This window comes from Narcine bancroftii, chromosome 9, assembly GCF_036971445.1.
Source record: "Narcine bancroftii isolate sNarBan1 chromosome 9, sNarBan1.hap1, whole genome shotgun sequence".
Taxonomy (NCBI): Eukaryota; Metazoa; Chordata; class Chondrichthyes; order Torpediniformes; family Narcinidae; genus Narcine; species Narcine bancroftii.
This window is the reverse complement of record NC_091477.1, coordinates 12,736,696-12,880,874: the sequence shown is the minus strand read 5'-3', so window position 1 is coordinate 12,880,874 and position 144,179 is coordinate 12,736,696.

Sequence of the window (144,179 nt, the reverse complement as noted above, 5' to 3'; positions counted from 1 at the left end):
CAAGGTAGACATGTGATTGAACACACTTCAAGAAAGCATCTTTTTAATATAATGAACCAGTTTCATCTGAAGTTAGAAATGCAGTAACATTCTCTGAGAAAAGACTGCTATTGTGTTCTTCTTGTCAAGGGAGGAACACAGGTTCAAAGTGACTATGGAAAAAAGATGACCACTTTGACTGTCTTTTTTTGTTAAGAGAGAGCAGTGCTACTGTGGCCATTGTAATGGTCATTTTGTCCAAAACCTCCATGTGAAAGAGGAGAATTATGGAAAAATCCATATGAATAAGCATTTCTCTGAAAGAAACTCTACAAGAATGTGTATGTTTTGAGAAGTCTGATAACTTGGCACCTCACCTGCTGCTGGTCTAGGTCGTAACACAAGCAAAATTCAAATTCCCTTTGAATAAAAAAAAGGAAGCACATGAAAATATAAAAAGGCAACTGTTACCACCTGCATCTTTAGCCCAGCAGTTTCCTTAAACTCCTAAATATTTTCTCATCCTGGCTGAAGATTATGGCAGAAACCAAAGGACAAGGACATTAAGGTTTGACCTCCCTCCACAATTCATTGATATCATGGGAGGTGTAGCACAGTAAAGCACAATGATGTTACTGTGCCAGTAACAGGGGTTCGAATCTGGCACTTTCTGTAAGGACTCTACATGGGTTTGAAAGGTAGTTTCCTCCCACCTTTCAAAATGTATGGGGGTTGCAAGTTAATTGGGTGGCAGTGGTTCATGGTCTGGAAGGTCTTGTTACTGTAGTCTGTTGTGTCTAAATAAAATTTATTCATGCTTGCATGGTTGGAATAGAGGTAGTACGGTTGGCGTAGTAGTTTGCATGACGTCTATACACCACCAGCATTCGGAACCGGGGTTTGAATCCTACACTGTATGTAAGGAGTTTATGCGATCTCCCCATGTCTGCATGGGTTTTCCTTGGAGCTCCAATTTCCTCCCACCATTCAAAACATACCGGGGGATGAAGGTTAATTTGGGGCGGCAACGATCCATGGACCAAAAGGACCTGTTACCGGGCTGAATGTCTACATTTTTTTTTTAAACCTTCTCCCTCAGTACCATTTTTACACTATTTCCACATTCCTTGATTCCCTTAATATCTAGAAATCTATGAATCACCTTTTAGAATGACATCTAACAGTAGTTCTGGAGTAGAGAATTCTTTGTGGTTATTCACTCAAATGTTAAGCTAAGGTGTGGAAAGTCAATGAGATCAGTTCTTCTTTGTTTTGTGATGTGCTCTCACTTCCACAAAGAAATGTTTGAGGGGACATGGAGAAATTTGTTGCATATCATGTGGAGTGGTATAAAAAGATCGGAGCAGAAATCAATCTGATGGAGGAACTCAGCGTCAGTGGCAGAAAAAAGAGTGATTAGTTTTTGGTTGGAACCCTTGATTAGAGCCCCTTTATTCCAGATTACAGCATCTCCAGTCTCTTGCGTTTCCAGTAATATGTCAGGAGGTGTGTATTGCGAGAAAAGGAATGAGGATTTATCTTCTTCTTCTTTGGCTTGGCTTCGCGGACGAAGATTTATAGAGGGGGTAAATGTCCACGTCAGCTGCAGGCTCGTTTGTGGCTGACAAGTCCGATGCGGGACAGGCAGACACGGTTGCAGCGGTTGCAGGGGAAAATTGGTTGGTTGGGGTTGGGTGTTGGGTTTTTCTTCTTTTGTCTTTATAGGGTTTCATGAAATGTTGTTCAAATGACCTGCCTTGTAGGCAGAACATTGTATTGATATACTGGTATCCCTGCTGGTTCTTCAGAGCAGTCATTCTCAATGGGAACCTGACAGCTCCCCTTGGGAACCACAGCACATTTAAATAAAGACCTTGTTTTCTTTTCACCACACGTAACATAATTTTTTTTAATGTTTTATATGTTGTTGGTAGAAGTACAGACGAAACCAAAACTTGACTGCTTCACAGGGAAGGGGGCCCATAAAGTTTAAGAGTTCTAAGGGGGCTATAGCCAATAAAAGGTTGAGAATGGTTGATCTAAATGCTTCTGAAATATAATCGGACTCCACTATCTCTTCCAGCAGCACATGACAAATCTCACCACTCTGTGTTGGGCAGAGTAAAGGAGCTCAACGAATCAATCTCCCAGTCTGCATGCAGTCCCTTCAATACAGAGGAAACCACAATGGGAACACCAAATGCAGTGTATGACCCTTGCAGATTCACATGTGAAGTCTTGCTTCCCTTGGAAGGACTGTTTTAGGTCCCCAATGGTGGTGAGTGAAGAGGTGTGGCCACAAATGGAGGATTTCTTGCAGTCACAGGGACAGGTAAAAAGGAGGCAATTGAATGTGGGAGAATCATAAAGGGAGCTGATGTAATCATGGGGATCCTGGCACTTGGTAAATATAGACATTCTCCTTGCTGAGAAAACAAATAAAAAAGCCTGCATTTGAATGACATGTGTCCTTTATGTAAGTGGATGGGATGCAGCTAATTGGCCATTCTAATTCAAGTGAACACCAAAGAATGAAAAGTGAAAACTGCCCTGGTTTTCCAGGTGGGTCAGGATGGAGTAAAGGACGCATCTATCATCTCTGTTTTCTTATTCCATAATCCAGAGGAAGATGTTTATCCTTTTCATTAGGAAGTATATAGCACTGTATTCCTATCTCTATCAGTTGCGGAGACCAGACTAGAGATAGGAGGGAAGTGACAGTGATCTCCTGCTTTGGATTGTTTCAGGTTTTGCAGAGGCAAACTTAAGAGGTTTATTTTTGATCTTCCTCTTAAGCAGAAGCTTCTGGGGACTAATATCTTCATAATTGGCAGGATTAATCAGATTGCAGAACATTCTTAATTGCTAACCAGGAGAATAATGATTCCTTGGCAGCGAGGAAACAGTAGCATCAGTCCCGCTTTTGCTATTGTCTTGATGTTTTCACACATGTCAAGCAGAGAGCGTGTCACATGATACTCCAGAAAGTACTCCCGAGGTCGAACCTGCAGAGCATACACTTCCAGTCAGAGATTTGCGGGACCCCAAAGCCATTTTTAGAAAGGAGTGTCACTGCAAGTTCTAATGAACGCAGATATGGGCAGAAGAAGCATAGTTTTGAGAAAGAAGGTGGAGGAGGAGGTGCCTGTGGTTTATTAATGTCCGAGATATCTGCATTTTGGCAGAAGGCCCAGAAGAAGGTGCACAGTTTAAAGGAAAGCAACAGTTAAATTATGAAGATTACCGTAGAGAAGGAGCAAAGTATGCTGAAATGATTCCTGACATCAAATAAAGGTAAAGGAGACAATCAGCTACTTCGTACAAATTTCCGAATTGCAGTGCAATTTGGTGGTAAATCAATCACTTAAAAATGGCACTAATCCCGTTTTAATTAACAGCTGTCGTAAAGGATTAATTTGCTATGGAACACCAATTGTTTTGGTTTGAGATCTTCAATTTAATTTTAAACTCAATTTGTGTTCCAGGATCAACTGTACTGTGAGCTGGAGCAGAACATGAAGATATTGAAAAGGTACACCTGCCACTGATGTTCCTGTTAGATAGATTTCTTTCAGAAAATGACTCTGGGTTCTAGTATAAAGCAATTTGAAACCTGACATGAGGCCAATGCAGCATATCTGAAAGCAGAAACTTGTCCTGAGATCTGTATCCTAAAAATTAGATTTCACTACTTTTGAGTTTGCTAAACCTGGACTAACACTCATCCACCAACACCCCATTGGATTTCCCACAATCCCACAAAGGTCCAAAAATGGTGTGTGGAGTGACGTTGGTGACATACAACTAGAATTGTGCTAAGGTGAGATCTGTCCAATGCCCTTCAGAATGCAGTTGCAGATATTTTGGAGTTTCCCAATCACAGAAGGGCACCGGCCATTAAGGGCACACTTCCTCTCCACCTCCCACCACCCCCCCCCCCCAACCATGCTCAATGTCAGCATCAATATGTCTGTGAGGAAGAGAAAGATAGAGAGAGAGAAAGAAAGAGAGAGGGTAAAGGGATGGAGAGAGGAGAGAGATAGAGGGCGAGGAAGGAGGGTGAGAGGGAGGAAGGAAGAGAGAGGAGAGGATAGAGAGTGAGGGTGAGGGATAGAGAGTGAAGGGAGAGAAAGAGCAAAGGGGAGAGAGCACACAGGGAAAAAAGTGAAGGCCTGAGTGAAAGAGACAATAGAGGTGTAGAGTTCGTCGAAAGAACCAAAGACTTGTTGATCCAAACCAAGGCTTTTATTAGCAAAAGACAGGAGCTCTTCACAGATGGGCGACCAGTCCGGAATGATCTGACCTGGCTAGGCACACAACCCTTTAAGGCCCAGACAATAGGCGTGGCTTAGCTCTCAGCCAATCGCTGTAAGCACAGTCTAGATACAGTAACTATATACACTAAGTACATTGGTGATAGATCTGTACTATCACAAGAGGTTATTGTAATGAAGATACATGCCCAAAGAAGAGCTTTTGTTTTCAGGTGTTAACAGATATGTCAGTAAAACCAGGTAGAAAAAGGCTTGTTACTCCTCAAAGAACAAGAATCTAACACATCACTACCAAAGGAAATTTAGGATGTGATAAGTTGTATCAAAGTGAACTCCTACTATGCAGTGGTCACTTCATGCTGACAATCAAATACATGCAGACAGGCATGAACAACCACATCAACTCTAAAATCACCCCCATCACCTCTCCCCATTCACACCCGACCATGCACATTCTCACCCTTACTCCACACGTACAGACCTCGGTTCTTAAAAATGAAATCATGTTATTGAAATTACAAACAAATGTAGATGAAGCACAGAGAATATTTTGTCCACTCAGTCCATTTTCTCAAGATGTTTTATTTTTACATCTGGCAAAGGGCTGCTTAACTGTTTAAGGTGGTATTTAAAATACTACAATTATTCTGTAAAAATCATTGATTTTTGATGAGGTGGGTACTTTAATTTTCAGGAAAAAAAGCCTGTAACCCCAGATGTTCCCTTCAAAGGAAGTTAATATTGAACCACTTACTCCAGCAAAATTCACTTTCACTGCGTACAGTCAAAGACGAGCTGCTCCATCATCAAATTAACTTGAGCACACTGAGTAGACTAATTCCTGCTTGTTCATTTAATTCCCTCTTGCAGAACACTGCCAAGTATTTCTATGAAACCTCATTAACAAACCTTTATCAAGCAATGGAATATTTCTCAAAGAAATACTGGCACAAAATTGTTCTTAACTTGCAGATGAATTCAACTTATCTTTTCTGTCAATTTTAATGAACTCTTTCATTGTTGTTTTCCTTTTAAAAGAAACACTGTATTTGCTTTAAATGCAAAGTAAAAATAAATTAATGCTGGATAGATTGCCAGCCATTTCTCTTTCAATAATCCTTTCTTTTTCAATATTTTTATGAAATTCCAAATTGAAAAATACAGAGTACATAATAAAAGTCAAAAAATTAGTACATTACAGTTAGATCATATTAGTTAATCCTAGGTACCCCACATTCTCAATTAAACAAATTATGTTACAGTAATCGTTTATTATTTTATTATAAAAGGAAGATCTAAACCCACTACCAAAAATGAAATTGTTTAGCAAGGAGAGGAAAAAGAATTCCTTATCAAAGTAACAAATTACCTTATTAGTCAACATTTCTGTATTTATATCAAATCAGAGATTCTGAAAATGATTCATAAAATGTCCCCAGTGTTTGAACATTTAAATTCAAATTGGAAATTGACCATCTAATCTTCTCTAAATTTAAACATGATGACAACACGTAGCCATTCAGCAGGAATAGGCGGAGCAATGACCTTCCACTTTCAATAAACCAATCATATTTTTTAACCCCTATGTAAGCACTCAACATTTTTTTTCTCATCCTTTGCAGCTTGCACTTCACAAAGAGCAAAGAGCAGTGGAAGAGAGGGAGGCTGGGACGGTGAAGAATGAGTCTGTGAAATGAAACATCAGTTTGCATCTAAGTTGATGAGTCTAAAAATGGTTTGCTGTTTGGAGACAACAGGATAACACAAAACCAAACAGCAAAGAACAAGAAGGTCACTTCAAGGTGAAAACACAATAAATTGCATTTTATCTACTGTGTTATGTTCATATTAAAGTTCAATTTCAACCAATAATTTCTTCAACAGGTAATCATGCATTGAGGGACGGCGGACATTTTAGCCACAGCCATTCCAACGTATACATATTCATTGGTTATCTGATAGATTACGGTTTCCTAACATAAATCCAATGTTTTATTTAATTTTAATCAAATGGAGAAAACAGCAATAGATTTTATGTAATGTGTAACAGGAATATTGCACAATATCTTTCTTGCATGGTTGGTTAAGTCAACCAAATGACACACACTGGAATGCCTCATCTGCTACATAATACAACGAGGGCTTAAGTTCCTGAAACGCTATCTTATTCTTTACTTCAATCAATAGTATATGAAGGAGATATATAGTTTGCGATAACAATTCTAAAATAACCAACTGAAATAATGGGAAAGTGGCTGATTTACTAAATCACTGTACTATCTGGAGAATTTTACTGCACATTCTAATATTTCAGTGCAGCCATACCACTAAAATAAATACAAATTCTTTCGATTAATTCTTAAAAATTCCCAGTGTGCTTTTTAAGTCATGGCATTGCCTTTCTACAGGGAGTTATCTTGCATTACACAGCTTTATTCTTGTTTTATTGCAGAAAAAGAAATAGGTCAATTTAATTTATATTAGAGTAACATGGGATCTTGGCAGTTAATATTGAAAGAGGGTGGGGGGATCCCCCCACATCTCTATCGGGCACACAAAACTCAAAACGGTCAACCAGTTTACCTATCTCGGCTGCACCATTTCATCAGATGCAAGGATCGACAATGAGATAGACAACAGACTCGCCAAGGCAAATAGCGCCTTTGGAAGACTACACAAAAGAGTCTGGAAAAACAACCAACTGAAAAACCTCACAAAGATAAGCGTATACAGAGCCGTTGTCATACCCACACTCCTGTTCGGCTCCGAATCATGGGTCCTCTACCGGCACCACCTACGGCTCCTAGAACGCTTCCACCAGCGTTGTCTCCGCTCCATCCTCAACATCCATTGGAGCGCTCACACCCCTAACGTCGAGGTACTCAAGATGGCAGAGGTCGACAGCATCGAGTCCACGCTGCTGAAGATCCAGCTGCGCTGGATGGGTCACGTCTCCAGAATGGAGGACCATCGCCTTCCCAAGATCGTATTATATGGCGAGCTCTCCACTGGCCACCGTGACAGAGGTGCACCAAAGAAAAGGTACAAGGACTGCCTAAAGAAATCTCTTAGTGCCTGCCACATTGACCACCGCCAGTGGGCTGATAACGCCTCAAACCGTGCATCTTGGCGCCTCACAGTTTGGCGGGCAGCAGCCTCCTTTGAAGAAGACCGCAGAGCCCACCTCACTGACAAAAGGCAAAGGAGGAAAAACCCAACACCCAACCCCAACCAACCAATTTTCCCTTGCAACCGCTGCAATCGTGTCTGCCTGTCCCGCATCGGACTGGTCAGCCACAAACGAGCCTGCAGCTGACGTGGACTTTTTACCCCCTCCATAAATCTTCGTCCGCGAAGCCAAGCCAAAAGAAAAGAAAAAAAAAGGGGGGAAACTAATGGATTAATAATACAAGATGGATTAATAACAAGATTGTTTCATATCTAAAGTATACAATGGTTACTTCCAATGAAATATGTGATTAGGTTGTCAGAAGTACAAGGTTTAATAGGAAGTTTGAGAAGACCAGTCCAATCGAGATCTCTCCTCACTTTTTCAATCTGGAATCAACTTCAGCAATAATAATTTGCATTACATTTTCTTGGCAGAAAGAGAATTTTCACCAGGAAAGAAGGAGTGATTCAGAAATAGGCCACAAAAGGAAATGCAGATATAAGCAGGGGAAAGGGCTGGTGCACTTAAACAATTGGGGCAGCATGGTTAGAGTAGCAGTTCGAGTAATGGTGCTCCGGTTTCCTTCTGCCATTCAAAAATGTACCAGGGACTGTAGGTCTATTGGGTGTAATCGGGCACCATATGGGCCCGTGAGTCAAAAGAGCCTGTTATAATGCTGTATGTCTAATTTAATGATATGAACTTTAAATTTTAAGTCAGAGAAAACAGGACTGATGTGTGTTAGTATGGCATATGTACCACAGAAAATTAAATGAAGTTTATTGAGTATAAGGGTTGGCGTGGGTGCAGATTGATGACGAAGACTTAAGTGAGGATTTTCCACAAGATGCACTGAAGAGGAGTGGAGATGTTCACTGCTCTGGAACTGGAAATAAAGTCTTTATGATGAAGAGCAAAGCTTGCTTGGGATCTAGACAAGAAGTAAAAACCCAATAACAGGGTTAGAATGCTTCATCGACAAAGTTATATGGTGAAGGCTGACATTACTGAAACACCACTTTATTCCTTTACTTCCAATCAGGGCTGTGCAAAGATATAACAAATGTAGCAAAACTAATTAAACTAATGTCTGGTTCTATCTGAAGCAGTCACCCGGGATACAGGTGAACTCTGTGCTGGGGGAATGAGTTTGTTATAGAAAATATAATGGGTGGCTCTGGCAATTCCTAAAGTTCATTCAGAGAAATAACTGGGAAGAGGCTGAATTACTCATTCCAAATATGTCCTCCAATCCTAAACCACTAATCCTTTGGATTACAGCTAATTATCCTAAATCCATTTACCCTCCTTGGATCCATAGCCCATAACTCTTCTACTTCTGGTTTCCACGCAACCCCCCCCCCCCCCCACTTATTTGTAAAATGGCTCCTTCTGGCATCAGTTCTCAATGACCCTGCTCCTGATTATTGGAATGATGCCTATTCCCGCTCCCAAATCCCAGACACGTCCAGCAGAAGACTATTTCCTTCCATCTAGCCTATCAATGGCCTTTATCAACCTGATTTTTTTTTTTACTACATTACTTTTTCCCTACAAGGAAATATAAACTTAGTTATTTCAATTTGTCTTCACATTAACTCCTTCTCTCAGTATCCAAGCCAAATAGCAACATCCAGAACAAAATGCAAAATTTAAAATGGGGTTTAATCACTGCTCTGTGTTGCTGTAAATAGAACATACAGGACCCTTGGGCCATGATGTTATGCCAACATATACATATATAAATATATAAATATATATATATATATATATATATATATATATTAGATGAGTATATGTGTAAAACTCTAACACTAACCTTTATATATATATATATATATATATATATACACACAGTCTATAAAACTAAACCAGCCCTACCTTACAACCCTTTATTTTTCTTCCATCCATGTGCCTGTCTGTCTCTTAAATGACCCTATTGTTCCAGCCTCCACCACCTCCCTGCCAATGCATTCCAGGCACTACAACCCTCCATGTAATAAACTTTCTACCCTAAACTTTCCTCCCTTCATTTTTTATGGATGTGCTCTGGTGTTTACTACTCATGCCCTGGGGAAAAGACTTGGTTGCCCACCTTATCTATGCCTCACAGAATTTTGTAAACCTCTAGAAAATCACCTCTCATCCTTCTTCACTCCAAAGAAAAAAGCCCAGGCTCTGCTAACGTTACCTCATAAGGACTTAGTTTCCAATCCAGGCAACAGTTGTTCAATCTCCTCTGCACCCTCTCCAGAGCTTCCATGTCCTTCCTGTAATGAGGTGAACTGAACACAATATTCTAAGTGTGATCTCACCAGAATTTATAGAGCTGCAACATCATCTCATGACTCCAAAACTCAAACCCCCAATGAAGGAAACTCAGCCTACTATATGCCTTCTCAACTACCCTCTCAACCTGCACAGCAACCTTGAGAGATCTATGGATTGGGATCCCAAGATCCCTCTGTTCTTCCACACTATTAAGTATCCTACCATTAACCATGTACTCCGTCTTCAGATTTGACCTTCCAAATCGCATCACCTCATATTTAACAAATTAAACACTATCTGCCACAATTCTACCCAACTCTGCATCCAGTTGTAACCTATGACAATATCTACTACTCCTCCAACATACATATCATCCGCAAACTTACTGACCCATGCTCTACATTTTTGTCCAGGTTATTTATAAAAATCACAAAGAGCACAGGTCCCCGAACAGATCCCTGTGGAACTCCACTAGGCCAAATACTTCCTGTCCACTACTACTCTCTGCTTTCTGCAGCCAAGCCAATTCTGAATTCACACAACCAAGGTTCCATCAATCCCATGTCTCATGACTTTCTGAATGAGTCAAACTAAAATCCATGCACACCCACCTCAACCTGCGTACCATCATCAATTTCTTTTGTTACCTCCTCAAAAAACTCAGTTAGGGTTATGTGGCGCAACATTACCCTCACAAAGCCATGCTGACTGTTCCTGGGAAGACTGTGCATCTCTAAATGCTCATAAATCCTATCCTTAAGAATCATCTCCAATAGTTTTCCCACCACTGATGTCAGACTCACTGGTCTATAATTCCCAGGATTCTCCCTATTACCATATTTAAATAAGGGGACTACGTTTGCCATTCTCCAATCCTCTGGCAACTCCCCTGTGACCAAGGAGAATGCAAAGGTCATTGTCAAAGTCCTAGAAATCTACACCCTCCCTTCCCAAAGCAGCTTGGAGTATATCTCATCTGTTTCATTATTTGATTTTTAGTTGGAACTGACTATAATACCTAAATCTGAGGCTGATATTAACATTCATCACCAACACCATTAGCAAATCATTTCCATTTGTATGAAGCAAGAATGAAATCTTGCATGGAAATCTCAGTGAAAACCTCCTATGGACGCTATAAGACTGCCAGAGTTCCTCCAGTATTTCTGTGTTTGACCTCAATCCCAGTGTCTGCAGACTTTTGTCTTTCACAGAAATCCAAACTATTTGAGATTTGCGGATCCCTGCAGTGTGGACTCCAGCGATGTGCCATTATTTCAACCTCTGTGGAATGTCCCAACTGCACTGATATGACATTTCATTTTCTGTCAGACCTGCTCGTGGAGCATCTAACTATGCTTGTTGATTAATTCCATTTTCGTGGGAAGAATTCAGTGATGTCACCTGAGACCTCCAAACCGAGAAGAAAGATCAGCATATATTCTGGCTCAAATGACAGACATAAAAAGAAAATGTTTCATCATGTAATTCCTTAAAGAAGTGTTTTATTTTTTTTTTTAAAAACCTTGTGTAAGTCACAGGACTTCATTTTTACCTATAAAATCTTCAAATTATAGAATAAAGTGAACACTTCATGCATTTCAAAGTAACGTGTAAATGTCCTTTTCGGCTTTCTTATTGCATTAACCTACAGTTAATGAAGCTGATATTTTTAAGCAAAGATTGACAGTGTGTCAGATAAGTACAGAGGAAGGAGATTAGTCAGCATTGGTATAAAAATTATTGAACTCAGATTAGATCACTCTACTGAACATTTAATAAGATGGAGCGTAACAACAGTTATATCAGCAGTTGATGCACGTCGATACAAATTCTCAAAATACAAATGGAAGAGGGTTGTGTTTTCTTTAGGCTGGAGGAAGATGAGCATTGGGGCTGTTGTTTATTCTTTTCACCAATACTAATTATCTCAGGAAGTGCATTATTCCCTGACAAACCAATTTCCAAATACTTTCCACACCTGCCATAGCTTTGGCTCCCTTCACCAACCCTCTACAGAAGCATAAGTATCATGCCTTTGTTTAACTTATTTACAACATGGTAGAAGCCGATTCCAGCCATTGAAACCCATGTTGTGCGATTGCACACAATAAATCAACCAAACCTCTACATTTTTGGAGGGTGGGAGGGAAACCAGAGCACCAGGGTTAAACTCACGCAGACACAGGTAGAATGTACAAACTCCTTACAGACAGCGCTGGATTCGAACTAGGGTCACTGGCACTGTAACAGCATTGCCTTAACATGTTGTGGAAAGTGGCATGTGTCCTCTAAATATGGAATTCCAGTGCCTTCTGCAGGTAACCTGTGGTGTATACTCAAGGGTAAAACTCCAAAGTCTGCAGATGCCGTGAGGGAAAGGAAAAAACAATGCTGGAGAAGTTCAGCAGTCAAACAGTGTCCTTTATATTAACAAAAAAGATAAAAATACATATCCAAAGTTTCAGGCCTGAGGCCTTCATCAAGGTATGAGCAACATGTAGACAGTCAACCAAAGATCAGCAATTGCCTACATGTTGCTCATACCTTGATGAAGGCCTCAGGCCTGAAACTTTGGATATGTATTTTTATCTTTGCAATGTAAAGTACACTGTTTGGCCTATTGGGTTTCTCCAGCAGTGAGTGGAAATTCAATGAAGTAAGGAGAAGACATCATAGTGCAATGCATAATCCAGTAATCCAAAGGCTGGAAGAAGAGTAACAGGAAAACTGTCACCTGAAGAAAATGCTGCTAAGGAGTGGCAGGGATAAAAGAAATGGAAAAACAAGGATGACCAATGAGGTAAGCCCCATCTCCATTTCTTAGCACCAACATTGTTCCACCAATAGTCGCCCAATAAACTCAGATGTTATTATAATCCCTCGCATTCTCCTACATTATTCAGAGCACGACAATGACAGGCAAGGACTGATTAAGGGTAATTGGTATGGATTTGTGCATGGTAGGTCATGTTTAATGAAGCTTAAAAAGTTTTTGGAGGAGGTTACCAAGAAAATAGATGAAGGAAAGGATGTTATCTACATGGACTTTTGTAAAGTCTTTGACAAGGTCCCTCAAGGGAGGCTGGTTTCAAAGGTTCAGAAACTAGGTATCCATGGAGAGGTTGTAAACTGCATTCAAAATTGGCTGAATGGGAGAAGATAATTGATGATTGCTTCTCAGACTGGAGGTCTTTGAGGAATTTGGATACATAATTCCATGAAAGTGGTGTCACAGGGTTGTGAAGAAAGCTTTTGGCATTTTGGCCTTCATATTCAAAGTATTGAGTACAGGAGTTGGAATGCTATGGTGAGGTTATGAGGCCAAATATGGAGCATTGTGTGCAGTTCTGGTCGCCAAACTGCAGGCAGGATATCAGTAAGATTGAAAGAGTGCAGAGAAGATTTACTAGGATGTTGACCTGTTTTCATGAGTTGAGTTATAGGAAAAGATTAGACAGGTTAGGTCTTTATTCCTTGGAGCATAGAAGAATGAGGGGTAATTTGATAGTGGTTTATAAAATTATGAGAGGTATATACAGAGTAATTGCAATTAGGTTCTTTCCACTTAGATGAAGAGAGATAAATATAAAAGGCCATGGCTTTAGGGTGAAGGGGAAAGGTTTAAGGGGAACATTAGGGAGAACTCTTTCACTCAGAGAGTGATGGGAGTGTGGAACGAGCTGCCTTCTGATGTGGTAAATATGGGATCATTCTTAAATTTTAAAAATAAATTGGATAGATACATGGTTGGGAGAAGTCTGGAGAGTTATGGAATGGGTGCAGGTCAGTGGGACTAGCAGTATGATGTTTTCAACACAGACTAGAAGGGCCAAATGGCCTGTTTTCTATGGTTCTATGGTTCTAATGAATTAATTACAAATGCATGTTCATTGATGTCCTCACTATAATTATTTTCAGTGGCTTGTAGCTCAACCTGACATATCATGTGAGAACTTAGAGGAAAGAATTAGAGTGCGCTTATGCCCAGATGGTGGCCCTAAAAGTTTCCTCACCTCTTGACAAACATGACCTCCTGACTTTCATATCACTGATTAAGACTCTTTCTCAAAATCAGGCATCTTTTGCTCTGTTTGGAAACTTTGGTCTCACCCACGTCAGCCATGAGCTGTGTTACTGATGTCTGTCCATCATGGAGAATGTGCTTTTAAATCTGTGTGCAGCAAATTATTGGAAGCTGCATTCAATTGAGTGTCCATTGATGTCCAATTTTAACTCACGGTTCCAAAGCTATTCCCAATTCTACTTGCACAATTATTTGGAGTGAACCTGAATATTTGTTAATGCTATTGATAAGTGCAGGTTCATCACACCAAAAAAAAAAGATGAAATCCAATTTCTAGGCAAAAGTATCCAAAAAAGAATTGAGGCTGATAACTTGATGGATGTGCTTGTGTGTTCACTGAGAGTGTTTAAATATAGGGTCATTTTTCATTCAATGCAATTTGTCTGTGTGATGCAATATTTCCATCTTTGCCTATTCTTTGTATATCTTCATTATAGGTCACCTTCAGCAAAGTAACCTTTAAGATCATATGAAGCATTTTGTATTTCTTAACTTCCCTCTTATGTGAATGGTTTAATTCTTGGTGGCTGTTTTTTTTTAAATTATTGTGGTGACTGGAAATGCTAATTCGTTTCTAATAGTCCTCTTGTTGCTTCACTCCAATCTAAGTTTCATGTTAAAAATAAGTATTTTTTTCCTAACACTCCATGTATATGACTTTGCTTTCCATATGTATTTTGCATATACAGTGTATTTTGCTAATTTCTATCCTAAATACATTAGCGGTCAAAGATTTATTTCTAGTGATTAATATGATCAATTTATATTGACAGCATGTCATCCAATTCCATTTGTTCATTTCTGAGTTTAATTGCCACAGTATTGGCAGCCTTGCAATCAGATATAGAGAAGAAAACAACCTCTGGCCTTTGCTTAATTTTGTCTTTCCAACTCTTTTAAGATGTTCCTTTCCTTGGTCCATCCCTTAAGCCTAATGTTCGGTCTAATTTTTCCTTAAGCAGTTTGTGCAAAATATTGCTTGGTTGATAACTCTCCTTTCTTTCTTTTTGAAATAATTTTATTGAGTTTAATAAAAAATACACACATACATGGGCTGAAATATAAGAAAGGACAGATAATTTGTACTTCTCAAATAATACCTTAAACCAGTGATTCTAAACCTTTTTTCTTTCCACTTACATATCACTTTAAATAATCCCTATGCCATAGGTGCTCTGTGATTCATCAGGGATTACTTAAGGTGGTATGTGAGTGGAAAGAAAAAGTTTGAAAACAACAGTTTTAATCATACCTAAATGACTCGCTATATGCATGGTTTCATAACTCCAAAGGAAATGAGCCAATGAGAATTTTTCTCAAGCAAAATATTTCAGTAACAATTGGGTCTAGAGCAGTGATTCTCAACCTTCCCTTCCCACTCACATACCACCTTAAGCAATCCCTTTCAGAGCACCGATGGCATAGGGATTACTTAAAGTGGTATGTCTCTTCTCTTTGTCTTGGCTTTGTGGACGAAGATTTATGGAGGGGTAATGTCCACATCAGCTGCAGGCTCATTTGTGGCTGACAAGTCCGATGCGGGATAGGCAGACATGGTTGCAGCGGTTGCAAGGGAAAATTGGTGGGTTGGAGTTGGGTGTTGGGTTTTTCCTCCTTTGTCTTTTATCAGTGAGGTGGGCTCTGCAGTCTTCTTCAAAGGAGGTTGCTGCCCGCCGAACTGTGAGGCTCCAAGATGCACGGTTTGAGGCGATATCAGCCCACTGGCGGTGGTCAATGTGGCAGGCACCAAGAGATTTCTTTAGGCAGACCTTGTACCTCTTCTTTGGTGCACCTCTGTCTCGGTGGCCAGTGGAGAACTCACCATATAACACGATCTTGGGAAGGCGATGGTCCTCCATTCTGGAGATGTGACCTACCCAGCGCAGTTGGATCTTCAGCAGCGTGGATTCGATGCTGAAGTGGTATGTAAGCAGAAAGAAAAAGGTTGAGAACCCCTGCCTTAAATATACATGGTATAAATTGTGTGTACCCTTCTTGATCAAACCCATTTTATCAAAATATCTCAAAAGAAAATAAAGAAGAAAATAAAGAACTCCCCCTCCCCCCTCCCCTCCATTAATCAAACCCTTCCCAATAAAAAAGGTTAACTTGCACATCTATTATACAAAGAAAACGAAAGACAACTTTCGGAATCCAGACAATGCTGCTCTAGGTATCTCTCCTGAGAGTTTTCTTTTTTACACGACTTGTTTAAGAAAAAGGAATGACCCTTCATTCCACTATGTTGATGCCAACTGCTTTGTCAACACCAGGTCTATTTACCTCTGTGCCTTGCCTACTCAAGTTCTTGTCAAAATCACTAATTCTCAAATGAGGCTACCGGGTGCCCACAGTGCATTCAAAGCTCATCCATCTCAACACCCTCTTGTGTTTGACATCCTTCCCATGAGAAAGTGATTTGGGATTCTATGGAATACTGATTACAATACCAGGATATAATGTTTAGATTCGGGCCTATCAATCTCACATGATCACATAAAGAGACAGAATGTTTAGTAGGAAAAATTTAAAAAAAGAAAAAAGAAATACAAAAAGTAGTGAAGAGAAAGAATTCATCATTTATCCTGCTTACCTGTCTGATCTATTTTGAAATTAACTGTGAATATTATAGGATATGACTCACATCATCATTCTGTCTTTCTTTCAGTTGAAGATCATGTCCTACCTTGACATGTCCTGACATCATATAAAGAATGGGAAGACTAAATAGGCTGGGGATTTTTTTAAATTTACATTCAAATTTTTAAAATGGAGGCGTTCAGCATGGTAACAGGCCCAATTATACCCAATGGTCCTACAAACTGATATGTTTTTTTAAGGGTTGGAGGAAACCAGAGCACCTGGAGGAAATCCACTCTGACACGGGGAGAATGCACTAACACCTTATAGACAGTGCCGGATTTGAACCCAGTTCACTGCCACTGTAAGAGCATTGCTACATTAACTGTGCCGCTCATTTCCACAGAGTATAGAAGACCGAAGCATGGTGTTTTGGTGAAATATGAAATTGTGAGAGGCATAGATAAGATAAATAATCATAACCTTTACCCCCAGATGAGAGGGGAAAGATTCAAAGGCAACATGAGGGACAACTTTTTCACCCAGAAGGTAGTGGGTATATGCAAATGAGTTGCTTGAGGAAGTGATAGAGGCAGGTACAATTACGCACATTTATCAGCCATTTACAGGTACATGAATAGGAAAGATTCAGGAAGAAAGGGAGAAAATGCAGGCAAATAGGATTAGTTCAGATGGGCAACCTGGATGCCATGGACGAGTTGGGATGAAGGGTCTTTTTCCATGCTGTATAACTCCAGGATTCTATGACCCTGTTTATAGCCATTGATGCTCTTGGTCAGATGGAAGAACAGAACAGTTACTACCTCAAGCCTTTATTTGCCATCTTCTCTGTTTTGGATGACAAAACTTTTTTTTAGGCCTCTCCTCAGCAGAGAACTTCCATTTGCAGTGCAGAGAGATTTGACTTTACTGCCACATTATGTTTGAGCAGCTTACTTCTGTTTGAAATGTCATTTTGACAATGAAAGATTTGTGCTATTTGACAGCTTTTGTGTATTCCAATAAACATTCCATACACACAACAGTGGAAAATTAATTAAAATCTTAATTTTCTTTGAAAGATTTTCATTCTTGGCATTTGAGTTTTGAATAGATTCTTTTGTGATGCCACATGGTGTGAAAAATTGTTCTAAATCCATAGTATTTGTAATATTTCTAAAATCTTATGAACAGATGCCAAAAAATGCTTTACATTTTGTTAAGATCCACATTTATTTCTCCAATTAGACAACTACAAGAAAAATCTCCTGCAGAGATTGAACAAAATATTTGCATTATGATGAACTGCTTCAAAGGTTGGAGCATTTTAATTGGATTTGCCAGAGCACATTTTTGACAATCACACTGGGGCAAAGTGGTTATGGACTCCATGTCTCATTCAAAGCTCTTCTCAAATGGATTAGGATCTCCTGCCAGCCCATACAACCTTTATCAACAAAAAACATTTTACAGAGTCACGTTGATATGTAAGCTTAAATCTGGTGGTACTAATGTTGAGTTGTGTACACAATGTAAATGTGATTCTTTGGGCAATCACAATGGCTTCAAGCCAGTCTGCAGAGCATCCCATAGAATATATGACAGAAGGAGCATATTAAGCCTCATAAGCCCCAATTCAGGTGGTTTACATTTAGTTTCATCCCACTTTGGTTTGTTATATCCGAATAACATCACTCACAAAATATTATCACTCTCAATATTAATATTTATGCTTGTCCAACCTCAGCCACATTTAGGGGAGAGAATTCTGGATTTCATTATCCATTGTGTAACACAAAGCTTCCTGTTATTTTGTCCTTTAAATAAGATAACATGCTGATGCTGGGTTTGAATCCAGTATATAAACATGCTGGAGAAACTCAGCAGGTCATACAGCTTTACCGTCGCTTTCTCACCCTGAACTCAAGCCCGAAACATTCTTTCATACCTTGGTATTAAAGAAAAATAGAAGTTTATGAGGAAGGGAGGGTTTTGTTTTTTTTTAACTAGGTACAGTACAACCCTGATTAACCCTCTCCTCTCTCTTTCCATTTTTTTCTTTACCTTCCCTTATTGACTTTTGTCTCCAACTCTCCCTCTCAAACTGTGTGCCACTGTCTTACTGCAGCAAGCGGTCGGAAGAATCACTTGTCCCGGCATCATCAAGGAGAGCGATCTCCCAGGCAGGACCAGGACCTTGGAGGCTCAGTGACTTTCCCTCCCCTCCCATTCCTCCCTCCTCAGCACACTGGAGTTCCAAATGCCAACTCCAAACCCTACACTCAGCCTACTACTGCACACGCACACCGACTCCCCGGTGTGCATGTGCAGTAGGCCTAGGAGATGTTTCAGAGTCCGGACTCGGGCATCAGGAGCTCCAGTGACCGGGGAGGCAGGAGCCTGCCAGCTCGCCATTGAGTATTCCACCAGGCTAGGAAGCCTCCCTGGGGATCAGCAGTACTCGTGGTGTTGTGTCAGGGATCAGCGGCGGCGGTTAGGAGATCTTGGTGATTGGCAGAAGTGTTGTGGACTGTGCATTTTTGGTGAGAATTAAACATTATTTTAATGATTCAAAAGCTTTCCCTTGTTGTTTGACATTGTTTAAACATTGATAGAAGTGATTTTCCGTTGCTACTGGGCTGCTTTTATCCGAAAAAAAAAAACATTTATCCAACATAGGCCCGGTCTCGACTATTTTGGATAATCGAAGTTGTATATGTAAGTTGTCACAACATCATGGGCTGAAGGGCCTGTATTGTGCTGCAATGTTCTATGCATCTTTTACTTCTCTTGAATGCAGCATGACCTGCAGAATTTCTCAGGCACACTTGTGTCTTGCTGCTATTTTGTCCATGTTTACAGAAAATAAGTTATTCAAGTTTGATCGCAATACGCAAATCTGTATTCAGCTGATTCAAGTTTTAGTCCTAGATCCCAGCATCTGCACTTGTGTTTCTCTGACACAACGCCTTTACAGTACCAACAATCAGGACTGGGGTATAAATCCCACACCATCTGTAAGGAGGTCGTAGGTTCTCCCCGTGTCTACGTGGGTTTTTCCCATGGGTTTCCTCCCACTGTTTGAAACATACCGGGTTTGTAGGTTATTGGGTGTAAATTGGGCGGCGCGTGTTGTACGTCTAATTTTTTTTTAAATTAAAACCAACATACAATTCAACATCAACTTCTCATTACCAGCACTGACTACTTGCTTTAACTACTTGTTAAGCATTTCCAAGGGCTTAATAAAGTTTGAGTAGAAATCCACCAAGATCACAGCTTAGATCAATATGGTCCCAAATGTTCGAGAAAGCTGCATCAGAGAGGAAACATCTGAATTAACAAGAGAGAACTGATCAATTAAAAACAAGTCGGAACTTACTTTTTCATGAGCATCAAAGAGTCAAAATAATACATAATATCTGATTCCTTCTGTTCACAGTGGTTTTAAAACATTGAGTTCAAACAAGGTTCCATACATTCATTGTAAATGAAAATGGATCCATCTGTGCATTCCTTTGTGCCACGTGTTACATGTGGCAATTCCTTCTTGTGATATTACACAGTCATAAGCACTGATCATTTGTCCTGCTGTTCATTGACTTCAGCTTTAATACCTTCATACCCCAGAGGCTGGAGGAAAAGCTGCCTTGCTGGGACTCAACACCTCTCTCTTTAACTGAATTCTGGGCTTCCTAACGGAAAGGCAGCAGCAGAATGTCAAGCACCATCTTGCTGAGCACTGGCGCGCCTGAGGGTGGTGTGCTCAGTCCGTGCCTTTCATGCTTCTGAGCCACGACTGCCGAGCCAGGTCAAGCTCTAACAGAGATATCATTTGCCAATGACATGACAATAGTTGACCTCATCGGCAATACAGAGAAGAGGTGGGAAATCTCATGAAATGGTGCAAGAATAGCAACTTGAGTCTCAACGTGGTTAAGATAAAGGAGATGATTATGGACTTAAGGTGATCTAGGGCCAACCACTCTCCCATATACATTAATAGCTAGGTAGTGGAGACAGTAGAAAACACCAAATTCCTCAGAGTCCATGTAAGAAGTGTCCTATCCTGGACTCACAACATCTCCTCACTTGTCCGGAAGATGCAACTGCAACTGCACTTCATGAGAAGACTGAAGTTGGCATCTTTCAGCCACCATTCCGTCAACTTTCTACAGGAGCTCTATCAAGTACATCCTGGCCGGCTGCATCACAGTTGCATCAGATCAGAGATCAATCCAAAGATCCAATAAAGCACCAGGGAGGATCGCTGAGGTCTCCCTCCCCACCCCTCAAACCTCCCCCCAGCACCATCTTCTAGCTACTCCTGTAAGCAAAAAGGCACAGAAATATTAGAGCCAGAACCATCAGGCTGAGGAACAGTTTCTTCCTATGGACAGTGAGAATGCTAAATGAATGCTAAAACAACTCATTGTGTGACTCTACTCCTTATTAATAATATTTATTTTCTGTTTCGTCAGGTTGCACTGGTACAATTGAATGACAAATAAACTTGAACTTGAATATATTTCATAATCTGACACAACCTGCTTCTTTCTTATGCCTTAAACCCATTGGTAACCTCTTCCACTGTTCTTTCAAACATACCAGAATTACCAGCCGATTAATGCAAAAAATGTAAAAATAATTTTAAAAGAAGGAAAGAGATTGTGATTAAATATGATGGGATAGATGTACTACAACTGCTTACATAGGTGTAATATAACTCCAAAACTGATCTCCAGTGTGGTTCCATAATCACTGATAAACTGACAGACAGGGACTTATCAGCAGTAATCTCCTCCAAAAAGACCTATCCAGTCTCATACAATTATCGGGAATAATTTTATCCCGAGCTATCCATCCCAAAGGAAGCACCTGGCAAAAATGGAAAAATCTTGATATTTCCTCCTTTGTTCCATCACCATTGTTCATCATTTTTAATAATGGAAGGCATTTTAAGATGTCCCTGGTAAGCCCAATATTTATTGCCCATAATTAACTGTCCTTGGCACTGTTCCTTCTAAGCTGTGAAATAAATTTTAAGATTGCTATCTCTCCTTTTTATTCAATTATGTGCGCGGGAAGTCCTGGAGTAAAATACTCTGGAAACTGGCCGAACATCAAACACCCCCTTATACTGATGTGCACAAATCCCATTTTATTCTTTTCATACTCTCCACAGATCCAGTCAGATTCTCTCACTCACCTCGGGTTAATTTATGATGGCTAATTAATCTGCATATCTTGGAAACATTGGAAGAAACCGGAATACCCAAAGGAAACTTGTGGAATTGCAAGAGGAATATACAAACTACAAATGGTGGACAGTATCCAAAGTCAATCGAGGTCACCAGAAATGTGTGGCAATAACTTTACCAATTACACCACAGTTTTTTTGCCCAGCTTGGGAAAACTGTATGAATGAGCCATCCATATTTTCAAGGTTCCAGCATCACTCCCATTAGAACAATTTTTAAGCTTAGATTTTATTTTCTAGAATATTGTGAACAAGGGCAGCATGGTTAATGTAGCAGTTAGCGCAATGCTGTTACAGTGTCAGCGACCCGGGATCAAATTCCGTGCTGTCTGTTAGGAGCTTATGCATTCTTCCCATGTCTGCAAGGGTTTCCTCTGGGCACTCCAGTTTCCACCCACCCTTCAAAACATGTAGGGTTGTCGGTCAATTGGGTGTAATTGGGCGGCACGGGCTCATGGGCCCAAAGGGCCAGTTACTGTGCTGAATGTCAACATTTAAATTTTTTAACTAAATATAAAATGTAAAAGCTTAGCCTCATGTAAAAGCTCCTCCTCATGTGAAAAAGTTATGAGGCTCTTGTCAGTCATTCAGACATACACTGGCATGGATTACACAGGTTCTCCTCCTCATGTGAAAAAGTTATGAGGCTCATGTCAGTCATTCAGACATACACTGGCATGGATTACATAGCCAAGCATTTTTTACACTTTCATTGTCATTTACTGCTACTTACACATCAGAATTTATTAACCTTGAAGATTGATGAAGCTCTCAGCTGCACACAATTAAGACCAGGATTTTTATAGTACTTACCTAACATGTGGTTAAAGATTATAACTATAGGCAACAAAGTACGTGAGAATTCCCAGTTTTGACCTGTTGCTAGTCAATTTTTTCCCCCTGACTTATTGACTAACCTGACATATCCTCTATTTGCAGCAAAGAAATCAGATATCTGCTTTAAAGCTAGCAAGCAGATAGTTTTCAAATCTGAATGCAGTATATTACATGCAAAACAGTAAACTGAATGGTCAAAATGCTACATGATTGGATTTAATGATGGGTTACAAATAAGCTAATGCATCCAATCACATCCTCTGCACGTGGACATTTTAGCACACCAATCAACAATTCTGCTTCCTATTCCAGGCCTTGTTCTAGCTTCATTTAATTGATGCTGCCATTTTTAATGTTAATTCCACTATTAGCAGGTTTGCAGTGGAATAGTGAAGGGCTTCCACATCACATTCCAAAGTTCCACATTTGATTGTGGAATCTGGTCCTACCCAAATGGAGTTTAACTGATGCAATGTTCCTTGGTTTTCTTTGTTTCCAAAGTTGGAATGTTAATTGGCAACTGAAAATTGCCCCTGGTGTTGTGGATGGTGGGAAAATTCGGGGAGGTGGGGTTTTTTTTCAACTACAGTAAAAACCCCTGGTATCTGGCACCAACGGAGATTGGTAGATGCTAGATAAGCAAGATTTCTGTTTGCTTGAGAGTCACTCTTACAATGAGGAACTAATACACCTGTATTAAGAATAAACAGTTTAAAAGACAAAAATATTATACTGTAATTACACTGAACAATCTTCAGTTGATGGAAGGACCCACGACCCAGCTTTTCTTCTGTTTTGTGTGAACGAACAAACCAGCTTCCAGAGAGGGGTCGTGTATTCGGCAATAGCGCTGCTTTTCAGTGCAAAAAAGGGTGTAAGACTAAGCAGGCAGCCAGCAGCAAGCAGCATCACCCAGCTCTTCATCTTAACGGCACCATGTTATTCAAACACAGCTTTATTCAAAAAGCTGCTACGTCCAAAGTACAGCCAAGGCACTCTGCTGCCTGAATATTTTGCTCCTATCTTCACCAAAGGTTTGTGTTACTTGAGAACATTTAATTTTACAATGTTAAACTTTTATTTACACTTTTATTAATCTAATTTATTTATTTTCCTTGATATTTTTCCGGTTGCTTGAGGTTGCTGTCTGCTTAAATTCCAGATATCAGGGAGTTTAATGTATTTTGACATGGCACCTTTGAGTGGTGAAGATGCACAATTAACAAAAAACAAAACAGGCCTTTCACCCACCAAATCTATGCTAACCACCAAGCACCCATTTTGTACACTAATCCTAACCGAACCCACTTTATTTTAATTAAATTCCCACCAGCTCTTCCCATTTGTATTATTCACCTACCAAGGCAATTTACAGTGGCTAATTGAACCAAGCAATCCACACATTTTTGGGATTTGGAAGAAAACCAGAACACCCAGAGGAAGGGAGAAGGTGAAAGCTCCATGCAGGCCACACCTGAGCTCAGGTTTGAACCCTGATCACCAGAGCTGAGAACTTCTTAAATCCCAGTCCACCCTGAATGAAGTTGTGAAGAAAGGAGAGATTCTATCCTTATTCATTTGAGAGTTATGCTAATGAATGGGTACAACAGTTGGACACAGAATCTACCATAGAACAGGCAGTATTCAAAGTAATATCTACTTGTGAGCCCAGGAACGCAAAAGCCTGCAGAGGGTAGCAAAAATAGCCAGGTCCATCACATACTCTAACCTATCATCCATTGAAAGCAGCCAACATTTTAGAAGACCCCAATCCACCTGGCCACAACCACTTCTCACTGCTACCTTAAGGCAGAAGGCCTGAAGTCCAGCACCTCCAGGTTCAAGAACAAAATTATGAGAGCCATCGATAGGATGGATAGCCAGCACCTTTCTTCTAAGGTGACGGTAGAAAATACCAGACGTCATCTGGAAAGAAGGAGGTAGGAAAGTTTTAGGGGAGGCATCAGGGGTGTTTTTTTTCATACACACAGAGAGTACTAGGTGCCTGGAATGCATTGACAACATTGGTCATGGAGGCTGGTACAAAAGGAGCATTTAAAAGACTCAGAGAGGCACATGGATGAAAGAAAAATAGAGGGTATAGGTGTAAGGTAGGGAAGGTTTAGATTGTTGAACAGGTTGGTACAACATTGTGGGACGAGTGGCTGTATTGTGCTGTTTGAACAGTTTCTTTCCAATGGCTAGCAGGCTCTCCTTGTTATATTAATCATGGACAGCTTCACCACCACAAGTGGGCTGCCTGTACTTTTGTAAGCCACTTTTTTCTTGCACTATGGTAACCATGGATATTTATTATCTATCTTTTGCTGAATACTATTATAGTATTTTTTTGTGATGTCCCTGCTCGGATTCAGCATGTAAGAATTACAGTGCATTTGTACATTGTACAATGTGCATGACAATAAACTCGTCATCGTTACAATTATCTAGTGTTGGTTATGGAGATAGCTAATTGGAGGTAGGAGACAAAGCACTCACATTTACTCTGAACTGACGAGTTAAATCTCTCTGCAGATAGTATCTGACTTCTGAATATTTCAAGCATTAACAATTGTTTTTTGCTCTTTACTTTTGCAATAAGCCACACAGACAGTTTAAATACAGTAGTAAGAGGTAAACCACTCTAATCACAAGGATTATCCAAATTAATGATGGGGAGAAGTGGAACATGAAAATGCTTCTTGTCATTTGATGAATCTGTCGAAATCAACGTCTCAAGGGGCTTCGTTGTAGATCGAGTTGGCATTTCATTCAACTATATCAGGCTTCACCCTGTTTTTAATTCTTTTAGAACCAGTGTGAGCTTCTGCATATAAAACATGGCACGTTCTTTTGTTTCCCTTGGGTAAAAAGAAAGAAATGAAAAAAAAAATTAATTCTCTCTTTCTCCCTGACGGTTATCAAAAAAAAATAATGAATCCAAGTGAAACTGATTTGGTACAAAAAAAATGAAAAGAAAATGAAGTTAAAAAAAAACTGATTAATTTAGGTCGAAACCAATTTCATTCAGTCAGTAGAAGTGGAAACGGACAGTAGATGCCAGAGCTCTCAGAATGAATGCTGCAACAAGATTAAGCAGGCTGTCTTTCAATAAGAAAGTGCCTGCCTCTAACTAATGCTTTGAAGATGATGAATGATGAAAAAGCTGAGGGATTACTTACCAAATCTATCTGGCTTAAAATGGCATCTGAAATGAATGTAAATAAAGTTAGATTCCGTTTCTTTCCCCCCTTCCACGCAAGTCCTAAGGTCAATCGTATTCGCAGATGAACATGTTCCTCGATATCTTTTATAAAACTAACTTCCCAACGGGGGGTGGGGGGGGTAAAATTTCTTCTTGCACGGTTCAGATGATTTCATCATATTGTGCAGGAAGGTGATAAGTTGTCACATGCTTGACAGATGATGATTTCTGGGAACTTGTCCTACATGGGTCACATTTCAAACAATATCACTGAGCCCATTGCAATACCAAAGATCATCTTGGATATCCTTAAAGGCAAGTAAAAGATGACTCATTGCTCTCAGAGTTGCAGGGCAACTCTGCATCACACATAATATGTATAGATATATATTATTGTCCTGCATGAATATTATTATTCGATTAGGTTCCACACAAAATGCTATGCCAAACTTAATATAGAATCACAAGAGTCTCAGAAACATACAGCAGAGAGATGGGCCCTTTTGACACACCTCATCATTGCCAATCTACATTAATCCTATTTGCCCACATGGGGCCTATAATATTCATCTACAAGACTGTAGACCATAAGACATTGGAGTGGAATTAGGCTATCCAGCCTATCAGGTTCTCCTCACCATTCCATCATGACTGATTTACTATACTTTTCAACCTTATTCTCCTGAGTTCTCCCTGCTTGATTCCCTTCCTGATCAAGAATCTATCTACCTCTATCTTAAATATATCCAATGACCTAGCCTCCACAGTCATCCATGGCAATGAATTCCATTCTAAAGGGATTTTTTTTGTATTCCGAGGCTGTGTCTTTTTGCCTCAGAGTCCCCCACCATAGGAAACCTCCTCACCACATCTACTCTATTCAGTCTTTCAGTGTTTGATAGATTCAATGAGATTTACCAGCCACCCCACCCACCCCACCCCCCCACCCCCCGCCCGGCCACATTCTTCTAACCTCCTGGGAGTACAGTTTTAGTTTGATTCAGACATCATGTCCAGCACAGACTTATGGGCCAAAGGGTTGGTTCTAGTGATGTACTATCTACATTCTATGTTATATCTTATTTTAACTGTTCTCTTTGTCTCTGAATAAAGTAGAACATATATGGCAGAATGTAAAATAAGACACATATTAAATTATCATCTTTTTTAATTCTTCTCAAATTTATTCTTAGGTGTTCTAGGAGATAGAATATAGCAAGTATTTAGATTGATGGGTACTGATTAGAATTAGTCAAGTTGCCTTTGTGAGTGGTAGGTCATGTTTACTCAACCTTATAGAGTTTTCTGAGGAGGTTACCAAGAAAGGTGAATGTACATGGACTTCAGTAAGGACTTTGACAAAGTTCCGTATGGAAGGTTAGTCAAAAAGGTTCAGCTTTTCGATATTCATTGTGAGGTAGCAAATTTGATAAGACGTTGGCTTTACAGGAGAAGTCAGAGTGTGGTAGTAGATGATTGCCTCTCTAACTGGAAGTCTATGACTAGTGGTGTGCCTCAAGGATCAGTGCTGGGTTCATTGTTGTTTGTTATCTATATCAACGATTTAGATGATAAAGGAGTAAATTAGAAGAGCAAATTTGCAGAGAGCACAAAGATTGGAGATGTACTGGATAGTAAGGAAAGATTTCAGAGATTGCAGAAGGATCTGGACCAGCTGGAAAATGGGCTGCAAAATGGCAGATGGAATTTAATGAAGACAAATATGAAGTGTTGCACTTTGGAAGGATAAACCAAGGTCAGAAAAAACATGGTAAATGGTAGGGCACTAAGGAGGGTGGAAGAACAGAGGGATCTGGGAATGCAGATACATAGTTCCCTGATAGTGGCATCATAGGTAGATAGAGTCGAAAAGAGAGATTTTGGCACATTGGCCTTCATAAATCATAGTATTGAGTATAGTAGTTTGGATGTTATGGTGAAGTTGTGATGCTGGTGAAGCCAAATCTGGCATATTGTCTGGAGTTTTTGTCACATAACAACAGGAAGGGCATCAATATGATTAATAGAGTGCAGAGGAGAGTTAAAAGGATGTTGCCAGGATTTGAAAAACTGAGTTACAAGTTAAGGTTGGAACACATAAGTCTGCAGGCGCTATGATTGCATTAAGACTTAAAAATGCTGGAGGAAATCAGAAGCTATGAGAACCTTGAAGAAAGGCTCAGGCCTAAACTGTTGATTACATATCTTTACCTCCTATGAACACTACGAGACTTGCTGAGTTCCTCTAACATTTTTGCATTTTCACTAAAGGGAAAGGTTGGATAGCTTTGGACTTTATTCCCTGGAGTGGATGAGAATGAAGGGAAATTTGATAGAGGTATGATGAAAAGATAGAATAAATGCAAGTAGGCTTTTTCAATTGAGATTATGTGAGATAAAAACTAAAGGACATGGGTGAAGGGTGAAAGGGGAAATATTTAGTGGGGGGGGGCCTTCTTCACACAGAGAGAGGTGGGACTGTGGAACGAGCTGCCAATTGAATTGGTGAATGCAGACTCTATTTTGACATCTAAGAAAATTTGGACAGGTACGGTGCATTGGTGGGAGGGGTATGGAGGGATCTCGTCCAGGTGCAGGTCAGTGGAACAAGGGAGAATAATATTTCAGGGCACGCTAAAAGGGCCTAAGAACATTTTGTTTTTGTATTGTTGTGTTCTATAGTTCTAATTAAAATTGCTAAATGTTACATTGAAATGAAATATGAAGTAGAGTTTTTGTAATGGATGCAAGACTTCTCGACGTGAAAAGAAAAAAAAAGTCCAAGAGAAAAAGCATTGCTGTTTACATTAAAATAAGATAGTGAATGAAGAGTGCCATCTGCGCAATAGTAACCACAACTTAGTAAACGTTAAGATAAATGTTACGAAGTATGTAAATAAGCAAACTAATAAAGAAATGCTCATTTTGATGAAAAACAAATATCAAAATAATGACAAGGGAAACAATGAAATAGAAGAAGCAGGGAAATATTTGAGATCAACATCAATGTGGTTCAGAAAAAATACATTCAACTAATGGGCAAGAACAAACTAACCTGTAATGATGATGGATGAATAAAAAGAGCAAAACTGAAACTAAATAAATGTATATAAATACTGTATATAGTGCCAACAAGATGACACAAAAATAGAGAATACATTAGAAGAGATTTCAGAAAGCAGTTTTGAAGACAAAACAAAAGCAGAAATTAATTATCAAGCAAAATAAAAACAAAACATGTACTCTACCATTTTAGGATGGTACAGCACAGAAAACAGGCTATTCAGTTCTTCTAGTCTGTGCTGACCACCACTCCACTACCCCCACTGACCTTCTCCCATTCCATAACCCTCCAGACCTCTCCCGTCCAATCTATTCTTAAAACTCAAGCTAGAGCTGCCATTCACCACATCAGATAGCAGCTCACTCCACACTCCCACCCATTCTCTAAGTGAGGACCTTTCCCATAATGTTCCCCCTAAAACTTTTCCCTTTCATCTTAAGACTGTGACCTCTCTTATTTATCCTCCCCCTCCCCACAATCTAAGTGAAAATGTCTACTCACATCCACTCTGTCTATACCTCTATAAAATCTTCCCTCTTTCTTCTTTGCTCCAAGGAATAAAGTCCTAACCTGTTTAATCTTTCCCTGTAACTCAATTCCTGAAGACCCAGATGGATAAATAACAAAAGAAATTCTGATAGGAATACAGCCTAAAAGGCATAAAACCAGTAAACTCACAGAAAATGCCAGCAAAATCACAAAAAAATATTAATAATGAACAATTATTACACTTTAGTATTTATCATTGAATGTATAGCACAGGAAGAAGTAAAGTAAGATATAAAAATGTTTTATAGTGAAAAAGAAATTATAGATAAATCAATCAATTTCAGAAAAGATAAAAGGAAGGCTCTGGTCAAGATGGATTACATCATGCATATTAGAAATTAGGGATGAGACACAAGAGACATCAATATTAGATGTCGACCAATCTTTTGGCATGACTCCCTTTTCTAATATTAGGAAATGCAATAGTGTCAGAGGAATTGTTGACAGCTAATATGATTTATAATTCTCTAAACTATTCCAGCTCCATTCTCATCAAATTACCTTAGATGGTAGAAAAAAATAGTAGAATGAACACTCAAGATAAACATGTGGAGGTTGAAAATATAGCGTAGATAAACCACCGTGGATTCCAAAAGGGAAGAACATTTGAGATGTTTGTTTAAATGAAATTACAGACATAAAAGTGGGGACTGGTGAGTGGCAAGGGTTTTCCAGGAACCAGGATACTTGATGAATCAGAAAAAACATGTCAAATTTGGCCCCTGCTGAGTCGGAAGGCAGCACTGCAAATATCACCTGGTCTGCCGAATGCTGAACTGCTGGGATTTCCAAATTCCCAAATGGTTCATAATCAAAGTTTTACTGCACTGCGTACTTTTGTTATCCAAAGGTACATTGACCTTTCTCTTACACTCAGGATTGAAGATTCAAGATTCCTTCACTGTCATATAATAGTACAGAACATGTAATACGACTCAAAATTGCCTTCTGCTTGCTGTAAGTCAGATGAAGGGTCACCATTAGTGTTGTCTGGCACCCCCTACAGTAAGAGAGAAAGAGAAACAAAAGAGACTCCCTTCAGAGTCATTGTATGGCAAAGAGTTCACTTCCAGTGTCCCTGCAGCCTCTGCAGTCACACAGATCCCTGTTTGATTCCCAACCAATCCAGATCCAAAGCTCCAGCCCAATCAGGAATCCTTCAGCACCCAAAGTCCTTCAGCAGCCCCTCTTGCCCTCAACACCCGGCTCTGATACCTATTTCCCATGAGATATTCTCTAGGAGCCCACAGTCATTGTGGATCTCCTGACCACGTCTCCAGCAGCCTGTGTGAGGGTCCTCTGCCACTGAGCCCCTCGCTGATCAGCTGTGGTGGTCACCATCCTGTGGGATTGTTTCCTCTGCTTCTCTTTCTCAAACAGGGTGTTCTCCACATTTCTGGTGCCTTGCCCCTATCCACTGCAACCCCTCCTGGTCTCAGCAGAGGTGCTGCCATCTTGGGCACCCACTGCTTTATGACTACACTATGGAGAGGCACTTTAACCCACTGAAATCCCATTTATTGAGATGCCACCTTCATTCTAATTCCTTTCCTTGAAAGTTACGCTTTTCTTTTCCAAAGTCATGCTAATGCCATTGACCTCTGCCACCATCACCAACCTTTCACACTCTCATCTCCAATCCAGATTGACCGGGTATTCGCTGCTCTCTTGATTCAGGCCCAATTGGTTCTTGCAACCTCTCTCCCCTCCCACCACAGTCAACTCTGTCAAGGGTTTGCACTGGTACTTTTCCTGCTCATTCTACTCTTGGTTTATTTATTTTGTGCTTCTGACTGAGCAGGCAGTGCATTTATAAAACTATACAGACTCTGACATTTCACACACCACTATTAATCAAGGCCTTTCATCCAGCATATAATCGTGACATATATTACTTCACCAGAACTCAGGAGTTTCGGGTGAATAACAAATTATATATTTTTTCCCCTACAATGAAGGATTAATTGCCAAAATAAACCCACTCAATACAATTAATTAGTGTGCATCTTCCAAAGGGCATTTTGCTTCTATTTAGCAGGCATGATTTCCTATCTTGTATCATAACCTTGACTGGGTTAACACTTAATTTGGCTTGTACATGGTGTGCTCCAAGCATGTTCTTCTGCACTGCTCATTCAACAAGGTTCTGGTCTTTTGGTTGGATATTAAAGGTGGAGAGACAAGCTAAGGGCGGCATGTTTAGGGTAGAGGGCAGCGTGGTTAGTGTTGAGGGCAGCGTGGTCAGGATAGAGGGCAGATGGTTTCCATAGCGGTTAGTGCAACACTGTAACAGCACCAGCGATTGGAACCGGGGTTCAAATCCCATGCTGTTGGTAAGGATTTTGTATTTTTTCACTGTGAGTTTTCCTCGCTGTCTCCAGTTTCCTTGTAGATCTTTTTGGAGTAATTGGGTGGCACAGGCCCATGGCCCAAAAGGGCATATTTACCATGCTGTGTGTCGAAAATAATTCATTTTGAAGCGGCAGAATGAGATGGAGAGTTTAACCCTGTTGCTGCTAAAACAAAATCAGTGCTGAGATGTCCAGTTTTCATCTGCCAGATCTTTAAGCTGCCTTATAGAACATAACTGTGGTGCTCAATAACACACAGAGGGCAGTCTTGATTTGAAAACAATGTTTTATCTCCATGACAATGGTGCATATGCCAATCCTCCCTTATCATCACATACAGATGTATCTGCAACAGCTAAATTGTTGGGGACAAGGACAAGTACAGTGTTGTAATGAGGGTGGGGGAAAATCATTGTTATAGATGGCACCTTTATGCAGCCTAACTGCATTATAATGTCTGGATTCATGCCAAGAGCAGAGTGCGAACAATATGCTGTGCACTATCAGAAAAAATGCCCCATTTGAGATTAGCTGAACCACACACACTCCTTTCAGCGGACACACATCGCCCTAATGAAATGGCTGATGTGAGAGTCATAGAATTGTTCAACTTGTCGATGCCGACAGTTTTGACTACTGAAGTTAATCCCATTTGCCTGCATTTGGCTTATATCCCTCCAACCCATTCCTCCCCATGTATCTGTCTAAATGTCTTTTAAACATTGCAACCGTACCTACCTCTGCCACCCTTTCCATCTTAATGGCATCCTTCCTATAGGTGAGTGCCCAGAACTGCACACAGTACTCCACTGGAGACTCACTAATGTCTTGTACAATTGTAGCATGATGTCCCAATTCTGACCGATGAAGGTAAGGGTGTCAAACAACCTCTATTTTAGGTAAGTGTGCTGACCATCCTCTGCATACTGTTTTAGTCCTCCCTGGTTTAACTGACCAAAATGTAATGTGGCTCACTGCCCAAGTTAAATTCCATCTGCCTTTCCTTCCCCCACTTCCTTATGATTATTTTTTTATGTTCTCCCCATGGCTGCGGGGGGTTTCCTTTGGTTGCTATGATTTCCCCCCCCCCCCGCCCCGCCCCCACCCTCCAAATATGTACACTGTTTGTGTTCATTGGTGTATTTGGGTGGCATGGGCTCATGGGCTGGAAGGAACTGTTCCTGTGCTGTCTTTCTTTCAATTTGCCTTATGGCAGTCAGATATGGAATAAGATAAGAGATGGATGTAGATTGTTGCTGGACCATTACTTCAGCAGGTTAGTTGAACTCAGTGATAAGTCCATGGGGCAGACAATTAGGTCCACGAGCTCTTAAACTCCAGCCCCTAGGCATTCTGGGGCCAATAAGCAAGTGGTTCCCTTCAGAATTCTTTGCCATCAGTCTTCAATCAATAAAAATATTGCCTCTATTTCTGCCAAAAAAGTAATTTAGTTAATCTACTTCATCAATTTACAGTATATTCTTCAAATATTTTTAACAATAAAGAATCCCAAATGCTGAAAAGAATCCTCCTGTTTCTTTACTGAAAGCCATTCCAGTTGTATTACTCATGTTGGTAATATCTCTGGGGCAATTACTACACTTAAAAAGATCATCCTGGATTTCCGTTTCTCTTGATTTGTTCATTTGTAAATTGGACTCAGTGTACAGGAGCAAAAAAGCTTCCTTTGACCAAGTCATTGTCTGAACAAGTCCTTTCTGAGAGGGAAGACCATGGAATAATCAATCATAGATCTTAAAGCTAGTGTCCTCTTTTCACTAGCTTCTCCTCCACATTTTCCCAGTCTCGATAAATAAGTTCCGGCTCAACACATTGACCATTCCTTTTCTCCCACTGATGCTGCTTGACCTGCTGAGTTCTTCCAGCAGATTGTGTTTAGCTTGAAGATGAGAAGATTTATTTTCATGAAGAAGGTGGTGGAACTTTGAAAGTTACTATACACGAGGTTTTAGACCTTCAGATGTTCAGGGGAGCAGCTTTAATCTAAGAAAGTGATGTTTAAACAAAGAAAATTGGATTTATTTTCTCTAAAACACCAAGAATGGCCAATTACACCTTCTATTTCTTCTGTTCTTACTTTATAATTTCCTTAAATTTTGGTATTAACAAGAGCATAAGCTCTGTAGCACTTCAAATATAAATGAATGCATTGAAGGAATAAAGAGATTCACATTGTGTGTTAATGATAATATTAACGTTTATTGTAAAAATATGCATACCCACCTACAATAAAAATACCCAACCACAATAGTACATCTTAAATTAAAAAGACATGAGAAAAACAAAAGATAGATACTTAATAAGTATTCACAGTTGCATAGTACAGGGGAAAAGTGGCAATGCATTTGAGCAAACAGTTGTCGAGGTGTTGGAGCAGTCCATGATTAGATCGTACATGTAATCTCACTAAAGCCAAATACAGCTTTAAACTGACTATCTGCTTTTGCATATTATACCCCTTATTATGTGTCACAATGCTCTGTTTGTGTTTCTTTCTTTTTCAATCTTTTTTTATTAATCATATTATAGGTAAACAATACATGAGGAGAATAGGAGTACAGAATCAAAAAGGGGAAAAAAAACAATCACTATATAACATATTGCATTACACCACAATTAATGAATATCCTCTCACTTTCTCAAACTGAAATCTTCCAAAAAAAAAAATTTTTTATTATATAAAACCCCACCTAATCTAAAATAAAACAGATAAAAAACTGGGAAGCATATCCTTAGAATCTATTAATAAAAATTAATCGTCTGCTCTTCACCAACAAAGGGAAAAAAATAAATAAAATTAAATATAGTGCAGAAGGGGAAATAATTTTATTAACTAAGTCATGAGGAAATAATTTATTAAAGGTCACCAAGTCTCTTCAAATTTAACAGAAGTACGACTCCTAATTTTCCATAAACTTAAATATGACCTCATTTGAGAGAGCCAATGAGTTAAGGTAGGTGGATTAGAATCTTTCCATTTGTATAAAATAGCTCTTCCAGCCAACAATGTAGAAAAGGCTATAACCCGATGGGTGGAATTTGTCCCACTTTTAAAACTATAATTCCAAAAATTGCAGTTAAAATGGGTTAGTTTGCAAACTGATAGCCAGTATAGCTGACAAAGTCTTAAAAATATCTATCCATACCTCTCCAATATGGGGCATGACCAAAACATATGAGTTAGAAAAGCCACTTCTAATTTACATCTATCACAAATAGGACTAAAGTTAGAAAAAATATGGGTCAGTTTGTTTTTCGACATATGAGCCCGATGCACCACTTTTAACTGAATCAAAGAATTATGAACACATATTGAAGAGGTATTAACCAATCCAAAAACTTCTCCCATGATTCCTCTGGAAGGTGTAACTGAAGTTACTCTTCCTAAGCCCTACTAATTTTATCATTAGAATTTGATTGCAATCTTAATAACTTATTATAAATGTGGCCTCTTGAACCCTTATGAGAAGGATTCAAATGAAAAAAAATATGTATCAATCAAATCCAATTGGTACAATGTTGGAAAGTTAAGCAGTAAAATATTCAGAAAATTTATAATTTGGATGTTTCTAAAAAAATGCCCCATGTTGGAGAGGTATATGCTATTTATTGGATAATTGTTCAAAAGACATTAAGCTACCATCTATAAACAAAACTAAAAAAAACTATTCCTTTAATCTAAAAAGAGAAGGCTTGATCAATTATAGATGGCTGAAAAAATTAAGAGAAATTATACAAGATAAAATCAAAATTTTCATTTCAAAGAACTTCCGAAATTGAAACCAAATCCACAATGTATGTTTACGTATTGGGTTGAAGGTAGGTCAACTAATCTTAGAAAGTGTAAAAGGAAGAGCTGCTCCCCAGTAAAAAGGCTACTGATATCTCTGCACAGAATTCAATTCCAAATCTACCCAATAAGGATGTTCAAATTTATCAGAATAGTAGATCCAGAAAATAATATAGTGGATGTTAGCTGCCCAGCAATAGAGTCCACGATTAGGTAAAGCCACACCATCATCTTTCTTTAATTTCTGCAGATGGAATTTAGTCAATCTGGTGTTCTTTTTATTCCCAATTTAAGAAGATATTTTAGAGTAAATATTATCAAAAAATGATTTTGGAATAAAAACTGGGACTACATGAAATAAATACAAAAATTTAGGTAAAATTATCATTTTAGTAGCATTAATACGACCTATTAAAGATAAAACCAATGGAGACCATTTAAAAAGAAATTGTTGCACATAATCCATCAAAGGTAGAAAGTTAAATTTATATAGTCCTTTAAATGTTTTGGTAACCTTAACCCCAAGATAGGTAAAAATGATCTTTAACCACTCTAAAAGGTGTGTAATTATAAACATGTACTTGCATGCTTATTGAGAATAATTTGCTCTTATAAAGATTTGGTTTATATCCAGAGAAACTAGCAAATTGGGAAAGCAAAGACAACATTGGAGGAATAGATTTCTCAGGATCTGAAATATCTCCTAAAAGATCATCTGCATGTCAAGATACTTTGTAAATTCTATCTCATCTATTAATTCCTCAGATGTCACGGAAATCCCAAAATGCTATTCCCAGGGATTCCAAAGCTAAATTAAATAATAAAGGGCTAAGAGGAAAACCCTGTCCAAAATAACCTAAAAAGTGAAGATTTTTGATTATTCATAATTACAGCACCAGCTGGAACTTGATAAATCAAGTTAATCCACGAGATAAAACCAGGGCCAAAATTATTTTTTTCAAAACTTCAAACAGGTATTTCCATTCCACTTTATCCAAAGCCTTTTCTACATCTAACAACACTACACATTCTGGAGTTTTATGCAATGGGGAATAAATTATATTCATTATTGTGTTTCTAATAACATAGAACAATGATGGTTTTGCTTGCTGAATGCTTTTGTAGCTATTTTATGGATTTTGGGCAGCTGATCACAAAAATAACCTTAAAATTTCCTATCACATACTGTTTTTTAGATATAACCTATTTTTGTGATTTCCTGCCATATTTTACGTGTACTTCAAGCATAACGTAACGTGGTGCAAGATGTCATTGAAAATTCATTTTCTGCATTTGCACTTAGATTCTTCCCTGCTAATCTTGGTGCAGTCAGTGACGAATGTGGTGTAAGGTTTCACCTGGACATTGCGACCGTGGAAAAACGGTATCAGGGCAATTGGAATCCATCAATGCCTGTCGACTATTGTTGGATATGAGAGGCATCAGATATGGAGTATAAACAAAAATCAATGGCAAATCATTTTTAGGTCAGTTGAACTAATACAATGTGTCAGTATTGTCATGTGATTAAACATGCTAAATTCAATAAAAGTCAATTTAATGTTTCTCCAAATCCTAATCCAGACAAGATTTGGGTTAATCTTGTCTATCATAATCGCCAAAATTTTTGTCCAAGAAAACCTTTTGGAAAAAAAATGTTGTCCAATGTAATCTGGGAATTAAGTGTTGAAACTTTTTGTGGCTGGTCTATTTCATACACTGATATCACAATAATCCACATCGACTTCCCCTCTGCCAAATCTTATAAAACTTACTATTTTCAATGTTAAACCACATCTGACCTTTTGGATCCATTTATTGATAGTATCAAGAGCACTGCAATTGTGCACATTAATGTATATCTTTAGCCCCTGCTGCCCATTTGATATCACCTATAGGTTTATGGATCTTAAGAACAACAGGCCCATATTTTGAACTATGTGACACTGAGCTCGCTGCTAATGGATGGTTAAGCAGCTGTCTAGCCAAAAGTTTATTAATTGCGTCTGTGGTTCCCAGAGTCACCTCATGAGAAGCCACGAATTTGGAATGAATGCGTCATTTTCAATCCCAAGATTCAGCCTAAGAATACTTAATATTTTCCAAACAATCATCTGTCAATCTCTTGAAACAAATTGTTGTGTATTAATTGGATTTGAATCTGATCTCATAGCCATTTTAATGCCTGTATATGGAAAAGGCGGGAAAGACACTTTAACATCTCAATTTCCTTCATTTAATTTCAGAAAGTTATTAAATTCTTCATTTAATTTTTATTTCATTTCTTTTACCCAGGTGATGCTGTTTTCCCAGAGGAAGGGCAAATGTCCAGAGTATGGATGCAGCATATGATTTAACACACAGACAAAAGGACAATACACACAGGAGCTTCCAGCTGCATTTGGGTGGTTGCAGGAGCTAATGAAAGGGGCAGGATTGGAGAATAGAAAGGATCCGCTGGAGGTGTGTCACTAACAGACCAAATTACTTCAGACAACAGCCCTTCCAGCTGTTGGGACTGGAGGGAAGATAATTCTCCAATGAGGATCTGCTTTAGCAGAAAGTCTGTGATGGTCTCCCACAGGAGCTGCAGTCTGCAGGAACACACTAAACCATCTGTCCGATAATGTCTCTGGCAATGATGGTCAATGATGCTCATTAAGTGTTTGGTCAACTGGAACTTCTATGAACCGACAGGGAGCATGTTTGCAAGAGGCTTAAGGCCATTCAAAGGAAATTGAGGCAGAGAGACTGAACAGACAAAGATTAGGCAGGAATTTCAACCTTCTGATCCTTGAGAATGAGATGAAGAAACAATGTTAATATTAGTAGGTCAGAATAATGCTCTGTTAAAACTTACGGATGTAATATGTGGCACATAAACCTAGAAATTCCATAATCTTGCACCATTTTCTGAACTGCTGAGTAATTGAGCTTCCAAGAAAATAAAGCGTCCTTAACTCGGATAAAAGGCTCACCATGTGGATCACCAATTCTGTGATTCGCCTATCAGGTACTCAGTAATGCACAAAGAAACCAGGAGTGGTATCCAATTTGGCACAGTTGAAGAAGGGTTCGGGACCAAAACGTCGACTGCTTTCTACTTTGCACAGATGCTGCATGACCTGCTGAGTTTCTCCATCCAGCAGCTTTTTGTTTACCCAGATGCTGTCTGGATTAGAGGATATGAGAATATGCCACGGTTGGCATAGCGGTTAGCGCAATGCCTTTTCAGCGCCAGCAATTGAGACCGGGGTACGAATTCCATACTGTTATTGTACATTCTCCCCATTTCTGTGTAGGTTTTCCCCAGGAGCTTCAATTTCCTCTCACCATTTGAAACCTACTCAGGGTGTAGGTTCTTTGGGTGTAAATTGGCCAGCACAGACTTCTGAGCCAAAATGGCCTGTAACTACACTGTATGTCTAAATCTAAAATTTAAATTTTAAGAAGATCAGGAGAGGTTAGACAAATTTGGGTTGTTTTCTCTGGCATGTTTGGATGGTGAAGGGAGACCTGATAGAACATTAAAATTATGAGAGGCATGGATAGGGTAGACAGAATCTTTCTTGCCCCAAGTTCAAAAGATCCATGTCATATTTGCCACCATCAGGAGATAGCCCTTATCACCAGCTAAATAAGAATCAATTAAAGACCAGGAACATAAGGAGGAAGAACAAGGAGAGGAGCATGTTGAAGGGAGGAAAGGCCCTTCCAATTAGATTTGTTAACATCCATAAATGATACCTAAATCTATACCCAATACTCTCATCGGTAGTCTCAATTCAGTTGGCCAAAAATAAATCACCAAGTAAATAATACATCAAATTTAAAATCACACAAACATTACCCAGTCACCCTTTTGCATACCTTAGACCCTATATTTAATGTGCCTTTGGATCCTTGTACGACCTTCACGGCGACACCCAATCACAGGATTCATGAACTTAGCCAATTTAATGGAGATTTTAGGTCACAAGAAAGAAACATAAAATAAGGCATATTTTTTTAATTATATGTGTCTGGTTTAATCCCTTTTAATAATTTAAACATGTTCATATATGATTTATTTTCACTTTGAAAAAGATGATCTTTTCATGTTTTAATGTTTTGTTTTTAATTTTCTTGATGTTTGAGTGCTTCTGATTGTCAAGGACATTCTTGAGAATCTTGATAGTCTGGACAGATGAAAAAGGTCAGGGTGAACCTTAACTACCTGTCAAAGGCATCCTCAACCATATTGTGGCTGGTCCTGAGATTTACCTGCCCACAGGGCTTGATTACATTGCATATAGCTGTAGAGCTATTTAAGGCCATGTTCGGTCCAGGGGATTCACAGCCAGCAAGACTTTCTTTCCAGATACATCTAAATATGTGCCAGTTGGATATCTGAGTGCTGGGTGTGGGCAGCAGATCACTTCGAAGAAAATCCAACTACAGTAAAACCCCTGGCATCAAGCACCCATGAAGATTGGTAGATGTCCAAGAAGTGAATTTTCCAGTTGCTTGAAACTGCATGATGCATGATTGGTGAACTAACGGTGAGGCATGCCAATCTTAAACCTGTATTTTTACCTATTTATCGGGGTGCCACCATTAGCACAGCCATCCAAAACATATACAGGGAATTGTTGGTCAATTGGGTGTTATTGAGCAGCCTGGGCTCATGGCCCAAAAGATCCTGTTACCATGCTGTATATCTATTTTTTTTAATTACATATTACTTTCTGCAATTTTTGGCTGGTTGCTTAAATACTAGATAATAGGGGTTTTACTGTATCTACTATATCCAATTGAACTATTTTCATTGGAGATTGCTGTTCATGTCACAGAGAAAGATCTTTGGGTCAAATATTCTTTGGGACAAAGCAATATTCCAACCTTAGATGAGTCAAAATTATACATGTATATTTTCTGTGTACATCTGATGCAATGTTGTCAATGTCATGTTTGATGAATTAATACTTTCATTCTATTTATTAGATTTGTTAACACCCATAAATGATCCTTGAAGTGTACCTTGCTTCATGAGGTATGAATTCTGAAAGTTTTTGAACTAAACAAGACCACCTGCTGTACTTTTTTCACCAATCTTTACTTGTTTCCATTTACTACCTTTATTACTTCGATATAAATATTAACATGTTTACGCTAAATTGTCAAGATCATTTTTTTTAAAAGGCAGAGAGGAACTTGGTGCAAGCATTTTAAATATTCATACGATAACATCACTAGCAGTAAATTCTGTCCTGCAGTCTGTGACTTCCTTGGTACACTGCATTGATAATAAAATTCTTATTGATGGTCGGCACCACTCTTTGACATGCAGAGAAGATACATTTATCCCGTTGGAACAATTTAAAGCTCAATCCAAAGCAAACAAACATGAAAAGCTAAAATCATCCTAATCCCTTAACAATAGGTAATCCAGGTTAAATGTTGCTTTCTGTGTTTGTCCAACATTTAGTTGTTAATTATTGCTTTTCTCCTCTCTGGCTAAAATTAAATATTCAACAATCAAGTTTACATGGTTATCCCTTGTTAAAAAAATAAAACCCCAGCACTTAAATCTATTCCATTTACCTGTCTAGGAGCAACACTAGTTTAATGAGAAAAGTGATGATCCCAATTTGGAGATTTCTTTCAATGCTTTGCATTGCAAACAAAATGAGGCACCTTCCAACTTTTGCCCAAAAGGATCAAGTTAATTACATTGTAATTGATCCTTTTGGCTGACTAAGGCCCAAATAAAAGACTCCATACCCTGAGGGTGTCCTTGGAGTGAATGAACACGTGAAGCAGCAGTGCCATCGAGTGGAATTTTTGAAAGCCAGCCAGCTGGGAATGTGAGCTCTTTCACATTCCACAAAAGCCAAACTATCTGCATTAAATCTGCAGACTTTGCCCAAGGCAAATGCAAGTCTGTTTAGTTTGTCAGGTGTCTGGGACTGCTTGGAATAAATAATTATGAAGAAAGAGGGAAAATTGTAATAAAAGCAAGAAACAAAGACAAAAAACAACATTAGTGACTTGTATTTACACAATGGCTTTAACATAGCAAGACGTGTGAGATAGGAACAGGAGTTGACAATGCAGTCCCTGCCATTCAATAAATTCACAATCTCGATTCTATATCTCCTTCCAATCCTCATAATACTAGTAACACTGACCAATGACAATTTTGCTTCCTGAACACTTTTGGGTGCAGTTTGTGGATTTTGGGCTGATGATCATGAAAATCACCTTAATTTTTTCCTAAAATATCCTGTATTCTTTTAGATATAACCTATTTTTTGTGATTTTTAAATATATTAGCATATTGCCCACAAAGCAAGCTGTTTTGGTCAGTCCAAGCATGCCTGGGCATGCACTCAGTGCAGGTGCTAGACAAAGGTGGTCTCAGGCCTGGGTGTGCATAGTCAGGTTAGTTGCAGGCAGGCTATAAAAGTAGCACCAAGGCAAATAGCACCTTTGGAAGACTACACAAAAGAGTCTGGAAAAACAACCAACTGAAAAACCTCACAAAGATAAGCGTATACAGAGCCGTTGTCATACCCACACTCCTGTTCGGCTCCGAATCATGGGTCCTCTACCGGCACCACCTACGGCTCCTAGAACGCTTCCACCAGCGTTGTCTCCGCTCCATCCTCAACATCCATTGGAGCGCTTACATCCCTAACGTCGAAGTACTCGAGATGGCAGAGGTCGACAGCATCGAGTCCACGCTGCTGAAGATCCAGCTGCGCTGGATGGGTCACGTCTCCAGAATGGAGGACCATCGCCTTCCCAAGATCGTGTTATATGGCGAGCTCTCCACTGGCCACCGTGACAGAGGTGCACCAAAGAAAAGGAACAAGGACTGCCTAAAGAAATCTCTTGGTGCCTGCCACATTGACCACCGCCAGTGGGCTGATATCGCCTCAAACCGTGCATCTTGGCGCCTCACAGTTTGGCGGGCAGCAACCTCCTTTGAAGAAGACCGCAGAGCCTACCTCACTGACAAAAGGCAAAGGAGGAAAAACCCAACACCCAACCCCAACCCACCAATTTTCCCCTGCAACCGCTGCAATCGTGTCTGCCTGTCCCGCATCGGACTTTTCAGCCACAAACGAACCTGCAGCTGACGTGGACTTTTTACCCCCTCCATAAATCTTCGTCCGCGAAGCCAAGCCAAAGATAAAAGTAGCTTATTATATATAGACTGTGTATTACATTGATGTCGATTGAATACCTGTTGATACACATGTTCTTCAGGCAATAACATAATAAGAGTACTTAACAATAGCATTTATTGTCTTCAGGAAGATTCAATACAGCAGAAATGTCTCATCAATGATGCAACAGCTGTGATATGTCCTGTTACGTTTGTGCTGAGTGTAAGCTTAAGGCTCAAAGACGCAGAATGACTGCCCTTATTAAGAAAGCCTATAAGTACCACTTTGGTGTAAAATTGGTAGCCAAGATAAATTCTGGGCTCCTCATATTTGTTGTGTAACATGTGTAATCAACCTGGAAGCAAAATGTCAGGATCGTTACATGATTAAATATGCTAAATTCAATAAAAGTTAATTTAATGTTTCCCCAACTTCAGATGTGATACAGCAAATATGAAATTATCTTTGCGTTGAGCATAAATTTGTCTGTCATATTCCCTCATTTTTTTTGCCAGAAGCAGACCTTTTGAAAAAATTATTGTCTAGTATAATCCTACCTATCACGGCATCAATGACTGTAATTCCTCAATTTTCATCATTTGTGACCTTCAGAGTAGAAACGATCCCCCTTGCATTCCTTCATCTGAATGAATACCAATCACTGCCGCTGACACCCACCATCATGAAGGGGTTTAAGAGGCCAGTCGCGGTTCACATCAGCTCTACCCTCCTAGCTTGATTCAACCCACTTCAATTTGCCTACCAGCCAAGCAGATATTAGGCAAGTACCATCTCCCTCAATCTCCTCTCAGGAGAGTGTCCACTGAGGATATGTCAGACTACTGTTCATAGGATTCAGTTCCACCTTCAAATCCATATTCTCGCAATTGCACTGTACCCTTGGAAAAATATTTCTACTCATTCTGCTTACAATAAAGGCCAACATAACATTCAAGATTCAAGATTCAATTTATTGTCATTGTAATAAAACAGTGTCATATTACATGAAATTGCACTTGTCTTCTGTAAGGCAGACAGATTCGCCATCAACAGAAATTGCCTGAAGTGTCTCATAGTCAGAGAGAGAGAAGCAAAAGAGAGTCCCCCCAGAATCACCAAGTGTCCGTAGATTCACCTCCAGTGCTTCCACAGCCTCCGCAGCCACACAGAGTCCAGTCCAAAACATATGCAACCCGAGCTCCAGATCCGAACCTCAGGCACGGTCAGGAACCCTTCAGCACCTTTTGCACCCCTTCACAACATGGTTCTGATACCTGTTACTCCTTCAGCCAGTTTTGAGCCAGTCTCCTGCAGTCCGCAGCCCGGCGTGAATCTCCCGACTGCAGACTCCAGCTGCTCTCAGCCTCCATGGGTTCCTTGCCTTGAGTTGCCGCAGAACCCCTCACTGGTTCCCCGTCGTGGTCGCCGTCCCGAGGGTCACTTCCTCTGCTTCTCCTTCTCAGATGGGGGACTGTCTCCCCGTTTTCTGGTGCCCTGCACCAGTCCTCTGCTCCCCTGGAGCCTGCAACCCCTCATGGCTGCTGCTGGTTGTAGGCACCGCCATCTTGGGCGCCGACCCCACGGTCTCAGGATTTTAAATGAAACTACTATCGGCTCCTTTAACCAGCCGTACAAACCCTGCGCAGAGCTGATGGCAATTGACTGGGCAGTTGTCCCCCATGAGAGCACACTATCTCCACTCCTTGCTCCCCGCAGATCCACACCAGTTGCAGCCCTGCCATTACAGCGGCACCAGTAGGACCGCCATTTTTATTTGGTGCCTGCTTGAGCCTGCAATACACAAGCATAGTAGAGAAATAGCACATCACGCAACATCCATAGGAAGTAAATGGTAACCAACGTTTTGGGCCTGGGCCTTTTGTCAGGTTTCACAAATCCAATTTTCCTTGTTAATTATTTGCTGTCTGAGCTTTTTAGCTTTCTGTTGTTCAGGTATGAAGATATCCAGAAGCTCATTGCATTGAATAATCTGCTTTTATATTCTTCCAATCAGCGTGGTAAACTTCTAAACCATGCCGATAATACAAAAATTGTGAAAAGGAAAGTGGGGATGAGAATTTTTTTGATTTAGCAGCAGACAAGAAACTGAGAAGGTACCCAGCATTTTGCCCTTTATTGAAAAGGCATTTGAGTTTAAGAATAAGGACATTTTGTCAGGGTAGTGGATTTGTGTGGAATTTTTTGCCACATGCAGCTGTGGAGGTAGGTTCATTGGGGGATTTAAAAGGGAAATTGATAGGTATCTAATTAGTTAGGGTATTATGGGATATGAGGACAAGGCCGGAACTTGGAACTAGATGTGAGAATAGTTTAGCTCAGGGAGGTTTCATGGAGTAGACTCGATCGGCCAAATGGCCTGCTTCTGTTCCCTTTTCTTGTGATCTTGAGGTGTTGGTGAGGCCATTCCCAGAAATCTCTGCACAGTTTTGGTCGCCTTCCCTTAAAAAAGATGTAGCAACATTGGAAGCAGTCGGGAGGAGATTCATGTGGATAATTCCTGGGAATGAGACGATTGACCTTTCAAGAGATGGTAGACAGTTTGGATCTGTATTCCCTGCAGTTTAGAAGAATGATGAATGCTCTTGATCAAACATGTAAGGTTATAAGTTGACAAGGCAAATTAGATGGTGAGATGTCCGCAACAATAGGAGAGGCCAGTCATTTAAAACTGAAGTCTAAAATTTCTCTCTGGAGCTCTTTGCCCCAAATGGCAGTAGAAACCAGATCATGAGATATATTTTAGGTTAAATCGGATAAATATTTGAAAGATCGAGGGATTGAGGTGAAGGAGACCTGGCACAGATGCCAGCATAGGTCAGTAATCATTATATTGAATCTTGGTCTATACTTGCTCTGACTTTGTTGGGTTTTCTTATGTTCTTGTGTTCTCATTCCTGACTTGTGCCTTGAAGATGGGGATGGGGATGAAATTTGAATGTCACAAGTTATTTGCTGGAGGACTCTTGGCCACTGACCTTCTCTTGTAGCAGGTGTTACTTGCCACTTACCAGCTGCGTGTGGTGGAGAACTGATGGAGCACTCCTGAGTCGAAGAGATGCAAGTGGAATTGAATGAGCAGCAAACAATCGTACTCTGGCCTTTCGATGCCAGCAAGGTCATTAATGAAGCGGTTGAAGATGGGTGGTCCAATGTCACTGATCCAGAACTTGATGAGGGTTTATTGTCGAGCTCTCCACTGGCCACCGTGACAGAGGTGCACCAAAGAAAAGGTACAAGGACTGCCTAAAGAAATCTCTTGGTGCCTGCCACATTGACCACCGCCAGTGGGCTGATATCGCCTCAAACCGTGCATCTTGGCGCCTCACAGTTTGGCGGGCAGCAACCTCCTTTGAAGAAGACCGCAGAGCCCACCTCACTGACAAAAGGCAAAGGAGGAAAAACCCAACACCCAACCCCAACCAACCAATTTTCCCCTGCAGCCGCTGCAACCGTGTCTGTCTGTCCCGCATCGGACTTGTCAGCCACAAACAAGCCTGCAGCTGACGTGGACTTTTACCCCCTCCATAAATCTTCGTCCGCGAAGCCAAGCCAAAGAAAGAAGAAGAAACAACTCGTATTCAACATTTTGGTCTGTATCCACCCCTTTGACTACGCACGTGATCTGATAAGAAATTGAGGCACCACAGATGGACTGTTTAGTCCTACGAAGGCTGCATATTTGTCTGTACTTATAAAATTGAAAGTTATGAGAATTTATTTTAGCCTAGTGCAAAAGGAAAATCCAACAGGGGTATTCAAAAATTATATTGCTTAAATGTTGTAAGATGACCCACTAATGTGGTGAATCACAGTGAGCTCATTAATTTATATTAAAGGAAGACAAAGTACTGATTGAATGAGTTGAATCTGATCAGAACTGTAACTCTGCAAGCCTGCTTACTGTGAAATACTCTAGCTTAATGACTCATATCTGACACAGAATTAACAAGTGCTTCATAATAATAAATTAGCATCATTAATTCATCAGGCTTCCCAAACTGATACATTACCAATTGGTCTTCAAATATATCAGTCTGTTTTTGTCAATTTTGCTTTGAACGACAAGGGAACTGGGGAGTGCAGGGAGAGAGCAGGGATGCAGTATTAAGTTTAAGATCTGATTGACTGGTGGAATGAACATGAGAGGCTGATTGATTTATTCCTGCTCCTGTTTTCAATATTTGTATACTTTAAAGTTTATCCTAACCATAAACTTCTCCAGGATCACGAAACAGCTGTCTACATTACATTAAAAGCAACTGTTAATATTTATTTATCAGTTCTTTCATATATGTTATTGTTTTTTCTGTCTTGGCACGGAACAGTAAGTTAGTGTATATTATATACCCGTTTGGCTGCAGCAAGTGAAAATTTTCAGAATCAGGATCAGAATTTATTATAATGAACATGTCGCAAAATTTGTTGTTTTCTGGCAGCATCACAGTGCAAACATTGCTATAAATTACATTTCAAAATAAATAACGTGCAAGAAAATAGGAGAAAAGTGAGGTCATGTCTACACTTCATTGTCCATTCAGGAATCTGATGGTAGAGGGGAAGAAGCTGTCCGTGCGCCGCTGAGTGCGTGCCTTGAGGCTCCTGTACCTCTTCCCTGATTGCAGCAATGTGAAGAGGGTATGGCCTGGATGGTGGGGGGTCTTGAGGATAGAGGCTGCTGAGACACCAGTCCTGTAGACTGCAGTGTAGACTGATGCCCGTGATGTCGCTGGCCAAGTTAACAACTCTCTGTAGTGTTTTTGCTGTCCTGTGCATTGACATCTCCACACCAGACAATAATGCAGCCAGACAGAATGTTCTCCACCTGTAGATATATTCGAGAGCCTTTGCTGACACACCAACTTTCCTCAAACTCCTCACGGGATATAGCTGTTGATGAACCTTCTTGGGGAAAGCATCGACATGGAGGCCCCAGGACAAATCCTCAGAGATGTTGGCACCCAGGAATTTGAAGTTCTTGTCCTTTTTCATTGCTGATGCCTCGGTGAGGACTGATTCATGTTCTCCTGATTTCCTCCTGAAGATGTTTATAACCTGCCAAAAGAGCCCAATGAATTCTTTGTTATGTACAGTTCATGAGGAACAAAAAAGAATGTGTATTAACAGTTAAACCACATACCTTCTCAGTGTCTTCATATTTCAATTGCTTAGAATTCATTTTGATTTGAAAATTCAATGTGTAAAAGTAACCCTTCTTATTCCAATACACATGCTATGGACAAAAATGAAGTAAATTACCAAAACATGGCAGTTTTATCAATTGTAATTCACCATAAACTTATACAAAACCAGGCAGGACACATTTATGTCTGCCTTAAGCACACAATATAGGAGCTAGTTTTGAAGAGAGGCAAAACTCATTCCTATTGATGTAGTAAAGCTAAATGGTGATTTAATTGAGTTTGTAAAATTTTGAAAGGTTTGTATAGATTGGGCAGTAAGAAATGACGAGTGAGAGATGCACCCTGGGTTGATTGATCCCGAAACCCCGAAATGACGCTACATCTACAATGGTTCTTGATATCCCATGTCTTCAACACAACTAAGCTTTAGTCATGCATTTGAAACCCACAACAGACCCTATGTTTGCATATTAAGGTGCCCAAGAACAAGGTTTAAAGCTAACTCTGGTTAGAACACACTTAAGAGCATAGTGTTGTCCTGGTGGTCTCATTACAGAAAAGATGTGAAAGCTTTGAAGAGGATGCTATCTGGATTGGAGAACATGTTTATGAGGGAAGGTTGAATGAACTAAGGCTTTTCTCTTTGGAGCGGAGGAGGATGAGAGGATACTTAATAGAGATGCAAAGATTATAAGAGGCATAGATAATGTGGACAACCAACACCTTTTTCCCAGGGCAGCAATAGTCAATGCTAGAGAACATCTGTTTAAGGTGAGTGGAGGAAGGCTTAGGGAAGTAGTCAGAGGTTAGGCACAGATAGTGGTGAGTGTCTGGAATACACTGCTTGGGGTTGTGGCGGAGGCTGGTACAATAGGAACATTTAAATTACTCTTAGACAGACACATGGATGTAAGAAAAATGTGCTCTGAGGAACAGATGTGGAGTACATTTAAATAGGACAGCCTAACAACGTGAGCCAAAGGGCTCAGGCTATGCTGTAATGTTTTATGTTCTATAACATCAGACTGTAGAGCCAATAGCAAAATAATAAGGGAGTTAAAATTCTTTTGCTCTATCAATCAATTGGTGGTAATTCTGCCTGGCCCACAGGAAGAAAGAATCTCGGGGTGGTATGTGATGTCATGCATGTATTCTGACAATAAATCTGAACTTTGGAGCATGTATGAAGATAACAGAGTTTCTGTTTCTGCGTCAGATTGTTGAAGCAAGTGATACAGTTTTGACATTTCAATTGTTCACTTAATTTTCTGTGCACCTCACCTTTTGAGATCATTTGGTTTTAGAGGATAAATACAATCCAGAAAAGATGAATTCTATCCCTACATAACAGGATTTGGTAACTGCGGAACACTCTGAATGGTTGTTGAAACAGATTTTACTAAATCTCCTTGATACCAAATGAAGTTTACAATGTGCAATTAAATGAAGTGAAAATATAATTAAAAGATGAGTGACAAGCATACAGAAATAATTATGAATACAAAGACTGGAATGTTTGATGCATCACTGGCAATTGCCACTATTAACCCTCGCCTGCCTGTTGCCAAGTTTTGCAGCATTCTGCACTGAGAAGTTGAGAATGAATTTGACTGTTACACTGCCAACAAGTATCCTTACTTTTGACTTTCTGGTTCAGGGAACATCCCCAGTAAAACTGCTGAGATTATTGACATGATGACTTCTTGCTAAGATACCTTGGAGCAAAGTTGGTTGGCATCCTTTATTTGCAGCCGTCGTCCTTTGAAGTCTGTACAGTTGCAGCCAGGGCAACATTCCCTCCCTTTGAATTGAAAAGCTGTTGGTGTCCTTGATGTCAGACGAACAGATGTTGCCTGAATATCAAAAACACTTCACTCGGGCATCAACTCTGGCCTTTAAGTCCATGTATTATCAAAGCTTTAATGACATCCTTTGCCTTCTTTCCTCCAGCTTTCCACCTCCTTCCTTCCATTCACAGACCTATCCTTCCTCCCATTGTTTGCTGGTGTCCTCTCTCTCCCTTATCCACCTATTACCTTCTGCATGTGGGACTGTGCTCCTCCCTCTGTCTCTCCCCCCACCCCCCTCCCACCATTTTTTTTCAGGCACCTGCCTAAATTTTCTCATACCTCCATGGTGAGCTCAAGCCTGAAACACTGGTTATCTTTGCTCTGTAAAGTGCATTGTTTAAGCTGCATTGTGTTTTCACTTCATCTGTTTAACCTGAACCAGCCCAGACTTGGCATGGGTGAGAAAAGCAAGTCTCACCTCATAATTACTGGCAACCAAACCTTGAAAGTAGGCATTGAGACAGTAACGAGCTAATTGGATTTGTCCAGCATTTTTGTTTTCATCACTGAAGCCAGATTATTTCCCAATCCCAAAACATGGGCCGTATCATGTGAAATCAGGTATTCCTTCTTCTTTCTTTGGCTTGGCTTCGCGGACGAAAATTTATGGAGGGGTAATGTCCACATCAGCTGCAGGCTCGTTTGTGGCTGACAAGTCCGATGCGGGACAGGCAGACACGGTTGCAGCAGTTGCAAGGGAAAATTGGTGGGTTGGGGTTGGGTGTTGGGTTTTTCCTCCTTTGTCTTTTGTCAGTGAGGTGGGCTCTGCGGTCTTCTTCAAAGGAGGTTGCTGCCCGCCGATCTGTGAGGCGCCAAGATGCACGGTTTGAGGCGATATCAGCCCACTGGCAGTGGTCAATGTGGCAGGCACCAAGAGATTTCTTTAGGCAGTCCTTGTACCTTTTCTTTGGTGCACCTCTGTCTCGGTGGCCAGTGGAGAGCTCGCCATATAACACGATCTTGGAAAGGCGATGGTCCTCCATTCTGGAGACATGACCTACCCTGCGCAGTTGGATCTTCAGCAGCGTGGATTCGATGCTGTCGGCCTCTGCCATCTCGAGTACTTCGATGTTGGAGATGAAGTCGCTCCAATGAATGTTGAGGATGGAGCGGAGACAATGCTGGTGGAAGCGTTCTAGGAGTCGTAGGTGATGCCGGTAGAGGACCCATGATTCGGAGCCGAACAGGAGTGTGGGTATGACAACGGCTCTGTATACGCTAATCTTTGTGAGGATTTTCAGTTGGTTGTTTTTCCAGACTCTTTTGTGTAGTCTTCCAAAGGTGCTATTTGCCTTGGCGAGTCTGTTGTCTATCTCGCTGTCGATCCTTGCATCCGATAAAATGGTGCAGCCGAGATAGGTAAACTGGTTGACCGTTTTGAGTTTTGTGTTAGTATCCATACATTTCCATATTGATGAGAACACAAAATGCTGGAGAAACTCAGCAGGTCAAACAATGTCCTTTTTGTAGCAAAGGTAAAGATACATAACCGAGGTTTCAGGTTGAGCCCTTCATCAAGGTATGAGAAAATGCCAACAGGTGTCCAAAAAAAAGAGTGGGGGGAGGGAAGGAGGAGGGGGGGCGGTGTTGGTGGCAAAGGCAAAGGTGGAGAAAGGAGGGAGGGGACAGCAACAATGAGGGGGAGGGGGCATGGCTAGGTGAGTGGAAGAAATGGAAAGACAGAAAAGGGGAAGGGGAAAGAAAAGATGAGCAGGTCTAGCGGAAACCAGTAAAGTAAATGTTCATGCCATCTGGCTGGAGAGTGTCCAGATGGAAAATAAGGTGTTGTTCCTTCAATCCGTGAGTGGTCAGGGTGAGATAGTACATAAGGCCATGGAAAGATATGTGAGCGCAGGAGTGTGACTCAGAATTGAAATAATTGGCCTCTGGGAGGTCGCTGTTGTTGCAAATGGAGAGGAGGTGCTCAGCGAAGCAATTTCCCAGTCTGCAACCAGTCCCTCTGATGTAGAGAATGCCACAAAGGGAGCACCAGATGCAGTGAATAAGTCATCTGGATGTACAAGTGAACCCTTGCTACATTTGAAAGGCTTGCTTGGGGACGTGGTAAGGGAGGAGGTGTGAGTGCAAGTGTACTTCTGCGGGCACAGAGGAAGATGCCAGGGGTGCAATGGATGGGGAAGAATAAGTACATGAGGGAGTCATGGAGGGAGAGGTCCCTACAGAAGGCCAAAGGGGAGGAGAAGTAAAAATGTGTCTGGTGGTGGGATCCTGTAGTAAGTGCCTGAAATTCTGACAGGTAATGTCTTGGAGGCTGATAGGGTGGTAGGTGAGGACAAGGGGGATTCAATATTTGCTGCATCTGGGAACAACACCTTATTTTCTGCCTGGGCACTCTCCAATTTCTCCATCTCCACTGCATACGTTCCCACGATGAGGTCTTCCAGTCCAGATCTTCTGAAATGTCTTCCTTCGCTCACAAAAAGTAGCTTCTTCTATCAACTCAGCCCTCACCCATATCTCCTCCATCTCCCACTCATCAGCCCTGGCCCCCTCTACCCAACATAGAATCCCCCTCATCCTCACCTACCACCCCACCAGCATCCGCATCCAACACATTATCCACCAGAATTTCCTGCATTTACCACAGGATCCCACCACCAGACACATTTCTCCTTTTCCTCCTCTCTCTCCCTTCTGTAGGGACCACTCCCTCTGTGACTCCCTCGTGCACTCATCCTTCCCCATCCATTGCACCCCCAGCACCTTCCCCTGTGCCCACAGGAGGTACAACACTTGCACCCACACTTCCTCCCTCACTTCAGTCCAGGAGCCCAAGCAGACCTTTCAAGTGAATCCAGAGGACTTATTCACTGCATCTGGTGCTCCCTTTGTGGTGTTCTCTACATCAGAGAGGCTGGTCACAGATTGGGAGATTGCTTCACTTAGTACCTCCTCTCCATTTGCAACAACAGCAACCTCCCAGTGGCCGACCATTTCAAGTCCGAGTCGCCCTCCCATGCTCACTTGTCTGTCCATGTCCTTGTTCACTTTCCCACCCTGACCACCCGCAAATTGGAGGAACAACACCTTATTTTCCATCTGGACATTCTCCAGCCAGATGGCATGAACTGACTTTACTGCTTTCCACTAAACCTGCTGGCCTTTTCTTTCCCCTTCCCCTTTCCTGTCTTTCCATTTCTTCCACTCACCTAGCCATGCCCCCTCCCCCTCATTGTTGCTGTCCCCTCCCTCCTTTCTCCACCTTTGCCTTTGCCACCAACACCGCCCCCCCTCCTCCTTCCCTCCCCCCACTCTTTTTTTTGGACACCTGTCGGCATTTTCTCATACCTTGATGAAGGGCTCAACCTGAAACCTCGGTTATGTATCTTTACCTTTGCTACAAAAAGGACATTGTTTGACTTGCTCAGCTTCTCCACCAATTTTGTGTTTTTACTTCAACCACGGTGTTTCCAGATTTTTGTGATTTACCTGTATTGATGAAAGTAACAGGAAAAATCCAATTCAAATTGTTCTCTCATTCACTCATCCTGAACGATGGCAACACTTGCCTTTTGGACCCACATGCTGGATTTCAACATCAATTAGAACTGAAGATATTCATTGAACTTCCTCCGCACGTTGGTTGCTTAATGGTCCAACAACATCCATGACTGGATATGCCATGACAGCTTGAGTTTTGATATAATCCATTGTTTTGTTCTTCTTTTAATTTAATTGACAATTAATTTAGAGGTACAGCAGGGTAGTAGGCCCTTCTTGCCCACTCTTCAAAGTTTGACTGTTTACAAAAGGAATATACAATGAAATCAAGTCATAGAAACCTTGAAAATACCTTTAAGAGAGCATTATTGTTGACTTCCACCACACATTCAAGCTGTATAATAGAAAGTTTGGAATAGAGTTATGATGGTGTTGTAAATGTAATTTATTATATGCAGGCTCAACTGACACTGGAGTCCCAAATTAGGCAAGAGACACACAAGAGAATGCAGATATTGGAATCCGGAGCAATAAACAAACTGCTGGAGGAACTCACTGGGAGAAGAAAAATTATCAACATTTCAAGTTCATTGAGTGGCACGGTTATCAGAGCAGTTGGCACAACACTTTTACGGTGTCAACTGAATTTCAAGTCCAGCACTGTCAGTAAAGAGTTTGCATGATCTTGTCATGATGGCATAGGTTTCCTCCGGCAGCTCTGGTTTCCTCCGATGTTCCAAAGGCATACTTGGTTAGTCGATTGATTGGTCATATGTGTGTATTTGGGTGTCGTACTCCCTTCCCTCTCTATTCATCTCGCTATCTTTCCTCCCCTTGTTTGCTGCTGTGCCCTCCCTCCCTTCTCCACCTTCTGCCTTTGCTACCATGCTCCTCTCCCTTCGCCTCCCCCCTTAATTTTTCATTCGCATGCCTGCCGACATTTTTCCATCCTTTTCTGAAGGGCTCAAGCCCGAAACGTACTTTGATCTTTTCTATATAAATGGCACTGTTTGATCTGCTGAGTTTCTCCAGCATTGTGTTTTTATTGGGTAGGTGGGTTGATTGCTCACATGGGTGAATTTGGGTGATCTTGTGGGCAGGAAGGGCCTGTTACCATGCTGTATCGCTAAACAAAATAATTAAGACAAAATTAAACCCTTCATCAAGTTTACTCAAAGTAAAACTCAAAAATCTGCAGACATTGTGATTGAAGTAAAAACATACAGAAATACTGGAGGAACTCAGCCAGTCTCATGGCGTCCATACTTCAACGGATGCTGCAAGACCAGTTGAGTTCCTCCAACATTTCTGAATCAAGTTTACTCAATCTACTGATTTGCTCCAGCAGATTGATTGTTGTCCAAATATAGGCAACGTTTTCCAAGATTTGACAGGGAAAATGATTACTAGTGGACAGAGGAAAAGATTAAAGGATGTACTTAGAGTCCTGGAAATCCCTGGCCCATGATCACTGAAAGTAAAGGAGGAATAGTGAAGAAATGGCAATGGGATTGAGAAACTCAAGTCCTTAAAACAGCAGAAAACAGGAGCCATATAGAGGCAGGGCCGAGTCCACCACCTCATATGTAACTACTGGGCCACCGAAACAACAACAACCTCCTATTCCTCTTGCAAAAGAGTCTCCAGTTCCAACATTGGTCTCATTAGCCACTTTGGAACTGGAGTGGATACAATTCATTCTTGATCATGACGACCTCCTCAAGAAGATGCATTAGACAGAGGGATATTTGGAAGATAAATATCTATGGTTTATTTTAATGTTTTGGTCAGCAATTATCACACCTACCTTCTGGAATGGCCGTTTGGACTAGAATGACCTGTGGCTGGACACGGGTCAACGTTGACCATGGCATATACTCTATGTACAACATACAGCGTCACAGCATTGACGTTGTCCTATTCACCAGCCCATTGTTACAGACCACCTGCAGTTGAGTTTAAACTGCAGACAGTCTGCAATAATATCTATGGGTAAAATTTTAGAATGGGAATGACTCACTCATTTCAATTCTGATCTTTTTACAAAAGCTGCATTCCAGGAATTTGGGAATAATTTCCTGGAATGCAGCAGCTGTGTAAAAAACATAATTGAAAGGGTTTCAAAAATGGCAATGCTGCTGGAGAGACAGTGTTCCTCTGTTGAGTCCTCCATGCTCAGTCATTATGCCAACAGCCCTGTACAGATTTTAAACAGTCTGTCGAAAAATGGTGGTGCCCATGCTTTGCAGTGGACCACAAAGGTTGACCACAAAGGCAGAGGACCAGTGAGGAGCCCGGAGGCCAAAGGACTCACACCAGGCTACGGGACGCTGGAGATCATGAAAACCAGACATCAGGATATGTGAGGGTGCCTATGGAGAAAAGATCTCCTGATGGACCTCTGGTGTTAACAGCTTTGTAATGGTATTGTAGTCCTCTAGTGCAAACAGCTCCCTAATCATGTTGGAGGTTTGGAACCAGGAACTTGGGTTCAGTTTTGGAATGGACAGGAGGCAGTGTGGATGCAGAAGTTACGGGAGCACAGGAGGTGAATCCACAGACATTTTGTCTCTCCGAAGCAACTCTTTTGCTTCTCATTTTCTTATTGGTGAGAATGCTGGGCTAATAAAGCCTCTTTATGTGCCTTTAGAGCATGCAGGTTAACAAGGCCAGCATGGTTAGCACAATGCTGTTACAGCACCAGTGATGTTTATGTTCTGTAAGGAGTTGGTATGTTCTCCCTGTGTCTGTGCGGGTTTCCTCCAGGTTCTCCTGTTTCCTCCCACCCTCCAAATATATGCATGGTTTGTAGGTTAATTGGCATATTTGGGTGGCACAGGCTCATGGGCAGGAAGGGCTTGTTATCATGGTGTGTATCTAAATTAAAAATTAAAATTAATGCATTTTGTGTCTTTTTGTCCTAGATAATAAAGGAACCTTACATTGCATGATTTCAAAAGTTTATTTTAGCAAAAATACATGGGTTCTGATACGTAACTCAACTGGAGAAAATCGGGTGAGTACGTTGACATCTAAAAGTCTCAGGTCTTCCCTTTCCACATGTTCTACAACTTCTTTCATAGAATGATATTTGAAATAACTTTTGTCATTTTCAATGAGTAATTTCTACATCTTGCTGCAAACTAGCATTTCCATATTCTTCCAGCCTGCTTGACTGTCAACATCTAACGAGATTGTTGTATGAAGAGGGCACGCAAAATCATTGAGGACCTCTTTCACCCCGCACCCAGCATATTTCAGCTGCTCCCATTGGGAAAGAGGAGGATCAGAGCCAGCGCCACCAGGCTGAGAAACAGCTCCTTCCCACGGCCAGTGAGAACGGTGAACAACCAATGGAACTGCTCGCACTAAACATCTGAGACTCTCATATTTACAAAACAATATTTAGTTATTTATTTGTATATATGAATAGACGTCCTGCATGTACACTGTTTGTCTGTATGTGTGTTGTGTCTGGTTCTGTGTCTGCGTGTTTTGTGCCGAGGACCGGAGAACTTTGTTTTGTTGGGTTGTACTTGTGCAATCAGGTGATCATTTTAACTTGATTCCAAATACGAGTAAAAACAGGCAGGTGCCTGAAAATAAAAAGATGGGAGGAGGGGGAAGGAAGAGAGGAAGAGGCAAGGGAGGAGAACAGGCTAACAGGGTCATTGGTGGATACAGGCAGGAGGGTAGAATAGGTCCCAATTTTTTTTTTTGGCTGGAAATGGGATATCATGCAGAATTCAGATCTATGTACCTTATAATCTTACAAACAAACATGAGGTGTTTGTTAAAATAGGGCAACATTATTTGAATCATACTGGTTTAAGGATATTCCCTGAAAAGGTTTAAGTAATATAGTTAGGTTAATAGCATTGAATTCCTGAAGATCGAGATCTGGACTAATTAATGAAGGCAGCTCAAACACCTCTTCTTTTCTTTTGGACAATTGTTTTCATTTTTTTTATAGATGCAGCAGTGGGGAGGGGGTGAGATTTGTAATTTTAAAACATTTTTATATGATGTATGTAATATTAAAAAAAGACTTCCGATCTATGAGAGATATGAAATACCTTAGTTTCTTTCCTGATTCATTATGATTGCAAAATCATTTTCTTTTGTGATATCAGTGTACCAAGGTTCAGCCTACAATGTAGGCAATGCGGTTTCTGCAAGATTGGAGCATGAGCAAATTTGTCATAACATACTCAATGTTTAAAGATTTGGTTGTGTTAAATGACCATAGGGTGTTCAAGATTTCAAATTCAATCGGTGCTTTTAACCTGCAGCACCCGGGTAGCCCTCCTGGGACACAGGTGCGATAAGTGGGTCAAAGGGGCCTGCAGCACATTTTAAGCTGCCAGTAAATCACCAACCTGGCAATTTAAGGGGGATCCTGCCCCGGCGATGACATGGTAAGTGATGTGTCACGCAAACTAGTCTCCCCTGCTCCCCCCCCCCACTAGCTGTCAGTCTCCCTTCCCACCGTCAATCGCTCTCCCCCCAATCCGCTGCAGTAACCCTTCTCCTCTTTCCCACCACCCCCCCCCGGCAGTGAGTCTTCTCTCTCTCCCCCATGGCAATGACCCTTCTCCTCTCTCCCTCACGTCAGCGACCCCTCTGCCTCCCCCCCCCATTCCCCTGAGACATCGACCACTCCCCGCATGGCAAAGACCTCTCACCACCCCACCCCCCAAATCTCCACTTTGGGCCTTGCCAATGACCCCTCTCTCCCCCCGATCACTGCAGACACTTCAGCAGGGGTTTCCCTGTGATGCCAGCACGTAAGCGCTGACGACAAAGGAGTAACTGCATTGGCCATTTTGCTGTTCATGCCGCCGGTCGACATGTCCTGGATTAGTTCAACTGGGTTCCCTGACTACGTCCGAGGTAGGACTGACTTTGGGCAATCCTGACCGGGTCCGACCCTTTCAAGTTGCCTTGTGAGTGGGGCGCTAATTGGGCAAATTGCCCGGTTAATTCCATTTTATATAGCAGTTTGAAAGCGCTTCATGTCTCTTTTTCAAGGATCTTAAAATAAAAAGCAAAGTAGATTTAAAGCATCAATAGTAAGTACCTTTTGGAGGAAGGATAACAATAGCATGCGGCACAAGCCCATGCTGTCCTTGAAGTCAACGTTAATAAGATATTCAGGCAACAATGGAAGCAATTCCACTTATTTAGTAACACAGCTACTCAACCGTGGCATAAAAAGCCTGCATTGGCAGAATTTATTTCAGACTCTGAGGCTTCACAACACTATGATGGGAATTACAAGTAATTGCTGAAAGACAGTGCGGAATAAACAGAGTCTTTGAAATGCAAGAGAGACTGCGGCACAGTGTGAACTTGAATAGACTGGAAATTAGGCGACAAAACCATTCAAAGAGCATGAATCACTGGAACGGCCATTTAAATACATTAATGGCACACAGGTAGTCCTGCTGAATATTTGTCGAATCAAGAGGCTTTTTTCTGAAGAGGTCATGTGACAAAGAATTTTGAACACATCATGAGCCCGGCTACAAGCGTGGAGGGAAAACATAAAACTTACCTTTTGGCTGCTCCAGCATCGCATTCATGTTGAGCGGAGCCTCATAGCACGTAGTACCACCCGTCATAAGTACGCAGCAGAGCAATGGCCGTCTTCTCTACCCATAATCCCCAATGCAGATGAAACTGGTCTGTATTTCCCAAAACAGTTCCAGCTGAGTAGGGAATTGTGGATAGGGAAGACAGCCATTGCTCTGCCATGTTTTGAGCCACAGAGAGCGGCCCTGAAGGCCAAAACGGCCCGGTGAGGCTGTCACAGCCCACACCGGCCACCCCTGATGGCTCCCGTCAGCTCCTACTGCCTGACATCTCCCGCCGACCCCTGCTGCCTGACGGCTCCCACTGGCTCCCGCTGCCCTGATGGCTGATGGCTCCCACCCACTGCCCCTGCTTTGAGGGGGTCATGGAGGGAGAGGGATGAGTGGAGAATGGAGAAATGGGTCACGGGCTGACTGCGTCATCAGCCCGCCCCTAACCAGCTGCTTGCAGCAGCTGTACATTGATTTGTGGCAATGGAGCATTGCGCTCCACCAATGATCCTTCCCCAAAGGACTGCATTCAACGCCTTGGAGCCAGCTATGGTGCATTCAGAAAGGTAAGTCTCCCGACATAAGGGTGTAATGAGGAAAAGAGCCATGTCCCAGAGCTGAAGGTGATCTAATTGGTGGTGCATAAAAGTGGCCTGTCACAGGGTAGAGCAGAAGAAGGTGATGGCAACATCAATGGAGACACAGCAGACTGCAGATGGTGAACTCCAGGGCAAATAAAAAGTTACATGGGTAACTCAGTGGGTCCAGATCCCTCCATTTCTTGCAATTCTGCTCTCACTCCACCTCTCCCCAGACAGAAAAGGGATGGAGTTCCCTTTGTGCTTGCCTTTCACCGCCTGCCTCCACATCAGGCCCATCATCCTTCAACATTTCCATCTACTACAGAACAATCCCATCACTATTACTCTTTCCCCTCCCCACGCTGTCCTACTTTCCACAGGGACCACACTCTTCATGATTACCTGGTTCACTCATCCCACCCCCTCCTTCGCTCCTCCTCCACATATACATTCGACTCCAACCATAGGAGGTGAAATACTTGCCCCAACATCTCCTCCCTCACCTCCATTGAGAGAGCGAAACATCCCTTCCGAGGTGAGACAGATTCACATTCAGCTTCTCTAACCTCGACTCCTGCATTCGGGGCTCCGAATGGATTTCTTTTACATTAGCAATGCCAAGGGCAGACCAGGCAACTGCTTTGCTGAATAAATGCACTCTTGTCCACTCTGAAAATCTGAAGCTTCTGGTTGCAAGCCATTTCAATTTCCTACACTGACCTGGCCCCCCCACCTGACCCTGGCGTCTTCTATCACCAGGCTGAAGCCAAATGCAAAATAAAATGGCATTTCCTTCTTTACTTTTTCAAGGTTTTTATTAATCATATTTTAGGTTTGGTCCGATGTGCCTAATGTTGACTTTTTTTATTAATTTAAGCATACAGCACAGTAACGGGCCATTTCAGCTCCTAACCCCATGCCACCCAATTAACCTACAACCCCCCTGTATGTTTTGAACAGTGAGAGGAAACCAGAGCACCGGGGAAAACCTGCAAAGACATGGGGAGAACGTACAAACCCATGCCGCCCCACGATATGTTCTTCTGAATTATTTCACCGTCCTTCATTTACAAGTTTCATGCAAGCTGCAACATGAAAGTTATATCCATTAAGATCAGATGCACTTGGCTCCGCAGTGACTCCTAAAGGACACCACACCACAATTCTCACATCTGCAAAGCAAGAATTCACTTCTGCTCTGCTTTTGATGCTTTGCCCAGTTTCCTATCCAGATTATCACCATCCTTTCAATCACATTGGTTTAAATTTTGCTGAAATGTCAATTTAGACATATAGGACCTTCCGACCCATGAGATGGTGGTACCCAAATACCCCAATTAACCGACAACCCCAATCCATTTTGAAGGGGTGGGAGGAAACCAGAGCACCTGGAGAAAACCCACACAGATACGGGGGAGAACATACAAACTCCTTGCTGACAGCACAGGATTTGAACCCCAATCTTGATCGCTAGCGCTGTAACAGCGTAACGCTAATTGCTGCACTAAACGTCCCACTGCACTTGTGTTGTTTGCTTTGCGTTTTCTCATGTTGTATGACACTATTCCCATATTCGGGTAGGAATGAAGCCTCGAGGGCAGCATCTATGTAATTTGCACCTTTACTTCATCCCTTCTCAATCTAGGGCACATCTTATCCTGATTGCGTGGGAAACCTTTGCAGCCACACGCTTGGAAGCAAGGTTTTGATTGCAACATTTTCATTCCAATATATTAGCAGAAATAATGAGGTAATTAAGCCAGCAAATAGAGAAAAACTACTACTCAAATAAATCCGATGGTGTAAAATGGGCCTTAGCAAATCATTTCCAGTTTTGTACACACCCATTTTCTTTTCTATTGAAGTCACTGGGGTGTAAAATTGCCTTCAGTGGAAAAGTAACTCCAGCGGAGTGGAACAGCTGCTGTGATGTTGATTGTTTTACACTTGCATCAAGTATTGGAATTACACTTGAGTTTGAAAATTGCTCTTTCAAACTAGCCAGTGAAAACTAGAACAATTTGCATTTATGCAGGCAAAATGCCCATTCGACTTCACAGGACCTGAATGTTACTAAAATAAAGCCACATTAGTGCTGGTGTCCAAATGAAGGGTCAAAGATTTGGCTGTGAGAAAAATCTGTAGGGCAGAGGGGTAAAGGCAGCTCTGTTTCATTTTGAAGCCAATATTATGTTAATATGTAATATTACATTTGAATTGAGTAACTTGAATGTGCCAGTGCAAAGAGTGACAGGTCAAGTCAAGTCCATCACAGGCAGCGATCCACTGACATTGAAGACATCGGCGTGATTCACTGCCTCAAATAAGCAGCCAGAATTACTAAAGTTTCACTCCCTTCTTGCTGCTATGTCTAGCAAGAGGGTACGGAAGTCTAAAGTCTGGATCCTCTTGCTTCAACAGCAGCTTATATCCAGTTTCCCATTCTGACTTTAGCATTTTGGCATCAAGCAGAGCATTGGTTTTCCCAGAGATCAGTTTCCTATTTATTGCCCAATGGCTGCTGCTAATCTGTTTCCCAGTTTTAGGTAACTAAATGATGCTACATGATGAGCAAGGAACTTCAGTAATTTTTCAGGTCGTGAGACAAGAAACATTTGTTCAGAGTGTTTAGTAAAACATAGAAAGGCCAGACCCTTTGTCTCTGACAAATTAATATTTGTGTTCAGGATTAAAGACATATTTTCTAGCTTGTAAGTTGTTCACATGTCCCTGGCATCACCAACGTGTATTGTCAGTCTCGAGTTGTCCCAGTCAAAAAGGTTGGAGTGTTTGGAAGCCAGAATGGGAAAGAACAGCAGATTTCCTTTCCTGAAGGTCTTTGATAAATAAATTGTATTTTACACATAATCCGATCATTATCGAGGCGTGGGGTGAGCAATTTGTAAGTATCATTTTCATAGCATTAACAGGGTGATTCCTTCATGTAACACTTTCAGAAACAGCTAGCGTTGGTGAACATTTCTGTTTTTACACCTGCATATGCCCAGCTTTAGTTTGGAGGATCTGTCTGGAGCAGATGGTGGGCTATATTACTCTCAGGGCTTGTGAGCTCTGCTCAACCTGGAATGTTTGTCATCTTAATGAGGGGGTTGCCAAGGAAGTCTGTATTAGGAAAAATATTGTGGTCCAAAATAAATATCACAACTTCACAATGTTGGTCAAATTGATTCCTCACACTAGACTTCTGCAATAAATTTCTTGCAATGCACTTGACTGAGCTGACTTGTTGATAAAAGAAAAGACTCATATTTTAAAATCTAATTTCATAATTTTAGGAGGTTCTACACTCCTAAATAGCACATGGTAATAACATCTTAAGAGATAACTATAATCTATGACATTGGGCAAAGACCATTCACTCTTGTTTCTTTAAGAAATCTTTTACATTCACCAATGAGTGAAATAGGTAGGTCTTAAATGAATATGGACCAAATGCAGATAAATGAGAGTAGCCCAGATGAACTGGGTCAAAGGGCATGTTCTGTGCTGAATGATTCTCCCTCCTTTCTTCTTCGAGGCTTTCCCTTTATCATTCTGCATGCAATCCCAACAACTTGGGGATTGGCAGCTTGATAGGATATTGTAAATCATTCCTTGTGTGTCAGCAAGTGGATAATCTGGAGGTGTTTAATGGGAAGGTCGGGAGAATAAAACACAATGGGATTAGTGCAAATTGGTGCTTGATGTTCCATGCAGACTTAATGTGTCAAAGAAACTGCGCAGTATTCACACTCATATTTGACTATGCCACACATTTTTCCAAGAAAGCTATAAACCTTGTCAACGCTATTGCAAATGAAGTTTGGTATGAACTGTTAGCTAGTTCTCCACCTCAAGAATTGCCTCTGGTGGAAGTGAATACTGTATCTGATGGACAGAGGTACACATGAACTCCAAGAACCTGAAGAAGCAGCGCTTGCCTAAGATCTGTAGGCAATTGTTTTGTTGTGTATCCATATCACTGTCAAAAAAAAAACAGCATTAGGGGTAAAAAAAATGGGCATTGTAGTCCATTTTGGTGGCTAGTCTAACCATTTATTCCAAATATGTTTAATTAGAGTGTAAATTACACTACAGAGATGGTTGATAGCAATTTAATCCTCCAAATTGTGGCCAATACCCGTGTAACCCAGTTCTGTAATGCAACCCTCAAATTAATGTAACCAAATTAGGTGGCATGTGATTGAAATTATGCAAAAATTTCTCATAGAAATTAACTTTATCGAGATCCCACTATTCTGTGACAGACATAAATTTCATACATGATCAAGTCACAAACATCTGATGTGATCCACTGTAATCAAAATAAAAAAGGAAATGCTAGCCACATGACTTCACAAAATCCAATGTTGGCATTATTTTCCTTTAATTAAAGCGTCTGTTCATTTCATCAGAATAATCCAGATTGTTAAAAGCTTTCACCAAGGACATATTGGATAGATTTAGTGGTTTTCATTTGCTACATATCCCCATTCTACCCGAGAGTAAAACACAAAGGTCTGCAGGCAGCATGACTGAAGTAAAAACTCAATGCTGGAGAAGCTCAGCAGGTCAAACAGTGTACACTTTATCTTCTTTGACTTCACTTCACGGACGAAGATTTATGGAGGGGTATGTCCATGTCTGCTGCAGGCTCGTTGGTGACTGACAAGTCCGATGCGGGACAGGCAGGCGCGGTTGCAGCGGTTGCAAGGGAAAATTGGTGGGTTGGGGTTGGGTGTTGGGTTTTTCCTTCTTTGTCTTTTGTCAGTGAAGTGGGCTCTGCGGTCTTCTTCAACAGGCAGGCGCGGTTGCAGCGGTTGCAAGGGAAAATTGGTGGGTTGGGGTTGGGTGTTGGGTTTTTCCTTCTTTGTCTTTTGTCAGTGAAGTGGGCTCTGCGGTCTTCTTCAAAGGAGGTTGCTGCCCGCCGAACTGTGAGGCGCCAAGATGCACGGTTGGAGGCGAGTTCAGCCCACTGGTGGTGGTCAATGGGGCAGGCCCAAAGAGATTTCTTTAAGCAGTCCTTGTACCTCTTCTTTGGTGCACCTCTGTCTCGGTGGCCAGTGAAGAGCTCGCCATAGAACTCGATCTTGGGAAGGCGATGGTCCTCCATTCTGGAGATGTGACCCACCCAGTGCAGTTGGGTCTTCAGCAGTGTGGATTCGATGCTTGCGGACTCTGCCAGCTTGAGTACTTCGATGTTGGTGATGAAGTCACTCCAATGAATATTGAGGATGGAGCGGAGACAGCGCTGATGGAAGCGTTCTAGGAGCCGTAGGTGATGCCGGTAGAGGACCTATGATTCGGAGCTGAACAGGAGCGTGGGTATGACAACGGCTCTGTACACGCTGATCTTTGTGTGTTTCTTCAGGTGGTTGTTTTTCCAGACTCTTTTGTGTAGTCTTCCAAAAGCGCTATTTGCCCTGGCGAGTCTGTTGTCTATTTCTTTGTCGATCCTTGCATCAGATGAAATGGTGCAGCTGAGGTAGGTAAACTGGTTGACCGTTTTGAGTTCTGTGTGCCCGATGGAGAGGTGGTGGTCATGGTGGGGAGCTGGCTCGAGCTTGAGCCCTTCATGATGAAGGGCTCAAGCATGAAACATTGTCCATGTATTTTTATCTTTGCCATAAAGAGTACACTATTTGACCTGCTGTGTTTTTCCAGCATTGTGTTTTTAGTCCGGAGCTGTCTGAGGGAAAAGACTATGTCAGTAGTTCCTCTGTTTGCGCGAAAGCCGCACTATGATTCTGGGAGAACTTTTTCGGCGACACTAGGTATTATTCCATTTAGGAGAATCCTAGCGAAGATTTTGACTGCAATGGAGAGCAGCGTGATTCCCCTGTAGTTTGAGCAGTCTGATTTCTCGCCTTTGTTTTTGTACAGGGTGATGATGATGGCATCATGAAGGTCCTGAATCAGTTTTCCTTGAAGCTTGAAAAACTCATGCAATTTGGCATGCAGAGTTTTGCCACCAGCCTTCCAGACCTCTGGGGGGGTGGGGGGGGGGGGGATTCCATCCATACCTGCTGCTTTGCCACTTTTCAGTTGTTCAATTGCCTTATATGTCTCTTCCCGGGTGAGGACCTCATCCAGCTCTAGCCTTAGGGGCTGTTGGAGCAGGGCGGATTCTTGGACTGAGCGGTTGGCACTGAAAAAAGATTGAAAGTGTTCTGACCAGCAGTTGAGGATGGAGATCTTGTCACTGTTATTTTCTTAAGGTAAGCATTCTTCCGATAACTCTTTGTGCCACTAACCCAGACCACTTGTTCAGCCCCTAATTCCTTTTCTTCAATATTGATGTTTCCATCTTCCCCTACCTGGGCATAAAACTGAAGTATAGATCCTTCCATCCTTTTCCGACCTTTCTTTGTAAAATTATTTCAGGTGCACATGAGCATCACAGATCTAAAAATGATCCATAATGTCAGTACTGCTCAGTCCCAAGGAACTTGGAGTCGAGGCCAAGTACTTTTGCTATGAAATAAATCTCAGTCAATATTTTACTGGTAAAAAGAATACATCTTTGAATGCAATTAGAAGATTGTATCTCCAAGTTCTACTTATCATTGAAAACACCAACTACATTTGTCCCTTCACTGGGTTATTTAATCTCAATCACACAAGCATGAATGCACAGAAAACAAACACTTTATATTACTTTTTAAATCATTTTAAAATAATTAATTTCCAATGGAGTTTTGTCGACTGCGAAAAAATAACTAAAAGTCAGAATTAGATGTTTGTGAAAAGCAATTTCAGCAAAATATCTTATAGAAGTTTTTGTTTCTTCCTAATATTACAACATTTTCTCAGATACTGTAACTTGCTTCACTCAAGTGCTCAGGGACCAAATCTCCATTAGCTGCTTCAACAATGCAGCTCTAAGCACATGGGTAATTGACTCACCCATTCACAAAGCTCCTGCCAAAGATTCCCTGGAGCAACAAACTACCAAACCTGGTTGACTTTCACAGAATTGGCAACTTGAGTTACCATTAGTGTTAAATGTACAGTAAAACTCCTGGTACCTGGCAGCTGTGGAGATTGGTAGATGCTGGATAAGTGTATTTTCTGTTTGCTTGAGACTTACCCTTACAAAACCTAACTTTAACTAATGCATTAATTAAAGACAAAAATACTATATCGTACTTACATCAACCATATAAACCTTAAAACATTTTACATTATTTTCAATAACATCCTTTGAAGATATTTAACTGCATCTGGAGGTTTGTCCCCATCCATGGAATGGGCTGAAAGATGAACAATAGCATTATAGAAAATTAACCTCCACCCCGCCCTAAGTTTAGAGATAAAGCCTTTGACCAGGATGACTCTTACTAAGCAGGGATAAAGAGACACTTTAAGAGACTCACCTCAACCGCAAGCAGTATCTACCAGCTCTTCATCCTGGGAAACACCATCACTATTTTACACAACTTTATTCAAACAGAGCTACAAGCAAAGCACGACCAACAGACTTAGCAAAGAATGAACCTTTGCTCCCATTTTCACCAAAGGTTTATGTGTTACTTCAGAGAAAATTTACTTTTACAATTGTAAAATTATGTGTTTTTACTTATTATCTTATTCTTTTCTATTTTAATTTTTAAAATTTATTTTCTTCAATTTTCTTGCCAGTTGCTTAAGGTTGCCGGTTGCTTGAATTCCAGATACCAGGTGTTTTCTGCATACAGAAACTGGTAGATTTATAGAATCATCGTAATCTGCCAATTGTCTGTGTGTGCATTTATTTTAACACACTACACCCAGCAAATAATGCAGAATCCAAGTGGGATAAGCCACACAGCTGGCAGTTTCAACCTTATACTCTGTCAGGATAGGGGATGATTATAGAGGTGAGGAACAACTTCTGAAATCAGGAAAAGATGTTTCTATACAAGAGGGCTCATGCGTTCAAATCAATTAAATTAGCAGAGACTGGCAAACAATCTGTGAAGTTTAGAAGTAATTTTATGCTGTCTTTTCCCTATTCAGAGAGCTGCTCAAATTATTCTGCATTCAGACATCAACTGAATATCAATGGAAATTGTCAGAGGATTTTGTTTCTGAAACATTTTGACTTGCAGCCTCTTGTTTTCCTTTCTATACTGAGATTCCGCAGCTATCTGGCACTAAAATGATGGCTGTTTCAATTGTACTTGAAACTTCAAGGCCTGTTCAGGTTGAGAAGCGCACACCCAACGCTAATTTAAAAGTTAAATAAATGTTCTAATTCCTTCTATATTTTACCTTGGGATCCTTGCCATCGGATGGTCTATTCTTCCATCTTTGTTATTGCAACATAATCCCATCATAACCACACAGATTTCAAACTATTTTGCTCCACAATCAGCAATTAGTGGCTGAAAGACTGAAACAAGATTGGTAATATAGAATACCAGGTTCCAGGTGACCAAATTTAGAAGTTTCAATTAGTTTTCCTCTGTCCAATTCCTAATGTTTCCTTAGGACCCCGAGCCACTTAGAATGAGAAATACTCCTGATTTCCTGCCCTGGTCGATTTGGATGATGCAACCCTGCACAAGAACGCCCCATGTCAGAGTCTGGACCTGAGATCAGAGGGTAGAAATGAATCAATTCAAGTCAGTAACTCCAGTATTTGAGAAACAATGGTCAGCAGATGCTGATATGCGGAGCAAAATAAACAGCAGCTGGAGAAACTTAGCAGGTCAAGCATAATGTGGGGAGGTGGTCATATACAGAAATACAATGAACAGGCATGCAAGATGCACCACCTACAATAATATACCATGTATTCTTGTGTAATAGTCAATACCATGTGAAAGTTGACCCCTCCTATTTTTGGTCCAAAAATCTGATATTTCCCATATATCACATGTAAAAGTTGATCCCTATTTTTGACCCCAGCTTCCCCCCGACTGGAGCTCCCGAGGCCTTGACTGCAGACTCTCACCTAGGCCCCTGTTCTCTGCCCATCAGACCTCCTGACTCCTTGAATACTGACTTACCACCTGATCGCAGCCGGCCGTCTGCCCATCGAAGGTCCCAATGCCTCAAATGATGCAGCTACTTACTGCAGTCAAAAATAGTATGTACGTAATGGTCGACCTACACTTTACACTCCTGGTCCATAAAAGTTGACTATTACACAAATAAATATGGTAATTAAATTACAACAATTTATCAAAACAAAAAATATGTATAATATAAAAAACGATCGATAAATTTTCACAGTTGGAATGAGAGCAAGAAAAATAGTGAATATTTCAATAATGCAGACAAATCTTTTGGTGGTTGTGGAGTAGTTTATGATTAGGGTAAGAATAATATGTGAGATTCAAGAGCCTAATACCTGTTGGGAGAAAAACCTTGCCTTGTACTTAGTGGTGTTAGACTTCAAGCTTCAATGCCTTCTGCCCATAAGTCGCAGTGAGAAGAGATTGTGACAAGGATAAAGGGCATCCTTTATGATGTCAGTTGACTTCTTGAGTTCATGTCTTACATAGATGCCTTCAATGGACAGGAGATCAGTGCTCGTGATGGACTTGGCTGGGTTTGCCTCTTTCTGTACCTTTTATATTCCTGGGTAATCGAATTTCCAGGTTGTAATGCAACCAGTTAGCATACTTTCCACTGTAAAAGTTTGATAGAGTATTCAACATGTCAAATTTCTTCAAATGTCTTAGAAAAGTAGAGGGGTTGGTTGCCTTCTTCATGATTGCCTTGATAAAGTGGCTCCAGAGAAGGTCCTCTGACACGTGGACTCCCAGGAAGTTGAAGGTATGAACCCTCTCTGTCACCAGCCCATCAATGAAGACAGGTCAGAGATTCATGCTGCCCTATCCTTCCTAAAGTCCAAAATAAGTTTATTTGTCTTCCTGACATAGAGAACAAGAAGTTATTCTCGCACCACTCAAACAGATTCTTGATCTCCACCCTATGTTCCGATTCATCATTACTCTTTACTCAGCCAAATATGGTCATGTTACTGGCGAGTAGATAGATTGCTTTGGAGCCAGGTTTACTTTCAACAATAGAGTAACCCCAAAACTGCAGATACTGGAGTCTCTTAACAATTACTTCCTCCAACAATTACTGTTGATTGGAAAACATTTGAAGTGAATTTTTACATTGGTCACAGTGGAAGATGAAAAGGTCTTTTAATCATTTCAGGCCCCCATCACCAAATCCTCAACTCATGATGTAGGAATCACAGTTCTGCAATGCAAAGTAGAAGAAAGAAATTGCTTACAAGTTAAAAGCGCACAAGCAAATTAACCGAACATGGGAAATCAAAGGAAATCTCATTCTTCAAGGGGAATGTGCTGTATGCTCCAGATCTAGGTGATATACCACTGTCCTTATCAAAATAACATAGACACTGGATATTGAGTGAAACCTTTAACAAAATAGGGTAGACACAGTTAAGACTGATTTACTGCCTCGGGTGTCCCCTTTGTGGTGTTCTCTACATCGGAGAGACCAGTCGTGGATTGGGAGATCACTTCGCTCAGCACCTCCTCTCCATTCACAACAACAGTGATCTCCCAATGGCCAACCATTTCAATTCCTAGTCCCATGCTCCCATGCTCACATGCCTGTCGATAGCCTTGTATACTATCCCACCCTGGCCACCTGCAGATTGGAGGAACAATACCTCATATTCCATCTGGGCACTCTCCAGCCAGATGGTAGGATCTCTATTGCTTTCCACTGAACCTTCTCGCCTTTTCTTTCCCCTCTCCCTTTCCAATCTTTCCAGTTCCTCCACCCGCCCAGCCATCTCTCCTCCCCCTCAGTGCTGCTGTCCCCTCCCTCCTTTCTCCACCTATCATCTCCTGCCTTTGCCACACCATCCCCCCCTTCCCCCACCCCACTCTCCACTCTTGTTCGGATGCCCGCCGGCATTTCCTCATTCCTTGATGAAGGACCCAAACATAAAACATCGTTTATGTATCTTGACCTTGACTACATAAAAGACTCTGTTGGACCTGCTGACCTTCTCCAGTATTTTGTGTTTTTACTACAGTCACAGCTAAGAGAGGCCGTGACATTGCCACGTGATTCTAAAGGCCTGACTCATTATGCGGATAAAAGGTGTTAAATTTATTTTGAGAGGAAGAAGCATGAGTGTGATCAAGTTCGCTTCAACCAATTTTCTTTCTCATTGTGAGTAAAGAAAAAAAAGAAAGACTTACATTTCTACAACACTGTTCACAGCGATGGGTTAACTACTTTTGCAATTACTTTTGAAATGATGAATACTGTTCCCAAAATATGTTCAAGTGTTATTAAGAGATACAAATTTCGATTCATGAATGTTTTCATTGCTGTCTCACAAGGGAAAGCAGGTTCGACTGTTTCATTCAGGGATTCTGGGTCCCATTGACCTCAGTATTTCACAAACCTGACCCACACTCCATAGCGATTGATCTGAACCCTTGCTCCATCGGGTGAGCACTTGTTATTTGCTAATTGACAGCCACAAGTCAAGCAGGACCTGAAATTACATCTCAATCTCCTTGGAAACAAAACAACGGAGGACTGTTGGAGATGTTTAAGGTCGTGATGGGTTTCGATAGGTAGGTCGAGTGAAGTTCTTCCCTATGCTGAATGGTTGAAAGATTGGGTGTCACAAAATTTGAACATTTAATTAGAGATACACTGCACCCTTCTGGCCCATGAGCCCATGCCACCCAAATACATCCATGTGACCTGCTAACCCCATTCGTCTTTGGAGGATGGGAGGAAACCGGAGCACTGGGAGGAAACCCACACAGATCATGGGGAGATTGTACGAACTCCTTACAGCAGAGCAGGATTCAAACCCAGGTCGTTGGTGCTGTAACAGTGTTAACTACGTTAACCACGCTGCCCTAAAGGGCAAAAATGCGAGGCAAATGAAAACAGGCTTTTTTACAACAACGTGGAGACTAGATGTGATCTGGAATTCTTGCCTGCAGGAATGCTTGCAATAGAATCGATCAGTAGCTTCAAAAGGACAATTGATGGTCATTTAAGTCATAAGGGGATGCAACAGGAAGCAGCACAACCTTAATGTACCGAATGGCCTTGTGATATGTAGTAATAAATCAATGATTGGAGCCCAAAGTAGGAAACATGCTCTTGAATTGTATCCTATGATCAATCCACCCTCGCCATTTGGCCCAGTGAGAGCCACATATGGAATTCACATGTCATTATGATTATGTATCATCACAGAAGCTAATTTCATCAGTGGTTGATTGTTGATTAAAGGCCTCATGAAGTATGGCTGCTTCAGGCCATTCCAATGATGGAGGTCATGGCTGCCTTTCTGGAATAGGTGAAAGAAGATGGGCAAGGTAAATTCCTAAGTGGCACTGGAATTTTTGGTTGATAAGGGGAATGCCTCCTGATACAGGAGGCTGGCACTGGGGCAGCAAACACTGGGGCTGAATGGAAGGAAGGAGTGCAGGAGTTAGAATAGTATCCTAAAGTATCCGGCAACCTCATGTGAAAGAATGCAGGATGAATCTGGATATTCCAACCAGCCTCACACTCACTCAGTCCAGCGTCATGATCCAATCACCTGCCTCACGGCAACCTCTATCGTTCAGGGACAACTCCAATGCTCAATAATGCTGAATCTGTTAACAGCAGCAACAAATAGAGGATATACACAGGAACAGGGACAATCCATGTGGAGAGCAGGGGCTACAAATAGTGGGTTCATGGCAGAGTCTTTAAGCACTGGGCAATACTAATGAAGGTGTGAATATGCTCACAACTAATCCCTTCCTCGGATTCTACCTCCCTCTCCCTCACATCCCACAATCCCAGAAGCTACAGATGATACAAGTGGGTACCTCTTATCCATCCCCTTCCTTCTTCATTTCATCACCCTGAAATCTATCTCAATTAATGCATCTAAATAAGCATGCAGTGATTGAACAGTGTTGGTCAAAGGTGAAGATTCACTTTCACTCAATCTAACCCTTACAGTTCCCAGCTCAGATTCTGGGTAGGGCAGCCATAAAGTAGCCAACAGCCAAGGTAGGAGAAAGGAACCAATGTCAAAAGGTTGGGGGTGGGGGGGGAGGGGGTGGGGGGGGTGATCACATGCATGCTCTGCTTGAGTGGATTCAGATAAGAGTGGTAGTGGGCATTCTGCAGCTGAAGGATGATGGGAAAATGCAACTAGATTCTTGGTGCAATGGAAGCAGGCATGCACGGAACATGGAGATGGGAAATTTCAATCTGCAAAGGCCCTGATTCAGAACTGTTATAATATGGTAGCCACTAGCCAGCAAACTTCTTTGGCATGTAGCCAGGCATCGGTTGCCACTTTGGAACCACATCAGATCCTGCATCACTTGATGAACTTGTCTTTTCAGACACTAATGAACACAATGCATTGTCAGTACTCCCTAGTTTAATTATTGCCATGTATTCCATTCAATCGTGATTAAGTATTGTAATTCAGAGTGTCATTGCCTTGTGAGAAAGCCATTGCACTGCATCAACTTTTGCTGTTTAAACAGTAATATATCTGTTGTTTGCAATACATCAATGTATCAGCTTCACAGTAAAGCAACCTTCATTTCAGGTTCTCCTGTGGCAAAGAAAAGAACCAGAAGAGAAAATGAAAAGGAAAAAGCTTGTTTGTTTTTCTTGATCTGACTTTCCTTGTGGATGGTGTCTCAACAGCACGCTGCTGTTGAACATTACCCTTGCCCAAACCACATCCACCCTTGCAACAAAATCATGTGCCTCTAGTGCCATCGTGTGGATTAATCATTCCAAGAATTAACAATTTTCATTTGGAACCAGATCAGAATCATTTCCCAAGCCTTTGCTTGCTATTAACTCTGCAACCTAAAATGCATCACACCTCAGTGGGACACCATGAGAACTTTGTGCTAGTCTTTGGGGGAAACAATGTCTTACATTGAAAGTCTGCACCATTGTTCTTCTACACAAGAGTAAATAGCAAATTCAGGTTTATTGTCACATGAGGCAAGATGGAGGGATAGAGGTGGTTTTGTGAACGAACCAGTATTCATCTCATACATACAGACAGAGATAGAGAAAAAAAACAGAGATAGAGACAGACACACAGACAGACAGGCAGGCAGAGAGACAGACAGAGAAAGACACAGAGAGATAGACTGACAGAGATACAGAGAGACAGAGAGAGACAGACAGACAGACATAGAGACTGATAGTGAGACAGAGAAACAGAGACAAAGACAGACAGAAAAGGCAAGATAATTTTACTATTTTGGAATTTTCAGGAATCTCATTACAGCAAAAAAGAAACTGTTGTTGAATCTCCGTGTGCAATCTCATACTCTTGAATCTTATTGGAGGGTGGTGAAGTGAGTGTGGCCAGGGTGGATCAGTTCTGCTTTTCCAAGGCAGTGGGAGTTACAGATGGAGCTGATGGAGGAGAGGGAGTGTACGTGCAATGGCCTGAGCAATGTTTACAGCCCCTGCAGTTTTGTGTGGTCCAGGCTGGAGCAGTTTCCATCCCACGCAATGCAGTCTGATAGAATGGTGCGCCTGTTGAAGTTGTCAAGGGATGCAGGTGGCATGCCCAATTTCCTAAGGCTTCTGAGGAAGTAGAGGTGTTGGTGTGCTTTCACGGCCACGTGGATGCACCAGGACATATAACTGGAAATGTTCACCCCTAAAAAGCTGTCTTCTATCTCCACCTGAGTTCCATTGATAGGGACTGGAGAGTGAGCTACAGCCAGTTCTTTGGCCTTCTGACACTAAGGGGAAGTTTGCTGCCCTGGCATCAAGCCTCAAGTCCCTCTACATCTCATCTGCACTCCACCATCATTATTAATGATCCGGTGCCATCCACAAATTTATAGATGGAGTTTGGAACTGATTGCCTCTACACTCAAGACTGCACAATGAGTATAGTAGGAGACTGAGTTCACAGCCTTGTGGTGCTCTAGTGTTGAAGATGATTGTCACTGATCCTCACTGACTGTGGTCTGCAGGATAGAAAGTCATGGATCCAATTGCAGAACAGGGTGCTGAGACCAAGGTCACATAGCTTGGGGAATAGTTTGCTCAGAACTATTGTAGTTGGTAAACAGTCTGATCTTGGTGTCCAGGTGTTCCAGGGCTGAGTGTAGGGCCAAGAAGGTGGACTTGTTCCAGTGGCACATGATATGGAGTGGGTCAAAGGGGTTGGTAGGCTGGAGCCATAACAAATATCTCAAAGTGCTTCATGCTGGTGGATGTCAGAGCCACCGGCCGAGTCATTTCGATGTTCTCCTTTTGCACCAGGAAGGTACTGTCCTTCTTGAAGAACATGAGTTCTTCAGCTTAATGGAGAGAGAGGTTGAGGTATCTGAGAATACAGCCACCAGCCAGCCTATGCAAGTACAGAGGACATGCTCTGGCCTGGAAATGCTTACCCTTAGGAATTGAACAACACAGCCAGATAGGTCCTCTGTGCATATGTAATAAAGACAATGTGCTTTGCACACCAGAAACAAATGGAGTTCAATACACATTTAAATGCCAGACCATTTGTTTTTTGATACAGGAGCTAAAGCAAAACTGAATGAGATCAAACCCTAATCTCTTGTTGCTGCCCTCAGTATAAATGCGTTTGTGATATCTTTGTTTTTAAGTTCACAAATTTAGTCATTTTTATTGGAATTGTGAGCCAAAAAAGTATCATTACTAACCCGGAGGAGTTATACTTTCCACTTTGGTCATCTCTTAATATTTTTTTTATTTTAGACATACAGCACAGTAACAGGCTCTTTCGGCCCTTGAGCCCGAGCTGCCTAAATGCACACAATTGACCTACGACCCCTGGCATGTTTTGAACGGTCGGAGGAAAATGGAGCACCCAGAGCAAACCCACCCAGACACGGGGAGAATGTACAAACTCCTTAGAGACGGCGCGGGATTTGAACACCGGTCCCGAACGCAGGCGTTGTGACAGCGGTGCACTAACCATTGTGTTACCCAATGGATAGCTCTATCTCCAATTCCTGCAGTACAGCCTGCCAGTTAACTCTCCTGCTACTTGCCCCGATTCATGAGATGATACTGTATCTCACTGTCCAGTTAAAAAATGGGGGAGAATGAGGGGGAAGAAGTTAAAGGATAATAAAGAGAATTTTTTTTAAAAAAAAGCTACAAATAGCTACCTCGTAAGAAAAGAGAACTAGCAGCCATTTTGAAAATTAGGAAGGGAAGCTGAGATGTCTGAGACTGGGTTCAAAATAGATTAAGTGTGTTTTGTGTGGCATTTGATGAGGCCACAGCTGTTGCTCGGGATAAGCTCTTGAGTGTTGATTGTGGAGAGTGTAAAAACTGTGCTTGGGTCAAGAGGTAGCAGTAATGAGGCAGCAGGGAAGTTAAAACTAACCACACTCAATTGCAAAGCATTTACCACAAAGTAGCAAATGCAACACTGAATTTCTTCCATCTCAAGCACTCCACATGGTTTTCGAGGAACTAATAAAAGCAGAAATTGCTGGAGCTACTTAGCAATTCAAGCATTCATATAAATGCATACTCTTCCTTTCAATCTGGTTGTGCCTCCAACTCTGTCACTTTAATTATTATGGATAGCCATTTATTTTCCAATATAAGACATTTAAGCTAAGTGCCTGATACACTGGGAGCTTCCTCTCTGTCGGGTTGCAAGAATCCAGAGAACAATGAGATTTTAATGGGTTCAGCCCCGTTTGCAGTGATTGCAGGAGAAGCAAAATTACATCACCATTTTTCAGGCTAGATTTGCAGCAAGCTATCACTCTGTTTCGGACATGTCATGTAGACAGTTGGAACTGGAATTATAAACTGCAGTTGCAGTATGAAGATTTATATGACAAGACCTTTGAATACAATTAAGGCTACAGGCAACAAATGCTCTGGCTGTTGCAATTCACAAATCACTCCCCAAAAATTTGAGATATAGAAAATTAACTCCCAGAGTATTTATGTGAAAAATACAAATAAGTTAACATTATTTTTTTAAAATCATATTTCTGCTTAATTGTGCAGTAAACAACTGTTTTAGAGAATAGTGATAAGAATTTTTTTTTAGGATTGCAACCTTCCTTTCCCATAATGCAGGGGTCACTTGTGCCCTCCACTTCTTTGCCTTAGCATTAGTACATCTAATATTGAAGAGCGAGTGGTCTCAAGGGAAAAATTTCTCCTTGGTTCCCACTACTAAGGGTGGGCAGGTGTTCAAGCTTCTTTTATTGTCATTTAATAAAACAGATGTAATCAGACATGGAATTGCCTTTAGTCTGTCATAAGGCAGACAAAGATTTGACTTCAGCAGAAATTGGCCATTACTCCTGACAGTCAGAGAAAGAGAAGCAAAAGAGAGTCTGCTTGGAGAAGGAGAACCCAACAGGGCCTACTTGAATCTTTGTAAAGGCTGAGGACGCTTTGAGGACCACGTCAGGACATCATTCAAGAGGGTGAACCCTCGCAAAGTGCCAGGCCCTGACAGCGTTCCTGTCAGGGTACTGAAAATCTGCACCAACCAATTAGCCAGAGTGTTCATGGACATTTTCAACCTTTCTTCGATTGCTACCTGCCTTCTATCCTCCTGGTGCCCAAGAAGAGCTGTGTGAGATGCCTCAACAACTATCACCCAGTAGCACTAACTTTTATCATGATGATATGCTTTGAGAGGTTAATCATGCCAGAATTAATACCTAACTAAGCAAAGGTCTGGACCCATTGTAATTCACCTATTGTCACAATCGCACCACAGCAGACGCAATATCGCTGCCTCTCCATTCAGCTCGAAAACAGCAACTCACATATATATAGCTGCTCTTCATCGACTACAGCTCAAGTCTTTAACACCATCATTTCATCGTTGCTGGTCAAGAAGGTACAAATTCTGGGCCTCTGCACCCACATCTGCAACTAGATCCTGGACTTAATTCTGAATCAGAAGACCACAGTCAGTACGGATTGGAAACAACGTCTCCTCCTCACTGATCATCAACACAGGCGCACCCCAATGATGGGCGCTTAACCCACTGCTCTACTCATTATACACCAATGACTGTGTGGCCGGGCACAGTTCCAATGCTATCTACAAATTTGCTGATGACATCGCTGTTGTCGGCAGAATAACAAAAACAACAGTGAGGAAGGGTACAGGAGGGAGACAGATCAGCTCGTTGAGTGATGTCAAGCCAAGAATCTTACGCTCAATGATAGCAAAACCAAGGAGATGATTGTGGACTTCAAGAGGAAGTCAGGGGAACATGATCCAGTCCTCATCGAGGGCTTAGTATTGGAGAAGGTCAAGAACTTCAAATTCCTGGGTGTTAATATCTCCTGGAGCCTCCCTGTTGATGCAATCATGAAGAAGGCCTGCCAGCGGCTATACGTTGTGAGGCGGTTGAGAAGATTTAGTATGTCACCGAAGACTCTTAAAAACCTTTACATACCGGGGAGAACATTCGAGCTGGTTGCATCACTGTCTGGTACGGAGGTGTCAACTCTCAGGACTAGAATAAGCTCCAGAGGGTTGCTAACTCAGCCTGCGACATCACAGACACCATTCTCCATCGAGGACATCTACACAAGGCAGTGTCTTAAGAAAAACGTCTCTATCCTCAAAGACGCCCACCTCCAAGACCATGGTCTCTTCACTCTGCTATCATTGGGGAAAAGGGACAGGAACCTAAAGACAAGCACTCAGCAGAACAAGGATGGATTCTTCCCCGCTGCCATCAGATTCCTGAATAATCAATGAACCAAAGACACTGTCTTACTTTTGTGTACTCTTTTGGTTTTTTTTAATTTTCTGTTTTAAAAGTGGTTTATATGAATGTTTGCACTATGACGCTGCCACAAAACCCCAAATTTTGTGGCTTGCCCATGACAATAAATTCTGATTCTGATTCTGATTCCCTCCAAAGTCACTGAGTGCTTGTGGATTTGCCTCCAGTGCTCCCGCAGCCTCTGCAGCCACACAGACTTCAGTCCAAACCATTAGCAACCCGAGTTCCAATTCAAACCTCCAAAATGATTAGGAGGCCTTCAGCTCCCTCAGCACCATTTCACATCCCGGTTCCGACACCTGGTACCCCTTGAGCCACTCTCGAGCCAGGCTCCTGGCATGAGTCTTTTGACTTCAGTCACCAGCAGCCCACCACTTGAGTGGGGTTCCTCACCTCGTATCGCCAACAGCCCATCACCTGTGTATTCTTCAGCCAGAGTCCCTCACTGGTTTGCCGCCGTGGTCATCATCCCATAAAGTCATATCCTCTGCTTCTCCTTCTCAAGTGTGGTGTGTTCACTTTATTTTTGGTGCCCTGTGCTAGTCCTCTGCTTCCCCGCAAACTGTGACCCCTGAAGGTCACTGCTGAACACAGGCATCTTGGGCCCATTATGTTAAAATAAACCACTGTCGGCTCCTTTAATAAATCATTTAAAAAGCCTGTATGGAGCCACTGGTAGTTGTGGCGGGCGGTAGAACTCTGCGGAGCAGTGTTGTGTCTCTGCTCTCCGCAGCATCACTCCTGCTTCAGCAGCTCTTTCAGTGCCTCCTTTTCTCTCGCATTGGTCAATAGCTGGATCTACCTCCACACATCTGGCTCCAGTGAGGTCAACAGCACATATTGGGGAAGTGAATACAGCAGGTGGTCACCTTTACCAAAATTTATCCTAAATTTAAACAAACCCAGGCCAAAATATTGACCTTATTTAGAAATAATAATAATAATAATGAAATAATCACTACCGCCTCAAACCGTGCATCTTGGCGCCTCACAGTTTGGCGGGCAGCAACCTCCTTTGAAGAAGACCGCAGAGCCCACCTCACTGACAAAAGGCAAAGGAGGAAAAACCCAACACCCAACCCCAACCCACCAATTTTCCCTGCAACCGCTGCAACCGTGTCTGCCTGTCCCGCATCGGACTTGTCAGCCACAAACGAGCCTGCAGCTGACGTGGACATTTACCCCCTCCATAAATCTTCGTCCGCGAAGCCAAGCCAAAGAATTATACTCACTTCCAAAATTCACTTCCACCTGAAGTGTACATGAAGAAACAGTCCAAAACCATATGAAGGTTTTTCAGTGACAAGGACTAGTGCAAACTTTCCCTCCATGAAATCATTTGTAGGGTTTAGCTTACACTTGCATTTCCGGTAATATAATTAGATTCAATTTTTAAATAAATCTGGCATTTCTTAATCCCAATCCAATTGTCATTTTTCTTTTATTCCCAAGTGCTATTTTCTCCAGATTAGATACATCCACCAATATAGTTCCACATTTTGTTGCTTAACACAGCATTAAAGTTCAGGGGCAGAAATTATGATGTGAGGGGAGGACATATTTTAACCTTTAGTGCGCTGACCCAGCTTGTAATTCAGGTTGGTCTCATTAACATTACTGTGCAAGGATAGATTCTCGCCATTACAAAAAAATGAATGTCAGTCACCTCTGCAACACCACAAGGCTTGGTGATGGTTCAATGTCTGGAAGGAATCAAGTGGTGCAAAAAACACACCAACATTTCAGATGCAAGACACTTTGCCTCATCCAAAACTTTAACAAATTTCCCCACTCGCAAATGGGAGGAGCAACATCTCATTCAGTCTGAGCACTCACCAACCAGATGGCATTAACATCGACTTCTGTTCACATCACACCCCATCTATCCCTATTTCTCCTTTCCTCGAGCTCTTATTTCATTTAGATAAAAGTTGCGTGATTTTACCAGTCTGAAGAATGTCCAGTGTCTTGGCTTTGGTCGTTCACACACGAATGATCAAATCTCTGAATCTCCGTTTCCTCACACGAGTTTAGACAGCTTGCCAGAAGTGCGCTAATTAAAGAGGTGGGACTTGCAACACATGTCATCAATACATGTGATTCATTAGGCTACTGTTTGTAGAATGTCTGCAGTTAATATTCATTCCAGGAAAGTTACTAGGGGTACAGGAGGCACCCTCAATCCCTCTCCAACCTTTTTACTCAGCATGCATTCTGGGAAAATGGCAATTTACTGGAATGCAGTAAAAATCTCTGCCTCTCTCTCTCTCTCTCATCCCTTTGTCTCCTTTCCCAAGCTCTGCATTCACAGAGCCACTCCCCTCCCCATCAATTCTCACCTCTCCTGTCTTCCTATCCATATCCATTTAACACCTTTTTTTATGTTGGTCTGAAGTCTTCCCCTGCGCTTACTTTCCTTCTCCCCTGCCTTTTAATTCAGACACATTTTTTGTCATACCTGACGAAGGGCCAAACATCGGTTATATAGCTTTACCTCCTTTGGATGCTGCGTGACCTGCTGAGTTCCTCCAGCATCCGTCTTTATTCACAAATTTCTTATTTTATTTCGGATTTCCAAAAACTGCAGGCTTTTATTTTTATATTTGTTCATTTACGTCAAGGTTAAAGATCCACAACATCAATAGAACGGAAGGTTGAGTCAGCGAGGAGTCACTCAACTGCTAATGTCAATTCGGCTCTTCTGCCAATCTTAAATTTCACCATCTCTTCCTCACCCTTGCTTTTCATAAAGGTCATATGGAAAAAAAGTAAAAGATGGGAGACCGAGCATCTCCAACACAAGCTGGATTGCAAGAACGTCAGTAAGTTGCTCATCAAGAAGAAGGCTCGCTAGCAGCTATACTTTGTGAGGCATTTGAGGAGATTTGGGATGTCTTCAAAATTTCGATAGGTGCTCTATGGAGAGTATTCTGACTGGTTGCATTACTGTTTGGTGCGGCAGGACAGGAAATATCTCCAGAGATTTGTTAACATGGCCAGCAACACTAAAGGCACCGGTCTTCACTCCATCGAGAGGTGATGTCTTAGATAGCCACCTCCATCCTCAAAGACTCATACCACCCAGGCCATGCTCTCTTCACTTTGCCACCATCAGGAAAAAGGTACAGGAGCCTGAAGATGAGCACCTACCTGCACAAGAACTGCTTCTTCCCTTCTGCCAACAATGAACCACAGACACTCCCACACTTTCTCCTATATTCTTGAACTATTTATTTATTTTGAAATGTAATTTATGGCAACATTTGCACTGTAACACTGCAGCAAAGCAAAGAACTTTGGGACACATTCATGACAATAAACTTTGATTCTTATGTAACAATATACACACTTAAACCATGCCTGACCTTACCAGATCTACAAAGGGAGAATAAACTATTACTTTTCATTTATTTTCTGTCTAACCATCTGTGACATTTAGAATTACTACCACTTGAAGTCACCTTAAATTATTTTTGAAATATTAAATATCCTGTTGTAAAGAGTGAATACTTCAAAAATAAATGAGCAAAGCAAATTATGAAGAGAAATGAATAAAGTAAGAGATCTCGACCGATTATTTAATTTAATTCTGAGATCCAGCACAGAGACATGGATCATGATGACGGAGCCAAGTCATCAAATTCTTAAGCGATGCCATTCTTGTTGGCTGAATAATGGCTCGTGATGGGCCAGAAGATAGGATGATGGGGTGGTGGTAGAACAACAATCTTGCTCTCCACAACAAGAGCCTCTTTTGCATTTTTGGAGAGGGGAGGCTGATGTACCATGCATCTGTCTGCATTGATGGGCAACAGAGGAGAGGTTTACTTACCTGAAGGCCCTGGGAATCTGCATATCAGAGGATCTCTCCTGGAGCCAGAACTACAAAGGCAATCATGAAGAAGGCATGTCAATGTCTCCACTTTCTACCAAGTCTGAAGAGACTGTAGCAATCATGACTTGATTTAATAACTCGTTACCTAGAATGCAGAAGGTTGCAGAGAGTTTTTTTTAAATGTAGCCAAGTCCATTATGGACTCCCATGCACTGAATACATCTATGTGAGGCATGGCATTAAAGCAGCCAACATAATAAAGGACCCCATCACCTTGGTCACAAACTCTTCCTGCTGCTATCTTCTGGAAAAAAAAGGTACAGAAGCCTGAAGGCTCACAACAGCTTATTTCCATCTGCTATCAGTCTCTTGAGCCTCCTCTTACTACCCTAGCCAAATCGACAAAAAGACCTGTCTGCACTATTGCACAATTTTATTCACTGATCATTTTTTTTTCAAGTGCCAATTGTAACTGTGAACATTTATTGTCTTTTGAATTTCTTATCTCTTTCCATATTGGAGGAATGCCTACCTTGTAGTTGGTTTATTTAAAAAGAGATAGTGCTTGTGTCTGCAATAAGCAAGAATTTCTGTGCATATGGGCATTGTACTTGTGTATGACAATAAACACATTATTGGACATGCACTTACACCAGATATGCTAAACTGCACAGAGACCAGTAATTTATTTTGCATACAACTTACAGAGATACTGGCAAAAGCAGTAGAAATAAAATCCATCATACCTTGAAAAAATATTTGCATGTATATTCGAAAAAAAGAATGCACATGAATAAATGAAAATTCAGCCTACCCCGAGGAAATGTTTGCCTTACTGGCATTGAACAAAAGCCCTACAAAATGAAAAGGTACCATTTTTAAATGGGCTCAGCTGAAACTTCTGTTTCTAAGATAACTTGATTTCTTCACTCTGTCAATTTGTTCTTCCAATCAACTCGCTTTCCTTCATCAAGGATTGTTGACTGGGAATGTTGGAACACAAAAAAGCACAAGCAGAAATTGAAGCAGGTGTCGGCTCTACCTTCAATAAGATCATTGCTGATCTTTTCTCTCAGGTTCACTCTCCTGCATCAGCTCACACTCAGAATCCATTAATATCCAGGAACGTATCATTATCATGAATATACTCAGTGACTGATCATCTTGTCTCCAACGCATTCAGTGAAGAGATTTCTTTCCGTCGTTGTTCTGAATGGATGATCCCTTATTTTGAATCAAGCCTGACAAGCCTTGTAAGAATATTACATTTTACAATGAGATCATAAATTCTTCCAAGCCCCCAGAGTATAAAGAGCCAGTCTGATTAAGCTGTCCTCATGTGACAAGCCAACTATCCCAGGAATCATTCTGGTGAACCACCTATTGCAAATATCCTTCCCTTGGGTAAGGAAACCCAACTTGTACACAATATGCCATATTGGTCTTACCCAGACCTTATGCAAGTAAAACATAATGATTATTTTGGGCATGTACTGTAGTGTGAAAGACATACACTAGAATGTTACATTTCAACTGGACAGCTGGAAGGAAAGAGAAGCAGAGAAAGACAGAGAATGAAAATGATACATAGATTAACATCATGGTTAGGAACAAGGGAGGCCACCACTACAATTCAGAGGGTCAGAGATCATAATGGATGGAGAGACATGATTGCCCTTCACTTGAATAATGATTGTACTGTGCAGAGTATTGATTTTATTTCTACCGCTTTTGCCAGTATCTCTGTAAGTTGTATGCAAAATAACTGAGATGGAAGTTGATTGAAGTACATTAGGATCCCGAGGGTTCATGGCAAGGTGGATCTGGAAAAGATGTTTCATTTTTTGGGAGGACCAAGAAGGGCGATTAGTTATGAAACAAGAGGTGACCCTTTTTGGACAGACAATCTTTTTAATGCTCAGCTATCATGAGCCTTTGTCCGCAAAAGTACATAGAAATTACTTGGGAACCAAGCCTGTTCCATCAGCCCACAGCTGATGTTCATCCTTCCTCTGCAAGTGCCTTCATCTGCTGGTCTGCCGCCATGGTCGCTGTCCTGTCATGTCGTCTCCTCTGCTTCTTCTCAACAGGCGGTGTACTCTCCATTTCAGGCATCCTGTGCCAGACCGCTGCTTCCACAGAACCTGCAACCCCTCGTGGTACATTGGCCAGCTCAGGCACCCCTCTCTTGGGCACAGACTTGGTGGCTGTAGGATTTTTTTAAAACCAGTCAACTCCTTTAACAGGCCATTTAAAGTTTGTATGGAGTGTCGACATTAGAACTGGGTGGTCAGACTTTGCAGAGCAGCATTCGTCTCTGCTCCCCGAGCCCCCAGGTCCTGCACTCTTGAGTTCTGAGGAAAGGTTCCTGATGTGAAGTGCTTGCTGTTTGCTCCTTCCAAAGATGCTGCTTGACTTGCAGAGTTTTTTAAACACTGTTTTGTTTCAGATTCTGGCATATACACTTTGGTTTCCATGAAAATAAACCATTCACTCGATCTGTTTTCCATCCATTAACAGGCCATCAAACCACAACCTGTGTTTTATCTCTAACACCATGTGATCTAATTTTGTTTTAATAATTTCCTCTGGCAAATTAAAGTCTTTTTAAAAGTCCAAATTGACAACATTAACTGGTTAATCCACATCCATTTTGCTCATCACAACATCAAAAAAAAATTCTAACAGATTAGTCAAACATGATTGCCCTTTCATAAATCTATATTGACTGCTCAATCCTATTTTTATTTCCCAAAAGGTCTGTTAAGGCTTTTTTTAAATCACAGATTCTAGCATTTACCCTACCATTTAAGAAAGTGTCATTCTTAAAGGCAATGATAACCTATGCCAATCTCAGTGTGAGGTGGGAAACTAAACCACAGATAAGCCTGACACATGGAGGACTCTATCCACTTATGTCAGAATGCCGATTCAATTATTAATGATACGTGCAGATTGCAGACATCTGTTAACTCTTATATCTTTATGCTGAAGTTATAACCAGCATTGCAATGAGCAAATTGTGCCAGTGATGTGGAAAGCAATTATATTTTCTCAAATCTAGGGCAACAAAAACAACTGTATAAATTATGGAACTTCTTGTGCAGAAGGTGGACAATTTCTAGATGACATATGTCAACTTCTACATATTAATGCAGAGCCCAGACTCAAGGAGAATCTCTAACTATTTCACAAATGGAAGACCATGCTTGGATGAATACCATTTAATTATCAAATCTGCAGGGTCTTGACAGGTTCATACATCCCATATGACTTCAGAAGCTCACTGTCTCTTCTGTATAATCTTGCACGGGGAACAACAGGCTTCTGTATGCAGTTAACATTGTAATCCATGCAGTGTCATTGCTGGGGTTATACCAAAAGCAGGTGTTAGAAATTCATTAGGCTCCTAATTATTCAGCCATCTGTGACACACAGTACATTATGTTAATCAAGCTTTGAGCTAACTCATTGAGGACAATTCTTCCCCTTCCTCAAGACTTCCTTTCCAAAAAATTATACAATCATAATTAAAAAAACATGATTGATAAAATTTACATGATTGGAATGTCTAACAGACCCAGCAGATTACTTGCAAATTTGCAAGATATTTGCATTTTTTTGTTCAAAGTTGTGCATTCCTGCTTGTCCTCCAGGAGGCAATGCTGAGCTAGCTCAAATCAAAGTGACACCCCACTTGTTACATCTTGTTAATGAGAGAAAGGCCCATTTAGAACAAAATTTGGTTATCAGTGCCACTTCCTCAACGTCACAAGGTCTTCATTAACTAGAAACTGGATAAGCATGTGACTAAAACTCTCCAAATCTCTGGTGAGACCACACTAATTGTGTTCAGTTCTGGTTACCTCATTGGAGGAAGGATGTGGCAGCTATGGAGAGGGTGTGGAGAAGATTTACCAGGATGTTGCATGGATTGAAAAATAAGTCTTACGAGGCAAGGTTAGCAGAGCTGGGACTTTTCTCTTCGGAGTGAAGAAAGATGAGAGGAGACTTAATAGAGGTCCACAAGATTCTGAGAGATAGTGATAAAGTGGACAGCCAGCGCCTTTTTCCCAGGGCAGGATTAGCAAACACCAGGAGACATCTCTACAAAATGAAGGGAAGGAAGTTTAGGGTAGACATCAGGTGTAAGTTTTTTTACACAGAAAGTTGTGGGTGTCTCGAATGCCTTACCAGGGATGATGTTGGAGGCTGAAGTATTTGGGGCATTTAAGACACTCTTGGACAGGCACACGAATGAAAGAAAAATAGAGGGTTAGGAGTTAGGAAGGGTTTCATTTTTTTTGGCAGAACATCTAGAACTGAAGGGCCATATTGTGCTGTATTGTTCTGTGTTAAAAGAACTGATCAAAATATGGATATTCTGTTGAGCGATTTATTTCCAATACCAAAACATTTCACTACCAACAAAATGTAGTCTGATGTACAATTAAATAGTTCCAGTTTTTCTGAGGGAGTGTAATGCCAATAGACCTCAAGTAGCTGAAAGGCTTCCAGAGTTAATGAGGACACCCATCTGCCACAGTAAAGTGCTCACCAATTCATTGACAGTACAGCAAGAAGGTAGTTTGCAAAGACTTCCCTGAAAGCACCCTCACAAACCATGACTCACACACCAAGGACCTCAGGAGAAATTTATTGTCATGAACATGTGTCGTGAAATTTGTTGCTTTGCGCCAGAAGTATTTTGCAGAATAAGGGCCAAAATTACTATACATTATAATTCTGTAAGTATGTGATATACAATTCTGTATATACAAGATTTTTTTAAATAAATAATGCATGCACAAAAAGAGAAGAGATGAGGTAATGTCCAGAGGTTTATTGTCCATTCAGAAATTTGATGGCGGAGGGGAGGAAGCAGTTTTTCTAACATTTTGTGTGTCTTCAGGCTCCTATAACTCTTTCCTGATGGCAGCAGTGAGATAAGAGCATGGCCTGAGTGGTGAGGGTCCTTGATGATAGAAGCTGCTTTCTTGAGGGACCGCCTCTTAAATTTGCCCTCAGTGGAGTGAAGGCTAATGTCCATGATGCCACTGGCCGAGGTGACAACCCTGTGTTCCTGTCTTGTCCATTTGTGCCTCTATCCCAGACAGTGATGCAACGAGTCTGAATGCTTTCCATGGTACACCTGTCAAAATTTCCAAGAGTCTTTGATGACATACCAAATCTCCTCCAACTTCTTTGAATCGCAAGCAGTCATCAGTTATGAACAAGTTCCATTACCTGGGTCTGTTCGTAATCCAAATTTGAATGTAAGGCGGAACAGGTACTTAGGATTCATTAGGTCACATTATGTGCATTTATGAGCACGTGTGAATTGAGGAGTAACCCGTTCGTAAGTATGAGTTATTTGTAACCCGGATGTTCATAACCTGGGGATTGCCCGTACATGATATTCCCTCATTGTCATTGCGGCTAAATCACAGAAATCCCTACACAATAACAGTGTAGAAATGTCTTCATTAGAACGACTGCAAGGGTTCAAAAAGCAAGTCACTATCACCTTTACAAATAAAATTGGGCAAGAACAATGAATGCTGGTCTTGTCAGCCAGGTGTTATATTACATAAGAAAAGAAAAAGCATAATCGTTAATGGATGTTACGGTCAGCGTGGCAGCTAGTGCAACTCTATTACAACGTCAGCAACTCACTTTCAAATCCAGCACTGTCTGTAAGGAGTTTGTACATTCTCCCTATGTCCACGTGGATGCTCCCATTTCCTACCACCCTCCAAAAACAAATGGGAATTGTCGGTTAATTGCTGTCTTTGGGCCGCACAGGCTTGTGAGCCGGAAGGGCTTGTTACTGTGCTGTATCTCCAAATGTCAAAAATATTTTTTTGAATATCCGCCATGAACAGATTTCTGCAAAGTGAGGAATTTTTCATTTCCCAGTGACTGAAATAACAATACCGTGGCCTTGTCAGATGACTCTATCCTACTACCCTCTCTTCCAAAGCTAATATTTTTCTTCCACATTAACTGAGTTTGGGGAAATTTTATTTTGAAATATTTAATGATTTCTTTAAAATACTTTTTAATTCAGTAAATATAAAAGCGGAAGTTTGTAATACTCCATGCCAAAAAGCAACAAGCAAAGCAAACCATGTGGTAGGTATAATTTGTCAGTCTTTGGCTTGGCTTCGCGGACGAAGATTTATGGAGGGGGGTAAAAAGTCCACGTCAGCTGCAGGCTCGTTTGTGGCTGACAAGTCCGATGCGGGACAGGCAGACACGATTGCAGCGGTTGCAAGGGAAAATTGGTTGGTTGGGGTTGGGTGTTGGGTTTTTCCTCCTTTGCCTTTTGTCAGTGAGGTGGGCTCTGCGGTCTTCTTCAAAGGAGGCTGCTGCCCGCCAAACTGTGAGGCGCCAAGATGCACGGTTTGAGGCGTTATCAGCCCATTGGCGGTGGTCAATGTGGCAGGCACCAAGAGATTTCTTTAGGCAGTCCTTGTACCTTTTCTTTGGTGCACCTCTGTCACGGTGGCCGGTGGAGAGCTCGCCATATAACACGATCTTGGGAAGGCGATGGTCCTCCATTCTGGAGACGTGACCCATCCAGCGCAGCTGGATCTTCAGCAGCGTGGACTCGATGCTGTCGACCTCTGCCATCTCGAGTACTTCGACGTTAGGGGTGTAAGCGCTCCAATGGATGTTGAGGATGGAGCGGAGACAACGCTGGTGGAAGCGTTCTAGGAGCCGTAGGTGGTGCCGGTAGAGGACCCATGATTCGGAGCCGAACAGGAGTGTGGGTATGAACAACGGCTCTGTATACGCTTATCTTTGTGAGGTTTTTCAGTTGGTTGTTTTTCCAGACTCTTTTGTGTAGTCTTCCAAAGGCACTATTTGCCTTGGCGAGTCTGTTGTCTATCTCATTGTCGATCCTTGCATCTGATGAAATGGTGCAGCCGAGATAGGTAAACTGGTTGACCATTTTGAGTTTTGATGGAGATGTGGGGGGGCTGGTAGTCATGGTGGGGAGCTGGCTGATGGAGGACCTCAGTTTTCTTCAGGCTGACTTCCAGGCCAAACATTTTGGCAGTTTCCGCAAAGCAGGACGTCAAGCGCTGAAGAGCTGGCTCTGAATGGGCAACTAAAGCGGCATCATCTGCAAAGAGTAGTTCTCGGACAAGTTTCTCTTGTGTCTTGGTGTGAGCTTGCAGGCGCCTCAGATTGAAGAGACTGCCATCCGTGCGGTACCGGATGTAAACAGCGTCTTCATTGTTGGGGTCTTTCATGGCTTGGTTCAGCATCATGCTGAAGAAGATTGAAAAGAGGGTTGGTGCGAGAACACAGCCTTGCTTCACGCCATTGTTAATGGAGAAGGGTTCAGAGAGCTCATTGCTGTATCTGACCCGACCATGTTGGTTTTCGTGCAGTTGGATAATCATGTTGAGGAACTTTGGGGGACATCCGATGCGCTCTAGTATTTGCCAAAGTCTGGAAGGCTGGCGGCAAAACTCTGCATGCCAAACTGCATGAGTTTTTCAAGCTTTGTTGGGACCAAGGTAAACTGCCTCAGGATCTTCGTGATGCCACCATCATCACCCTGTACAAAAACAAAGGCGAGAAATCAGACTGCTCAAACTACAGGGGAATCACGTTGCTCTCCATTGCAGGCAAAATCTTCGCTAGGATTCTACTAAATAGAATAATACCTAGTGTCGCCGAGAATATTCTCCCAGAATCACAGTGCGGCTTTCGCGCAAACAGAGGAACCACTGACATGGTCTTTGCCCTCAGACAGCTCCAAGAAAAGTGCAGAGAACAAAACAAAGGACTCTACATCACCTTTGTTGACCTCACCAAAGCCTTCGACACCGTGAGCAGGAAAGGGCTTTGGCAAATTTGTCAGTATTTCAACATGAATTGCATTGTTCCCATTTCAGCTTCAGTTCCAAGGCATGTTGTAACAGCTTCCAAATCACGTGTAGACAGATCTGGTGACTTGTATGTATCTTCTCCATGGGGATAAAACCTTGATCTGAAAGCCACGCTTTTACCCTACAGAGTGGTAGAAAGTAAAATCTTGCAATATCAATCCAGTTGACTGAAATGATGAGAAAGAAAGTGACTTCTTTACCACTCCATTCAGCTGAGTGAAAAATGACAGTTCCTGCTTAAGATAATGGTCAGTAGGCCAGATCAACATATTCTCTTGAATGAAGAGGGTTTAAATTTGACGCAGAAGGGAAGTGAGAAGGTGACTATCAGTTTCTAACTCTTGATCAGGAATCATGCAATTATTGAATCACAGAAGTCCAACTAGCTCAAAAAGTTAGTTTTGTGTTGAGTAATTTATTCTTTCCCCTCTATTTTCATTGCTAGGATATTAGTAACATCAATGGAGGTGACCTGAAGAGACAATGAATCCAGGAGTATAAAGAGAGTAGAACCAAGACCATAAAAGACACAACATGTTAGAAATCATCCTATTAAAGTTGTGATGAAAAGTTGAAAGCTCACATGGGATGATATTGGCCTCCATCGAGGACATCTACAAGAAACGGTGTCTTAAGAAAGCATTCTCTATCCTCAAAGGCTCCCACCACCCAGGCCATGCCTTCTTCACTTTGCTACCATCAGAGAAAAGGTACATGAGCCTGAAGACGAGCACTCAGCGGCACAAGGGCAGCTTCTTCCCTGCTGAATGAAGAATGAACGTGGACACTGCCTTACTTTTACATTTTCTTGCACCATTTTTGTCAGGTGATTTATGTAAATGTCTGCCCTTCGATGCTGCACAAAACAACAAATTTCATGAAAATAAATTCTGATTCTGATTTGCTAAACCATAATGGGGAATTCAACTTATCCATAAAGCACAAGCTCAATTCACCAAGTGGATTATTCAGAGGAATAAACTGAAGACTACTCTCAGTCTCCATGACCTACCTCTTCACTGCATCCAACCATCCACACATTTTAATGGGTATCTAAAGAAAATAGCCAAGATGCTGTTCATAAGATGGCAATAAAGAAATGTTAGCCTTGCAGAACCAAGTTGAATGCAGGAGACAGAAAACACAAAAGCAATTAGATTCTTTAAACAAATGCAAGGTGGAACAAATTGAGTGCACATTGACAGAGGATAGCTTTTCCCCTTTGACTATTATTTTAATGAGCATAACAGCTGAACACGAGCAATTCCTTTAAATACCTAGAGCATACTGCAGAGCATTCAATCAGACAAAATAAAATAATATTAACCGTAATTATTTTGAGAGGAAAATTAGAAACTATGCAAGAGCTTGTTCCATTGTTCAGAGGTATTGGATCTTGAAGTATCTTGTCATTTTCATGAACAGTGTGGGGTGTTGACAGATGCAATGAAATGTAGGCACTGAAAGCACCCTTTGAAGAACAGATAGTTTAATAAATCACCTCCTCTGGAGCATGCACTCTTGCTTCATGTCCTGTCACACTTTGTTCAATGTTGTTCCTATTCTCAGCCCACAAATTGAACAGGGCAGTTATTGGGGAAAATGAAAGAGGAAATAAAAATACAATTACTGTGTTGTAGCTGAGAATAGGCAGTACTGAAACTGATATATCCTGTCACAATGTGCAATGTGCACACAGTTGTGGATTAGAATGGAGACTAAGTCAGTGTCTGTGATGTCTGTGATCAAGAGAAATCTAATAAACAGAGAAAATGATGAAAAAAAAATCAAAAGATCTAAGAAAAGAAACAGCGATGCACTATCAACGACTCCAAAAGATTGAAGCTGAGCAGAACTAATAGGCTTTTATTTGCAATAGAATGAAGGCACATCCATGCTGGTCGACTGTCCTGAACTGAGGAGGGGGCTGAGGAACAGTCAGGAGTCTGTAGGAGGAGCCACAGGTACAGTCGGCCAATGGGTGTGCCCCGACAGGTAAATATATGCATACAGTGGTTTACCACATGGAGTCTATGCTTCTGGTCAAAGATCATTCATCTGATGAAAGATTTTTAACCGAAGGCATTAATACTGATTCACAGGACTATTTGCTATTCATTTAGATTTCCTGCTTTTTTTTGTGTGTTTTTCAGTAAGTAAAATCAAAGTAACTCATTCTTTGAGAGCAAAACACAAAAGTGCTGGAAAAACTCAACAGGTCCATAGGAAGCAAAAATATATAAACAAAGATTCAGTATGTTTGTTGCGGTATGAGCCCAAGGAAGGCAGGCATCTGAATAAAAGGATGTGGGGGGGAATGGACCAAAGGACAATAGTAAGAGGTCGTTGATGGGAAGGCAGAAATAGAAAAAGCTGAGAAGTGATAGGGGAGGGTCCAGGGAGTTAAGAATCAGTTGGTTTCTGATCTCTGCACTTTCACATCAATATTGTGAACAAATGATGGAGTTTCCAATTTTTCGAAGCAATGCTGAAATCAGTGCTGAGTCCAGAAGTGGAATGCCATTGGGAGGTCATCTGGACTCTTAGCTTTACACCAGCAAAGAATGAAAATCTACATGCAAAGTAGCTTGGTTATTTTTCTTTATTTTATAGCTTTATCATTCTGTTTTCTTCTAACTTGGTGTTTTAAGTACAGTAAAATTGCTGTTTTCTGGAATTCAAGCAACTGGCAACCTCAAGTAAATGGCAAAAAAATAATCAGGGAAAATAAATAGGTAAAAAATACGGAAGTTTTAAGTTAGCGTGCCTCGCTGTTAGTTTGCCAATCACGCACACACTATCTCAAACAATTGGAAAATTCACCTACCGATTTCCATTGGTGCCGAATACCAGGGATTTTTTTTACTGTAAATGAATTTTTTTAAATAAGTAATTGAATCAACTTGAACAACTTTTAAATATTAGGTACTAAGAAAAGGGTGGAGCATCTTTAACTGAGTGAGGAATGAGTGACTGAAATGCCAGGACTCAGAGAAATCCAGAGCAACGAATGGAAATCAGGGAGAGGATTAACACAATGGCTTCAGACACTGAAGGCAAAGAGGGATAGGAACAGGGGAATTATTTGGATCTGTTACGGCAAAAGCTTGGTGGAAAAATAAGAGGGTAATAATTGGGAAGAAGATTGTGGGATCAAGTGGTAGAAGTGAGTCAGAGAGAAGGAGAAGTAAGAACAAGGGAAGAGTCATTTTCAAAGAGGATGGTTAATTAGATAGTTGGGAAAGATGCAAGAGGTTTTCATGGGATCTGGGAAGAAGGTCATGTGGTCAAAGTAAAGATGGGGTGTGCAGAAGAAGATAGTTGGAAATGGACAAGGGGATGATAGAGTTGGGGGAAGGCAGGTAGAAGATGGAAAAGTTAGAAGAAGCCATAGAGGACTAGAAGAGGAGTGAAGTCTAATCGTGGAGTTGGGCGAGTGGAATCGCCAAGTCTTTATGCTCAATGGAAATTAATTTCCATGCAAACACTGCATTTAGCACATGCAACAAATCATTTTATACATCAAGAAGTTTTATTTCGCATGACCTTCATGCAAACTGTGTCAAAACCCAATGAGTAAATACTATCTTTTCCTGAGATAGCAAGGCAAACACATGAGAGATAATATTTTAACAGGGCCAATTTTGATAGAGAATGTTGCGATATTTAATTAGTTGCTTAACATTATTAGTGGTCAAGAAGCCACATGAAGTTATAGAAATGTTCAAAGCAGACCTTGCAAAACAAAAATGTCAGCACTGCAGGAGCTTCTGCAGTCACAATACTTGGTGACCTGGGGAGAGTGGGTTCTACAGCCCAGTTCTACTGCCAACGGCTCCATACAGGCTGCAAATTATATGTAAAAGGATCTGAAGGTGTTTTACTTAAAATCCTGCTATTGCAGGGTTTGGAGACCAAGATGGTGGTGCCTGTGTTTGGCCGTGGTGATAAAAGGTGGCATACTTTGGGGGAGCAGCAGACTGGCACTGTCACCAGTCATTACATGGGAGAACCCCTCCCATTGATGAGGTGAAGCAGAAAAGATGCCCCTAAGGACAGTGGCAGACCAATGAGGGGCTCTGTGGCTGAAGGACCCACACAGGCGGCGAGCTGTTGGCAACTTGCGGGTGAGGAACCAACTCAGGCTGCTGGTGACCTGAGGTCAAAGGTCTCACACCAGGCTGTGGGCTGCTGGAGTCTGCCGCATGACAACCAGGCAGCAGAACCAGGATTCAAGAGGGTGCAGAGGGTAAAAAGGGGCTCCCAAAGGCCCTGGGTGCTGAAGGCTTCATGTTGGAGGTTTGGATCTGGGCTCAGGGTTGACAATGGTTTGAATTGAGGTTATGGGTGTGCTGGATGTGAATCCATGGACACTTGGTGAATCGGGGGCGGGGGGGGCATCACCTTTTGCTTCTCTTTCTCTGACTGTAAGGGGTGCTGGGCAATGGCATTACCAATGCTGAACCCTTGTCTGCCTTCATGTAATATTACATTTCTGTATTATTACACAACAATAAATTGTATTTGATCTGATCTGATCTGAAGTTCAAGAGTCCAGACAACCCTACTCGTATTTATTTTGGAATGATGCAAAGACACAAGAAACTTGGATATTTCTTGGAATACTTACATCAGGATTTTCTTGCAATTAAAATTATTTTTCACTACTAGGCCTTTTTCTAGTGAAAAACAGATATTCTCTGTCTTTAAATTGCTTCACTTACCTCCATTAAAGGCCTTGACTGGTCGAACTCGCTCCACCTTCCATCCGCCTGGGTGGGGGGTAGACTGCGAGGTGGAGAGAAGTCGCTCCACCTCCTCTGTAAAAGGATTGCCACTGAACGCGGCTCAAAGGGGGAGGGCTGATGACGTCGCAGTCATGCTGCCAGCTAGTGACCCAAGAGCGTGAGCTTTAAAGAACCCACATGGTCACAAAAGGTGATTACATTATGCAGGAGATTTGCTTGAGTCCTAAGTCTGCTTGCACAATTCTCCATGAGCACTCTTCAGTCATCATTTTCAGTCTAGGCTGCTTTCCCTTCCCAGTGCGTATGTTTAACATCACAGTGACGGGCAGTGCTACTGTACTTCTCGCCCCACCTCCTTCAGCTTCAGAAGCCAGCTTGCGATTCACTCCTACATAAAATACTGCACGATCCACATGTTTGGTCGTCAGCATAAAAGGTAAATTTGCCATTTTTTCAAAACTGGAGCAGGCTATTATGTGCCTTTTGTATATAAAGATTGCTACTGTCACTTGGGCCTTAAAATGGTAGTTCTGGAGAGCTGCCAGTGGTCTGATTAATTGAGTGAATGCGTTTTCTGATTCCATTTAATAGATGTGTTAATTGCTATGTTTACTGATCAGGAGATGACATGCTAATGTGTTTATGTTGATGGTTGCATTCGAGGACAATGAAAGTATTTAAAAAATTGCCTGGTTATTGTCCTTTGATGCTGCTCTATGTACTTGTCTTACTAAAAGGCCTTGTCAGAATAAATAACACCTCCTAAAATGCACATTAGCAACAACATATGGTTGACCAATGCAAGACAAAACTATGCAGCAAGCAAAAAACATTTTTACACAGAAACTTTGGAATTATTCCAAAAAAATTATTCCAATGTGGTCATTTACACAGGGGCACCTTTACGTAGTCTTCCTATGTTGTGGAGTTTGTCGGAGGGGGAACGTTCTATTCATTAGGCCTGTTTCTTACGGAGAGGTTGCGGTCATTTTACACTGTAGCTGCTCCATTAAAATTTGTAGGGGTCTCAGTGGAAAAATTACGGGATGGAATTTGCATAAAAAATTCCCTCCTGATATTTTAACACTGCCACTGGAGCAGAAATTTTCCTGAAATATTCAGTGGCTGTGAAAAAATGCCTAATGAGCTAATGGAGGAACTCTGCAGGTCAGGCAGCGCCAATGGGTAGAAATGGTCAGTCAATTTTCAAGTCAGAACCCAAAGTGGGAAGGAAAGGTTTCAACTATATCAAGGGATGATGGAGGAAGGTGTCAAGGGGGGAAAAAGTGATAAGATTTTGGACAGAAGGTGGAGAGGGAGAGAGGGCCACTGAGAGGGAGAGAGTGGCTACAGAGAAAAGTAAGAATGTCTCGTTAAATAGATGGAAAACATGCAACCAGATAGAGATGGGGGTTACCTGAAATTAGAAAGATAAATGCACAGAAATGCTGGAAGAGCTCAGCCCATCTTGCAGCATCCATGGGAAGTAAAGATATATTACCGACATTTAAGGCCAGAGCCCTTCTTCAAGGTAACTGAATGAAGTGAAACACACAAGTCTTCATTTCAGTATTATACCTTTACCTCCTGTGCATGCTGACGGAGTTCCTCCAGCATTTCTCTGTGTTTTTACTACAACCTTAGTGCTTTCAGACATTCATGTTTCTCCTTAGAGAAGTAAATGTTCATGCAATTGAGTTTAAATCTGTCCAGGAGGAAAATGATGGCTTGTTGAAGGAGATTGAAAACATGGCATTCAATGTCACCAAAACTTAGGAGCCGATGGTTGACCAGGAAAGGAAAGGCAGAGGTTTACAATCCAGTGATCATTGGTGGATCAGAGGTGGAGAGGGTGAGCAAATTTAAGTTCATGGGAGACACTATTTCAGAAGATCTTTCTTGGACACAATAGCATCATAAAAAAAGCACATCAGCGCCTCTACTTCCTCAGGAGTTTTCAGAGGTTTGGTATGACACCAGAAACCCTGGCAAATTTCAACAGATGTGTGGTGGAAAATGTGCTGATCAGGGGCATCACAGTTTGGTATGGGAACACCAATACCCCTGAGTGTAAAACCCTCCAAAAGATAATGGGCACAGCCCAGGACATCACAGCAAAACTATTGAGTGCATCTACAGGGGACACTGCTGTCTGAGAGCAGCAGCAATTATCAAGGGCCCACACCACCCAGCACCTGTTCTGTTCTCACTGCAACCATCAGGAAAGAGGTGTAGGTGCCACAAGACTCACGACCAGATTCAGGTACAGCTGCTACCCCTCCACCATCAGACTCCTCAACACAAGCTCAATCAGAGATTCATTTAAGGGCTCTTATTGATGTACTTTATTGATTTTCTTTTTGTTCTCTCTCTCTATTGCACATTCAGTTTGTTTACTTTCATTATTTGTTTACAGTTCTTTGTTTGCTTATATGTATACACTGTGAACCTATTTTTATTTTGCATACAAATTAGTGGTAATTCTGCAGGAAAAAGGAATCTCAGGATTGTATGTGATGTCATGTATGCTCTCAGACAAAAAATCCGAAATCTGTTCCTCAGATTTACATTTGGCCTCACTCTGGAAATGGATGAGACCAAGTATAGGCACACTTATGTGGGAATGGTGAAGGGAACAGAAGGTTGCCTACTGGGAATTCAAGTTCAGTAAAACTGTAATCCGAAGTCCCTCAACAGAGCAGTTTTAAAGCATGGTTAACACTACGCTGTTACAGTGCCAATGGTGAGGGTTCGAATCCGGTGCTGTCTGTAAGGAGTTTGTATGTTCTCCCTGTGTCTACATGAGAGTGCTCCAGTTTCCTTCCATCCCTCAAAATGTATGGGAGTCATTGGTCAATTAGGGTATTAGGCAACATGGGCACGTGGGCCAGAAGGGCTGTTACCATGCTGTTGGTTGAAATTTAAATTTAAAAATTTTAAAGCTCAAAACATGATGCTAGCTGACCTGCTTAGTCTTAGCATTAATTTTTTTTATTTTTCATTTGGTTTACCCAGCTTGGTTATTCTTTGCTTTAATTAGTTGAACCACAAAGGACAAGATTTGTTTACGATCAGATGTTGTTGAGTACTTTCATAGTGTACTTTCATAGAGTACTTCCAGCATCCTACTTCCTGACCGCGTATTCCTGGCAGGAATTGTTAAATCCCAGGGTTATATCCAGTGCTGAAATGTTCCATGATATAAAGAAGTTCATCATCCCTCATTAATTGCTGCATCAAAATTAAATAATGATGTTGAAACAAAGCAACTGAGCTATTAACACATAAAACACATGCATGATAAAACAAACTTGCTAATATATATAAATGTTATACCCATCCCCTTTTTGTTATTGAATATTATACTTTCCCCATGGCATTGCCTTCCCGTCCCATAAGAAAATAGGTTATTGTTTCCCCAGCGGAGCAACAACAGCAGGAACTCCCTTCCATCAGTTCATAATCATTTAAGATTCATCATTCACGTAATGAATATGTTTTAGAGGGAAAACTACCAGCTATTTCTGATCTGCCATGTGGCATTCAACAAGCCCAGACTACATGTCACATCATTCCTACAAAACAGCCAGTCATTCACAACAGGATTTTCTTTGGCTCTTTTGCTTTTGGCTGAAAGGATTTGCTCTCATCAAACAGAGGCACCCACGCAACATACCTCAAAGCAAATTAAGTATTTCCAAACATGCCTAGACATCCTCAATAATTCCAGTCCAATTCACTGTTACTTCTGGAAGAGAAATCTAATTTTTTCCTCATTGTTGAATTATGAAATGTGCACAAAACAAGTCATTTAGGTGTGATTAAAACAGTGGTTTTCAAACTTTTTTTTTCCACCAACAGATCACCTTAAGCCATCCCTTACTAATCACATGGTGCCTATGGCTTTGGGAATACTTAAAGTCGTCTGTGAGTGGAAAGAAAAAGGCTGAGAACCACTGCATTAAACCCTCCCCCTTTCTTCTTCCTCCTGTCACCTTTCCACCAACTCTCTCTCTCTCTCTCTCTCTCTTTCCCTCTCTCGCTTCCCTTTTCCTTTTGTCTCCTTTCACAGAGCCAAAATCAATTCTCACTTTTCTTCTTCTCATATCCAATGATCACCTTTTGTTGGTCTGGACTGCTTCCCACGCCCCCCCCCCCCCCCCCACCACCACCTCCCCGCCAGCCTTCAGTCTTTATTCTGAGCTTTCCTGTTCTTGTTTATTCCTTGAAGAAGTGGGTCAAGCCAGAAATTAACAGAAAAGTGCAGCTTCCTGCCATAGAAATAAAAACACAGAAATGCTGCTCTTGTAGTGTCCATAGGAGTTAAAGGGACACTACAAGAGCAGCATTTCTGTGTTTTTATTTCTATGGCAGGAAACTGCACTTTTCTGTTAATTTCTGCACCTTAACTCTCTGCACAATGCATGCACAACCTTCTGGCCCTGTTAACATTGGTGGAATCAGACAGCCTTCCTGCAGGTATCACTGCAAATGGAAATTGGGGTGTAGACATCTGGGGCTTCGGGTGGGATTTATGAGGTGGCTGGGAGGAATGAATTGAAATATGATGTGTCTTCATTCCAGCAGCGTGCATTGCCACATGTCAGGAAGAGATTTAAGGATGCTAATGTTTTGAGGGAGCCTTTGGAGAAATATTGATCTGACATATAAAGGACAGTGCAAAATATTCTACAGCAAGTTTGTGCAGCAGAATTAAAACACCAACAAGTCTTTCTATGCACCCCAGAAATGTAGGAGGAACGCCAGGACTGACTTCCCAAGAGTCTGGGCAGTTTCGAAAGAGCAAGTAGAATGAAAGTTTGGTGAGGGCAAAAATCTTTTAACTGGAGGGTGAAATCAAGCTTTTTGGAGAGAGCCCCAGCAATGCTTTTTTGAAAATCCAAGAAAATACAGTAAAACTCTTGCCGTCTGGAATCGAAGCAACTGGCAGCCTCAAGCAACTGGCAAAAAAAATTAGGGTAAGAAAGGTAAAAAATACAGAAGTTTAAAATGAGTGCGCCTCGCCATCATGCAACACGCGATCTAGGCAACTGGAAAATTCACTGATCTGGCATCTACTAGTCCCCATAGGTGCCAGACATCAGGGGTTTTACTGTATTTAGTCAGTAGCTGAAGATGGGTGATGCTAATTTGCAAGAAAAGGAACTACTTCGCTGCAGTTGACAGCACAAAATCTGAAGGAAATAGAATGATTCTTTACACTTTAAAGGGAGGCAGACAGCTTTATAGGTCTGTACGCCGAAAGGAAATAATAATGAACATTGATTGGAGTTGTCAGCAACAGATTGAGGAAAAGAGCATTCATTGATGAAGATCCACCCCATTAAGCACATGTACTAACTGCTAAACATGTAGAATTGGAGACATTGAGCATCTTTGAAAAAGATGAGATGCACGCATTCTGAGCAGTTCACTGTTTCCACTGATTAGACCTGATCTCTCCTGTTCAAGATGACATGTCTGAGTTGCTTGGATCCCTTAAAAAATATAAATACTTGCTTCTTCAGATAAATCTATATTTGGATTGAAATTTTTCATCTTAAAATGGGAAATATCTGAAGTCACAGTTTTGTTTCCATTCTGATTACTGGGTTGCAATCCTGTGGACAGAACCATTGATTCAAAGACATGATTTTACATCACTCAAGACCATTGGAGTCACATTCAAGTCATTAAATAAAAATCTGGAGTCAGTATTGGTGACCATGAAATAATCTGACGACTATTAGAAATGCAACTGGTTTGCTCATGAGACTGATGGGATAAATGATTATATCATTAACAAAAGTTTCTGCCTTTTGAGTATACCAGAAATCAAATTTAAACTATTATGCACACCCTAGACCAGAATTAAAGCATTATTGAATTCGCTTGTCAGTATGTAGCTGAGGAAGTGTACAAAATTGGGTAAAAATAAACTTGTCTTTTTTTAAAAATTTGCCATAAAGATCTGAAATGGTTTTTACTTTCAAGCTCTTTATCGACTTGGTGGTTGATTAGACTTCACAACCACCAACTGAGCCCAAACAGTTTCCACTTGAAATATAAAAGGATGTCATTGTGAACTAGCCACAGAGTGATGTCTGTTCTGAATTTCCATTATAGTCCATTTGAATCAAGGAGCTGAGAGTATGCTTCCTAAATGAATCTGTTCAATCAAACCCATCTAAACCCATTTTTGTTATGAAATATCCACTTTAATTCCAGCTCTTGAAGGTTCGTAGCTGTTCATTATTCAGTGAAATCCAAGTTAAGTTGCCTGAAGTTACTTTTATTTGTTTAAATTAAATGTTTCAGGATTCCAATATTAATTGGGACTGAACAATTTCGCAGAAGTTATGGAAATACACAAGAGCATTTCACATATATAGAAGCTTATCATACAACCATTGGAGATGAATGAGGATGTGGGAGAACAAGAGCAATACACAAGACTGCTGCAGGAACAGCAGATGTTCCAGGGGCAAGTGGAACTATTCTTGGAGAATAGTTAAATTGAAGTGGGTCAAGGCTGTTGGGAGGCTGGAGTTGATGTGAGCCATGGCCAGTCTCTCAAAGCACTTCATGAGGGTGGATGGCAAAGCCACTGGTCAGAAGTTATTAACTTTTTTGTTAATTGTACTTTCTTTTGCTCCTGGTAAAATGGTGGCCTCCTCAAAGCAGGTCAGAACTATATTCTATTGCAGGAAAAGATTAAAGATACCTGTGAATACACTTGCCTGTTGATCTGCACAGGCTCTCAAGCCACATCCAGGTACTGCATCTGGGCTCATTACTTTCCGTATGTTCATTCTCCAGGAGGCCGATTGGACACCAGTAACAGTGACTGTGGGCGCAAGAGTGCGTGACGGGGTTGAGGTGGATGTCGCTCCTTCACTGACACCCTGCTTGAAGTTAGTGTAATATGCATTAAACTCATCAGGGCGTGTTGCACTGTTGCATGCTTGCTTTGCCTTGTATTCCATGAGGATATGCATACTCTGCCAAAGTGGCTGCATGTCTGTTATATTTTCATGGGACTTGAGCCTAGCTCGGTACTGCCTCTCAAGTTCCTCAATAACCTTGTGAAGTTTGTACATTTATTTGTTGTATAGGGGCAGATCTCCTGTCTCTAACCTAGCTTTCAGTAATGAGTTGACTTCATAGTTCAACCATCGTTTCCAATTGAGAATGTCCATATTGTCCTCAAGACCACATGGTCTTCAACCAATGAAGTTGCTATCAAAAGTGATCGATCAATTTATTGAGTTAAGTTGCTGAATTTTTGAATAGGGGCCAGTCTACCAACACAAAGCAGTTGTATAGGATGTCATCTGTTTCCAACCATTGATGAATGATTTTCACCTCACTCCTCAACATTCAGAGAAAAACAACACAGCCTGATGTCACACTTAAATTACTGCAAGGATCTAATTATTTCGCAGCTAATTCATAAAATATTTCCTTCTATTTATTGTTTCCGTAAGCTATTATTTGATGGCTGCAAGGCTACATTTACCAGTAATTAATCCCAACAGATAAGATACATGTGATAGTCTGGTGCTGCCAATCACTCAAATTTGACAGGCACTTAAAATCCCAGCCAAGAATTCTAATGAGTCTTCCTGGCCAACTCCATATATTTATTTAAAGGAGCCACCACTAATAAAAGCCCCACTACTATTTTCTGTCCAATACCCAATCACATCCTTCAACAGTTAAAAACTAAAATGATCCCAAAGTTACAAGCTTGAAGCAGGTCATAGGTTAAATTCTGAAGCGATGTTTTGTTTAAATTATAAATTTGAACAGAGACATGGTCAGAACAGACCAATGCATTCCATCAAACTAATTCATGCTAAGAGAATGCACTCTGTGCATTAAAACAAAAGGTGAAAATGCAGGAGAGATTATCACATAAAGAAAGGCCATTCACCCATCCATGAGAGGCTACTTAGGGATAGGACTTGCACGCATTTGGGAAAGCATGGTCAGATCAGGGACAGTCAGTATGACTTTGTGCAGGGCAGATGTCTTAAAAACATGATTGAGTTGTTTTTTTTTGAGCTGGTGACAAAGATGGTTGATGGCATCTTATCTACATGGACTTAAGTAAGGTCACTCAGGGTAGGCTGATCTAGAAGGTAGTGGTGGAAAGTTAAGTGGGTGGGTTGGTTCATTGGCATATAGAACTAAAATTGATGGACAATGTAGAGGATTATCAAAGAATACAGTAGAATATAGATCAATTACAGATATGAGTGTAAAAATGTCAGAAAATCTAAATTTAAATTTAGCCATACAGCATGGTAACAGGCCACGAGCCCATGCTGCCCATTTACACCCAATTAACCTACAACCCCTGGTACATTTTGAATGGTGGGAGGAAACCAAAACACCTGGAGGAAACCCACACCAACCACAAGGAGAACGTACAAACTCCATACAGACAGTGCCAGATTCAAACACCAGTCACAGGCCCCGTAACAGCGTTGTGCTAACCACTCTACTAATCATGCCATCGCAGACAAGTGTATTGTGTTGCACTTTGGTAGATCAAATATAAGGGGAATGTGTAGAGTTCGTGGCATGACTTTTAAAAGCATTGATGTGCAGAGGAATCGAGAGGTTCAGGTTCATAGATCCTTGAGAGTGGCCACGCAAGTAGTTAGGATGATAAAGACGGTGTATGGTATACTTGCTTTCATTGGTCATGGTACTGGGTCTGAAAATAAGGAGCCACCTTGCAGCTATATAAAACTTTAGTAGGCCGCACATGGGGTATTGTGCACAATGAGGGTCACTCCATTACAGGAAGGACATGGAGATTCTGGAAAAGGTATGGAAGAGGCTGATGGAAGTTCATAAAATTATGAGAGCTATTGATAACGTAGACGGTCACAATTGTTTTCCTAAGGTTAAAATAGTGGGGGCCTGGGATGGGCAGCCAGGAGTAGTCGTGAAAGTAGATAGAATAGTAGCATTTAAGAGGCTTCTATATAGATGCATAATGTGCAGGAAATAGAGGGATACATATCGTGTGCAAGACGCAGAATTTTAGTTTAATTTGGGCATCATGTTCAGTATAGAGATCATGGGCTGAACAGTCTGTCCCTGAACTGTTCTATGTTCTTAAGTCTGTACCTTTTCTACACATAAATCATCCATTTCTGTCTTCCCTTCTCCCCAGATAGTACTCCTTCAGACAGTCAGCAAGTTTTTCTTTTTGTGAACATTATACCGCCACCCTTACCCATGGTTGTGTATTCCAGAATCTTAGTCCATGCTATGCAAAAAGAGTTTTTTTTGTTTCATTAATGAACAAGTTCATCAGGCTCCAAATGAAAGAAATAGTCTTGTGTTTTACAAAGCAGCCTTCATATTTTCATATTTTTTTTTAAATTTTTATCTTCATCACGAGTTATCAATTTTTGTGGAAGGCAATCTGAAAATTAAGTGGTCAATGGGTCATGAACCAAAAATCTGCTCATTGGTTTTCTAATTCCACTGAATAAAACTTAGTTCCCAGTATTTTTTTTTATTTGGGAAGCTACTCTCATAATTATCATATTTACTATTACCTATACCACCATTTGATATGTGTGTTACCAATAATGAAGAAAATAGATCAGTAGAAGCAGAGGTGGAGAGGCTTTGTGATGGAATGAAATTATCATGGTTCCCATGAGGAATTGACTGCTCCACCAGGTAACTGTATTATGAAGATAACTCTTTCTGACTTCAGCACCTAGGTATTGCAATACAGAAGACAGGAGATCAAACGATATGGCTTCTGACATCTCAGTCTATCGGTGGACTTAGCATTGGATCCAGCAACAGAACGAGGATCTATTGATGCACATCAAGTCAAGTGCCCCCTACCACACTCCCAGCTTTATTGGAGCCATGGCTAGCTTACTTAACACTCAAGGGGATCATTGACCTTGTTGCTATGTCTTAATGTGGTTCATATATGCTCATGTAATAGTAGATACCATGTAGAAGTTATCCCCCCCCTATTTTTGGCCCAAAATTTCCATATATCACATGTAAAAGTTGACCCCCTATTTTTGAGCCCGGCCACCCACCCATTCGAGTACCTGACACCCTGACCACAAACTCTTGCCTAGACCCTGGTCACCCGCTCACCCATCTGAGCTCCAGACACGCAAAAAATTGACTTACCACCCAGTCCCAGCTGGCCTCCTGCCCGTCGAAGCCCCCATAGCTCCAAACATGGAATCGCCACCTGGACCTGGATGCCCAACCATCCGAGTTCCAGACGCCCCAAATGAGAAGGTATCGCTCCCAATACCCCAAATGACGTGGCTAAAAGTAGTATCCATATAATAGTCGACCCTCTAAATTTTAGCCTAAATTTTGGATCACAAAATTCAACTATTGAATGACCACATACGATAATAAAAAAGGAGCTAAGTTTTGTCCTATCAAAAGTAACACAAGGGTTAATATCAATTTGTTTGGTCCGTTGTTTTCAGGTTAATTCTGTACCTGGAATAAATAACACTACCAGCTTGTTAAGTTAATGTTCCAGAAATTGCTAGAATATCACGATGTTCCACACAGTTTTTCACAAGATTAAAAGTGAGTAATGTATTGCACGATGTGTGATGTCATTGCATGACTTCTGCTATGTTGAAATAAAATGGAAATAGATGTGACTGATAGCAGCATGTGGCAATGCAATAATTGGAAACAGGAAGCATGTCTTCCCCTGGTTACACAGTGGCTTATCAAGCCCAACTGTTCAGCTTGTCACTATCCCAAATCCTGCCTGCCACAACCAGCTGTGCAATGAAAATGGCCAATAGAATAACATGCATGTTGCTCTTAAAGTAACACTGTCCTCAGATTTAGATTCATATTTAGGTTTATTGTTAGAGTACATACATACATGACATCACATACAACTGTGGTGCACTGTTAGACAGAATCAGACACACACAAGGTAAAGACTGAACAACAGGATTTAATCCACAAAGACCTCCACAGAGCCAAGCTGGCTGTGGCTGCAGCAACTCTGTGTGAGGCCTCAGGAGGCTGGTGCAGGCTTATATCCCAGAGGGTGATTGACACCCGACCGGGTGGGGCTTGATCCATTCAGGCCGACTGTTTGGAGCCGACCAGGTGTTGTCCTGTCCCCTTACACTCCTGCAGGTACAGAGGTCGCCCGCTGCAGTAGGCCAGAGGTGTACCACCACAACAACCCTGATATTATTTTCTCCTGCAGGCAAGCCAGAATTACTACTTATTGGCAGTGCAAAAAGAAACTAACTCAATATATCCATGTAAACAAATAAAGAAATGTAAACAAACTGACTGTGAACAAAAATCAATAAAGTGCAAAAGTAAGAGACCTTAAATGAGTCTCTGATTGAGTTTGTTATTGAGGAGTCTGATAGTGGAGGAGTAGCAGCTGTTCCTGAACCTGATGGTGAGAGTCTTGTGGCACCTAGACCACTTTCCTGATGGTAGCAGTGAGAGCATGTGCTGGGTGGTGTAGATCCTTGATGATCGTTGCTGCTCTCCTTTGGCAGCTTTCCCTGTAGATCAGTGTTTCTCAACCTTTTTCTTTCCACTCACATACCACTTTAAGTATTCCCTATGCATAGGTGCTCTGTGATTAGTAAGGGATTGCTTAAGGTGATATGTAGGTGGAAAGAAAAAGTTTGAAAACCACTGTTTTAATCGTACCTAATTGACTTGTTATGTGCGTGGTCTCATAACTCCAAAGGAAATGGGTCAATGATAAATTTTCTCAAGCAAAATATTTCAGCAACAATTGACTCTCGAGCAGTGATTTTCAACCTTCCCTTCCCACTCTCATACCACCTTAAGCAATCCCTTCCTCATTACAGAGCACTGATGGCACAGGGATTACTTAAAGTGGTATGTGGGTGGAAAGAAAAAGGTTGAGAACCATTGCTGTAGATTTTCTCGAAAGTGAAGAGGGTTTAACTCCCATGATGTCCTGGGCTGTGTCCGTACCTTTTGCAGGGCTTTACACTCAGGGGTGCTGGTGTCCCCATACTCATCACAGATAATTAAAGAAATAACTGATACATTTCTATAGAGCAACTCAAATATGATGTGAAATGAACTGCCAGCTGAAGTGGTGAATGCAGTCTCAATTTTGACGATTATGAAAAATTTAAATAGGTATATGGATGGGAGTAGTACGGAGTGTTAGGCTCTGGTGGAGCTCAATGGGACTAGGCAGAACAATAATTTGACACATATTAGATGGGCTGAAGGACCTGTGGCTGTGGATCTATGTTTCAATGAAGAAGTATCTCAAAGAGAAAAGTGATGTAGAAATTTATGCTCCATTCAATAACATAATCTGCTCATCAGGTGGTAATTGATGAGACCCAAGATATTTTGTTTGATGAAAGATATTTTACTTTTTCTTGTTTTTGAAGATATTGCATTTTCCTCATTCAGACTGCAAGACATAGAAAGAAGTCTCAGGGGCAGGAATTTAAACCATAATCACTCTACAGACTTATCAATAATATCTCTTATTAGTCACATCAATCAGTATAAAAAGTAAATTCAGAATGTATTTGTTACTATGTAAACAAGTTTCTTGCAACACATTATTAAAGATGAAAGGGATAAACTTCCATTGAATAAGTTTCCATGCTAGGAATGGGAAAAAAGAGCTAATTTGGGGAAAAACAGCAATTGGGGCAAAATCTGTCACTGGAGGAGCAGAGTTGGGATAATAGGACAAGAAAATGTCATCTTTTATGTTTAATTTCATTAAGAAAGAACGAGAACCAAGATTGTTTCTTTTTATTTTATTTATATTTCAAACTCAATCAGTGTCACCAATCCATAATAGAAAAAACACATGACAAGCTTATATACAAGCTTCACTGTCGAGTCCAATTTACACCCCCATCCCCCCCCCCATTTCACAAATGCTACATATGAAGACAAAATTAAATAGACAATCACCTCAGAGAAAGAAAATGCAGCAAAAAAATGAGACAACCAAGATTGTTAATGGTCACTTTGCAAGTTACATGAAAGAGACACTAAACTCCTTGTGCTGCATGTCAGATATACCAACTATTTATGTAATAATCCTGGCATCCATAAGATATAGGAGTAGAAATAGGTCCATTGAGTCCACTCTATCACTCCTTCATGAGCGTATCCATTCTTCTACTCAGCCCCACTCCCCTGCCTTCTCCCCATGGCCTTTGATACCTTAACTATTCAGATAACAATCAATCTCTGCCTTTAATACGCCAATGACCTCGCCTCCACAGCTGTTCATGGTAGAAAATGTCAGAGGTCCACCACTCCCTGGCTAAAGAAATTCCTTTGCATCTTTTTTTTTAAAATAGGTGACCTTCCATCGTGAAGCTATGTCCTCTTGCCCTTGACTCCCCTACCACAGGAAACAACTTCGCCACATCAACTCTGTCCAGGCCTTTCAACATTCAAAATGCTTCCATGAGGTCCCCCCTCATTTTCTAAGGAGTACAGTCCAAGAGCCATCTAATGTTCCTCATAAGCTAATCCCTTCATTCCAGGAGTCATAAATCTTCTCTGAACACTCTCCACTTAAATAAGGAGTTCAAAAGTGTACCCTGAATTGCAAGTGAGGCCTCACTGGTGCCTTATAAAGCCTCAACATCACACCACTACTCTTGAATCCTGTTCCTCTAGATATGAACCAATGAGAAGGTCAGAGGGTGGTGTTTGAGAAGTTGAAGAATGCAATGTTGTGTCTAGTGAATGATAAAAGAAAGTTGAATTTATGGTGTGCAGATAGAAATAAGTGAGTTTATTCTTGTTTGTAAGCCGTAGTAATGTTGCCCATTACAAATTTAACTCTCAGAGTCAACTCACTGATCTGGTCATCAAACAACTGAGTTTCATAACTGAACTGACTGGTTTAGTATCAAAATCATCTGAAGTCACCACAAAAGGAAATAATTCCATTCTCTGCTAAAATGTGCAGAAATTTCAACAGTGTTTATTTATCACCACCTTCCACAATGCAGGGCCACTCTAAACAGGTCCAGATGTAGCCCAAGTTATCACTAACCACTTGGAAAGTATTACCAAACACACTGTACGGTTTTTTCTTTTGTCATAAATACTGGAAATGATGGTAACATTTCAATTATCATTCTGTACCCAAAGCCTATCGGTGCATAACTTTGGAAGATAAATTTGGATTTACGTCCCTGCATTTCCCAGAAAAATTACTAAAGTTCCTGTCTGTTTTTTAGTGAATCAACAGACTTGTTTCCTCGACTCTCCTGAATAGCAACATGATTGCAGTCAGCAGTCAACCCTCACAAAGTGAACCTGAGTCATTCAATGAGCTATCATTTCACAGAGGTCTGTGCAAAGAGCAAAAGGGTGGAACATATTAAAGAGCTGTCAGAAATGCGATTGGCAGAGTGGCCTCTTTCTGTTCTGTCTGAATCATTTATGTGGCAATTAGGACATAACTATATAAGAAAGGAAGCAGGAGAGCACCTGGCCCTTGGAGCCTGCTTCGTGCTTCATCAAGGCATTGAAGATGAGATCCATTTTCCAGCACTAATCCCATATCCATGATCAATATATCCCAAAATCTATCAATCTCTGCTTTAAATGTACTCATTGACCTAATTTGCACTGCCTTCCTTGATGGACAGTTCCTCAGATTCCTCAGATTCCCTACCTCAGTCCAAAATAACCTACTCCTTATCTGAGAATCCTTATTCTTGCCTGCTTCCACCCTGCCAAACCCAATGTTATAAATTTCGATCAGATCATCCCTCATTCTTCCAAATTCAAGAGAATCTCTTCAACCTGTCTTCATACAGCAAGCTTAAAATCCCAAAACCCATGATGCACTCACTCCATGTCAAGTCTATCCTTGCTTAAGAATGGCAAACAAAAGTGTACATAAATACTCCTGGTGCAATCTCACTAAGGCTCATTAAAATGAAAATAAGACGTATTTCTCCTGCACCCCTATAAAAGCTTCTACTTCCATGAATAAGAACATGAAAATGAATGCAGCTTGTAATATAGGTCTTTAATTGCACATGATTACTCTGTGATTACAGGCCTTTGATGTGATCTGAAACATTGTTCACACATTAATGATACTTTAAAGCAAGGAAAAGATCTGAAGTTTGCATGCAGGGAACGAAATGGGAAACTATTTAGTCCTCAGGGACTTTGGTTCTTTTGATATCAAACTTTCAAATGACCTCCTTGTTTCTCCGCAGTGGAAAGAGTGACTTCTAGACTCAGCTGTTTCAGAGAATACATTGAGTGTGTTTCTTCACAGTTTAGTCCAATTGCCATATGGAGCTGGCAAAGTGGGTTTTAATATTGGGAAGCTTTACAAAAAGGAGTAAAAACTATAAAAGAATAACTGGTACATTAGAGAGTTGGAGAGCAGCCAGTGACTAAACTACGCAAAAATAAAACAGTCTGCTGGAGAAATTCAGCAGGTCGAGCAGCATCAGTGGGAGAAATAGACCTTTGGGCTCAGAGCCCCTCATCAAGTCTTGATGAAAGGTACCAATCCAACATATCGACTATTGTCCCGATGCAGCTTGACCTGCTGAATTCATTCAACCATTGAACTCTGAAGTTTGAGTACTGCGATTGCCATCATTTGCCAGTGTGTCTCCCTTAACATAGTAATCTGATGCAGTGCCATGTGATACCATACCTGGTAGAGGATAGTCATCGGAGATCCAACAGAATGCTGATGCTGACATCTGGAGCAAAATCAGAATCAGATTTTATTGTCATAAACAAGTCATGAAATTCATTGTTTTGCAGCAGCGTCAGAGTGGAAACATTCATAGAAACCACCTTACAAAAATAGTGCATGAAATGTCAGTCATTCAGGAATCTGATGGCAATGGGGAAGAAACTGTCCCTGAGCCACTGAGTGCTTGTCTTCAGGCTCTAGTACCATTTTCCCAGTAGATAGCAGAGTGAAGAAGGAATGGCCTGGGTTGAGGAGGTCCTTGAGGATAGAGGCTGCTTTCTTAAAACACCACCTGTTGTAGAGATTCTCGGTGGAGTGATGTCTAGTGCCCTTGATGTTGCAGCCCAAATTAACAACTCTTTGGAGTTTTTTTTGGTCCTGAGTGTTGGCACTTCCACACCAGTCAGTGATGCAACCAGCCAGAATGTTCACCATGGTACACCTGTGGAGGTTTTCGAGAGACTTCAATGACATACCAAATCCCCTGAAACTCCTCACAAAGTTTAGCCACTGACGAGTCTTATTCATGATTGCATTGACATGGAGGCTCCAGGGCAGATCCTTAGAGATGTTGACACCCAGGAATTTGAAGTTCTTCACTCCCTCCACTTCTGAGCTTTCAGTGAGGACTGGTTCATGTTCTCCTGACTTCCTCCTGAAGTCCACAATCATCTCTTTGGTTTTGCTAACGTTAAGTGCAAGGTTATTCATGTGATTTAATGAGAATGGGAGAATAAAAGAATTAAGGTAAAATTGTTGTGAGATGGATGGTTCAGACTCAGTGGACTGAGGGCCTGTTTCCATACTGTGTCTTTCAAGGAATCTATGACAAACTAGAGAAAGACAAATATTTAATGTAAGCATTGTTGTTTACAATTCATTGAGTGGAAACCTTGTGCTTCATTCATTCAGACAAAACAATTTTTTCCTGTTCATCCTGAAAAATTTGGCCTTATTCTAATGGTGCCACTTCCCTCTTCTCTCTGCCTTTGCCACTGTGCATTTGAGTCATTAACCAATACATCACAGAAACAGGGCCATGCCAACAATCAGGTAACAATCAACACTGATCTATTTACAGTACTTGGTCCAAAGCCAACTCTGCATTGACAATTAAATCTATTGGATGCTTCTTAAATATTGTAATAAATCTCAGGTGGTATGTTTCAGATCATTACCACCCTCTGGGTAAAAGTCTTCCTCGGATATTCCTTAATCCTCTTTCTCCTCACCATAATCCTCGTCTGAGAGAGCTCTTCCATGAGGACTAATTTCTTTTATTATCTAACTAATATATTTGCAATAATTTTCTATATTTCCAGTGGCTCTCCTTCACCTCCTCGGCTCCAAGGGAAACAAACCTAATCTTCCACCTCAGGCAACAATCTGGTGACTCTCCACCACATCCTCTCCTGCTCAGAAGAGGTTGCCTCAGTTCACTCATCCAATCTTGACCAATTCCAAAGGTCTCCCAGTGCCACTATTCCCAGTATCAATACATGAGGATAAGGTTCACCAACATTTGTCATCTTCAATCTGCAACTTCCAAAATTTGAAGCATCTCCAGAAATCCATAGAAACAAATGGTGTGGCAACAAAAGCCAAGAGAACTAATAATGAAATCTCATACCCTACAATTAACTGATAATTTCTTTAAACAATAACCTTTCCTGTTATTTGAATTTGAACAGTTATCAATGATCTGCTTCTGTTCTCACATGAATGAGAAACAAAAATCTTTATTTGCCAAATCTTTATCTGTTGAAGAGAAAAAAAGAGCTGAAGATTTGCTGCATAAAGGCACTGGCATGTCAGTGAAAGAGAACAAATTACTGGAGGAACTCAGCAAGTCATACAGCATTTGTGGGGGGGTAAAGAAATCGTCCATGTTTCAGGTCAAACGCCTTCATCAACTCCAATACAATGAGTGGGATGAGGGGGACATTGATGGTGACACAAATTTCAAAGGCTAAATAGATTATCCAAAAGTTGCTCAAAAGTTTGCTATGACAGAGATTAATTTGCCAAATACTGTCCGACTGTTACAGTACTCAACCTGTGCCTGTCATTTTGGGGATAATTCAAGAGGAACGCTCTTTACTGCCAAGTGTCTGATGCCTGGTAATTGAATGAAGCTTTCTCAATATTGTAGGGTTTGTTTCACTCAGCAGAGAGTGCTTCATTTATATTGCTTCTCTTCATCCACCAGACCTTTGCTGCCAGGTTTATTTTTTTATTAACCAATTATCCAAAGTTCAAATTTCATAGTTCCTTCAACTTTAAAGTGCATAATTCATTCATTTTATATTTGGTCCATATTTTTAACTCATTCAACCTGCTCAGGCAAACCATTAAATGCCTGCTATTTATACAGTTTGTGATACAATTTCTCATCTTCTCCTTGATGATAATAAAGGCTTTGTCATAAAAATCAGGAAAAGAAAAGATGGCCTGCTTAGCGTGGAAATTAGCACAACGCTTTTACAGCACCAGTGGCCTGGGTTCAAATTCGACCCTGTCCGTACGGAGTTTGTATGTTCTCCCCGCGACCTGCGTAGGTTACCTCTGGGTGCCCCGGTTTCCTCCCACCCCCAAAAAATGTATGGGGTTGCTGGGTTAATTGGGTGGCATGGGTTTCAATGGCTGGAGTCATCTTCTACTGTGCTATAGATTTTAAAATATGTTTACAGATGCTGGAAATCTGAAATAAAAATAGAAAAGAGAGGAAACACTCAGCAGGCCAGTCTCAACAAATGGAAAGGACAACTTCCTGCAACTAGGTTAAATACATAAATGCAATTGTCCCATTGACTTTTGGACAGATTAGTGAATAGAAAAGGATTAAAGGGGTATAGACCAAATGTAAGCAAATGAGACTGACTCAGGAGAGTAGCTTGGCCAGCTTGGCCAGTTGCATTAAGGCCCTTTTCTTCCAATAATATATTGGGCCTACTTCCTTGCTTCAAGCCGCTCTGATTCTTATTCTGCCCAGGAGAGTCTCCCTTTAAATAGTGAGTTCAGCAAAAACCTGAACTGATTTATAGAAATCAACCAAACTCAGAAATAAATCTTCTCTTAATTATTGAAAAAATAATACTGCAGTCTCAATAAATGGTAAAGATTGCCAGACAGTGTGAGCTGTTATAGACTGAAGATTATGAAAGTATCGTAATGTGATCAGGAGTAGATATAGTGGTCAGATGATTTACCGGTTTAATAAGATGTTTTATAAAGCTATTGTGGTAATTTACCAATGAAATTAAATATATATACATCATTCTTGTGGTTGTCTCTGAGATTACTCTTTGCAATGAATAATTAAATGCAGGAACTGACAAAAATGCTTCAGTGGGCTCATAAAAATAACAAAGTAGCCATATTGAAGGAGGGAATTCAACAAAATTAGTTTTTATTGGTGTTTATCATTGATATGAGGAAGTAGCTGGAATTACATTCCCTTACCTTGTTCCAAAAGCTGTTATCTCTCAATTCCTTTCCTTCATCTATGTTTACACCACATTTGAATAGAATAAAAGGTGCTGTTAACATATCCACCAGCTTCCCCTTCCTGGTCACTGAATTTTAATTGAGTTGAGAAGGGATATTATTGGAAGACCAGGGAGTACTTGGGCCTTAAAAATCAATGCAACTGGTCTTCCAAGTGCAATGTAGAACAGAGAGTTCTGACAAGTTAACCGCAATACTCTGCAATTCCACACTTCAGCGGACATTCATTTCACAGTCTTTAATGAAGGGTCATCAAGGATTCTAGTCTTTCTACCTCCCCACTATCATTCCCTTCCATTCCGCTCAGCATTAGAGCAGGCACCTAATGTCTTTGCCTCTATTTCCATTTTTATATGAAATTATTCAACATCTCTCTCTCTCTCTCTCTCTCTCTCTCTCTCTCTCTCTCTCTCTCTCTATTTATCTCTCCCTTTCTCATGCACATCATGTATTTCAGATTGGCATGTTTTCAGGTTTTATTTTACAAAAGACAGCAATTCTAAATTCAATCTAAGAGGGTTGCCTGATTTATTTGTGGAAGTACCCTGTATATTGACAATTGTATATTTAATTTGTCAAGGTGCCAAGTTGAGGAATTTCACTTTTAAACCACTCTTTGACAATGCTTCAAGAGTTTTTGTCTCCCACAACAATCATTATTAATCACTTTCACTCTTAGACAGACTGCAAGGAATGGAACAACCTTTTTCTACAGAGAGCTACACTGAAAAACATGCCGTCACTGCAACAGGATCTAAAGCATGGCAGCAGAGTTAAAAGAAGGAAAAGTTGAGTCATTTTGGGAAGATGGAACAAGGCTTGTATTCGAGGCAGGAGAGATATTTTGTCTGTTCTGATGTGGAAATCATTGAGGCCAGGAATAACCAACAGATCACAAAATGGAACAAATGGGAAGAGAACGAATAACATCCTAATGAATTTTCAATATTTCCAAATCAGCGAGCTCACATTTACTTCAGACAGATTATTCTTTACCTGTTAACCACAGTGTACTCTGAGGAAGATGACTTGCTAATCCTTCCCACGTTACTTTTAAATTCATTTAATTATATTTGAAGTGGATAGTAAGTTGAAGGCCTATTTTCTTCCTGAAAATCTATAGAAGTAACATTATCATGAATAAACCAAGGATTTATGGCCAACCTACATTGTAGGTGGGGTGACAAGGGTTTGGAGTTTTGTTTTTTATTACGGGAAAAAATATCTGGAGAAGTATAAGCTAAGCCCAGTGATTTTCTAGCAATGATTCTCTATTGGCATTAAAAGCAGCAGATTACTGGTACACTGATAAGAGAGATCAATAATGGAAAGTGGAGGGAGAGGAGAAACTAGTTTTGTCACTCGACGGACTTTTAAAATTACTATTACACAAGTTTTTTCATGTTTAAAGGTGTTCTTTAGTTGAGGGTTCATAACCCAGGTTCAGCCTGTATCTATTGGAAGTATTTGTGACAATCTTTTATATGTTTTAAAACATTGCTTTTGGTCTGTTTAACTTGCTCAGTTGGGCAAAATGTATGTGACGTTAAATGGAATGTACAAGAGGAGTTGAATTCTAATAGTGAGAAATCCTCAAGTATGGTTTTACGCTTGTAATCATAGACCAGATCACTTCCATTTAGTTTATTGTATTTGACTGTATTTTTCAAGGAGTTGGACCTCAGGGAGGCATGATACTTCAAGGACACTTCAGTGACAATGTAGACAAAGCATGTTTGCAGAAAAGTTCTCCTATTACAAATAAATAATTTGTTCAAAAATCATACTCTTCATACAAGCCATTTCCAAAATGTCTTTTGAAAACAAATTGAATAAAAATAATCCCAGCTGGTAAAATGATTCAGAGATGGAAGTACAGAGTGGAGAAAAAATGTTTACGTTAATCCAGTAGGATGAGTGAATTTGTGCTCATCTCTAACCTCAGAAGTTTAATTACTCTTTCCACATTAAACCATTCTATCATACACATGACAATGGTGAACTCATGACTACAGGCTTGTGAATTAAGACCACTTATTCAATTCACGTCAGATATTCAAGGAAATAAAGCTTCATTGTTAAACTCTGAATGAAGGTTTAAAGAGTTTTTCAACATCACTTCTGGTTTCTCCACTGATGACCCATGATCCTGATCAATATTGTCCTGTGGGAATCTAAATGATCGTCTTAATAAAGAAATCTTGCATACTTAGAATGAACATTCAACAATGAAGCACCATTCGATGAATATATCTAAAATTACAAATGAAAAAAAAACAAATGATAATGATGGAACTCTTTTCTCCAAGGAAATGGCTGAAGGTTTCAAGTAAATGTCTATCCATGTATCTGTCCATGTGTCTGTGGCAGAGAGAGCAATAGAGAGGTAGAGAGAGAGAGCGAGAGGGAGAGAGAGAGAGAGAGAGAGAGAGAGAGAGAGAGAGAGAGAGAGAGAGAGAGAGAGAGAGAGAGGAAGAGGAGAGAAAAAGGACGAGAGAGTAGACAGAGAGAGTGAGAGAAGATTCCATGAGGTTTAGCCTGTTTACAGAATGATGCCCCCAACACATACCAAATAGCAAAAAAAAAATCATGAGATAATTATAGGGATTATATGAAGAGATTAAAAGTGTGATTCCAAAAATATTTAAAAAACACTTTTTGTCAAAAATGCTGATTCACGCTGTTTTCATGGATGTCTGCACAAGGAATGGGGAAGAACAAGTGAATGAAGTATGTGAAGAATCCGTTGGTGAATCAATGTCCAAACCACCCTAATCTGGGGAAATTGAAACAATTGTCAAACTGTGGGATTTTTTACCACTAGAGTCATAAAAATTAAGACATACTTTGGCTTTAGTGTTAAAGCCTAGAGTTGTGACATTTTAAATTTAAATTAAATTTAGACACATACAGCATGGTAAAAAGGGCCTTCTGGCCCATGAGCCTATAGGTCCAAATAGCACAATTAATCAAAAACTCCTGTATATTTTGAAGGGTGGGAGGAAAGCGGCACACCCGGAGGAAACTCACGCAGACATGGGGTAAAAGTATAAACTCCTTACGGACAGTTCAGGATACAAACCCAGGTCACTGACGCTGTTACAGGATTGTGGTAACCGTTAAGCTAACCATGTCTGTGTTGCATTTGTCTGAGGAAAGAGGGAAAAGAATATCAAAGAAAGGTTCACATAGACTTAAAGACCGCATACAAAGACAGGAAAGCAGAGCAAAACTATGTCACTGAGCCTATAGGTCCAAATAGCACAATTAATCAAAAACTCCTGTATATTTTGAAGGGTGGGAGGAAATCGGCACACCCGGAGGAAACTCACGCAGACATGGGGTAAAAGTATAAACTCCTTACGGACAGTTCAGGATACAAACCCAGGTCACTGACGCTGTTACAGGATTGTGGTAACCGTTAAGCTAACCATGTCTGTGTTGCATTTGTCTGAGGAAAGAGGGAAAAGAATATCAAAGAAAGGTTCACATAGACTTAAAGACCGCATACAAAGACAGGAAAGCAGAGCAAAACTATATCACTGGCGTCCAAGGATCTCCAGAAACCAGAGCTGTGTGCTATTCATCAAATGATCAAAGGTTGGACATCATAAACTCATCATCTTGTCCAAGAATTATTTCAGTGTTACACAATGATTTTCAAGCATGATATAAATCAACTGTAAGTATTCTGCTGGGCCAGTCCACTAAAATCCTATGAAAATAATCCGGAGATTATAAATTCAACTTCAGATTGAGTATTTTAAAATTTGGAAACAAAATATCTGTTATTAATAAAAGTAACCAGGAAGCAGTTGGATGATTGTAAATACACATCTGGTTCACTGATGTCCCTCATTGAAAGAGTCCTTCAGTAGTTGCCAGTTCTGGACGACATATGGCTCCTATTTCCCACTATAAAAGCAGGCTCGAGTGATTGCTGAAGTGACCTCCAGTGGTCCCGTTACCTACTCGTGCAACCTTTCAACATTACACCTTTGTGCTGTTGATATTCATAATCATATGAAAATGAAATGGTGGCGAAAATGAATTGAATTGAATTGTTTAATTATGCAATAGCCAACAGTGAGAAGGTAATGAAAGAAAATACACTTGTAATAGATTGCATTATTTACTTGATTTCACCACAGCACATTGAAACTTTGATCAAATTAATCCATTGTTAAAATGTAATCTATTAATAAAGAATGGAATTGTGACTTTATAGATTTAACAGTACAGGAAACATCTATCCAGAACAATAGAGATCTCTAAATAATGCTGAAAAACAAATAATGTAAAGAGTAATGAAAAATAAACTTAATAAAACACCAAATACGTCACATTATAAGCTAGTTAAATAAAAGTCGGATAAACACGCAACAAATTTGGTAAGACATCAAACAAATGGTCAAGATTGGAGACACACAGGAGACCACAGATGCTGAAATCTGAAACCAAACACAATCTGCAGGAGGAAGTCAGCACGGCAACCAACATCAGTGGAAGGAAAAGAATTGTCAACGTTTTGAGCCGAAACCTTTCTTGAGCTCCTTCAGCTCTTGGTTCAGGGTTGTGCTTTGAGCTGGGACTTTTTCTGAATTGAAATGAGTGAGAAAAGGGAACTTTAATGATAATGAGTTTATCATCTTACACATTGTACAATGTGCATACGCACTGAGATTCTAACTTGCTGCCGCCAAACAGATACGTGTTGAACAAAACTAAAAGAACGAATGGACTGAATTAAAAGAGACAATAAATGCATAAGGCAAATAGGTCCTTGATTAGCCAGGGCATCAAAGGTTATGGAAAGAGGGCCGGACAGTGGGACTGAATGGGAAAATGGATCAGCTCATGATTAAATGGTGGGGAAGATTAGATGGGCTGAATAGCCTATTTCTGCTCTTATGATCTTTTGGATTATTTAGATTTATAAATTTAAAATTTTATATTTAGACAGACAGCATGGTAACAGACAATTTTGGACCACAAGTCCATGCTGCCCAATTTACATCCAATTAACCTTCACCCCTAGTACACTTTGAATGGTGGGAGGAAACCAGAAACCCGGGGAAAACCCACACAGACATGGGGAGAACATAAACTCCTTGCAGACAGTGCGGGATTCAAACTCTGGTCCTGATCGCTGGTGCTGTGAAGGCGTTGTGCTAACCGTTATGCTAACAGTTCCGCGCTTAATAAATTATTATTATAATAAATTTTCACAGTAATCCTTGTGCAAAAACAAAGTAACTTGCAGAAGTGTAAGCGGTCTATGGTTTTTCAAATGCCATGATCAGATTAGGTCTGTGTTTCCAAAGACTTTGCTCTACATTAGGGCTGTTTTTGCTCCTGGTCTGTAAACATAGACAATGCTATGAACTTGTTGTGAATTTGTAACACCACCATGAGGCACCTTGGCAGGAAATAATACTCTCAGACAATCCGCAGCAGCCTGATCAGTGTGGTGGGTTTTTGAATCCTGTTCCTGGTTTATCAGTTTGTACCTTCCTCTTCCCTAGTTATTCACTCCTTGAGGGAATGAACAATGTGACCTTCATGGGGAAGAGCACTTTTTCCTCCACCATTTTTGACATCCATTCCCTCACAAAAAGGAAAATTCAGCTGCAAACATTCACTTCCTCGTCTTTTCCAACTATTCCCAATAAAGTAACTTGCTGCTTGAGGAGGACATCTTGAAGTATGGATTAATTTTTAATTTTGAGCCCCTCTATCAGTTAGAAACCATTTGTATGATCAGTATTTTTGAAGCCGGGTTGACATTAACCTAAAGCATTTCAACTTCCTTCTACTCTACATACTTTAGATTTGAAAGGATAATCAATTTATCCACATGATACAGGATACATAATACATCACTTGTCTATGGTAACAGTTAAAAATTGTAGTTGCAGCTTTGCTTAGCTGTGTCATTTACCAGATGGCCACATGAAGAAAGCAGAGTGGGAAGAGTACTGGAGCAAAATCATTTTTGCATTGGATATTTTTTTCTTATTAACAGTTTGAATTACCAACCATTTTCCAGTGTCTTTGGAAGAAAAGCTGAGAAAAAGGTACAATCACTGATCAGTGGTATGACGACATCTAATATGAGCGAAAGTGTACAAACATGACCAATTGGAATATTTATTGCAGCAAGTTTACCAGTTCATGATAGTGTGCATGGAGGTTCATGATAATTATAATACTTAACAATCTAGATGTCAAGTTCAAATCTAATAGCAGCTGGTTTAGAAATATCATTAAGGGTGAATGGCAAATTGCTTATGGATCAGTAAAGTTACCAGATTGCAAAGAAATAATTGGTCCACTGGTGTCCTTCAGTAGAGGTGAACATCTGATCTAATTATGGGTGGTCTTGGTTTGACAGTACATGAGGTCATGGACAGATATGTCAGTGTGGGGGTGGAACTCATAATTGAAATGGTTGGCCACTGGGAGATCCCATTTATTGATGCAGACATAACTAAAACCATGGCAACGAGGTTAACAACTCTCTTAAATCTTCTTCCCTCTGGCTATCCATCCCATGGGATGATGATGGTCCCTTTCAGTCAGTTTGTGGGGTTTCATATGAGGATACCCCACTCCTTAGAAAGGAACAATGTGTGCATGAATGGACTTAAGTGAGTAGGGGATTGCACAGGTCCAGACCCACCCACTCAACATCCCCTCACACATCCAGTGGCATAGTGAGGCCCAAGACGGGATGGGGGAAAATCTGTTGCAGTGAAAGGCCAGAACAAGCTTCAATGCAAGGCATGCCCTTTCTGCACTTCAAGGCATGAGTTGGCTAGATGGCCGTTAACTATGTTTGTGTTTGTCAACCCTTTGACAGATCTTGTTTTTCATCCTGCAGGGGTCTAGCCACCCTCTGCACCAGGAAAGCCTGGTGGGGGAGCTGGTTTAGTCGCCGACCACCTGACCATGTGCAGATAGAACTGGCCTACATGGTACCAGTAGCATAAAGACAAGTGGCCTGATCATAGATATTCATAAGATGAAGATCAACTGGAGATCATCAATAATAACCAACGATTCCCCATCTCAGACTCAGCGTTTGGTTTTGACTCAGCATTTGGTTTTGAGTCCTATGCATCTTAACATTCCTATTGCAAAATGAAGGATTCATGCACTGTTTAAGGTAATATTATTTGAACTAACTATTAAACTAGAATACTTTACAAAAGGAAAATTTTAAAGATTCCAACAGAAAAGGTTTGTCCTAATTGAATTTTATTGGAAGAATTGTGACCACCAACTCTCAATGTCAATAAATCCCAATAAATTGAATACACCCTAAACATATTAAAACTGATTTGTCATTCATGTTAACTATGGATCCACCAGGCTGTAGATAATTCAAAGTAAAATTAGATGGTGTATGAAACACAGAGCTGTTCTGATCCTGTCAATTTCCCAGTTTAACTAAAATTATGTCTGCATCAATGAAAGGGATCTCCCAGTGGCCAACCATTTCAATTCTGAGCTCCACTCCCACACTGACATATCTGTCCATGGCTTCATGTACTGTCAAACTTAGATCACCCGCAAATTGGACAAACAACACCTAATTAACTGTCTGGTCACTGTCCAACTGGATGGCATTAACTTCAACTTTCTGCTTGCCTACTCCCCATTCTCCCTTTCTTCTCCATCCCTCTTGCCTCTTTCCACCTCTTCCCTCTCCATTCACAGAGCCATCTCCCTCCCCTTGTTTGCTGGTGTGCCCCTCCCCTCCCTTATCCACCTATTACCTGTGGGACTGTGCTCCTCCCCCGACCCCTCACACCAGTGCTCCATTTAGTTCATACCTTGATGAAGGTCTCAAGCTCGAAACATTGGTTATGTATCTTTGCTATATAAAGAACACTGTTTGACCTGCTGAGTTTCTCCAGCACTATGTTTTAACTAAAATTATCCCAGGAAACACAAGTGGTTAGATCCTATAAAGGAAGTGAAAAGATTGAAGTGCAGGAGAGTAATTAAAAAAGCCTTTAATTCTGCCATCTGTATCCACCCATGTCGTCTTACCTGTTACCCTGTGCTTCTCTCCCTGCCCCTTCCTCCTTCCTCGCCTCTTCTCCTTTTATTCTGGTACCTGCCTGTTTTATTTTTACTTATACCTTGATAAAGGGCTCAGGTCCAAAAAGTTGGTTATCCTTTACTTCCTACATATGCTACATGACCTGAGGAGTTTCTCCAGCATATTTGTGTGTTGCAAGAGAGTTGCAAGTGCCATATTATCGTTCTTAAGCACAGTATTTTACATTATCTGAAATATGTGAACTGGCACATGACTGTTGCTTAATATGACATTTAACAGTGAAATAAAATCTTAACAGTAAGTACCTGGATTCATCTTAATTTTCTGGATCTCCCATGAAAGAATCTGAATGCTCTATTTAGATTGCAAAGATATTCTAAAGCTACACTCTCGAGGGTGCAGTTTATAATTAAATATAAGGGAGTGAGGAAGTGTCCTTAACTTTAAGCTATATTAACCACATATTGAAGTGACTTGTCCCTGATGCCCTGCATTTGTAATGCATGGTTTCCTCTCTGCTTTTTTTTTCCTGTTGACAAACCAAGGTGAACAGTTAAGGCCAACTAGGCAGAGCAAAATCTCTCAAAGGAGAAAAGATGGTAAAACAGCTATCAGTGCTCTGGTGACACCTACCTTGGAATTCCAAAGACCAGAATACAAAGTAGTGAACATACACAGAGGAAGAAGGCAAATGCAATGCTGGCATTCATTTCAAAAGGAATAGAATATAGGTGTGTAACTGGCATTTTCCATATATCACTGTAAAAGTCAAGCCCTCCTATTTTTCGCCCGCCCATCCGAGTTCCTGACGCCCTGACCACAGACTCTTCCCCAGGCTTCCAATTACCGACCCATCCATCTGCTCACAATACTGTCTATAGTCTGTTCTCCAGCTCCTATTAACCACATATTGAAGTGACTTGTCCCTGATGCCCTGCATTTGTAATGCATGGTTTCTTCTCTGCTCAAAACATTGTTTTGAATAAGGTCCTTTCACTACCAACAAAATGCTTCAGAGGGCATTTACACCACCCCAAAATCCCTTGGACAAAGTAACATTCTGTTCTCATTTATTGAGTTGCTTTTCAGGCTCTGATACTATGACATTTTAACTTTAAAGATCATCATCACTTGCTTCTGAACAACTAGATAATATCAGAAATAGCTCATGATAAATATGCAAAGTCCTCTGTAAATTCTCTCCCTCCCTCCCTGAAGGATTTCTGTCACAGTTAAGACTGGATACACCAACTTCTTAGATTAAAGGTTGAGAGATTGGATTGTTGGTTATGACAACTTATCATGGCGATTGAAATGCTATCAATTAGGGTTTTCATGAAGAAGTTAGACATACACATCCTCCCACTAAATACATCCCCTACCAGAGGTTTTGCATTCCTTTCAAAGTGGCACAATTATCATTGCAATTAGCGCAACACTGTTATACCACCAGCAACCTGGGTTCAAATTTGGCACTGTCTGAAAGAAGTTTGTACATTCTCCTTGTGTCTGCCTGGGATTCCTCTGGGTGCTCTGGTTTCCTCCCACCATTCAAGGTATACCAAGGTTGTAGGTTAATTTGGTCTAATTGGGCAGCATGAGCCAAAAGGGACTGTTACCGTGCTGTACATCTAAATTTAATTTTAAAAATGTAATTTAAATTGTAAATTTAAAGTTAAAAATGCACAAACCCATTTTATTCCATTACACACATGCAATTGTTCAGTATTTCAGAGTGGGGACATAAAGTGAATATTCCTGAATGTAATTATGCAAGAAAGTCTGGAGGCCAAATGCAACACACAAACGTGCTGGAGAAAATCGAGAGGTCACTGTGATGAAAGCACTATTGTATGTAAATTTCATGACCTTTTATGTTTGACCCTGCTCTCATTGGCTGGTTTGTGACTCCTCCCCTTTCTCCCCCATAAAGGCTGTCCTGCCACAAGCCTGTCCCCAGTTCAAGCCTGGGTCAGTGTGAGCCAGCAACTCAAGGGATATTGTCCATCTCATTCTGTTGAGACCTTCAGTCTTGGTGTAATTGATCGTGCATCAGTCACGCAGCATACATAGGATGTAAAGGCAAACCAATGTTTTGGGCATGGGCTCTTCATCAGGAATAAGATTTTTTTTAAAAACAGGCAGTAGGCTGGATAAAAGGTAGGAGGAGGGGGAGGAGAGGTGAGGAAGGAGGAAGGGGAAGGCTAACTGGTAAAAGGTAATAGGTGGGTACAGGTGGGAGAGTAGAAGTGAAAAAAGACAGAGAAATGTTAGGGAGAGAGGACGGAGGGCTAAAGCTGATAAGTGCTCACTGAGAGAAGGGAAGGGGTGGTGAGCTGAAGGAGACATAGAGAAGGAGGGGGGGGAGGGGGTTAACAGAAATTGGAGAAGTTGATATTAATGCCACATGGCTGGAGTCTGCCAAGATGGAATATAAGATATTGTTTTCCTAAATGTACACTTACTCGAGATGTTGGTTCTGCATCAAATTGTAAGGAAGGGAGAGAACTCTATCCAAAACACTGTAACAAAACAGTGAACAAAATGTACACTTAAATGAGTTGTTGAATTTGCATCAGACTGTTTTAAAAAAAAAAAAATGAAAAGATTGGAGTGAGCTCCATTAAAAATACTGTAATCTGCTTCTGACCGAATGTCAGGATAAGTCCTGCAAGCAACCTGAAACTAACAAACCTGCCCCGCTATTCTCCAATCCAGTGCCAATTGTCAAAACTGGAAGAAATGAGGAGGCAAAAATAAGCTCAAGGTAAACTACTTTTAAACTATTTTAAGCTTTATCATGGTGAAACAAAAAATCCTACCTTCTGTTTCCAATCAAAATCCTTCCAGGGATTTAGTGAAATGGAAATTTGTAAAACATCTGTATTTCATTTTAGATTCATTTAATGGAAACATGATGGAATGTTCCTTTAAATTTTTTTGCTGCATTTTTGGGTGAGAGTAGTTACATTTTACTTCAAAAGTATAAACTAGAAAAATACCAAGCATTTCTCCATCTCAACTTCATGGCAAAATAGCATTGGTTCAACTGCACTGCTGACATGCAGCTTGTAAAATGCTGTCAGGGCTCTCGATATCAACACCATGATTTACTCTCTTACATTCTGGAATACCAATAGAAAATCTATCAATGTTTGCCATCTTTATTCTGTGAAACTAACAGCAAACTTGAGATTTCCACAAATGTGTAATGCTACGTTAATTCTTCTTCCAGCAGTAATTTCAACCTTCTACATTGCAATTAAATTAAATTGCTTCAACTTATGTGAATGTAAACTTTACAAATGAGTCCAGTTGAAAAATACTCTGAAGATCTTCAGCTTTGTTACATGAGCTCTGCGAGATTTTAATGTGAAACAAGATCAAGATCGGATTTGCCAGGTCTTCAGGAGCTGAGTTACCGGGAAAGATTAAATAGGTTAGGACTATACTCCTTGAATGAGGGGAGACTTGATCGAGTTTATTAAGATTATGAGAGGTATAGACAGAGTAGATTAAGCTTCCACTTAGATTGGGGGAGATAAATATGAGAGGTCATAGCTTTAGACTGAAAGGGGAGAGGCATAAGGGGAACATAAGGGGAAAACTTTTCACTCAGAGAGTGGTGGGAGTGTGGAATGAGTGGCTTTCTGATGTGGTGAATGCAGATTCAATCTTGAGTTTTAAAAATAAATTGGATAAGCACATGGATAGGAGTGGTCTGGAGGGAATGAGAGCAGGTCAGTGGGACTAGCTAATTTTATTGGTCAACACAGACTGGAAGGGTTGAAGGGCCTGTTTTTTGTGCTGTAATGTTTTGTGATTCTATGGTTCTATAATCACTGATTAGAAAAGCAAATCTTAAATGTCTGTATCGTAATGTTTTCGCACAAGTATTTTGAAGTATACCTCAGTCATATAGGATTGTTCATGTTTCTATCTTTAAGCAGTATTTTTTTAAATTATTTTCTGTTTTTTTTGCCCGGGAGAAGTCTTTGATGAGACCAGGGATGGTGAAATGGTTTAATCTTTTATCTGCTGCCTGTCAGACATTCACTTCCCACTCAAAAAGAAATTCACACCAGAGGGGTGTTAGAAAGAAGAGGTCCTCACAGGATTGGTGGGGGGGGGGGGGCATAAACCTGTGTCATGAAACGTGTTGTTTTGTGGCGGTAATCTGGTTAAGGAGCTGCAAAAATCACTATAAAATTACAATTACTTAAACACGATTTTAAAAAAAATAAAGGGCAGCATGGTTAACGTTGCAGTTAGTGCAACACTTTTACCACGCCAGTGATCCTGGTTCGAATCCAGCACTGTCTGTATGGAGATTGTACGTTCTCCCCGTGTCTGCATGAGTTTCGTCCAAGTGTTCCTACCCTCCAAACAAATACTGGGGTTTGTCGGTCAATTGGGTGTAATTGGGTGGCATGGGCTCCTGGGCCAAAAGAGCCTGTTATGTGGCTGTATGTCCAAATTTAAAATAAATAAATCGTGCAAAAAGAAAAAGAAGTGGGCTCAGATCCATCTGTCCATACAGAAATCTGAAAGCGGAGGGGAAGCAGCTGTTGTTCTAACACACTGTGTGTGTGTTCAGGCTCCTGTAGAAAAGGGCATGACCTGGATGGTGAGGGTCCTGGATGATAGATGCTGCTTTCTTGAGGCATCGTCTCATAAAGATATCATTGTGGTGATACCACTGTGCTGCTACTATGCCATTGGTACTTAATTTCTGTGTATGGCTGGCCCACCTCCTCCCTATAACTCCTCCTTCTGGAACTCCCCAATAAAGGCAATTACGCCCGAGTCACTCCCTCAGGGCGAATCCTGGAATTGGGCCAACAACAGGACCATGTGTCCAGTCTTATGGCAGTAAAAGCCTGTTGTCTAGTAACCCCAGTCTTTTGGTGTAATTGATAATATATCAATTTTATTACCATAAAGTTTTTTTAACTGCAATGGACAAGTTGCTGAGGCATGACAAGCGAGATATTGATCTACAATCGCCCAAAGCCCCAGACTGATTGGAGCTCTGGCTACTCTGTTTTAATGACTTTCAGCATCCTCCACTCAAGTCATGGTTTCCGAAGACACCAATCGCAGGTCATCCACCGTGCCTATTCATCAGGGGCTGCATGACATACGAAGGGGCCATGAACAAGCTCCAAAGCCAGTACAGGCCCAGGACAAATGCGGTCTTTGCCAGACATCTCCTGGCCACTCACAAGCAACAACCTGTTGAGCTCCTCAAGGAATGCTTTCGGGTCCTGCGTGAACTCGGATGAGCCTGCGGCTGCAGGGACATTACTGCTGAAGTCAACACAGATGAACTTGGCATAGCAGGCATCCAATCAGGCTATATCTGCCAGTAGCTGCTGGAAGTGGATGAACTGACCTTGCAGAGGGTCTTCAAGGTGTCCAAAGCATTGGATGGTTACCCTCTGGTACACAGATTCATTCTCCTCTGACAATGCAACTGCCTCGTGAGGAATGTGGGCACCGCCATCTTGGGACACGGGGGTCTGAGGCCGCCTCTGTGCAGAGATGCCCTGACTTCACTTCCACCACCACCACCGAGTACCCGAAGTGCTACTTCTGTGGCCAACAGAAACATCCTCGGAAGCGCTGCCCGCCCAAGAAAGCAGTGTCCTCAGGATGTGAGAAGGAACACTATGCCAAATTCTGTAAGTACAGACCTTCCCCTCTCCCTAGCTGCACTGCATGCGAGCAGTCGGGGCAGTCACCATCATGACCAGTGTAATTTCCGGTGTCTCTTCCATTCTCCAAATGACAATATCACGTGTGGGCTAAGGGGGCCGCCATCTTGGACAGCATCACTTCCGGCACCACATCCGCCCCCAATCAACAGCAATCCATGCATGCCATGGAGACTGCCATCTTACCAGCCCAGGTCACGGGCACCATCTTACTGGTCCAAATTGAACAGCGACTCCAACAATGACCAGGTTCTGTCATTGATTGTACTAGACCAGGACAGCCCCCACCAGCTTGCTCATTCGATGACAGAGGTCAAGGTAACTGTCAGTTTGATAGCAGGAGCACAGAGAGCTTTGTACATCCTGACACCATGAGGGACTATTCTCTCCTGGTGAGCCCAGCGAGTTGCAAGATCTCCATGGCCTCCAGGTCCCAGTCAGCAGATTTGTGGCTACTGCCTAGTGATGCTGACTGCACACAGCACAGCCTATGTAAACTTTAAACTGTTAGTAATGCCATTGCTCTGTGCACCTGTGATACTGGGTTTGGACTTCCATTGCCACTTCAAGAGCATCACTACGGAGTGCAATGGGCCCCATACCCCCCTTCATGGTGCACAACCACCAGTTTTTAAACCGCCTGCCCTCCCCACTGCACGTGACCAAGTGTCATACCACGATCCGCCCACCACGTCCCACCTGCGGGCTATCCACTCTCTGAATACACCCCTCTCCACCCCCTGTTCACCAATCTTACCCCTGACTGCAAGCCCATTGCTACCAAGAGCAGGCAATAGAGTACTGGGGACAGGGCATTCATTAGGTCAGAGGTGCAACGGATTCTGGCTAAGGGGGTCCTTGAACCAAGCACTATTGCCTGGAGAGCCCAGGTTGTGGTGGTCAAAAATGGGCCAAAACTGTGTAAAAAATCTATCCAACTTTGTATTAAATACTTTTACTAAGGTCGCCTCCACTGCTTCAATGGGCAGCAAATTTCATAGATTCACCACCCTCTGGGAAAAGCAGTTCCTCCTCATTTCCATCCTAAATCTACAACCCTGAATCTTGAGGTTATGTCCCCTTGTTCTGGTTTCTCCCACCTACCTCTATCTTATCAATGCCTTTCATCATTTTCTACATTTCTATAAGATCCCCTCTCATTCTTCTAAATTCCAACATATACAGGACAGTACTTGCTAGCAAGTCATGAATATTGCTTTACTGTTCATCCCAAATTCAAATCTATGCTATTTAATTCCATTAAAATAAAGTAAATAACCGAAGAAACATCCAATGAAATTAAACACATGAAATTAGAAACATAAATGAAACCAAAATAATTCGGAAAAGAAAACATACTGTCACCTTTAATTTTAATCTGTCGACCTGGAATCCCCATTGAGATAAATAGAACTTTGGATTCAGCATCAATTCTGGCAAGGTCAACCAACAGCTTTCAGAATCTGTAAATATATCTGTGCGAGTCTATGAATTACCTCACTTTGAATCGCTGAACAGGAGCCGTTCCAAGTGGAATCATTTTTCACAGCCAGCAGGATTTGACAGATAGTTTGTTCATTATTTGGTTAGCTACTTTCATGCAGGTGTAAGGTTTCAAAAAATTTTGACTGGTACGCCGATATGGGACGCATCACTAATTCCAGCTGTCTATATGAGCGGACGGGGCAACCGTCTGCGTTGTGGTGAAGACAATGTTTGAAGAGTCTTGCCAATGAAGAGAAATTGGAAAACAGACCCAGTGCCTGAATTTTCTTCTCATTGCCATCACCTTCATGTAAGCTAGACATCGTAGATATTGACATCTTATGCACCAAGATGGTAAAAGAGTGATACAATTGGGAGTTTTGTAATTCAACGTGCAATCAAATGATTGTCAGAGACAAGCCTTTCCAGCTATTGCCAACTCTATATCTATGCCACGCCAATGTCTTCAGCAACACCTATTGACACAATCCTGGCATGCATGTATTTTGTCTATGATTTCACATATTACATCAGTTTCTCATTGTCATGGTAACCCAAATCAGGTAAACGTGATATTGGGCTGCGAAAAGACAAGTTTATTTTACATTCAACACAGCTCTTTGGGCAATGATACCAATGAAATGGATCCAGAATGTTACATTCCTCTTTGAAAGTTAGAGATTCCTATGGAAAAACCATAAAGCCCATATTGATTACCAATGCATTCCAGATCTTCTTTCTCTCTCTCTCAATCTATATATTCAGTAGCAATAATCAATTCCAGATAAATGCTTTTTCTTTTCCAAGCATAACTTAAATATAAAGACTGAATTCCAACCGAACAAATAATGTCTCATTCCTTCCCACTGCATACAGCCAGTAATCCAAGCATAATAGTTCTACAATATCCATGTAAACCAAGCAGAAAGCATTGCCAATTTGCCCACTGTAAAATCCATAGTGGTCAGTTTATTGCCACATTTCACCTGATCCAAATCAACATTTAATCTCAATTTCCATAGCACATTTCCATCTCAATTTCAAATGTTTTGTTTGATTTATTTATTGGATTGTAGTGCACACCCAAATGCATAAAACTGAAGATGTTTCATTTTGTTCATGAAACTTCTGATTTAAATGTAATAACCTGAGTTTTTCTGGAGTTTTGAAGCTAATGACTTAGTTGCATTTGATGTTGGATTTGTTTCTTGGTTATGTGTCTTTATGAGGGTGGCTATTTTATTACCTTAATGTTAAAGTAATCTTAAAATCATATGGTTTACTAAGAAAGTGTCAAATACCTTGATATCAAATGCCTTCACATAACCTTGATGAAGGGCTCAAGTCCGTAATGTTGGTTATGTATCTTTATCTTTGCAATAAACTGTACAGGCAAACCCCGCTTTATGTGATTAATTCATTCCAATTTTTACTCATGTAAGTCAAATTCGCATTAAGCAATTAATAGAATCAATGGGAATAATTACAATGAATTCCTGTCCTTTCAGATCAAGACTTACAAAAATGTGTTTAATGAATAACTTTTAGCTGTATATAATGCCAAAACTGTTAAGGTTAATTAAAATAATTATGATATTTTTCATTGATTTCATAATTACATCATAACTAAACTATTTCTTAGAAAAATATTTGTCCAAATTGACTGCAAAGATTTTGATTTTTTTTTTTCTCATTATACAATTCCTATAGGTAGCGATCGCTTTTTTTCAAATTTGCTGTGGACGTCCATACTTCTTCCCATGTTAGGATCAACGTTTAGATAAAAATCCTTGGCGACTTCAACAAGTTCAAATCCTTTTTGAATGATTTCTGGAAACTTTGCAGCAGCATTTTTATCAGCGCTGGCAGCTTCTCCTCTAATTCTTACCTTGTGTAATCCTGTTCGATGTTTAAAGCGGTCAAACCAACAGAAACTTGCAGCAAAAGTTTCCGTATCCCCTTGAAATTTATTTTCTTTATGCATGAAAAAGATGTTTAAAGCTTGGTTTGAATGTTTTTTGTACCAAGTGGTATTCGATTTTGGTTAGAATCTTCAAATCAAAGATGAAGTTGCTGTTCCTTTTCAATTGTTAATGGACTTCTGTTTTGAGTAATTTGCGCTTAGAGAAAATGATGTCACTTTACCTTGTTCTTTATATTCATGCTTCTTACTTAAAATTGTGCGTACTGTTGACTTGTACCCCAGATCATGTCCGATTTTCACATTGCTGGCACTGTCTTCATGTCGTTTAATGACTTTAAGTTTTTCTTCTAAACTAATTGTTTTTCTTTTCCTTTTAATATCACTGTCCGATTATTTAATAGGGGACACACACTGAGTCTGACTATCATGTGCGCATATTTTATTTAGGACTGTTCACGCTTGAGTTTTCCAGAAATTTCCAGAAAGATCCCGTGGTAAATGAACAATCACACACGTAAAACAGGAAATTTTCACCGTTTTCCTAACTGTGGTAACTGTATTTCACTTTGATTGAAGTAGCGTATAGTGGGGTTTGCCTGCACACTGTTTGACCTGCTGAGTTTCTCCAGCATTGTATTTTTACTTCAACCACGGGGTTTGAAGACGTTCGTGTTTTACTTCCAGTTTACTGAGGGGTAGATTTTATGTGACCTATCCATCGCTTGAGATGATATAAAAACGTGAGGGGCACACCTGTTGAATTTGTTCTCTCTCAAGAGAAGCCATCCAATTGGTTTTGCCAATATTCATCCCTCAACCACCATTGCTAAAGGACACTTTTTTCCTCCCCCTCCCTCCTTTCTCCACCTATCATCTCCGGCCTTTGTCTCCCTCCCCTTCCCTCCCCTCCCCCCTCCCCCCATTGTTCGGATGCCTGCCGGCATTTTCTCATATTTTGATGAAGAGCTCAAGCCTAAAAGGTCGGTTATGTATCTTTATGATTTACTTTTTATTGCCAAAGCAGAGGTACTTGTGGGATCTTCTTGTGTTTAAATTACATGCCCTGTCTACTGAAATAATAGAACTGCATTTCAAATGTGATATATTTGTTTTAAAGCATGGTGGGAGGTCCTGAAGATCCTGAATACATTATTACTTTTTTGTCTTTCTGGACTGTATCTTCAGATGTTTGACCTCTTGTCCAACATTATTTGTGGATGCAATGTAGTACAACATTGGAAGATCAAAGAATGGCATGTGCTACATTGGAGTTTTATAGTTTGGACCATGGGCTCCAACCAGGAAAATTGTAGTTATCCACAGTGCTCTCCATAATGTTTGGGACATAAACACTTTTTCTTTCCTTGCCTTTGTGCTCCACAGTTTTAAATATGTAATCAAACAATTCACATATCATTAAAATGCACACTCCAGATTTTATTCAAGGTTATTTGTATATATATTGCAGCACTTTTTAAATGCAGTCCCCTCATTTCAGGGCTCCATAATGTTTGGGATATTTGGCTTCACAGGGGTTTATGATTTCTCTATTGGTGCAGGTATACGAGAGATTGGTTTTGATCACCTTTGGAATCTGTAGTTTCCATTTTCAACACGAGGACCAGAGTGGTCCCATTGAAAGTCAAAGAAGCCATTGTGACTAAAAAACAATTATAAAACAGCAAGAGACATTGACCAAACCTTAGAATTACTAAAATCAACTGTTCAAAACATTATTAAGAAAGAGGGTGCAATTGAGCTTAGTAATCACAAAGAGACTGGTAGGTCAAGGAAGACCTTCACAGCTGATAACAGAAGAATTCTCACAATAATAAAGAAAATTCTCCAAATGTCTGTCCAACAGATCAGAAACACTCTTCAGCAAGCAGGTGTGGATGTGTCAATAATGACTGTACACAGAAGACTTCATCAACAGAAATACAGAGGCTACACTGCAAGATATAAACCACTAGTTCACCACAGAAACAGGATAGCCAAATTACAGTTTGCCAAGAAGTATTTAAAAGAGCCTGCAGCATTCTGGAAAAAAAGGTTTTGTGGACAGATGAGATCAATATTAATTTGTACCAGAGTGATAGCAGGAGCAAAGTGTGGAGGCGCAAAGGAACTGCCCATGATCCAGAGCATGCCACCTCATCTGTGAAGCATGCTGGTGGGATGTTATGACCTGGGCATATATGGCTGCCACAGGTACTGGTGCTCTTATCCTCATAGATGATGTAACTTTAGATGGTGTTGCAAAATGAATTCTGAGGAGCATAGAAATATCTGCTCATGTTCGAGCAAATGCCTCCAAACTGATTGGTCATCTCGTCATCCTACAGCAAGACAATTATCTCAAACATACTGCTAAAGCAACAAAGGAGTTTTCCAAAGATGAAAAACTGGAAAAATCTTGAATGGCCCAGTCAGTCCCCCGCCCTAAATCCAATGAAGCAGGCCTTCAAAATGCTGAAGAGAAAACTTAAAGGGACAAGCCCCCAAAACAAGCAGGAGCTGAAGATGGCTGCAGTAGAGGCCTGGCAGAGCATCACCAGCGAAGATGTTCACCACCTGATGATATCTATGAATCACAGATTTCAAGCAGTCATTGCATGCAAAAAAGTCCTAAACCTGATGACTATAATATAGTGATATGCCAGTGGTTTTCAAATTGCCCCCCTAAATTTACATTCTACCTTCAGCAATCCCTATGCCATAAGTGATTAGTAGTAAGGGATTGATGAAGGTGGAAAGTGAGTTTAGGAGGGCAGTTTGCCCTTCAATAAGGGATCTGTGTATAAAAAGAGCTATAATTTCTACATGGTCAAACCAAAATGTATACTAATGACCTTAAATAAAATCTGGAATGTGCACTTTAATCACAGGTGAATTGTTTGATTACAAATTTAAAACTGCTGAGCACAAGGGCAAATAAAGGGGGAAAACTATCTTTGTCCCAAACATTATGAAGGGAACTGTATATGGGCAGAAAATTTGTGAATAATTAATTCCACTGCATTGATGATCCCACATGCCAAGAGAGGTGGAATACATCTCGCAGCTAAGTGAGCTTGCCTAGACTGACTGTCACTTCAATTATCTCCATTTTGCTGCTGGGATGGACTGTAATGTATTCATGTACAATATTTTACAGCTCATTAAAAACACAGCGCAACCAATCCATCAGTGCTTGAAATCAAGCATGAATGTATCCCCTTAGCACGAGGGATGGATATTGTGACGGAGGGTGTTCCTCAGTTCATGCTGTAGGAATGCTGAAAATTCAAAGCTAGCTTACAATAAATTACTTTGAAAGTAGCAAGAAGGGCAAACAGAGCTGCTTTTGCCAGTAGCAGTATTGGCAGAGGCTTGGGAACAGTTTTGGCCCCAAGGCCTGTCAGAGAGGAACAAAAAACTATGGAACTTGGGAATGAGTAGTTTTTTTTTATTTAAGGTGCCCATTGTCGTGAACACATTCCTTTTTGTTATTTATAAATACACCACTGAGGTTCCTGTACATTTTGCTTTGCTGATTTCAGACAACCCTCTTTAAGAAGGTCAAAAATGTGCTTTAGACTGAATTGATTAAAAAAAATTGTCTTTCATCAATAGATTCTGCATGCTTTTTGCAACACAGGCAGTTTCATTTAAAATACTTTGAAAGTTATGTGGTCCATTTTATTACGCCTTAATGACAGAGAAAAGTACCACCATTCATGGCCCCAAACAGTCTTTCCAAATGAAGCAACACTTCACTTGTGAAACTGCAGCAGTCGGACTGCATCCGATGCTCCCGTTGTGGCCTCCTCTGCATTGGAGAGACGATATAAACTGGGAGATCATTTCGTTGAGCACCTTCGCTCTGTTCACCGCAATAACAGGGATAACAGGGGCCTCCCTGTGGCCAACCATTTTTCTTACACCTGCTGTAACAGCACTACGCCAACCATGCTGCCCAATAGCTAGAAAAATGGGAAGAATAAAAAGTGGGATTGGTGCAAAATTAATGCGAAGGTCACAAAGGTCTGTTTGACACTCCAACTTTGCAGAGGTCCCTCCAAGAACTAAAAAAGCACGTAACTTGAGGCAACTGGGTGGGCCATGCCTCATTTGGTTGAATAGCTGAGCCAGGATTCTCCTTCACTGTCCTATTCCAAATTAAGTCAAATAAAGTCGGAATCAGCTGAACATTGGGGAGAGCACTGTTCCTTCAACTCAGATGCCAACTTTAAACTTTCATTTTTTTTTTGCCAGTTGCTTGAGGCTGCTGGTTGCTTGAATTCCAGTTAGCAAGGATTTATTGTAATATAGTAATTGGGATAAATCACCTGAATTATTAGCTGTGTTTTTCTATACACAGGCAATGTCTGACCTGATGTGTAATTGATGCTGCTTGATTCATTAATTTCCTCCAGCAGATCATGTTTAGCATCAGATTCCAGCATCTGCAGCCTCCTGTGTGTCTAGAATGTTGGCTGCCTGTTCCTTGCCTGTTGCTAATGCCTGCAAATTAAAATTACCCACTCTGAATTCTTTGGGGCATCCTGAAGTTCTGAAGGGCACAAAATTGACACAAGCCATTCTCCATCTGGGAACATACAATCGTTGTTTAAGTGAGTTAATGGTAGGTTGCTTGAGCTCAAAGGACAATTCCCTGTGGAAATTGCCACATTAAAGGCAGGAAGGTAAAAGAAAATCATTTGCTTCATAGATACGATTACTGTGTGGTAGCCTGAAAGCGAGAGACAGGAATGACAAGTTATGTACAAGAGTGTTTGGCCCACAGTCCTCTTCTATTTACTGTCCATGCAGTCTCAGAGGACCTGTCAGTGGAGCCATCAAGTGAAGTTCCAGTATCTGATCACCGTGACAGCCGGGGGAAAATCAACTTTGTGCAGACCAATGAGGCTGGGGAGTTTCAGGAATCGAGAGAGAATGACCTTAAAAATAGAGAAGCAAGAGAAGTAAATAAACAAGCCCGTCTTTGGCATTGCCTATGAATTTCTGAGTGTGCCTTTGTGCTTTGTAATCTCCATTCATGTGTAGAGTCTGAGCTAGAATCCAGGGAGCCAGATGGAATAGAGGATTCTTTTCTTGACGACTGTGTCAGGGCACAGGCTAAATGTGTCGGGGCAGTCTCATTCTCCTGACTGGTTCCCTGCAGACCAGATGCTGCTCCAGAGCTCAAATGCTGCTCCATTAACTTTGAATTCATGATGCAAGTTCACAATGAGTGTCCACAAGAACAGGAATTAACATAGCAAGTGGAAATGGTATTCTTGTACTCTGCTGTATGCAGAGAGTCAAAGGTACTGCATATTTATCTGACACGCCGTCTCTCTGACATTCAATTGATTCATGATGTAAACGGATACATCACAAAGTAGACTGTCCACCGCCTCTGCCATAACTTGATCCACTCACATAAACAGTGAGAAAGCCCCATTCGTTTTTCTTTCCCCCATCATTGTCCGTCTGGAAGTTATTTCACTCTTGCTGATCTTGTGGGTCTTTTGCCGATAGTTATTCTCAATCAGAGTGGAGAAAAGGTAGAGGATTGTAGGTGAATGGGGGGGGGGGGGGGGGGGGGAGGTGTGCAGGGGAGGAGATTTCCTCTGGGATTGCCATACAGAGGCATGGACATGTCTGCTGCCCATTAACTGAGTCTGCAGATGCAGTGATTGTAGTAAAAATTACACAGTAAATGCTGGAGGTACTCAACCGGTTTCGCAGCGTCCAAAAGAGGTAAATGGTGGCATGGTTGGCATACAGCTCCAGCGATCACACTGGGATTCTACCTATGTCTGTGTGGGTTTCCTCCCATCATTCAAAAGGTACCAGGGGTTTTAGGGCAATTGAGTATAATTGAGTGTCATGGGCTCATGGGCCAAAATGGCCTGTTACCATGCTGTATGTCTACAATTTTTTTAAATTTAAAGATATAATACCAACATTTAAGGGAGGGGTTGGCAAACCTTTTAAACCATCGACCTCTTCATGGAATCCTTGATCTTTCATCGTCCCCCAAGCATGAAAAATAAATAAATAAATATTACCAATTAAAAATGTCTCCATAGCCTCGGCATTTATTGACCACTTGGTCAATTGACCCCCCCCCCCCCACAGGGGTCAGTATAGACCACTTTGCCGACCCCTGGTTTAAGGGCTCAGGCACAAAAGTCACATTTGCTCCATCTCTCCCTCTCCCTCACTCGTTTCCCTTTTCTCTCTGTCTCCTTTCTCAGAGCCAAGATCAATTCTCACCTTTATTCTTATCAATAGCAAATTAAACCCTTTTGTTGGCCTGAACTCCCCCAACCAGGCTTGTCTTTATACTAATACCTTCCTGTTGTTTGCTTATTCCTTGAAGAAGGGCTCAGGCCCGAAATGTCAGTTATATATCTTTACCTTCCATGGACTCTGCGAGACCAGCTGAGCTCCTCCATTGTCGTGTAGGGAGGAGTATCAGGCCTTGATGACCGTGGCAGCAGTCATGACCAAGCCGGTGGTGGCAAATGGAAAATGGGAGTATTCATCGATGGTGCCCCCACAGGTCACACAAGGAGCTGGGACAGCAGCTCCCATGATCCGCACATGGCGTTGCTAGGAAGGGGTTTGGACTTGCACACTTTCATGTAGAAGCCCTTCTTCTCACAGCTGGAGCAAGTTGAATCCTTCGCTGGGCAGCGTTTCCTCTGATGCTTGCCCAGGCCATAGAAGTAGCACTTTGGTCCCTTAGCACTATAGCTCTGGTCAGGTCACCACCGGAGCTGGATAAAGGCAACAGGAGGTGGTTGCAGAAAATTGCTGCTGTGGTCAAGTCGTTAGCAGAGCGATGGGGTGGCGATGTGTCCCAAGATGGCAACACCCAAGGTAACTACGAGGCGGCGGCATTGGCAGACGAGTAGGCCTCTGTGTTCTGGAGAACCACCTCCAGTATACCTGCCAGCTCAACTGCAGACTGAGTTCCCCTTGCTCCAGAAGTCTCTGTCTCACGTAGTCGACCTGATCCCCACGACGTAGGCATCCCAGATCAGGTTACACCTGATCTCAAGTAGCAGAATTTTAATGATATTTTGTGTATAATCTGTGATGTGTTTGCAGAGGAGAGAGTGGCTGAGTTGATAGTAAAAAATGTTTGGTTATAATGAAGTAGCTTGATAGGGTATGTAATAGCAGAAGGATGTGGAAAAGGGAGAGACCTCAGGGACCTGTATTCTGGAATGAAGTCTTCGACCAGTGACATGAGAATCTATGAATGTCTATGAATGTAGCATGAATGTCTCATGCTACATTTGATTTCATTGCTGAGATATTGGGGCCACACCTGAGGGGTAAGAGTATTGACTTCAGAAGTCCACTAGAACCCCACGTCAGACATGCAATTGCCTTATGGTGGCATGCCACTCTTGGAGAGTATAGTTCCATCAATGTTCTTTTCAGTGTTGGTATCTCCAATGTATTCACGGTGATGAGGCAGATGACTGCCGCAGTGAAAAAGAACCTCATGCTACATTTCATCGATCTGCTGACTGAGGAGCATCTTCAGGAGACAATCGAGGCATTTGAAAGAAGGGGTGGTTATCCAATGTGTGCTGGTACCATCGATATCATGCATATTCCAATCATCGTGCTACTGGATGATCCAGCATCCTACTGCAATCATAAAGGATGGCACTCCATCATTCTTCAAGCTGTTGTCAACCACAACTGCTGGTAAGGATGATATTTCCATTAATAACAGTTTTCCTCACCTGAAAATGTAAGCATTATGTCATCTACTTTCACCTTTGTTTTCAGCTTCATAGACGTGTATGTGGGTTGATTGGGTTGCACCCATGATGCTCGTGTTCTTCTCAATGCTCCCATTTATAGAATGGCTGAGGTTGCAGGTGGTCATCTATTCCCTAGTGATGTAAGTGAATCTAACACAATGCTCAATGATGCTTTAACATATACATGTTATCATTTAAAGTGTTGGATAGTCCCCTGCCCTGAAAATTACGCATGATATTAGTGAGTTGACACTTCCATTGTTCCCTTCTGCTCTGAGACACCCACACAGTCTCATTGATTTGACCACAGGTAGTGTTGTTGGCATGGAAAATACCTGCACATTTGGTCGGGTACCCCATCTACCCACTGAGAAAATGGCCGATGAAGGGGTTCATGCAACATCATATCATTGATCACCGTAAGCACACATTCAACTTCAACCTGAGTTCCACTAGAATGGTTGTGGAGAATGCATTTGGCCATCTCAAAGGTCACTGGAGGTTCCTATCAAAACGATTAGATATTTATACCACATTGCCTGCTGTGCCTTGCATAATATCTGTGAGCTTAACAAGGAATACTTCCTGGAAGAGTGGAGAGGTGAGCCATCTGATGTCCCTTCTCCAGAAAGAATCCTTTACAATGGTGCAGCAGGCCATATGTGAGGCTGTTATGATAGTCTTGTGGAAATGAAGATAATAACTGACTCATTTCCTTAAAAGTTAATAAAACTTTATTACTCATCTTGGAACTTAGTGCAACTGTAAAATCTGAACCTTAAATTAAAACCTGCTTAATAACCATTAGAACATCATTTGCAACAATTGTGTAAATGTAGACAAAAACTGTCAATAAAAGCAGTACAAAACCTTTCTGGAATAAAATTCTAACATTTTGATAACACATTTTTGGTGTTTCCTCATTCCCATAAACCTTTAATTTTAGTTCAACACAATTCAGAAATTGTAAACAGACGACTTCAGTGATGAATGAATCATGTGAAACTTTTCATTGGGCATTCTCATTCTCTTCCTCAAACTAGGAGCCGGGATAACGGCCAATGAGGTGGTGATCAGCTGCACCCTCAAAACCAACCTGTGACAAGAGTGCCCCACTTGAGGGGGTGTTGATGATTGGCATGTAGGTGGGGTTCATCATTGGAGACGAAAGATGGTAGCAGGAGGGGGAAGGCTGTGTAGAGCGATAAGAGGGAGGAGAATGGAATGGGAAAGACTGATTGAGGTGAAAGGAGGGGGGTATACAATGAGGCTTGTGGCATCATGGTGGTAGAAGATGGTTGGAATAAGGGGGAGGCTGGTGGGAGAGGGGAGGTAGGAGGGATGCCAAGGGAGGAAGGAGACTGAATGGTGGAGGGTCAAGGTTGTACTCATACAATTACTTCGATGGATGAGGTAAGGCTCGTTATCGCTGCAGTCTGTGCCTTCATCTCCTGCCTAATTTCAGTTATCAAGCATGCAAGTCCGTCATTGTCAGCCTGGTTCTCCTGTCTGCCAGTGGTAAGTTCCTGATTTGCGCTCTATTGCTGCACCAGCCATTGCTACTGCATCAGCCCCCGCAACATCTCCACATGCCTGTGGTGGTCCACCACCAGCCTACTGCAGGAGGCAACCTCTGTACCTGCAGGAGTGTAAGAGAACAGGACAACACCTGGCCAGCTGTCAATCAGTCGGCCTGAATGGATCAAGCCCCACCCGGTCGGGTGTCAATCACACTCCGGGATATAAGCCTGCGCCGGCCTCCCGAGGCCTCACTCAGAGTTGCTGCAGCTACAGCCAGCCTGGCTCTGTGGAAGACTTTGTGGATTAAAGTCTGTTGTACAGTCTTTATCTTTGTGTGTGTCTGATTCTGCCTAACAGTGCACCACAATGTCTCTCCCTTCAGTCTTGTTCTCTTTCCTGGTACATCCGGACTATTTCAGAGAAGAGCCCACGCATCTCAGCTGCTGCCTCCTGCCTCTTTGTGGGCTTCATACGTTTCTGCCTCCTTGATAGGGATGAGACACATAGGTGAATTAGATGCCACATCTTGACTATTAATTCAAACTAGAATTGACATTGAACTGATTAATTACAAGTCTTCCCAGCTCCCAGTATAGCATGTGATCCCTGTTGTCTGTTCATTTGTGGTCTGCTGGTCCTCTGGTCAGCTGAGGTAGTGCCAGGGGGTGAGGCAAAGGGAGAGGATGAGGTATGGGGGAGGCAGGGGGAGGCACCAGGAGCAGATGAGGGGCCAGGGGTGGTTGATGGATCTGTGGCAGACGAGGTACAAGGACCATCCTGTTCCTGCACCTCACCCCCCTCCTCCTCCTCCCCTTCCTTGGGTTGCAAATTAGGTTCAAGGGCTGCATCTACTCTAGTCTAGTCAAATATACACAACACATTGCAACATACACTTAACACCACATTGCATGATTTAAAGAGAAGAGCAACTATTTTCATTTTCTCTGGAATTATTAAAAAGCCAGTAGTGTTTGTTTATACTTTATATTTTGAATTTTTTTTTACTGTACAGAAGTCCAAAATGACAAACTCAAAAATACCAGATTGCCCGAGATAACAACATTTTTAAAAATCAGTTGAAGTTTATATTTACTGCCACTGATGGTCAAGTTTTGAACATTTTGTTTGTTTACTTATAGGCTTACATGATGCAATTTTATATTAAAACAAAGAAAGCACGCACATTTTGACTCTTACGTGCCCTGCATCCCTGTGATAGTTTGTCAAATACAACATAATCGCATAAATTTTATATTTTTTCTTATATTTTTTTAAAACATTCAGTCATATGCATAGATGGACGTAAGTCGCATAGGTTGCAAGTTATAGTTTGTCATACATCTGATTAAAAAGTTTGCTTTAAGACTTCAGTATTCTATGCGCGCAGGCAAAATTCTGACTTACATCCATTTCAAGATACGACCAATCCTTTGGACCCAATTATGGTCATAAGTCAGGGAGTACCTGTACTGCATGAGAATCCAGAAAATCTGGACCACTCAATTCCTGAGCAGACTGGATTTCAGACTTCTACAGTTCAAAAGCTTCACATCAAATACCTTATTTGTATTTTCAAAGTAAATAGAGATGGAAACTAAATTGTAAGGAGAGCTAAGCTAGGTACAGAGTGGTCGTGTCTTTACTTGTGCTACATAAAGGCACTGTTTGACCTGTTGAATTTCTCCAGCATTTGTGCTTTTTTTTTCAGGTACCTGCTCCATATCAGAAACATACCTCCTATTATCTATTTCTCTATAGAAGTCATCTGAAACATTGATAAAAGTGTCTTCTTCCTCATTGTTAAACAGATGAGTGATGTTCTACTTTGGATCCAGTTACTTACCAATGTCAACTTTCAAACTATTGTAGATTATTGCTGATGGTTTTATGTCTGAAACGGGCATAATATGTTTACTTTTTAATATTTTGTATTTGGTCATCATGTAAGATATGGCAACCATTCTCAATCTTTTTATTTTGGCTAAGGCCCCCCCCCCCCCTCCCCCAGGTCTCTGTTCAAAGTTTATGGGCCCCTTCCCTGTGATACAGTCAAGTTTTGGTTTCTTCCGTACTTCTCTCCTACTGACTACATAAAAAACATCAATAAAGATTTATGTTACCTGAGGTGAAAAGAAATATGATGTGTTCCCAGGGGAGGGGGGGTAGCTGTAGGGCCCCTGTTGAGAATAGCTGGTGTATGGTACCTTTCTAAATAAAGGAAGCTTCCTTCAAACTAAGTGTATGAAGAAGATAGTATGGTAGATTTTTCTCTTTGCTGCTCCTGCCCCAATACTAACTGTTACGTCCATTGATGGAGTGAATGGTTATTGCCAAGTCAAGTTACCCAATTAAACTGCACATTACAGGAGGGTCTCTGAAAAAGAAAATATTTTCTTTTGATGAAGGAGCTGATTTCCATTTGTACTTGCAGAACAGTTTTCTCAGCTGGAAATGCAGCAATTATTTCTATGTGAATTTCAAAAACTGGGTTGGTACATGGTCATGAAAAGAATGCACCACTAATTGGATTAAGTATTCCCAGTTAATCGGAGACAAATCTGAAATTCACATACCTCTCTCCACTAACAGCTGCTAGAGCTGTTGATTACATTGTCAAACTTGTACTAGTCAAATAATGACCAGATTCATTGCATTCTAATTGAGGCAATTATTTTATCAAATGCTCACATTGGAGCGGTATGGTTTGTGCGGCACTGTTACAGCGGCAGCGTCCGGGCTTCGAATCCAGTCTGTACATTCTCCCTGTGTGCACGTGGGTTTCCTCTGGGTCCTCTAAAAACATACCAGGGGTTGTGAGTCAATTGGGTGTAATTGGGCAGCATGGGTTCATGGGCTGAAAGGGCCTGTTACTGTGCTGTATGTCTAAATTAAGTGGAATTCTTCAGCGTGAATTCATTAAATAGAATCTAGATTTAAAAAGGTGAATAAAATAAAGCAGAGGGAGTTATTGACAAAGTGGGAAAAGGTTCAGGTGGAGCACTGGCAGTGATATCGATTGATGAACAATGTCCATGAGAAATAGATGCAGGTGCCTGGTCTGCCATTCAATAAAATCACAGCCAAGCTGATCTTCACCTGAAATCCACTTTAATGCTTGTTTCCTTAATTGCTGATTTACCCATAGTCCAAACACTTGGGTTGTACAACTGCTTGAGATATGAAATAGCAAAGATCTATGATCCTTGGTTCTGTCTTAAAAGTGTGAAACCTGAAACTGCACCTTCTAATTCTAAATTCCCTTACAACTTCTGTATCTCCACTGTCCTGTATATGCAGCTTATTAGAGAGTTACCACTGATAGTCCACACATAATATGTCATATGGGAATTCAGAGCTGTTATTTTGTGACTGGAAAAATGAATATCTGAGGAAGACAGTTGTAATATGTAGACACTTTAAAAAAGAAGACTGGAATGTTTGACTGACTCTGTACAGGTGGATGAAGAAACTGTGGAAAATCTAGGAAGATGTGAAGAGTCAATGTTAAGAATGATTTTTCTCAGTAAAGGATAAAACCATAGAAATTAACAGAAGGAGGTAATTTCACATTACAAGATTCAAGTTTATCTTCAAGTATTGAAAATGCTGTGATAGAGATTGGCTAGCAGACCAGTTGTTGTCATAGACTTACCAAGATTAGGATCACTCATTGGGCTAAACCCAACTTCCAGATTTTGGCAAAATGATCCTAATGTTACATGTCAAGTGTTTATTTGGATTTTTCAAAAACCAGTGAGGACTCTTTCCTCTACTACCTCCTTGAACAGAGAGTTCCAGATCCAGATCTCCTAACTTCCTCATCCTTCCCCACATCTCCTCCTTCACCACCCTTCGGGGCCTCAAACAGTCCTTCCAAGTGAAGCAACGTTTCACTTGTGAATCTGCAGGGATCATCTACTTC